General features: G+C 35.1%; 1 protein-coding gene across 2 annotated transcripts; it reads left to right on the forward strand.

Annotated features, from left to right (window-relative positions):
• The first annotated feature begins 31,078 nt into the window (after positions 1-31,078).
• Positions 31,079-93,691, forward strand: ABCD2 (ATP binding cassette subfamily D member 2). Of its 2 annotated transcripts, XM_012782433.3 has the most exons (10): positions 31,094-32,727; positions 34,369-34,549; positions 46,505-46,626; positions 49,917-50,085; positions 51,160-51,254; positions 53,406-53,551; positions 65,290-65,435; positions 72,103-72,187; positions 78,445-78,570; positions 88,360-93,691. In XM_012782433.3, exons 1-10 carry the CDS (start codon positions 31,786-31,788, stop codon positions 88,577-88,579), a joined length of 2,232 nt encoding a protein of 743 aa, XP_012637887.1. In that variant the 5' UTR covers positions 31,094-31,785; the 3' UTR covers positions 88,580-93,691. The 2 variants fall into 2 exon arrangements, with proteins under 2 accessions (XP_075863589.1, XP_012637887.1); XM_076007474.1 differs by lacking the exons at positions 72,103-72,187; positions 78,445-78,570; positions 88,360-93,691 and adding an exon at positions 65,881-68,854 and having other exon boundaries at positions 31,079-32,727.
• Positions 93,692-133,581: the final 39,890 nt, after the last annotated feature.

The following is a 133,581-nucleotide window of genomic DNA, read 5'->3' on the forward strand; positions in this document are numbered from 1 at the left end:
ATGTAGGAAATTCAAGATTTAGTAAAAAAAAAAATTATATACCTAAGAACAGTTAAGTAAAAAATAAATCTAAATTATAAAACTCAGATAAGCAAACACAAATTAATGTATCAGAAAGAATGTATCACTGAAACATTCTCACCTGATAGCAATATTCTTGTTCAACACTCTTTTTTTGTGCTTCTTTGCATTTTAACATTCCATTGAAATCAACAGGGAATACAGAGAAGGTAGAAATCTACTTAGGATCTAAAAAAGTATAAAATTCATTACTAGAGCGACTTCAGTTAACATAATAATAATATCAGCTGAAGATGGCTGACCAGAGACACCAGCTGCCAGATCATCTCAGAAAGGAAAAGTTTTAGATGAAAACAAACAAACACAGATTGGGTGTAATTCCAAGGGAAAACTGCCAGAACCTACAAGAGATTCCATGGGAAGAAGTTGCAGGTCATAACAAGAAAGAGCAAGATACTGGCAGAGGTAAACCCACAAGAGGCTTGGAGTCCAGCGAAAAAGGTAAGCAGAGCGATTTTTTCCTCCCTCTGTCACATCTCTGGCAGTCACCAGTCTCCTGAGCTGCTGGAGAGCCTTTCTACTCTCACAAGCCCAAAACCTGCTGCTGCCAGTGAACTAGAAGCTTCATGAGGACAAAGCGGCAGCCTGCCAGCCCCCCTGGGGTACTTCCCATCACCACAGACCTGAGCCAAGACAGCAGGCACCATATTGCTTCTCCACCCACTATGTGCCTTTGCCTCCCCCAGGGGTTTCAGTCCCTGTTTTTGTCTTGCTCATTTCCACACAAATATTTCCCAACTCCAGCCCAGAATGTGGAAGCCACAGAGTGCCAGTGGGTCCTGGGAGGATCTACATGACCCCAGAGCCTGGACATTCAGGGCAGACTGCCTTCTGGAAAGAGGGCCAGAAATGATCAGAGTGCTAGCTTTCCGCCATCCAGACTCTTTTCCTTCCCTCCCCTCTCCCCTGGCTGCCGAGAGAGATGATTAAGCCGGGCTCTCAGGAGCTGCTGCTTCCCCCCGTTGGTGCATACACCACACCAGGGCTTCCACAGAGAGTGCAGCTCAACCTTTCCCCTAAAAAACTGCAGAGGACTAAGGAGTGCTCAGACTGCGAGCTCCCTGCTCACCAGCACTCCCCAGTGCTGCTTGTTCAGCTGCTCCATCAGAGCAGGGCATATCCTGAAATGGAGGGACATCAAACCTGCTTGAGCACCGTAGACAACTGGGGACTAGCATGCTTCTTCCTGGCACAGTCAGGGATTGAGCTTCAGGAACCTAGGGACAGGCCTGCAGGCCAGATCCCAATTTTCAGGACTCAATCTTATTGCTTGGGGACAAGGAAGGGAGATTTGTGAACTAATCTGGGGAGGCGAGGGAGCCCATGCGGGCAGAACAGAAAAGAGAGCACAGTGTGGATTCTAGCCATAACACACTCATGGAGCACTCCTCCCCCCACAAGAAGGCAATGATCTTAGCCCAGGGCAGGATCCTGGATGGGGAAGCTCTCAGTCCACAGAGCCATTGTGGAGAAACTCAGATAGTTTGAGCTTCTGCCTGCTAGCAAACACAGAACAGAGACTGCAGAGCAGGGGACAGGGGAGAAGGAAGAAACCCACTCCTAACAGCCAGACTGTGAATCTCAGACAGCCCCACCTCCACAAGCAGACTTTTTCACTTCAGCCCCTCCCTGATGGCTTTCTCCAGAAGCTGGGAGCAGACCTTTCACCCTGCCAAAACAGATAACCTACAAGCTTTTTTTTTTTTTTTTTTTTTTGAGACAGAGTCTCGCTTTGTTGCCCAGGCTAGAGTGAGTGCCGTGGCGTCCTAGCTCACAGCAACCTCAAACTCCTGGGCTCGAGTGATCCTTCTGCCTCAGCCTCCCGGGTAGCTGGGACTACAGGCATGCGCCACCATGCCCGGCTAATTTTTTTTTTTTTTATATATATATCAGTTGGCCAATTAATTTCTTTCTATTTATAGTAGAGACGGGGTCTCACTCTTGCTCAGGCTGGTTTTGAACTCCTGACCTTGAGCAATCCGCCCGCCTCGGCCTCCCAGAGTGCTAGGATTACAGGCGTGAGCCACAGCGCCCGGCCAACCTACAAGCTTTTATAGAGCCTAATGGCAGGCTCACCCAACCTAGCCCCTCCCAGCCTCAGGCCCCATATACCCCCACTGTGGCAGAGAGTAAGAACTCACCTGGAAGTTCCAGGGCTCCACCCATCACATGGAGCATTTGAGTGCTTTTGCCGAGAGGCTAGAGCCTCTCACAGGTCCCCAAAACAACATTGCAGCTTGTTCCATCCAACAAGTGCCACCTACTAACAAGGAGGTCAATTGGTGCAGCCCTTTACAGCATTACTATACAGGATGTGGTTGATTCTTACCCACAAGCACCACCTACTGCCTCAGAGATTAGACTGGGTGTACAAATACAATCCATGCTATCAAGAAGACCACAGGGCTGGATAAAGAGAAAGGATTTCAAAGACATGCATCCTCCCTCATCAAAGACAGACAAGGAAACTAACCACACACATACCTCACCACAGCTACAGCTACAAACAACTAGCAACTGAGAAAACCACCATATTAAGGATATCTATAACCAAGGCATCCAACCAGAACCTAGATCACCATCAAAGCACCCACAAGTAAGCCAAACTTCTTACCAAACATATGCTACAGATACTCCTTTACAAATGAGGGGAGAAACAAAAGTTCCATCTAAACAAAAGAAAATCCAAAAATAATAAGTGACAGCTTCCCCAGATGAGAAGGAATCAGCAAAAGAACTCCAGAAGTATGAAAAATTAGAGAGAAAGGACACCTCAAAAGGGAGCACCAGCTCTCTAGCAATGGATATCAACCAAAATGAAAATATTGAAACGACAGATAAATAATTCCAAATATGGGTTATAAGGAAGCTCAATGACATCCAAGAGAAAATGGAAAACCAATTTCAAGAAACCAGAAAAATAATTCAGGAAATGAATGAAGAATTCACTAAAGAAATCAATGTATTAAAAAAAACCAAACAGATAGAACTTCTGGCAATGAAAAACTCATTTAAGGAAATAAAAAATACAGTGGAAAGTTTTAAGAATAGACTACACCAGGCAGAATAAAGAATCTCAGAGCTTGAAGACAACTTGTACAAATTAACTCAGTCAAAAATAGACAACAGAGAATTCAGAGGAAGGAACAAAGCCTACAAAAAATAGGGGATTATGTAAAACAGCCAAATATAAGAATCACAGACATCCCTGAGGGTAAAGAAGAAAACATACAAGGGTTGGAATTACTGGAGGGAATAACTGAGGAAAACTTCCCTGGTCTTGCTAGAGATTTAGATAACCAGGTACAAGAAGCTCTGCAAACACCCAGGAGATTCATTACAAAGAAGCAATCACCAAGACACATAGTCATCAAACTGGCCAAAGTCGACATGAAGGAGGAACTCCTGCAAGCAGGGAGGCAAAACTATCAAGTAACTTACAAAGGAAACCCCATCAGGCTAACTCCAGACTTCTCAACTGAGACCTTACAAGCCAGAAGGAACTGAGGCCCCATCCTTAAGTCTTCTTAAAACAGAACAACTGTCAGCCTAGAGTTTTATATCCTGCAAAATTAAGTTTCATATATGAAGGAGAAATAAAAGACTTTTCCAGACAAGGAAACACTGAAGGGATTTGTCAAGACCAGATCTGCGCTGCAGGAAATACTCAGAATGGCCTTATACACACATCAGCACAATAGACATCCACCAGTATAAAACCACACAAAAGCTAAGGTCAGAACTCATATAAAACGATAGTACAAGAGGTAAAACAAAGCAATAAGGTGCTACCCAACAGGATGAACAGAACAGCATCCAACATATCAGTTCTATCAATCAACGAAAATTATATGAATGCCCCACTCAAAAGACACAAGCTAGCTGCATGGATGATAAAATACAACTCAAATATGCTATCTCCAGGAAACAGGACTCAAATAAGCTCAATAAAAAATGAAAAAGGAAATATTACAACTGATACCACAGAAATACAAAATATCATCTGTGATTACAATATAGTCTACACAATACAATTAAAAACATAGAGGAAATGGACAACTCCATGAAAATTCACAACCTCCCAACACTCAATCAGGAAAAAATAGAACTCTAGAATAGACCAATAACAAGCAATAACATTTATGCAATAAAAAAGCTTCCAACAACAACAAAAAAGCTCTGGAGCAGATGGATTCACAGCGGAATTTTACCAGTCCTACAAAGAGGAGCTGGAACCTATACTGTAGAAATTATTCCATAACACTGAGAAGAAAGGAGTCTTCCCAAACTCATTCTGCAAAACAAGTATCACCTTGATACCAAAGCCAGGAAAGGACACAACAAAAAAAGAAAGCTACATACCAATATGCCATATGATAGATTTGCACAGATGCAAAATCCTCAACTAAATACTAGCAAACGGAATTCAAAAGCATTATCAAAAAAAATAATCCACCATGACCAAATGGGCTTCATCCCAAGGATTCAAGGATGCTTCAACATATGTATATCAATAAGTGTGATTTACCACGTAAACAGAAGCAAAAACAAAGGCCATGTGATCATCTCTATAAATGCAGGAAAAGCATTTAACAAAACTCAGCATCTTTTCATGATAAAATCTCTCAATAAACTAAGCACAGAAGGAACATATCTCAAGATTATAAAGCCATATATGACAAATCCACAGCCAACATCATACTGAATGAGGAAGAGTTAAAAGCATTTCCATTAAGAACTAGACCAAGTTAAGGGTGCCTACTGTCACCACTTCTATTCAATATAGTGCTGGAAATCCTAGAACAGCAATTAGGCAAGAGAAAAAATAAAAATTATGCAAATCAGGGAAGAGGAGGTCAACCATTGTTTTCTGCTGATGGTATGGTCTTACATCTAGAAAATCACAAAGAGTACACCAAGAGACTCCTGGAACTGATAAATAAATTCAGCAAAGTCTCAGATTACAAAATCAATGCACACAAATCAGTAGCATTCCTATACACCAATAACAGTCAATCCAGAGTCAAATCAAAGACTCAATACCATTCACAATAGCCACAGAGAAAATAAAATAACTAGGAATATACTTAACCAAAGAGGCAAAGATCTCTAGAAAGAGAACTACAAAACACTGAGGAAAGAAATAGCAGATGACACAAACAAATGGAAAAACCTATCATGTTCATGGATCAGTAGAATCAACATTGTTAAAATATCCATACCATCCAAAGTATCCATACCATCAAAATACCAACAAATTTCACAGATCTAGAAAAAATAACTCTATGCTTCATTTGGAACCAGAAAACAGCCACACAGCCAAAGCAATCTTCAGCAAAAAAACAAATCTGGAGGCATCACATTACCAGACTTCAAACTATACTACAAGCCTATAGCAACCAAAAGAGCATGGTATTGGCACAAAAATAGAGACATAAACCAATGGAATAGAACAGAGAACACAGATATAAAACCATCCACATACAGACAACTGATCTTTGACAAAGCAGACAACAACATATACTGTGGAAAAGAAGCCCTATTCAACAAATGGTGCTGGGAAAAAATTGATAGTCACATGTAGAAGAATGAAAAGGGATCCATATAAAAATAAGCACCACTTGTACTCACCAGCAAATTGGTATCAACTGATCAACACCTAAGTAGACATACAGGAATAACATTTATCAGGTGTTGGGCAGGTGGGGGGGTAGGGGATGGCTATATGTATATATATATATACACATATATATACACACACATACATACATATATATACACATAATGAGTGCGATGCACACCAACTGGGGTATGGACACGCTTGAAGCTCTGACTCGAGGGGAGAAGGGAGGCAAAGGCAATATACATAACCTTAACATTTGTACCCCCATAATATGCTGGAAAAATAAATTAATTTAAAAAAAATTTTAAAAGAAAGAAATTTTAAAAAAAGAAAAAAGAAAAAGGATCCACAACCACTCACAAAATTAATTCAAGATGGACAAAAGGCTTAAATGTAAGGCATGAAACCATAAGAATTCTAGTAGAAACATTGGAAAAACTCTTCTAGGTATTGGCCTAGGCAAAGAATTTATGAAATAGACTCCAATGGCAATCATATCAACAACAAAAAAATAAATGGGACTTGACTGAATTAAAAAGCTTCTGCACAGCTACTTGAACAGAACAAGTAGACAAACTACAGAATGGCAGAAAATATTCACAAGTTATATATCTGATAAAGGGCCAATAACCAGAATCTACAAAGAACTCAAGCAAATAAGCAAGGAGAAAACAAGCAACCCTGTTAAAAAGTGGGCAGAAGACATGAACAGGTTTTTCAAAAGAACACAGACAAATGGCTAATAAACATATGAAAAAAATGCTCAATGTCACTAATAAGGGAAATACAAATTAAAACCATAATGAGATATCACCTTATCCCTGTTAGCATGGCTTTTATTAAAAAGTCCAAAATACAATAGATACAAATGCTTACACATTGTTGGTGGAACTGCAAATTAGTACAACCTCTATGGAAAACAGTATGGAGAGTCTTCAAAGAACTAAAAGGAGACCTACCATTGGATCCAGCAATCGCACTACTGTGTATTTACCCAAAGAAAAAGAAGTCATTTTATCAACAATACACCTGCACTCAAATGTTTATTGCAGCACAATTCACAATTGCAAAGATGAGGACTCAACCCAAGTGCCTATCAATTCATGGGTGGAGTAACAAAATGTGATGTATGTATACTGTGGAACACTATTCAGCCATGAAGAAAGTTGAATTAAGGCCTTTTGCAACAATTTGGATGGAGCTAAAGACCACTATCCTAAGTGAAGTTATCTAAAGAATGTAAAAACAAACACCACATGTACTCTCTAATAATTTGGAATTCACCTATTGGCACACATGGGCACAAAAGTAGTAAAAGTCATTGGAAATCAAGCCAGGGAGAAAGGAAGGAGAGGTAAGGCAAAAACTTACCTTATAGGTACAATGAACACTATCTGGTGATGTGCACACTTATAACCCTGACTCAAGAATAACAAAAGCAATCCATGTAACCAAAAACATTTTTACTCTGTAATATTTTGAAATTTAAAAAAATACTCCCAGAGATACATGACAGTAACTACTAAGGTTGTCTTTTTGTTTTCCTCCTTTTTTAAAATAAAATCTTCATATAATCATGAATATATGTTTTTTTAGATATATGTATACACACACATATCTCAGCTATGTGTACCTGAAATCTTACCCTTTCTTAGTTCATTCAGACTGTTATAACAAAATACCATAAACTGAGGAGCTTATAAACAACAGAATTTATTTCTCACAGTTCTGGAAACTGGGAAGTCTGCTGGAAGTGTCTTCACATAGTGAAAGGGGTGAGCTGGCTCTCTTTTACAAGGGCACTAATCCCAGTTGTGAAGGTTCTGTCCTTATGACCTAAGCATGCTCCCAAGTCACCCCCTCCAAGTACTACTGCCTTGGGAATTATGATTTCAACGTATGAATTTTGGGGGGACACAAATATTGAGATCATAGCACATTCTTTTAAAAAAGCCTCGTCATTATGGCTATGCTTCTTATCTATGATCTTTGTGCCAAAGACAGCACTGAATACCAATGATGGTGCAGTATTTAATGGTTATAAAATATGTGCTCTATTAATAACGTAATGCTATAAAATATTCATGACAATATAAGCAGTTCTGCACAATATATCTGTTAGATATGCATAAAACTATGGTCTCAAAGTCAAGATTTATGCAAGAATTATAAGTAAAATGACAAAATGTATCTTAACTATATGAGGTTAATATAAAGATAATAATTGTTAATAATGAGTATTACATATCTTTCACCATTTTAAATATTTCAGATACTTTACATGTATCAATTCATTTTATCTCCACAGCAACTCTATAAGGCAGATTCAATTTCTGTCCTTTTTTTAAATTTCAGAACATTATGGGGGTACAAACATTTTGGTTACATATAATGCCTTTGCCTCATGCAAGCCAGGGCTATAAACATGCCCTTTCCCCATACAGTGCACTCTGTATCCATTAGTTGTGAGTTTACCCATCCCCACACCCCCTCCCACCTGACCGGCACCCAGTGAATATTACTTCCATGTGAGCACCTTGGTGTTGATCAGTTAGTACCAATTTGATGGCAAGCACATGTGGTACTTGTTTTTTCATTCTTGTGATACCTCATTCCAAAGGATGGGCTCAAGCTCTATCCAGGATAGTCTAAGAGGTGCTAGTTCACCACTTTTTTTTTTTTTTTGTAGTTGAGTAGTATTCCATGGTATACATATACCACATTTTATTAATCCACTTATGTTTTCATGGGCACTTGGGTCGTTTCCACATCTTTGCAATTGTGAATTGTGCTGCTATAAAGATTTGAGTGCAGATGTCTTTATTATAGAATGTCTTTTTTTCCCCTTGGATAGACACCTAGTAGTGAGATTACTGGATGAAACGGTATTTCTATTTTTAGCTCTTTGAGGTATCTCCAAATTACTTTCCACAGGGTTTGTAGTAATTTGCAGCCACACCAGCAGTGTAAGAGTGTTCCAATCTTGCCACATCCACAACAGCATTTGTTGTTTGGGGAATTTTTGAAAACGACCTTTCTCTCTGGAGTTAGGTGATAACTCATTATGGTTTTGATTTGCATTTCCCTAATGATTAGGGATACTGAACACTTTTTTATATGTTTGCTGGTCATTATTCTGTCCTCTTTTGAAAAGTTTCAGTTCATGTCCTTTGCCCACTTTTTGAAGGGGTTGTTTGATGTTTTCCTTATTAATTTTCCTAAGTTCTTTTCACTGTTGAAGAAATTTAAGGCACAGAGGAACCTAAGGCACAGAAAGGTTAACTTGCCTAAGGTCACACTGCTAACAAATGGTAGAGGCAGAATTTAAATCCAGGATGTCTGACTTTGGAGTTTTTAACAAAACTGCATTAGACTGCCTTTCAATTATGCCCATTGAGAACATACAAAGCTGTTCACTTGTCTCGATGATTTTCATAAACTACATGAATGACAGTTCCTGAATCTAGTTACCTAGATTTTGCCACTTACTGAACTTGTTCTTTAACATATTTACCACTAGCTATGTCTTAACAAACAATTTCAAACTCATTGACCAAAGAATTCTACATATTGTTCTCCATGCAGCATCATAAGTGTATTGCTGCCTTTTAAACTTCACAAACGAAAAAGGAAAAGTTACATTCCACTGACTCATCAAATGCTAAGGCTAAGGAGGACATTAGAGGTTAGTTTATTCTCCATCATTTTAAAACTCACAAAACTTAGGCACAGAAGTCAAAGGGACTTTTCAAAGTTCAGGAATATAAGAAGTATGATGAAGCCAGCAATGATATTAAATAATCTAGATTACAAAGAGATGATAAGAAGAAATATCAATCATATAAGCAGTTCCCACATTCTAGAGCTCAATAGAATTAGGAACAAGTCAAAGTCTCTATATATTCTTCATCTATATATAAATCAAGTGATTTTATTCCAGGCTTATTTTCCATTATTTAGGACACTGTTATAGCTGTCACCAAATTCTATGTACTACATAATGCTCATTCCTATGTGCCTGAGAAAAAATTAATAAGAAATTTAAGACCAATATCTAGATCAGCCTCAGCAATTGCTGGACTACAGTGAAAGTGAAAAAGGATTCTGATGTATATGTCAAAGGTCATTTCTTAAATAGAACATTTTTTCCAAATAAATACAAGTTGTATTTACTGAGTATACCTCAAAAAAGATGGAAAAAATACCAAAAAAATCTACATTAAATGTGACAAATACACATTTTTATTTATGCTTTGAGCCTAACACAAATTTAATCTTGCTAGAAATATTAAAATAATTTAAACTATGTTTTAATAAGAATAATGGTAAATTTCCCATTCACATAATTTACTATTTAAAGATGAAATTTTTTGTTATTGTATGAAACAAATATTTTTATAAACTGATGTCAATATTACCAATTATGATTATTCTTTTTGGGTTTTTTTGGTTGTTATTATTGAGGGAAAACATATTTATATTGTGATTTTTACCTTTTCAATTTTGGGGTGAACAGAAGATCCTGTGGGAGATAATACAGAGAGAAAGAGCCTTGGGGTCAGCTGACCTGGATTTTAATTCAGAAGACCTGAATTTTAACTCAGGTTCTGCCACTTAAAAGCAGTTTTAAACCAAACATTTTAGATTATTATTAAGGCTATCAATGTTACTGAATGTACTCTATATCCATATAATCTGAATATTTTGCCAAATATAGTAACTCTTAGTTGCATTAAAGAAGATGGCATCAGTCAGAATTCTTACTTACAAGCAATGGAAAGCAATTTGGCTGAGAAAGCAGCTGTGGCAAATGGAAGGAATTAGGAAGTCTATCTCAGTTAGTTAGCAGCCGCAGGGAAAAATAAAGAAAAAAAAAAAGAATAAGGAAGTCTAGGCAGCTGCAGGATCACAGCCAAAATCATGCTACAATTAGTCTCATAAAGACACCACTGCTGGCACTGATTAATGCTGGACACCAATGACTGTACCATCTCCACTCCATCTCCACTCCTGGGCAATGAACACCTCCACTGGCATCATTGCCATGACTGCCCCTGAAAATGTAATCCTGCTACAGCTTCTGCAACTAACTGCAACTACAATAGATGCTCTGCAGTCCCTAGCTCCTGATTCAAAGTACAAGACATGCATATCAAAGTCTGAGCTTAGACCATGTGCTAGGTGCAAAAACGGAAAGCAAGTATCTGGGTTTTATTTTTTTCCCCCAGCTTTTATAGAGAGAGAATGTCCTGTGCCTATCACCAAAATTCACAGGTGGGAAATACCCTACATATAGACAGGGAGTTGTCAAAGAATAGAAATGTCTACCAAAGAGCTATTGTGCAATAAAATTAAAATAGGCAATGATCTAAAAGTCATTTTTATTTGTCTATGATATATATATATATTTTTTTTTTCTAATAGTTACTTCTTATGGTTTAGCTTAGGCTACTATAAAAATAAGATAGTAATGATGGGAGAACATATTCCCTAAGTGATGAAGGAAACTAGCTGGAACTTTGTATCTGACAAAAACAAAAACAAACAGAAACTAATCATACCAAAAATCTGCACATATTTAAAAGGACTTGCCAATGAATCCATAGAAGTCATTTGCTAAAAGCATTCTACATTGACTACTGTAATATTTAGTATAATAATTAAATTTTAAAAGGTCTCTGATTTTATGCAAATGTTCTCTAGCATATTTTACCACATGTGTAATTGCTCCAAACATAGCTCTGATTATCACGTAGGGACATGACTTCCATAAATGGCCCCTACTTAGACTTCAACTTTTTTTTCCATTCTTCCACTTCATGTACTCCAATACTCCACCAAACTATACATTTTTCTTGTCCAGATTATGGACAAATTTCCCATCATATTTTCATATTCAAAATTTTTAATACCTTCAAGACCCCATTCAAATACCAGTTTCTTCATAAAAGATATACATGTACTTTACAAACATAACTTTAATAAGACTTTCTCTAATTTTTATCTTGAAATTTAAATTACCAGAGAATTGGAGGTTAAATGGAGGGTGGGAATGAGGCTAATCTTCTTTAACAGTAATTACTATGTTCCTGTGGAAAATGGATTTGTAAAGAAATATACTGCAACCATCTCTTTCAATAGAAGTTTAAATGAACAATATTACTTGCCATTATAGCTACATAGTTAAAAAAATTAGGTCATGATCTCTTTATAAAAGACTCTACAAGTTACCTATTCTACATAGTAAGAATATAGTTATTTGTTATATTATTCTTTGCTAAGAAAAAAATAAAAAGAAAACTGGAAAGGGGTTAGTTAAGAGAAGGAAGAAAGGGAGAAGGGAAGAAAAGGAAAAGAAAGAGGAAATAAGAAAACAGGAGTATGCAGAAAACCATGCTGACTACAGAAATGCATCAGGGCATTTCTACCCCATGCTATTCTTTCTAATAAGGAAAGGTTTAAAGAAAAATGCTAAAGAAATACTTTCTTAAAAAAAAAAAAAAAAAGATACAAAGGTAATAAGGTTGCCAAAGAAATGTATACAGGAGATACTGAAACTATATTTGGAATTAAATACTATGGGTATCCTATGCCTTACATAGTCAGTCAGTCTTACATTGTTCTTTTTTACTTCTTTTGTCTTGCTTTTTGGTTTCCCGAATAGTTTGTTTTCTTAGGGGCACAGTGCCATGCAAAAGAAACTCTTTCAGAATGTTAAGATCTTATAATAATATCTTAAATGTGATTAAAAGTGGAAAAAGCATAGAAAATTAATAGAGCAACAAGTAGCAAATGAAAACCAATATTTTATCAGTTATATTACACTGAAATTAATATTATATTGAAACATCAAAATCTAACATTGTTAAGCTAGTAGACTTATTAACATTCAGGACAGTAACTAGCCTAGAAAAAGTACTTACATTGGCATTTCACAGAACTAAAGTAGGTTGACCCGATGTGTTAGGAATAGTAATGATATATGTTAGGATGCTATAGCTTTTAAATACGTTCTTCTGACACATTAAAAAAAAAAAGTTTTGCCTGTGATCCTAGCACTCTGGGAGGCCCAGCTGGGAGGATGGCTTGGGCTCAGGAGTTCGAGACCAGCCTGACCAAGAACAAGACCCTGTCTCTTAATAGAATGGGTTCCAGCTGTATCCAGAAAAATACAAGAGGTCCTATAGCATCATTGTTTCTTAAAGCTGAATAGTACTCCATGGTATACATATACCAAATTTTATTAATCTACTCATGAATTGATGGGCACTTAGGTTGTTTCCACAACTTTGCAATTGCGAATTGTGCTGCTATAAATATTCAAGTGCAGGTGTCTTTTTCATAAAGTAACTTTTGTTCTTTTAGGTAAATGCCCAGTAGTGGAATTGCTAGATCAAATGGTAGATCTACTTGTATCACTTTAAGGTATCTCCATATTGCTTTCCTCAGCAGTTGAACTAGTTTGCAGTCCCACCAGCAGTCAAGAATGGAAAAACAAGCACCACATGTACTCACCAGCAAATTGGTATTAATGGATCAACACCTAAGTGGACATATAGGAAAAACATTTATTGGGTGTTGGGCAGGTGGGAGCGGGGAGGAGGGAATGGGTATATACAAACACAATGAGTGAGATGAGCAATGTTTGGGGGATGGTCACGCTTGAAGCTCTGACCAAGGGGGAAGGTGGGGCATGGGCAATATATGTAACCTTAACATTTGTACCCCCATAATATGCTGGGGAAAAAAAAGACCCTGTCTCTACTAAAAATAGGAAACAATTAGCCAGATGCAGTGGTGTGAGCCTATGGTCCCAGCTACTTGGGAGGCTGAGGCAGGAGGATGGCTTAAACTCAAGACTTTGAGGTTGCAGTGAGTTATGATGATGCCACTGTATTCTAGCCTGGACAACCGAGTGAAACTCTGCTTAAAAAAAAAAAAAGTTTTTAGAAATGTATGACTTACAAAAGGAAAAGTATTGAGGGAAAAGAATTTTCAAACCAGTAAAGCAAAAATCCATCTAATATTCAGGGCCTCACTACAATAAATTCTCAGAAACTGAATTCTTACAGTATTTTCACACAGAAAACACTGTCCCACATTATAGGCTGTAATCATAAACATGAAGAGCCATCTCCTGAGTCACACAGTGGAAAAAATTTAGAGCGCAAATGACACTCTAACACAGATGTACATTTTGGACCACTCACATTATCACTGATTCAAGAAGAAAAAATAAATATATTAATAGTTCTATTAGTACTACTTCTAATATTTAGAAATATTCTTAAAACAAAATATTTCCATTAAATTTATTAAACTAGTATTTAGATACAATTTGGCACCTCATTTTAAACCTAAAAACTTGGAAAGATTTTCACACAAACATTCCTGGTAATCTTGTAAGTAGCTAGATATGGATTTGAATTTTAATAGACAATATTATAAATACAAAAAAACCCTCCTAAATTCCTAAAAAACACTTCACATAAATTTTTAAAAAGGTTTTTTAATTTTTAAAAAGGTTAATTATTCACAAATTTAAAAAAGGGTAGACAATGAATTGAGACTATCACAAAGTTTACAGTTAAGTTTCAAGAGGTGAATACAGTCAAGCACTGCATAATGAGACATTTCAGTCAGTGACAGACTATATATGAGAGTGGTCACATAAGATTATAATGGAACTGAAAATTCCTATCACTTAATGACATCACAGCCATCCCGACATGGCACTGTAGCACATTATTCGTATATTTGTGGTGATGCTAGTCTAAACAAACCTACTGCACTGCCAGCTGTATAAAAGCATAGCATGTACAATTACATAGAGTACATAATACCTGATAATAAACTATGTGACTGGTTTATGTATTTATTATACCTATTATGTTAGAGTGCCCTTCTTCTACTTATTAAAAAAATAAGTGTTACCTGTAAAACAGCCTCAGGTATGTCCCTCAGGAGGCATTCCAAAAGAAGGCAGTGTTATCTTAGAAGGTGACAGGTCCATGTTTTATTGCACCTGAAGACCTTCCAGTCTGCCAAGATGTGGGGGTGGAATACAGTGACACCGATGATCCTGACCCTGTGTAGGCCTAGGCTAATGTGTGTGTTTATGTCTTAGTTTTGAAAAGTTTAAAAGTAGAAAAAGTTTAAAGTAGAAAAGTTTAAAAGTGAAAATAGAGAGAAAGAGAGGAAAAAATGTTTTATAAATTTAGTGTAGCCTAAATGCAGTGTTTATAAAGTTTACAATAGTATACAGTAATGTCCTAGGCCTTCACATTCACTCACCACACTCACTCACTGAACGCAGAGCAACTTCCAGTCCTGCAAGCTCCGTTCATGCTAGGGGCTCTATACAAGTGTACCATTTTTTATCTTTTATAGTGTTTTTCCTGTACCTTTTCTATGTTTATATATGTTTAGATATACAAATACTTATTGTGTTACAACTGCCTACAGTATTCATACAGTAATATGCTATACAGGTTTTTAGTCTATGAGCAACAGGTTATAAGCTATAGCTTAGGTGTGTACTAGGCTATACTACCTCAGTTTGTGCAAGTACATTCTATGATGTTCATACAATGAGGAAATCACCTAACAATGCATTTCTCAGAAGGCATCCCCATTGTTAAGCAACATATGGCTGTGTATGTACAAATGTATATGTATGTATATATACATTATATATAGGCATGTATATATGTGTATGTATACATATGTGTACATGTGTTTATAAGACTAATAATTAATATATACATATGCATCTATTTACATTTAAAATTTTATTTATGGACCAAAAGAGTTTTTATTATGCTGTCAAACCTCTAAAATATGCTATACAAAACCATTTTCAAAAATAAACTTCTAGGCCAGGCATGGTGGCTCACGCCTGTAATCCTAGCACTCTAGGAGGCCAAGGTGGGCGGATCACTCAAGGTCAGGAGTTCCAAACCAGCCTGAGCAAGAGCAAGACCTCATCTCTACTAAAAAAAATAGAAAACTATTAGCTGGACAACAAAAAAAATATATATATATAAAAAATTAGCCGGGCATGGTGGTACATGCCTGTAGTCCCAGCTACTAGGGAGGCTGAGACAGTAGGATTGCTTGAGCCCAAGAGTTTGAGATTGCTGTGAGCTAGGCTGACACCACGGCACTCTAGCCCAGGGAACAGAGTAAGACTCTGTCTCACAAAGAAACAAATAAATAAATGTCTTAAAAAATTAAGATTATATATCTATCTAGGTTTTTAAACCAAAAAAAATGTTTATGTCAATTATTAGAAGATTAAACAAAAACCACAAGCAGAAACATTATTTATTGTATGCATGTACTATAACCAATTATAATACTTAAACTGCATTTGTTTCTAATACTGTTACTTCTAGTTTTCAGAAGAAGTGGTTTCTCAGTATGAATTCCTTGTATTTAAATTCTTTTCATAAAATCTCCTAAAAATTCTCTAAAATTATATTTGGTTAATAAATTTAAAACTATTCAATCAACATTTATGCATATACCACAATTACTGAAAAAAATACTCTCGCTACGGATACTGAAATAGCAGGTAAGACAAGAGCAAATTTTGCCAAGTAGAAGATATTGTGAAATTTTTTTTGTATGTAAGCATTTAGCCCAAATATTTTCACAAGATTCCAGTTAAAGTACCTTCCTTATTTTTTTTATAGGACAAAACTTAACAAATAAGTAGTCTCTGATTCTTTTAACTATTTCTCCAAATTCAGATGCTACAAGACTGCAGCCTCAATTCCATTCTCTTGTAGTACAAAATACAAAATTAACCAATTAAAAATTGGCACTCCATCACAAGATTCTTTGTACTAGTCACAATGTTCCAATATACAATTTGAATACCAAAAGTAAATTTTCCAAATTATATCTTATACAAAATTAAATTTTAAAAACTTTATTTTTAATAATTACAATTTACTAAAAGCTTCAAAAGTTGAAGTTTTGGGTCACTCCATTTATAGACTACTTTGAATAAAAATTTTCAAGTATTTTTTAATAAAACACCATCAAAATTTATAGACTTGCTATTAAAAATGTTCAATAACAATATAGGACCCATAGACTGATTTATAAAATAATTTTTCAAAGACTCGAGTATTTGTGAAATCCATTCGATAAAAAGCAGCAAAAAGAAAGTTCATAACATGCCAAAGCATTCTTTCTGTATACATCTGTTTCGTCTCCAAAATATTATAGTTTAGTTACATTACTGTACATATATAATTTGCAAATTTTGACAACTACAGCTTCAATTTGGTAAAATATAAAGCTTCTTTGGATGCAACTATGTAATACATGTAAACCACAACCAATTCTAAGTATATCTCAGCTACAATGGTAAGGTAATTCAGTAAGAACTCTTATCTATGATGCTATGATCCATCAAATTTGTATTCATAGTATGATTAAAAAAATCATTTTTACCTCCAATGTTGAACATTACAAAATTCATAATTGCCTTCACACTAATATCACATGTTTCACCTCTGAGAAAATGAACTTCTAAGGATTTCTCTTTGATTCTAGGAATTAGATGAAAAAAATTATTGAAATTAGCTTATCTTCTATTTGTAGTATCTGACACTCATGTAAAGTGGGCATCATTTAACTGTTTATGAAGTTCTGCTAACAAAGGTTACATATTTACAGCTATCACTTTCATTTTTAAATGTACATAAGAAAAATTTAAATCAAAATAAGTAGAATTAATTCAGAAGTTATTTGATCTAAATTAAAACTCAAACTTCACTGAGTAATATGTAAATATACCTTCTGCAGTTATATATGTTAATTGTTGTGGGCAGGTCTAATCTCCTCAAAACAACTATTAATTCTGAAAGTAAAGCCTGATGCTTTTTCAGATTTGTGTCTTCAGATTTTTATGTAGTCAGTGATATAACCATGTGTGATGCTAACTGTCAGCAAACACTTTGTATATAATTTCTTGGTTCATTACCACCTTCCTTGTAAAAACAAAATATTAGTACTTAAGTTTTCATCAAGCATTAACTTTTCCTTTCTTTAAGCTCTCTGCTGCCAAAAAGATTTACTACAAAAGCATTACTAAACAATATGAAAAAAAACAGTTGTTGACAAAAGCTGTAGCAACAGCATTCATGCTGCTCCTTGTATGCTCTCTTGAAGACTGATTAGCCTCTGTTTTTACAAATATTTCATTTACTCCTTATCTAAAATTCCCAGTGTTTTCTATTGCCCCCACCCCAGGGTGGGGCTAGACATGGGGACTAGACAAATCTCTCAGACCTGAGCATACAATGGGATAACCAGCTGGAACACCAACTGGCCAGCAGAGACAGCAGTAATAATACTTCTCTCACCCTAATGAGCAAGTTACCTGTCTCTAGCTGTTCATGTCCCAGCACAATTCCTTTTATAAGCAAGTGCCCTTCATGCTGTCTTTAAAAGGAGCTCTTAGTTACTTTCCATCTGGAAAGCATCAGGAAGAGAGAGCTGAATTATCATTGGATGTCTTTCAGATTTAACCACATGTTAAAATGAGAATTCTCTCCACTGCACATATATAGCTTCCTCACACACTAATAGAATCATGGCAGAGGTTTAAAAAAAAAGTTCATTAACTCTATCCAGGCTCATTTCAATGGAACTATCAATGGTAGTTTATACTTAGTTAAAAAAACAAAACCTCTAAGAAAATGCTAAACTGGGCGTGCTGCTAGGATGACAGGCATAAACACTGACTGTTCCAGGCAAACGGGGATGATGTTCACTGTACATTTAAGTATTATACACATTTAACAGATGAAGAAACAGATACATAGAGACAGAGGAGACAGAGGCTAATTTACTGTAACACTAATTAAGCTTAAATTTCAGGGCCTTTCACTTGAATGTGCCACTTCCAAGGCCCTATATCTAATTTTATAGTCACAATTTTGTATTATGTTTCTAGAAATTTTGTATTATGTTTCTAGGCTCCCTACAACATAGATCTGCCTCTGAATAGACAAGTTTAATAATTAACCCAAATTTGCACAGCCTGTGATCCCTACAAAATGAGTTAGGAGTGGCATGGATTGGGTTTGGAGAACATATAGTCAAGCCAGATAATGGAAAAATAGTATTACATTTTTTTTTTTCCCAGCAGAATCCTAACTGGTATGACTATCTTGGAGTCTCTCCTCATTATATTCCAACCTACATAATACAAACACCATAAACAAATTGTCATAAGAGACCACTTTCACTGCGTTACTTCTGGATTTGAATAGCTCCCAATAACAGATAAAATTTTCACTTCTCTATCTTTCAAACTCACCATCAAGCAGACACATAAACACAGCTTAAATATTTAAATATATAACCTTATCTCCAACTACTTATGTAATATTTATTTTCATTTTGTTTTTCTACATCTGAACCTTCTTTTGTCCTTGCTTCTGATTAGCCAAACCCTTAGATAAAACTATCCTATGTTCTACTATTGTTCTTATTATCTATTTTCTATACCATATTTTGACCTCTGGTCTTAAATATTAACTTAATGATTTATCATGCTTTTCTTCCCCAAAACTATAAACCTCACAAAAGAGACTAAATTTCAATTATTAATACTTTGTACTCCCATAGGGCACACTGCTTGGCACATAGCACTCAATAAATATTTTGTTCAAGTGAACTAGATCTAGGCCTACATTTACAAATGGTAATCTCTCCCTCACCTAAACTCCAATAGAACTCCACCTGAGCCTTTCACATGACACTGGTTACATTCTTCAATCTGAATTATAAAAAATAAACCTCCCTATTTAAAAAAAAAAAATCTTATACTGCACATATAGTGTTATATTTACAGATCCATAGTTGATCTGATCTGAATAGCATTTGTGGCCCAAAGACATCATATCTTCTTATCCCCCTTTCTTGCTACCACCTTTGTGCCTATAGTAAGTATGAATTTGGTTAAACTAGTCATTGATTAATAAACCAAGAAAATAAGAGAATCTTTAAAAAAAATTTTTTTTAATTAAAAAAAAATAATGTCTGCCCTCTTTCAAATTTGCATCTCAATCTGATTGGGAAAATACAGAGTCTCAGTGGTGACTTCTAGCAAGTACAAAACAAATATGAGAGTTTACAGGTCAATGATTTACAGATATGTTAAATAAAAATTTTAATTGGTAAGATTGACAAAGGATTGATGTTTTAATTTTGTCAAGAAAGAATAGGCCGGGCGCGGTGGCTCACGCCTGTAATCCTAGCTCTTGGGAGGCCGAGGCGGGCGGATTGCTCAAGGTCAGGAGTTCAAAACCAGCCTGAGCAAGAGCGAGACCCCGTCTCTACTAGAAATAGAAAGAAATTAATTGGCCAACTGATATATATATAAAAAATTAGCCGGGCATGGTGGCACATGCCTGTAGTCCCAGCTACTCGGGAGGCTGAGGCAGAAGGATTGCTCGAGCCCAGGAGTTTGAGGTTGCTGTGAGCTAGGCTGACGCCACGGCACTCACTCTAGCCTGGACAACAAAGCGAGACTCTGTCTCAAAAAAAAAAAAAAAAAAAAAAAAGAAAGAATAAAAGAGGCCGGGCGCTGTGGCTCACGCCTGTAATCCTAGCTCTTGGGAGGCCGAGGCGGGCGGATTGCTCAAGGTCAGGAGTTCAAAACCAGCCTGAGCAAGAGCGAGACCCCGTCTCTACTATAAATAGAAAGAAATTAATTGGCCAACTGATATATATATATAAAAAAATAAGCCGGGCATGGTGGCGCATGCCTGTAGTCCCAGCTACTCGGGAGGCTGAGGCAGGAGGATCGCTTGAGCCCAGGAGTTTGAGGTTGCTGTGAGCTAGGCTGACGCCACGGCACTCACTCTAGCCTGGACAACAAAGTGAGACTCTGTCTCAAAAAAAAAAAAAAAAAAAAAAAGAAAGAATAAAAGAGAAGATGGCATTTTAATATCAAAAAACTAAGAAAGATATAATTTTAGAACAAAAAGAAAAACTAGTCCATTAAATTGAAAAACCTGACATCATCACTGATTAGAAAGTTTCAGGGATAATACCTTAAGAACTGCTATCATACTGCTATCGTGTAAATTAATTTCTGCTTAGACCAAATCTCTTTACCCTTAATAAGACCTTGGTTTGAAATAACATTATAATATCTTTGCAAAGATGTCCAAAAATCATAACACTAAAGCCAAATTAAGCAATTAAAAAAGGAAAATAAAGCTTCTTTCCCAGCCACCAGCTCTTTCTCTCACAAAAAGAGGACATATTATGTATGACTGGATGAGTCCCTAAACTGCAGAGCAGCAAAAGTTCAAATGCCAAGTTTATTTTACACAAGAAAAGTTGTAAAGACCTTAGCGACTGTAAAATTGCAAAGATGCTCCTATAAAATGATTCTGCAATTAAGCTTAATATATCAGGTTTCTATAATATATAAGAAGAACACTCTGCTTCAAATCACTGTATGTAATCTGGTTGCTACTACCAAAACATAAATTTGTTATAGCCTGCTTCATTTGTTCACTTGATTAAAAAACACATAGAGCCCCTTATTAAGTGTTTAAGTGTCTTAATGCAGACTGTGGGGTTAAGGGGAATCTTCCCTTTCACCCTGGATGATTCACTGAAAGATCAACTCACAATAAGGGAGATTAATAAGAAAAAGATTTATTTACCATGTGCACAGGGAGAATTACAGAGTGATTACCTAATATCCCAGTGGGGTCCAGAAATTTACATGCCCTCATTTTAGAGGGCAGGTGGGGCTAAGGAATATAGGTAATTCTCTTTAAGGAAAATACTAATAAGTGGTTACTAGAGAGGATGAATAGATACTTGGGAAAATGAATCGATGGGGGGAGGGGAACAGATTGACTTGTAAATGACTCTCAGGTTATGAGAAATAGGTATTATATTTAAAATAATTTAGGCCAGGTCTGGTTGCATTCTTGACCTTCTTTCCCGTAACATATTGAGATAACAGGGAGAGGAAGGGAAGTCCATTCTGCTTTTTGATGAGTCTGGTTTTTTGTAAAGAAAGAGGGAAAGCCCCTTCCAGCACCCATGGATCTCTAAGGGCCTTTAATTCAAAATACTCTTTATACCAGGGAGTCATATTGTGGGGTGAAATTCCCTAAGCTCTGTGAAGACCCACCTACTATCTGCCAAATAATCCTTTCAAGTTCTTTAATACCTCCCCTCCCAACCCATCTCTTCTAAGACACCTTGCAAAATTAGGTCTCCAATTTGATAGATTATTTATCTCACCTTTTCAAGAACGTGTATTTTATTATTTCCCTGTGGTGCTTGTTCTGTGCAATATTGCTATCTTTCAGGGCTTAGTGTAACTTCCTATTTCCCAGCTCCCAAATTTCCACAACCTTTATTTGTGGCACTTTTATAATACTCATCTTTCTATATAGTATAGCATAACATAGTGGTCAAACACATTGGACTCAAATCCTAACTCTGCCATTTATTAGCTGAATGATCCTGAGAAAGTCACTTAACATTAACTGTACCTCAGTTTCTCCATCAGTAAAATGAGGATAACATTTTTATTTACCTCATAGGGTTCTTGTTAAGAGTAAATAATCTAATATACAAGATTAGATTATATACTATATATATACTGATATATATCTAGTAAGATATACTAGATTATCTAGTAAATAATCTAATCTAATATACATAGAACAGTGCTTGTTACATATTAACTGCTATTTAAGTATCTATTATTACAGTGATTTATCTAATTCTAATCTCCACATTCTATGATAGGTTCTTTTTGTAGACTGACATTATATATTTTTCTTTTCTGAATCACCCTATATAGTTTAACAATGCTCTAAACAGGTAGGTATGTAAAAATAGACTTGTTCAATTACTTAATGTTGAATGTTCTAGAGTTGTTCTGAAGGAGCTTTGTAATTATTCTCCACTCGCTTTACCCTGTCTATATTTTAAATTTCTAACAGTTCTTCTCAAAATTTTCAACCAAAAAACACCCCTAACAATGGAGGGAAGTAAACAGGAACTCTAGATGGCCTGGGATAAGGATTAAAATTTCTATTTGACAGCTGCTCGAATTAGCTGCTCCAGGTTAGCAAAAGCACTGCCTCAGATTGAAGCTCTTTAGGGCCCTCTGATTAGAGCGCCATGATCAACTAATCTTGTCTACCCTTGTTTACTATAGTAGAAAGTGAAGATGCTCATTTTTTTCAGCACCGGTCTGGGGCTTCACCCTATGGAGCCTATCTCCCCAAGGAAAATTTATTTAAAATTGCATAGTTTAATCTTAACATTTCACAAGAGTTTATTTCACTCTACGATGTATCTATGTTTGTGTGAAAGCTGATCAGACAAATTTAGTCATTCTTGTCATACCTAACTAAATCTGAGTTGAGAGACTAGGGGAGAAAGGATTCAGGGCATAATTAATCCATGAATGTAATTTTCTACAAAGCGTGGCTGCTGAAACTGCCTGCTGTAACCCTAATACCAGCTTTACACAATAGCTGCTGAAGCAACATGCCACTAGTTTTTACCTACTGCCATATCTCATCAATCAGAGCTTTCTAGCTCCCCAAAACTTTACTAGTGCCAATGACCTTCTCTCAGATCCATACATTTCTTTTTTTATAAAATCCCCAACCTCCTCTTTGTTCAACATACCAAAGACCATCAACCTGTGGGTATGCCCTGAACTGTAATGCTGCAATTTCCAAATACAACTTTAGAGATTCATCTCTATATTTTATTGTGGATTTGACATTTGTATAAGTTTTAAAATGTATTTTCCCCTAATCTCTGAGGAAAATGAATGCTCCAGGGATATATAACCATGTTTATTCTGTGGTTTCTTAACCCCCCACCCCCATACCTAATACCTCTATGATCAGTACCTCATTTTGAGAAACATAATCTTAGACTACACATTTACTGCGATATAGTGCTCTTGCACCCTCTCAATAACAACTAAAATATTACTCCTGAGATAGCCATAGAAGTTTGTGATATATAACGGAATGATAGCATCAACATATTAATAGTACTTAAGCATTTCTAAAATGACTTCATATAATCCTATTTGATATTTATTTTTAAGGAAAGTCAAATTCAAAAACATCAAATTGTAATCATGTATCAACTAAACCCTGCTGAAGCCTGAAAGTAAGATTTTGCTTTTCTCCAAAGTGCAAGTGTGCTGCTGGAAAATAGCCAAAAATAATTCAGGTAAATTTCTAAAATACAATGCTAACGTATTCTTAGCAGGGAAAATGTACATGCTAAAAGTATCAGGCTTAGTTACAATACATGGTGAACAAAAAGCTGTCTTTCCTCTTATAAAATTCTTTAGTATTTAAAGGCATTATAATCTAACCATATCATTACTGTCCTGGGTCTCCTTGTGACAAAAAAAATCATATGTAATGGCTTCGCGTTTCAATCAAAATAATTCTTCTTGCTCAACATCTCTAATCATCAGGGAAATGCAAATCAAAACCACAATGAGATATCACTTAACCCCAGTGAGAATGGCCTTTATCAAAAAGTCTCCGAACAATAAATGCTGGAGTGGATGCGGAGAGAGAGGAACACTCCTACACTGCTGGTGGGACTGCAAACTAGTTCAACCTCTGTGGAAAGCAATATGGAGATACCTCAAAGTGATACAAGTAGATCTACCATTTGATCACTACTGGGCATCTACCCAAAACATCAAAATTCACTTTATGAAAAAGACACCTGCACTCGAATGTTTATAGCAGCACAATTCATAATTGCAAGGCTGTGGAAACAGCCCAAGTGCCCATCAATCCAAGAATGGATTAATAAAATGTGGTATATGTATACCATGGAATACTATTCAGTTCTAAGAAACAACAGTGATATAGCACATCTTATATTTTCCTGGTTAGAGCTGGAACCCATACTAGTAAGTGAAGTTTCCCAAGAATGGAAAAACAAGCACCACATATACTCACCAGCAAATTGGTATTAACTGAACAGCACCTAAGTGGTCACATAAGTACTACAGTAATAGGGTATTGGGCAGGTGGGAGGGGGTGGGGGCGGGTATATACATATATAATGAGTGAGATGTGCACCATCTGGGGGATGGTCATGCTGGAGACTCAGACTTGTGGGGGGAGGGGAGGAAATGGGCATTTATTGAAACCTTAAAATCTGTACCCCCATAATATGCTGAAATAAAAAAAATAATAATAATAATTCTTCTTGTCAAGGTTTTTCATCAAATGGAATTACAGGCTCACATGATTTCTGCCCAAGTGGACTTTCAGGTCAATAGCAATGAATAGGTTATATAAAACTAAACTGTCAATCTATCACTCTTTATATGATTAATCCTAAATGCAAGAATTACAAATTACCTTTAAGCTACTCAAGTAAAAGCTGCTCACCTTATTTCCCTTTAAGATACAAACTATAATTTGGATTTATGGTGAGTACCCCATCATGGATTTAAATGCATCCGGGACTGGGCTGTTCCACAATACTTTCCAAATTCAGAGACTATGTCTCATCCCCATCTCAAGAAAGACATGAGCATGGAAAAAAAAAAAAAAACAGTAGAGGAGGGCTCAGGTGCTAAGAAGCTTCATTAGAGGAGTAGGATGTAGGACGCCGGGCAGGGGAGGAAGAGGAGCAGGGAATCACCCATAGCTGGCTTCACAAGTGAAGCCTTTTGTAAGGCAGTGGGGAGACGCTGAGTTGGTCTCCATCCTGATAAGGATAATGATTAAATGACTCACTCCTACAAATTAATTACAGCTACGGCTGTGACCTCTCCACCAGGGCCTACAAAAAGGCGCCATTATGTGAATGAACGCCGCAGTCTCAAACTTGAGCGGTATAACTTACCGGGACCCCCCGACCCAATTCATTTCCCCAAATCTTCCACCCGAGAGGGCACCGAGGCCTCTATGTCCAATGCTCCAGTGTCTTGGCGCAGCCTCAGCGGACTCCTCCAGAGCCTCCCGATAGCCTCTGGGACCGCCCAAGCAGGCTCCCGGTCCAGGATTTGAGGCCCAACCTCCCGACAGCCTCTGCGGCAGCTGGCTAGTCCTTCCGGGTGGAGCCTCGGTGCTCATAGGGCCGCAAGGGCAGCTGTGGGAAAGCAGTCAGCTCGCCTAGCAACAGTGTTAACTGGTGTGCCAGGCAAGTGTAGATAAATGGAAATATCTGACAGTGGCCACAGGGTTACTGTTTCAAACCATCTCCACTATAATTTTACCTCGTTCTGCAGTGGTCCCTGCCATTTTTTTCAGGTCAAAGACCAAAGTTGGGAAAGTAAAAGAAGGCAAGGACAAAGTTAACAAATCGCTAACACTAAAAATGATGTTTCCAATCCCATCTATTACTCCATACCCCAAATCTTTAAATATCTTTCATGCGGTTTTAATATTAAGTAAACAGTTGTTTATAAAACACATTACACTGTAATAAATTACTATTCTGTGCATTTTGTGCGTTTCTAAGAGTTTGATCAAAACTTAATTTAGCTGTGAATGTCCAAACACGTAGAACTCCTTACTTGAAAAAAAAAATCTCAAAACAGAAATTGGATTTTGCCATTTATTTCTGTGTTATGTTTGTATATCCTCACAAAATATCTTACAAACTGTTCTATGATATTTGGTTAGAAACTAGGAATCTCTTCTCCCAAATAAATGCACAAAGAACATTTTTTTCAATTGCCATGTTTTTTTCCGGAGCATATAACCTAGGGAAGATCTCATAATTTGAGATATAATACATTTTCTGTTAAGGCATCAGGAAATAATGCCTAGAGTAAAATTATGTCCCAGAATAGACATCTTCTTGTTTAATCATACAAATCCTGATTTTTATGACAAAATTAACCCAAGTATATCTATAATTGAATTAGACCAGGTGAATTCAACATTTAAGAGAAAGCCTTCAGCATAGAGTGGCTGTTGGTTTTTCAGTAACTAAACCATACAGTCAAGGCAGGAAGAATGGCACTGTGTATCCGCATTTCCTACTTTAAAGCTTTTTAAAACATGTTGACTAAATTAATCAGAATAGAAATAATAATTTACTAAAGAATTAACTGAAATTTTTGTTCTTTGTTATGTTAAAGGTATAAAGGAGAGAGGTTGACCAATTTGTTGAGAAGAGTCAAGAACTGAGAGCTGGATGGAACCATATCTTCTCCCTGATTAGAGTCATTGCTTTCCCTTCTAGTCACAGGGAGGCAGTGGGGGTGGTGAATTAGGCCAAGGAAATTTTAATATATGAGATACATGTTCAACAAGATATTTACCCTATGAAGGGTTTTCCTTCACAGAAAAAGACATTTCCCTATGAACTAGGTATTAGATTGTTACATGTAACAGCTGGAACATTGATCTAAGATCTCATCTTCAATACTATTTATGCCTCCATGAGTAAGGCTAGCACAACTGATATATAATGAGTCAAACACTGTGCTATTTTAGGGCCAGTAGGGCAATTAGGTAATCTCTTGGGTCATGAAATGGTTCAAGAAAGAAATACAGCACAGATAAAAAATATTATTTAGCAATTTAGAAGGAAATCCACTTAAAAGTCTTAAACTTTAAGCAATTTATCTTTATGTATTTCTAAAAATTATTTACTTTCTGGTGATTTATAAACATGCAACACATATATAGTCTGTACTATATATACATTTACTTAATGCATAAATATGTAGTTTTCTTTATTGAAAAAATAATTTCTTATGTTTTACTGCTTATAAAGCATATATATGTTTTATAGGTATATATATGTATTCTCTAATATATATAATCCATTTAATCCCTCTTGTGCACAAATATTGGTAGTGTACAAGAAAGTAGCACACTAGAAAGCAGAATAATTTGAGAATTATTGTTTTTTTTAAAGTTTTTCATTCATTTTCAAGATCTTTTCTAAGACGATTTCTCGCCTCTTAAGAAAATTTTAAATTTTTTTCTCTCCTAGTTCTAAATTAACATTCTCATTGCTTTGATTACATACTGCCAGTATTATAAAATGAAAGAAGCACATTGGCATTCTTAGTTTCTTACTTAAATAGCATATATTTCCAACTCATTTGTCTGTATGGTTTCTTATCACCTTGAATCCTTCTTCTGCCTGAGCCTAGACTCAGATACTAGGACCAACCCTAACCCTTGAGAGCAGGGTGAAATGTGGGAGTGGAATTTAAATGGTTATTGTTAGGTCTATACCTAAGTGGCTGAACATCAAGTCAGATGTCACATTGACCTTTTCCACAGTTGTAGTAACTCACCTTCAACCTTCCTTTTACCATAATTCTGGTAAATACATTTCTATCTTGATCATTTTCCTCATACCCAATTCTTCATTCTCACAAGACTCTCATTGTAGGCATTGAAAGCTCGTTCCTGTACCCAGCCTCATTATCAGTTGGTAAACCGATCTACCTACAGCTAAGTGTGGTCCCATATGCATCTCTAGTGTTATTTGCTTATCGATTTCTCACTGCCATGATCCTCTGACTGACTTTGGTTATATGCCGATGATGCAACTTGTCTCAACTGCCCACTGCCGTCTGACCCATGCAGCCCTCTGTGTACCTAGTTCTGCCTAACTGAACATCCTACCATCACCCCCAGTTGGTTTTACCCTGGGTCTCAACCTGTCCTGTAGCAGTTCGTCCTACCATGTGTAGCTGTCAGGAAATGTGACATAAATTATTAAAATTTATAGATGAAAGGCAGCCTTCTTTTGCATACACTAAAGCATAAGCTTAGGAATAAAAGATTTTGACAGTAACCTTTATAACACTGTGATTTCTCCATACAGGCTTAGAAAGTCTTAATAGGATGATGGGGTGTGCTGCTAACATGGCCAGCTATCAAAGAGACTGGCATGAATTTGCCACTCATATATTAGTAAATCTGCTGAATTGAATGTAAACAAATGAAAAGAGATTTGTGATGATTCTTGGAATTAATATAAATATTTAGGAAAGAAGGCGTTTTTAAAGTTTAAGAATGTTCTTGCTCAATAAAACTGGGGATAGTTCTTTATTTATGATAAACTCAAAAATGAAGATGACTTAACAACTGAGACAGGTTTTGTATTCTAGCACAGAGGTTTGCAAACTTCTATAAAGGGCCAGATGGTAAATATTTTAGTCTCTGTTGCATTAACTCAACTCTGCCACTGTAGCTTGAAAGAAGCCATGGACAAGAAGCAAATAAATGGGTTTGACTATGTTCCAATAAAACTTTATGGATACAAATGAGAATTTCATGTCATTTTTTTTTTTTTTTGAGACACAGTCTCGCTTTGTTGCCCAGGCTAGAGTGAGTGCCGTGGCATCAGCCTCGCTCACAGCAACCTCAAACTCCTGGGCTCAAGCGATCCTCCTGCCTCAGCCTCCCGAGTAGCTGGGATTACAGGCATGCGCCACCATGCCCAGCTAATTTTTTCTATATATATTAGTTGGCCAATTAATTTCTTTCTATTTATAGTAGAGACGGGGTCTCGCTCTTGCTCAGGCTGGTTTCGAACTCCTGACCTCGAGCAATCCGCCCGCCTCGGCCTCCCAGAGTGCTAGGATTACAGGCGTGAGCCACCGCGCCTGGCCTCATGTCATTTTAACAGGACAAAATATTCTTCTTTTGTCGTATTTTCCATCACTTTAAAATGTAAACACCATTCTTAGCTTAAGGGTCATATAAAAACAAGTGGCAAACTGGATTTGGCCCACTGGTTATAATTTACCAACTTCCGTTCTAGCTTAATGCATATCTTTCCAAGCTTCCAATTGACTAGAAATGTATATCTATGTTGGAGGTGAAGTGAGGGAAGATAGAAAGCAAAAATTTTTCATGTTCAAAAATACACTCATCCTTGCCCAGAAGCAGTTGGTCTGCTCCTCCCAAATTGCTAGGACTAGCAATTTGGGAGGCCAAAGTAGGAAGATTGCTTGAGGCTAGGAGTTGGAGACCAGCCTGAACAACATAGCAAGACCCTGTCTCTACAAAAAAATTTACAAAAATTAGCTGGGAATGGGGGCATACACCTGTGCATACCTGTAGTCCTAGTTACTGCTACTCAGGAGACTGAGCCAGTAGGATTGCTTGAGCCCAGGAGTTTGAAGTTGTGTGAGCTATGAACCCACCACTAGTGGCACTGTAGCCTGTGGCCTCAGAGGGAGACCTTGTCTTAAAAAGAAAAAACCAAACCAAAACAAACAAACAAAAACCCACCAAAACCAAAAACCAACAATAAGCCTTGCCTAAATGCCCTTCACATTTTTTTTTTGAATATGCAAAATTTCACTTGCCTGTTGAACAGTTTAAATCCTCCACTAGGCATGTGAAGACATTTTTTTTAACATTCTTGGTTTTTATCAAACAAACAAAATGAAAATAGGAAGTAGCTGTAAGGTTTTCCCCTGGTGGCGAAAAGAAAAGAGACACAGAAAGAGAAAGAGTGTGTGGGGGGGCAAACCACGTGGCTTTATTATACACTCGTGGAGGAGGTTCTGGGGCCCCAAGAGCAGGCCGGAAGTTCCCGCAGTTTGAAGGGGCTGAGGCCTTTTATATCCTTTGGGCCTGGCTAGGGACTTTTGGCGGGAAGAGCTGGGGATTTTAGGAGGGGCTGGAGGTATTTGTGGAATCCAAGAGCCAAAACATTCTTATCTAGGTGGACATCTGAGTGTGGATCCTCTCAGCAGGGCCTGGCAGTTTTGTCCTTGGCGGGTCTGGTCTCATGAGTCTTTTCTTTTTGATCCAGGGAAGGGAGGGGGCCGCCACCAGCCTTACAGTAGCCAGTAGATTAAATCTAAACAAAACAAACAAAACAAAAACTTATAAAAGACAAAGAATTCTTCAAGTAAGGTCCTAGAGAAGCTATTTCCATCGTCCAAATCCAGTTAAATTCCCCAATGGCTAAACTTTGATTATAGGGTTTCACACCTCCAGGGAAAAACTACCTAACACCTAGTAGTAGAAATGAAACATTGCTCTTGTTTCTTTAATTCGCCTTGTAAATAAATGAGTGCATCAGATCTCCATTGCTAAAAATAATAGGTACAGGGCTGGAAGACTCTTATTATAAGGACAAGAAAAGTGGGGATGGAGTGTAAAAAGGGAAAAGGGCTAGAGATATAGAATTATTTTCTGTAGTACAGGCGACTGTTTTCCTTCTTTTTTTTTTTTTTTTAACAAGGAATACCCTCAATTACAACTTATCTGATAGGTTCTGGGAACCCTATGTGAAATCATAGATTAAAAAAAAAAAGCGCAAGGGTGGCAAGTGGTCACCAACAGACAGATCCAACTGTTTCTACTAAAGTGTTTCTATTTGATACTTTGCTTTCTCCAAAGCCTCTCCCACACGTCACTTTCTTCCCTGACCCCTTTCAGATTCACTCCACACCCCTTTCATATTCATTTTATGTTGATCCTCTTGTCCCTTCTCCCTCATTTCCCTGCTTCTTTCTCTTCGTGGCGTTAAGGCTCTTGGAAATCTTCCTTTCTGCTTGCTCGTCCCCTTGTGGCATCTGCGAAAACCTCAGAGAAGTGATGTATATCCTGAAACTTCTGCGGGTTTCTAAGTGACGCTGAGCATGCTCAGTAGCTAGAGCAGGTTTTGTTCGCCAGCAGCTGGCCTGATTCGACCTCTCCAAAAATAGACATTTAACTCTCTGAACTCCTGTTTAAGGATGTAACTCGTTTTGCTCTCTCCTCGTTTTCAAGGTTCAAAGGGAAGCAGCGAGGATTCCAAGGTCCCACCGCCCTCGCAGCCAATGACGGCCGTGGGAGGGAGGAGCTTGGTGCAGCTCGGGCTTCCGAGGGTTTCATCCCCAGCAGATGCAGCGGAGTCTGAGCTCTGCTGCATCTGTCACAGCAGAACAAAATAACAAAACAAAACAAAACAGTAGAAGAGAAACGCTGCAGACGATGGAACGCTGTAGGACTTTCTGAAACATTTGCTGGGGATTTCTGTGGAGCATGCTCTTTTAAAGCGAATTCTTTTTGGAGCCTATTTGTGTGACTGGGAAAATGACACATATGCTAAATGCAGCAGCTGATCGAGTGAAATGGACCCGATCGAGTGCTGCTAAGAGGGCTGCCTGCCTGGTGGCTGCGGCATATGCTCTGAAAACCCTCTATCCCGTCATTGGCAAGCGTTTAAAGCAATCTGGGGACGGGAAGAAAAGAGAAGCGCTTGCTTGTCCTGCTGCAGAGAACAGAGAAATACTGCATTGCACCGAGACCATTTGTAAAAAACCATCGCCTGGAGTGAATGCAGATTTTTTCAAACAGCTACTAGAACTTCGGAAAATTCTCTTTCCAAAACTTGTGACCACTGAAACAGGGTGGCTCTGCCTGCACTCGGTGGCTCTAATCTCAAGAACCTTTCTGTCTATTTATGTAGCTGGTCTGGATGGAAAAATTGTGAAAAGCATTGTGGAAAAGAAGCCTCGGACTTTCATCATCAAATTAATCAAGTGGCTTATGATAGCTATCCCCGCTACCTTCGTCAACAGTGCGATAAGGTACCTGGAGTGCAAATTGGCTTTGGCCTTCAGAACTCGCCTAGTAGACCATGCCTATGAAACCTATTTTACAAATCAGACTTATTATAAAGTGATCAATATGGATGGGAGGCTGGCAAACCCTGACCAGTCTCTTACTGAGGATATTATGATGTTCTCCCAATCTGTGGCTCACTTGTATTCTAATCTTACCAAACCTATTTTAGATGTAATCCTGACTTCCTACACACTCATCCAAACTGCTACATCCAGAGGAGCAAGCCCAATTGGACCCACCCTGCTAGCAGGACTAGTGGTGTATGCCACTGCTAAGGTGTTGAAAGCCTGCTCTCCCAGATTTGGCAAATTGGTTGCTGAAGAAGCTCATAGAAAAGGCTATTTGCGGTATGTGCACTCCAGAATTATAGCCAATGTGGAAGAAATTGCCTTTTACAGAGGACATAAGGTAAGACAGAAATTAAGGTGATGAGTGAAATGTGAGACTGTTCAAGCTGTCACTGCAGTGCTAGATACCATCTGTTGTACTGTTCATGGACCCACTTCTTTAGCATCTTAGGTTCCTCTGACATCTAAACCTGTATTAAAATATATGCTTCATTACGCATTATAATCACAAGCTGTTAAAGAATTGTAGAGTGCAAACTTTTCTAAAGTTTCATGAGAATAAAATTGTCAGCACTCTAAAAGAGAGTCTACTGAGACTCAGTTTCTCAAATGTGCTCATTATCACTCAAGCATTTTCTTAAAACGTAAATCCTAACTTGGTAGGTGGTCTTAGAGCAGTGAAGATAATATATATTTAGAAACTAAGAGTAAACACATTTCTATTGAGATGGAAAATTTGGGACAGTATTCTTTGTTGTTGTTACTCCCTTGTTGTTCAAGAGAAAAACAAAACCCACGCTTTCATATGGAAGACAACTTTGACCATTTTTTTTTGCATGTCTGATCCACAGGAGTGTCTTCAGCTCTAAGAAGCACCAGAGTGTCTCAGGAAATGATACTTCCACTACTCTTAGCTCATGGTCAGCACCATATTTTGGCACAAATAAAAAGAGGCAGTGAAGTTAAATTTTGTCTAACTTTGAAGGAAAAGCTGAGGTTAGAGGGGAAATGAGGAGGACAAAGGAATTCAAGAATATTATTTTTAAATATTCAAGATTTTCAATGTTAATCAGGTCCCTAAAACAATTACCCCAATTGTGTATACTCACAGTGCATGGAAGTAACTTCAGAATATGAAACACAGCAGAAATTTTGAAAATGATGTATCTGAAATCTTAATAAAAATGACTTGGCAAATGAAATAATAAATTATTCTGATGTTGAAGATGGCATTTTAATCATTAAGCAGAATTATTGAATTTTTAAAGCATCAGTAATTATCAGAGTTTTTTATAGCAGTATCAACCTGAAGAAGAAAATTTACAGCACATTTAGGACTTCTACTACCACTTGAAAATTGGTATCATATGTTATATTAATCATTTTGATTTGTCATTCTCCTTGAATCATTGAACTCAATGATGTTAATTATACTGTGCTTAGGCTTCTTGCATAAAATACAGTAAATTGAGTCAGTTCAAAAGTGGGGTCTACTTATATAAATGTTTGTCATATGTCTATTTTCAGATATTTTAGTGTGATCAAAAAGGATAAGGCTCTAACATTGTTTATTCATGTCAAATTGAATATCATTTATTTATTTATTTTTTTTCTTTTTTTTTTTTTTATTTTTCCTTTTCCATGAGTTCTAATGTTCAATGAATATCATTTAATTCTAATATCTTACTATACATATAATTTTCAAATCGTAATTATAAATTACTTACATGTATTTTATACCTGCCATTATATTCACTGGGTAGCATAAGTTTTTTTTAAATAATGCAAGCATGACCAAAACAAAATAATGACTAATACTTATATTAAGCTGAGTTTATTGGTTGTTAAGACTCATAGATGATGCTATATCAAGTAAAACAAAATACTGTGTACATATCTTTAAAGAAAGTCTTCAAGCACATGCAGTATTTATTTTTATGGCTCATGCTGGGTTAATTCTTATTGCTTCTTCCTTCTATAGGTAGAAATGAAGCAACTCCAGAAAAGTTACAAAGCTTTAGCAGATCAGATGAACCTCATTTTGTCCAAACGTTTGTGGTACATCATGATAGAGCAGTTCTTGATGAAGTATGTTTGGAGCAGCAGCGGACTAATTATGGTGGCTATACCTATTATCACTGCAACTGGCTTTGCAGATGGTGGTAATGATATTTACGCTTAATCTCAAGTATATGTTTAACATTATTTCTCTTGAAGGTGCCATTGCTGGTTTTATGTGCGTGAAACTGAGTACATAGCCATTATTCTATAATTATTAATGGTCAGAAACAATGGCAGGCTTTGCAATGTCCAGTAATAAGACCAGCAGTAAGAAGGAGACGAGTGGCTCAAAAGACCTTTCTAGTGCTGAGATATTTCAGAGATCTCTGATGCAGTGTTTCTAAGAGTTGATCTTGAGCAATTTAAATTATACTGCCTAGTATATTGGTAGGATGATTCTCTAGTTTTCATTTAACCTCAAAACAAATTAATACCTTCAGAAAGAGTATAACAAAAGGTTTCCTCATATGTTCTAAATTTTAGTTCTGTACATTTCATACATTTAGTCTATAAATATTCTATAATATAATTGAATTTCCCCTGACTTTTTTTTTTTTTTGAGACAGAGTCTCACTTTGTTGTCCAGGCTAGAGTGAGTGCCGTGGCATCAGCCTAGCTCACAGCAACCTCAAACTCCTGGGCTTGAGTGATCCTTCTGCCTCAGCCTCCCGAGTAGCTGGGACTACAGGCATGTGCCACCATGCCCGGCTAATTTTTTATATATATATCAGTTGGCCAATTAATTTCTTTCTATTTCTAGTAGAGACGGGGTCTCGCTCTTGCTCAGGCTGGTTTTGAACTCCTGACCTTGAGCAATCCGCCCGCCTCGGCCTCCCAAGAGCTAGGATTACAGGCGTGAGCCACAGCGCCCGGCCTTTTTTTTTTTTTTTTTTTTTTGAGACAGAGTCTCACTTTGTTGCCCAGGCTAGAGTGAGTGCCGTGGCGTCAGCCTAGCTCACAGCAACCTCAATCTCCTGGGCTCAAGCAATCCTCCTGCCTCAGCCTCCTGAGTAGCTGGGACTACAGGCATGTGCCACCATGCCCGGCTAATTTTTTGTATATATATATTTTTTAGTTGGTCAATTAGTTTCTTTCTATTTTTAGTAGAGACGGCGTCTCGCTCAGGCTGGTTTCGAACTCCTGACCTTGAGCAATCCGCCCGCCTCGGCCTCCCAGAGTGCTAGGATTACAGGCGTTAGCCACCGCGCCCGGCCTCCCCTGACTTTTGATTTGAAAAGTTTGTTGACTACGTTAGGCCACCAGGTTGTTTCAGGGAGCCGCTAAAATGCCATGAAACAAGATCTCCCCTACTTGTGAGTACTACAGATAACTGTCTATGTAGCATGATTTGGTGGTGGTGCAGGGGTGGAGGTTGTTACACTGCAGCTATCAAAATCTATCCTATCACTGTCTCAACAGTTTTGACCACCATTTCTTATCCTTTGAAATAACTATGAAAGATAAGCGCAAGAAAGGCAATGTTAAAATGTATTTTTTTTCTTTTTATTTTATCATATTATGAGGGTACAAATATTGTTAGGGTTACATATATTGTCCCTGCCATTCCTCCTCCCCACCTGCCCAACGCCATGCCAGAACATCAAGCGTGTCCAACCCCCAGGTGGTGTGCACCGCACCTGTTTTGTATGGGAGTTTGGATCTTAATTGGTTGGAACGGATGGGAATTAATTGAAGAAGCAGTATTTTCTGCTCTTCTCCCAAAATAAAACATTTTATTCTCTCTCTCTTTAAAAATCACTTGACCAAAATTGACTTTGATATTGAAGGAGCTAGACAAAAGCATGGGCTTTGTAGAGAGACAGAGATTTATTTGTTCCACTCTTGGCTCCCCCTCTTCCTACCTGGATCCTCTTAGTCATATTAATTACACTTTCTAACCCTCAGTTTTCTCATCTGTAAAATAAGACTCAGAAAGGCTAACTTCAGAAGGTTGTTGTGAGGCTTTAATAAAATAAAGTTTATAAAGTAAAAAACATGTTGTACTTGATATATGGTGACCTCCATTACCTGGAAAACAAAAGGCAACACAAAAAATATTGTAACAGAATTTACACTGTTTTACGGTTATTTTGGTGTAGAATTAAGGATTAATAGTTATTCGTTTGAAATGATATAATAAAAAAGTAAAAATTTACAATAGGATTTAATGTTTCAAAACAGTGCTTTAATGCTTTAGCCAATTCTTACAAAAACATTTTGTTTAATTTGAGTCATTATTAACCTAAAAATGTTCATTTTAGTAAATTTGTATTTTTCAGTCCTTCTTTGTGTTAAGTGCTGTACATATATCAATTATACTCTACAACTGAACTATCTAATAGATTATATATCTAGACCACAGAAAAATTTGAATTTAATCTGGTTAAATGTTTCAAAATGTACCTTAAAAAGTGTCATTAAAAAGTTTATATTACAAAAGCCATAGTTAGTAATAGTATTTTGGGCATAATTCTTTAATAATGAAATAAACTACTTTTTAAAAACAGTATTAGATTTTAAAAAAATTTAAAAAACCTATGGCTTTAAGATTAGTTTTACTAAAAGAATTGTCAAAGTTATCAGATAGTTATTAAAAGTTATTCATTAAAATAACAATATTCATTAAAATTTTTCTTATATAATGTGTATTAGAGACAACTCCAATGACAAGATTATGGTGTAGTTCTGTTAGTGCTTGGATGCACTGGTCTTATTAGAAAACCCTGGAGTATTCAACATAAAACAGAGAAAATGCAACTATTAATGGTGACAAATGAACCCCACAGAGACCAGTAAGAAGTAAACAATGTATGCAATGAATCTAACAAGCTTTCTTAACAAGATGTAATAAGATATTTAAAAATAATTCCTAAAAATCCTGAAAATACCATATTAAATTAAAGAAACATTAAAATTTTAGATTGAAATTATAATAATCACAATGATACAAGTGAAACAAATATTTCTTAAAGATTTTCTCAAAATAAAATTTTTATACAGAAAAAAGTAATATAAGATTTTCATAGAAGAAAAAAATGAATGCATATGACAGAACATTATTTGAGAGTGTGCTTCAAAATCGGCACTATCCAAGGTCACTGTATGTTTGTATGTATATATATATTTATGTATTTACTAAATATATTTGACATACAATGGTTTAACACATGAAAATACTAAGTTATTTTACTAAAACAAAATAATTTATTTTTCTTTACATAATGATACACTTTTGAGGTTTTAGGTCTTGGAATTGTATAACATATATTCTAATCTTTTTTTTTTTTTTTTAACTGCCGATTTCTCAACTGATATATTCTAATCTTTAATCTGAATTTACATTTATGCTTTTAATTGTTATGTTAGAGATGAATTAAGTGCATGATACGTTAAGGCAAAGAGGGGTAGAAAAAATAGGTGAGTGAGAGAGGAATAGCAAAGAGAAAAGAGAAAAAAGTGGGATAAGGGAGGAACAAAAGAAGATAGAATAAAGAAAGAAGCAGACCACTGTTGAAATCTTGGCTCTGCTATTTAATACTTATTCATCCTTGGGAAGGTTACATATACTTCACATGCTTCAGCTTTTGTATCTTAACTACAGGGGTAACTGTATATATCTTTCAAAATTTGTATGAAATTACACATATTGTACTTAATGTGAGATTTGAAATAGTCCTTGGCAAGTAGTAAAAACTTAAGTGGAAGCAATTATTAATATTTATTATTTTCTTACCCTGCGGGCTCCTGAGTCAGATTGCCTGGGAACAAATGCTGGCTCTTTTGTTTACTAGGCTGTGACTTTGAGCAAATCATGTAACTTTTTTTTCTCTTCAATTTCTTCATTTCCAATATGGGAGAAATTATAGCAGGTTTGTTGCTAGAATTAAATTTTACGTGTGTAAAACTTAGAACAGTGTTTGGCTCCTAGATATTCGAAAGATGTTTGCTGACATGATTATTGTTATAGTTTAAAGGGGCAAGAGGTTTGAAAGTGATGAGGAAGTCAGAGGTGAAAATGTAGATAGGAGGAAGAAATTGCATAATTTTTGTCAGAAGGGAAAAGAAAAATAGTTCTGTAATAATTTTCTGTACCATTCACCTACAGCTTTGAGTGAAATCTTATAGTTAGGGCAGAATTATTTGTATACAAGTTCACAGTATAAAATTGCACGTAGAATATGCCGTTTTCATATCGGAAGAGGAGCTTACAGGTCCTCTGGTCTAGAGCCCCAGCTTTGCCTAAGGTCACACAGGTAGTGGAAGCCTAAGGATGGGCAACATTATGTAACTCTTGATGCATTGCTTTTTTCCACTGCACTGTGCTATCATGCTGCCTCCATGCTAGCTACCTTGGAACTTACCCTATAAGATGCTTTAGTGAGTTTGAAACCAGGCAATCATGGGACCAAATGGTTGAAAAAGAAGCATTAAAGTAGTTAATTATGTATCGTTTCTATTATTTTATTTTTAAAGGATATTACCCCTTTGTTTGTAGTAAGAGAAAGACTGAAATTACATGAAGAAAATAGTTACCTGAGAGCTATCATCTTGATCCTTTAATATTAGTAGGCTACCTTTCTTCTCTTTGAATCAATAGCAGTTCTGAGCAAGGCCAGAGAAAACGACGCATGGGTCCTTTCTGACATACCTTATCACAGACACCTAACAGGCAGAGAAGAGAGCATCTAAGCTACTAGCACTGCCAATAATGTCCACGTGTTTGTGATCTGTGAGTGTGAAGTGGCACTTCAGAAGTACCAACTAGGAGACAATCCTCTCAGCAGTGGAACTAAACCCTGCCTGCACCCTAGGACCATGTGCGATATTTTTATTCCTAAAATGTACTTCCAACAAGATTATATCCATAGCTCCTGCTGCATAATATCTCATATATATAATATTTCAACAATGCTAAATTACTGAAATATCATGTTATATTGTTGTGGGTCTATTTGGATATAATTACACTCCTGTTCATCAATTAACAAGCAGTAATTATTGATACATATCAAAAGCATACTTTTTTTTTTAAAAGATGAGGTCTCGCTCTGTCTCCCATACTGGAGTGCTGTGGCACAATCATAGCTCACTGTAACCTCAAAGTCTTGGGCTTAAGGGATCCTCCCACTTCAGCCTTCTGAGTAGCTGGGACTATAGGTGTGTGTCACCATACCCAGCTAAGTTTTTTGTTTTTTGTAGAGATGGGGGTCTTGCTATGTTGTCCAGGCTGATATTGAATTCCTGGCCTCAAGCAATCCTCCTGCCTTAGCCTCCCAAAGTGCTGGGAGGCTAGCCACAGCGCCCAGCCCAAAGCCATACTTTTAAAATTCTATTTAGGCTGGGCGCGGTGGCTCACGCCTGTAATCCTAGCACTCTGGGAGGCCGAGGCGGGCGGATTGCTCGAGATCAGGAGTTCGAAACCAGCCTGAGCAAGAGCAAGACCCCGTCTCTACTATAAATAGAAAGAAATTAATTGGCCAACTAATATATATATATATATAAAAATTAGCTGGGCATGGTGGCACATGCCTGTAGTCCCAGCTACTCAGGAGGCTGAGGCAGAAGGATTACTTGAGCCCAGGAGTTTGAGGTTGCTGTGAGCTAGGCTGACGCCACGGCACTCACTATAGCCTGGGCAACAAGCGAGACTCTGTCTCAAAAAATAAAATAAAATAAAATAATAAAAAAAAATAAAGTTCTATTTAGTTATGCATATTAATGGCTATAAGTTTGTAAGGTACAACATATATGCTAACAAAGACACAATCATTAGTGTACCATTCAATGAATTATCACAAAGTGAGCACATACATGTAATCACCACCCAGAAGAAATAGAACCTTCCCATACCATACCCCAGAAACTCCCATGAACCTACTTAGTCTTATCCTCCACCCCTATGTCCCCTCAGCCATAGCAAAGGTAATCATTATATCAACCCTCTAGTCATTGATTAGTATTTGCTGGGTTTTGAACATTATGTAAATAGTATTATACAATACATACTCTCTTGTGACTGGCTTCATTCACTCAGCATTATGTTTATGAGCCTCATAAACATATAAAAATTAATGTAGCAACGAAAATGAATGAACTACAGTTATTTATACAGTTATTTTAAACTATAGTTCATTCATTTCATTTCTATATAGGATCCCATTGTATAACTATACCACTTTATCCATTCTGTTGTTAGTAGACATTTATTTATTTATTTATTTATTTATTTATTTTTGAGACAGAGTCTTACTTTGTTGCCCAGGCTAGAGTGAGTGCCATGGTGTCAGTCTAGCTCACAGCAACCTCAATCTCCTGGGCTCAAGCGATCCTGCTGCCTCAGCCTCCCCAGTAGCTGGGACTACAGGCATGTGCCACCATGCCTGGCTAATTTTTTTCTATATATATTAGTTGGCCAATTAATTTCTTTCTATTTATAGTAGAGATGGGGTCTCGCTCTTGCTCAGGCTGGTTTCGAACTCCTGACCTCGAGCAATCCGCCCACCTCGGCCTCCCAGAGTGCTAGGATTACAGGCGTGAGCCACCGCGCCTGGCCCAATAGTTTTCTCTGTGGCCAGTGTCCTGTTTAAGAAATATTTACCTAACCCAAGATAATGAAGATATTCTCCTATTTTATCTTCTAGAAATTTCACTGGTTTCACTTAACATTAAGATCTTCAATCCACTTAGAATTGATGGATTATGTGTGGTATGAGATAGGTTCAGGTCATGTTTTTGCTGAGACTTGTCAAGATGACAAAATTTAATATAATGAAGATAAATAAACTCAGATTATAAGTTAAGAAAAGTACAGAGGAATTAGGTTACTTTTTTATTTTAAAAAAATTAGTATACTTTATTTCTTTAGAGCAATTTTAGGTTTACAAAAAATTGATCAGAAAGTGCAGAGTTCCTAAATACTCTCTCTCCCTGTAATTTTCCTTATTATTTATATCTTGTATTAGGGTGGAACAATGGTTACAACTGAGATACTAATATTTATACATTATTGACTAAACTTCATAATTTACATTATGGTTCACTCTTCATGTTGCACAGTTCAAAGGGCATGATAAATTTATAATAATATAACTTTAGTTTTAAAACTTCTTTCTCACCTTTTCAGTGAAATAGCAAGAGATGTGAGCAATTTTCAGTATGATATACTGAATTATACTTATTACTAATAAGTATAATTATTAGTAATTATAGTAGTAATAAGTAATAGTAATAGTAATAATAGTAATAAGTATAATAGTAATAATAAGTATAAGTATTATACTAATAAGTATAATAGTAATAAGTAATAATATACTTATTACTATTAGAGCAGTAGCAGTAAAACAAATAGGTATAATGTTAAATATTAAATCCTTAAATGAAGAACTTTTAACATAAATAGTTAAAATATTTGGTGAGAAAATAAAATGTGTTGACCTATGCTACAAACTCATTAGTATTTTAGGTCATGGATTTATATGTCTTGACACTAAGGAATCTGGCCTTGTCATAGAGGTCAGGCAGTTGGCTGCTGTGTGTATGACAAAATACTGCTGGCAGGGCTCTCACAGTACCTGCCAAAGAACAACCAGTAGAATAAAAGTCACATGAAATCTGCAGGAAACTATTTGTTATTTTATTGCTAAAAACATGAAGAAAACCCAATAAGCATTAATCTGCCAAAGCAACATGGAAATTACCATGCCATATAAAACACTGGTCCATCTGTGCATGTATTTTTTCTTAACAGAGGCTATCAATGAAAACTATCATTCAAATCCTTTTTAACCCAAATTCATAAATCCCATAATTATTTTAGATTGTCAGCCAGATTTTCTGTGAACCAAAGCTATTCTTAGTGTTTTAGCTGATATAACAACTCACTATTTTAGCGCACTTTCTTTTGTGACTATCTAAATTTTATCACACATTTAAATGTCTTTAAGAATATCTACATTCTGTTCCTGGTTTCTTTTTTTTAGTTTCAGATTATTATGGGGGTACAAAGGTTTTGGTAACATACATGGATTGCTTTTGCATTGCTTGAGTCGAAGTTAAAAGTGTGCCCATCACTCAGATAGTGTACATTGGGTGATTCTGTTAGGTATGATTTCACCCATCCCCTCTTCCCCACTTCCACCTGCATGATTTCTGTTGAGTTTTACTTCTGTCTGTGCATATGAGTGCTGATCGGTTAGCTCCGATTTATTAGAGAGTACATGCAGTGTTTGTTTTTCATTCTTGAGATACTTCGCTTGGGAGAATGATCTCCAGTTCCATTCAGATTATTGCAAAGGTATTAATTCATTTTTTATGGCTGAGTAGCACTCTGTGGTATACATACACCAATTAATCCATTCATGAACTGATGGGCATTTGGGTTGATTCCATGTCTTTGAGATTGCGAATTGTGCTGCAATAAACATTCTAGTACAAGTGGTTTTTTTTGATAAAATTACTTTTTCCTTTGGATAAATACCTGGTAGTGGGATTGCTGGATCAAATGGTAGATCTAATTTTAGATCTTTGGGGAATCTCCATACTATTTTCCATAGAGGTTACACTAGTTTGCAATCCCACCAACAGTGTATAAGTGTTCCTTTCTCTCCAAATCCTTGCCAGCATCTATTGTTTTTGGACTATTTGATAAAAGCCATTCTCACTTGGGTTAGTTAATATATCATTGTGGTTTTAATTTGCATTTCTCTGATAATTAGTGACATTGGCCATTCAACTATCTTCATTTGGAAAGCTTCTATTCATGTCTTTTGAACATTTTTTAATGGGATTGTTTGGTTTTTTTCTTGCTGATTTGCTTGAGTTCTTTGTATATTCCAGTTATTAGCCCTTTATTGGATGTATAGCATGTGAATATTTTCTCCCATTCTGTAGGTTGTCCATTTGCACTGTTGATTGTTTTCTTGGCTGTGCAGAAGCTTTTTAATTTGATCAGGTCCCATTTATTTATTTTTGCTGTTTCTGTGATTGCCCTTGGGGTCTTCTTCATAAATTCTTTGCCTAGGCCAATATCTAGAAGAGTGTTTCCAACATTTTCTTCTAGAATACTTATGGTTTCATGTTTCACAACCAAATTTTATTAGACCTACAAAGAAGAATCGGTACCCATACTGCAAAAATTAACATTGAGAAGGAAGGAATTCACCCCAACTAATTCTATGAAGCTAGCATAACCTTGATACCAAAGCCAGGAAAGGACACAACAAAAAATAGGAGATACAGACCAATATTCCTTATGAATATAGATGCAAAAATCCTCAAATTGAATTGAGCAGCACATCAAAAAAAATAATCCACCACAACCAAGTGGGCTTCATCCTAGGAATGAAAGGATGGTTGGACACATGTAAATCCACAAATGGGATTCACCGCAAAAACAAAGCTCATATGGTCATCTCAATAGATGCAGAAAAAGCATTCAACAAAATTCAGCACACTTTTATAGAAATTCTTAACAAAATAGGCATAGATGGAACACATCTCAGAGTTATAAAAGGCATATATATATTATGTATATATATATGACATATATGTCATATATATATATGACAAATCCACAGCCAACATCATACTGAATGGAGAAAAGTTGAAAGCATTTCTACATTCAGAACTGGAACAAGACAAGATACCCACTGTTAACACTTCTATTAAACATAGTGCTGGAAGTCCTAGCCAGAACAATCAGGCAAGAGAAGGAAATTAAGGCATCCAAATGGGAAACAGGAGGTCCAACTATTATTCTTTGTTGATGATATAATCTTTTATCTGGAAAACCCAAAGATTCCACTAAGAGACTCCTGGAATGGATAAATAGATTCAGCAAAGTCTCGGGTTACAAAATCAATGCACACAAATCAATAGCATTCCTATATACCAAAAACAGTCAAGCTGAGAACCAAATCAGAGACTCAATACCTTTCACAATAGCAGCAAAGAAAATAAAATACCTAGGAATATATTTAACTAAGGAGGTGAACCTCTACAGGGAGAACTACAAAACACTGAGGAAGGAAATAGTAGTGGACATAAACATATGGAAAACCATCCCATACTCATGCATCAGTAGAATGAACATTTTAAAATGTCCATACTAACCAAAGTGATTTACAGATTCAGTGCAATCCCCATCAAAATACCAATGTCATTTTTCACAGATCTAGAAAAACTAATTCTGAGTTTCATTTGGAACCAGAAAAGAGCCCAAATAGCCAAAGCAACCTTAAGAAAATGGAACAAATCTGGAGAGTGTTTAACCAGACTTTATACTACAAGGCGGATCACTCAAGGTCAGGAGTTTAAGACCAGCCTGAGCAAGAGTGAGACCCTGTCTCTACTAAAAATAGAAATTAATTGGCCAACTAAAAAATATATAGAAAAAATTAGCCGGGCGTGTGGTGCATGCCTGTAGTCCCAGTTACTCAGGAGGCTGAGGCAGAGGATCGCTCGAGCCAAGGAGTTTGAGGTTGTTGTGAGCTAGGCTGACGCCATGGCACTCTAGCCCAGGCAACAGAGTGAGACTTTGTCTAAAAAAAGAAAAGAAAAAGAAAATCACAAGTATCCCTGTATGTCCCACAGTATCTTGACTAATTTCTTGCACATCTAGATATCCAGGTATTCAGTAAATATCTGCTGGGTGAATTTTAGCCTATATTGTGCATGGATCCCTTTCAAAATCAGCTAAGCTGTCTATGAACAAGTAAAGATTTTAAATCTCTGGTAATTATAGCCAGGTATAAATTATATATTTCCATTATTATAGGTGGAAAACCTTTAAGATAAATTAGAGAGAAATATATCAAAATGGGCCCATGGATATCCATATTATTGCTAATCTCTTCATTAATTTACATCTAATTTGGGGTTTTGAAGATAATCTATATAAGGACCAAGTACAGAATCAAATTGATGAGAAGAATAAAGCAACAACCTGAAGAAGATAATTGTAAAGAATAAGACTAAAATTGAGTAGCTATTCAATAATACCAATAATAACTAGAGAAAAAAATGACTGCTGACATTTAAAGCTCCTACTGTGGTTCATGTATCGGACTAATAATTCATTTGATTTTCACCTTTAACCCTTATAACCATAAGAGCTAGGGTTGTTTGAGATAGTATAGTACTGTTACGTTCCTCATCTTACAAATGAGAAAATAGGTGTAAAGAGGATAAGTCTCTTGCCCTCCTCATCTTACTACTTACCCATAAATAGTAAAACCTGGATTCAAATCTGTCTGACTCCTAACTCTTAACCACAATTCTGCATTGACAGTATTTTAGCATGTTCATCCATCCATTTGTCCATCCATTCATTCATCCATTCAATACACATTAAGGAGTTCTGTGTGCTAGACACTATGCTGAATACTAGAAATAAAGAATAAAGCACACAGTATTGACCCTCAAGGAAATTATAGTCCACTGAAAGAGTCAGATAAGGATTTTCAGGAAAACTTATCCCACAGAGTTAACTCTTAAAGAAGGAGAAAGAAGCAAAAAAAGGAAGGGAAATATATTAAAGTCAGAAGAAATTACGTATATAAATACCAGAGGATTAATAGTGTACGGCATATGTAGGGAGCAGCTGGACCATAGTAGAGTGAAGAATGGTTGAGAAAGGTAGAAAAAGGCTAGATTATGAGGATCAGCTAATTTGCATTTCCATTAAAGAAACCATACCATAAATATTTGCTTATATTCAGGGTGATAGTATTTATTGCCCAAATTGGTAGTATTTTTTGCTCCCTCCTAAGTGCAGGGAGTTGGATATGGAAAGGGTTGAAAGAATGGCAAATGAAAATGGTCTTAGTTCCTATAGATTTAGTTGTCTTAGCTCTCCTTTTAGAAAAATAACAAAACAAAAGGAAGCTTTAAACAAAATCTGGTACAAATACTTTATTTTTAATAATTCACTGTATTTCTAGAAAATTACTGATACTACTGAAAAATTAATATGTGATTGTTTTAGCCACAATTTAGTTGTATAAAATAAAACATTTTATTACTTGAAAAAATTCAAAGGTTTTGTAATTTGCTTTTAGATCTAGAGGATGGCCAAAAACAAGCTATGGTTAGTGAACGGACAGAAGCCTTTACCACCGCTCGAAATTTACTGGCCTCAGGAGCTGATGCTATTGAAAGGATTATGTCTTCATACAAAGAGGTACTTGAATTTTTCTTTTTCTTTTTTTCAGAGACTAGGTCTCACTCTGTCGCCCAAGGTGGAACTTCTGGGCTTAAGCGATTTTCTCACCTCTGCTCAAGTGATTCTCGCATCTCTGCATTCTGAGTAGCTAGTACTACAGGCATGTAACACCATGCCCAGCTATTTTTTTGGTTGTTTTTGTTTTTTTGTAGAGATGATGTTTTGCTATATTGCCCAGTCTGGTGTTGCATTTCTTGTTGTCAATTTAATGAAAATAAAATTTATGAGAGTCGAGCAAAATGTAAATTACCAGGTACATTTAGTATTTTAAAAACATATCTTTTCTCTCCACAAAATTGCTGAGTATAATCAAGATTAATGGCAGCAACTCCTAAGTGTAATGCTACTAATCCCCTTTCATTTTTACACTATCTATCGTTAATCCTCTTTTTCTATCTATAGTATGACATATTTGTTTTTAAATTTTAAAGAAACCCTCAGGTGTGCACTCTGGAGTCAGAGGGCCTAAATTTACATTCTTGCTCTGGAATTTACAAATTATGTGACCTTGGTCAAGTTCCTTAACCTGTCTGTGTCTCTGTTTCCTCATGTATAAAATGGGGATGATGGTAACACTGATTTTGTAGTGTTGTTGTGAGTTAATACATGTAGAATATTAAACACAGTACATATTAAACTCTCAATAAATATTAGCTAATAATGTTACTTATACATCTTGCAAACTTTTACCCATCCTTCATTGAAGTCTCACAACCACATATAAAACCTTTCTGCCATTCCACATTCTTCCCTGCAGAGTTTAGGTCTTCTTTCCTTGTTCATCGCTGTGTACATCTAGTGCTTTACCACATTATAATTGTCTATCTCCTGCACCAGACCCTGAGCTCCTTGAAAGCAGAACCTGTCTTATTCATCTTTACATGCCTAATATTCATTTTAATGCTTGGAATATTATATGTGGTTAATAAATGTTTGTTGAAAAAAATAGAATTAATAATAAGACCTGCAGATAAAAATCACTTAATTCCAATCAGATGTTATATAATGTTCCCATAAAAGTCATTCTCACTATTAATTATTCTTGAAGCTTTCATATAAATATAAATTGCCTGAGCATCATTATAAATTTAACTACCTATTAAGTCAGCCTTGAAGAAACTATATATAAAAGTTACAAATTTTATGATTTGCTGACAGAACTTTTGAGTCTGTAACAACTGATTTGTTGAATTGTTTCTCTTTTTAAGTAAAATCAGTTGATCAGGGCCATGTACCAAGCAACTCAATTTAAAAAAAGAAAATTCAAATAGTAATTTTGATAATTTGGAGACATAGTCTTTGGGATAGATTTTTCAAAGTAATAAATTACTTAATATTAAAATTATATAAGAAATCAAAATTTTGTTCATCTCACATTAGAATACTCTGCTGTCTAAATTACAGAAAGGATATCAATCAGTTTTTCTAGATTGTCTGCAACTCAAGAAATGATTGTATTTTGCTTTATTTTGCCTGAATTTGCTTTCAGTCATGGAATGTGCACTTCTAAAAAGTCTTATACTGCTGTGATAGCACATGAAAATGCCCACCATGCCTTCTCTGCCAGCTCTAGATGGACCAAGCTTCCTTTTTAGAGTTAGGGTTCTGGGCAAATTCCCTGTCTTGTACACTACTAACTCATTGCCTCCCACCTTTCTTGAATTGACTTCTGCTTTTGGTTTGGGAATTCTTTTTCTATGCAAATATTTATATTTGCTAAATTTTCTTTTGAATCCATATTTTTTTAATCTTTAGCTTTGTTTTTCTCTACTTGGGAATTCAAAGAGATTCTTATAGATAACATTTTAGAAATTATTCTTTAAATAGCTATAATATTAACATATGGTAATGAAATAATAGTGTAATTACTGATCTCTCACTCAGTAGAGACACGTGGTAGGGGGCTTTTAACAACAATACCTACTTATTTGCATTTGCTGTTTAAGTTTTGCACACACAAAAATCGTACACAAATGTCAGCATTGTTGTATTATTCTGTAATTTATTAAGAAACATTTATTAGTGACATGCTTTGCTTATTGGTACCAGTTCCTACTTTTGTGTATTCTTTTTCATTGAGCAAGATGGTCTTGATAAGAAGTGAGTCACCCTTCACCCTGACAACAAGCTGTTCTCTATTTTTTTTTTTGAGACAGAGTCTCACTTTGTTGCCCAGGATAGGGTGCGTGCCTTGGCATCAGCCTAGCTCACAGCAACCTCAATCTCCTGGGCTCAAGCCATCCTTCTGCCTCAGCCTCCCAAGTAGCTGGGACTACAGGCATGTGCCACCATGCCCGGCTAATTTTTTGTATATATATTTTTAGTTGGTCAATTAGTTTCTTTCTATTTTTAGTAGAGACAGGGTCTCGCTCAGGCTGGTTTTGAACTCCTGACCTCAAGCAATCCACCCGCCTCAGCCTCCCACAGGGCTAGGATTACAGGTGTGATGGGTGTTCTCTTAATAGAAAAACAGCAGAAGGTTAGTCCAAATTAGACAGCTGGCAGAATGAGAGCGAGGCACAATTCCATTGAGCCTTATGGACTAAAGCAGAGATTTATCTTATCTTGTAATCTTACCTGAAAAACAATAGTATATTTAATGTTTTTCTTTGGGCATATAAATCATGTTTGGCTTCAAAAGAAGCTGGATTGTGGGATTTGTACTGAAAAGGATTTGAAGCTTTTCACTGAATGCACTCTCTATAATGGTTTCCTGCAGCATGGGTATTTTCTCTGGCCAAACATAGGAATTTATGACAATCAGTTTGGCTCAGAAACATTCATTTCATAATAAGAAAAAAAAGATACTTTTCTTCTACTTCAAATGTTCTGCTTTAAATAGAAAAAAATATAACGAAGATTATAATTTCATTGAATGACCTTCAGCTTTTCACAAAATTTTTAATTTTCTGAAAATAAAATTTATTATTTAAACAGGCCGAATCAGAAATTTGACTGAAGAATTCTTAAGTCTCACTAGTACTCTTTATAGTTCATTTTGAACCCTGACTTGAATGAATAATTTTTATATTTTATAATTCCAGTCAAACTTACATTGAAATACTGCTGTATTGCTCTTTTGGTAACCTTTTTGCTGCCATTTGTTTTAGTTTTCAGATGCATTATCTATTTCTCATGTATAATAAAATAGTATCTTTAACATTAAATCAAGACGCATATATAATTACATATTTAGTTAAAAACTTGTCTCAGGTATATTAACTCTTTTATCTCCATGTTGATTTTAGATCACTGAATTAGCAGGCTATACTGCTCGAGTGTACAATATGTTTTGGGTCTTTGATGAAGTAAAAAGAGGCATTTATAAGAGAACTGCTGTCATTCAAGAGACTGAAAACCATAGTAAGAATGGAGTTAATGTAGAATTACCTCTTGCTGACACATTGGCAATCAAAGGTATGGACTCAAATGTTTTTATATTTTTTCCTTATGTAAGTATTTATCAATAGAACCAAAGTTTTTTAGGAGATAACAATTAATAATTACAAATAACTAATATTTAGATAACCAACATTATTTAAACAGCAATAATGTTTAATAATACTCCTAATACTAGTATCGCAATTTGAGGGATGGTGACTAACATAACCATTTAAAAAACGATTTTATGCTACTTTTATTTAGGACAACATTTTCAGAATAATTTTTGGAAACTGCACATGTGACAGAATGAATTGATGGCTTTTAAAGTTCAACTAACAAATGGAATTAGAACTAATGCTATGCTGTTCATTTCCCTATGTTTCTAAACTTCTTTGATTTTCAATATATATATATATATATATATATATTTTTTTTTTTTTTTTTTTTTTTTTGAGACAGAGTCTCACTTTGTTGCCCAGGCTAGAGTGAGTGCTGTGGCGTCAGCCTAGCTCACAGCAACCTCAAACTCCTGGGCTCAAGCAATCCTACTGCCTCAGCCTTCCAACTAGCTGGGACTACAGGCATGCGCCACCATGCCCAGCTAATTTTTTCTATATTTATTAGTTGGGCAATTAATTTCTTTCTATTTATAGTAGAGATGGGGTCTCGCTCTTGCTCAGGCTGGTTTCGAACTCCTGACCTTGAGCAATCCGCCCACCTCGGCCTTAACACTGCATTATTCCCTGTCTTAATTTCCTTTCTGCAGCACTGGTTTTTTTTTCTGCAGGAAAAGTTAATTTAGGGAAATAGAAATAGGTTTATAAAAAGTCTGACTGCGTTTTAACAGATTAAGTTTAGCTTTGCTATTGTAATGATGCTAGATTATTACAAAATAATGTTTCTCAGAAGTATTTTCCAAATAGATGTGCCAAAATATACAAATTAAACTTTGCTTCAAATATAGATGTCTATATTTACGTGTTTATATGATGTATTACTGTGAATTATCTTTATAATTGAACTTCTCTGTTATGTTGCATTATACCTGAAGTTATTTAATCAGCAACATATGATATCTTTGTAACTTAAACTTTTCCTTAATTATAGGAAAAGTTATTGATGTGGATCATGGAATTATTTGTGAAAATGTTCCCATAATTACACCAGCGGGAGAAGTGGTGGCTTCCAGGCTAAACTTCAAAGTAAGATGATATTCAAGAATCTTCTGATTGTTGCCATCACATTAATACAAAACAACTCAGAATTCATGTACCTTATGTTAAATACTTGGAGGAGCATATGGAAAGGAGGGGAAATCAAGAAAGGTATGCACAGTGGCTCAATTACAGAAGCAGTTACTTCCTCAGAAAGCAGAGAGAAAAGAGAAATTTGATTTCTACTGCTTTATTGCCAGGTTGAAAATCAAAATTACAGTGCAGTAAGAGCCTGTACAAGATAACTTTGGGGAACATTAGGAATATACTCTGACATTAATATCTGGAAATAAATTTTAATTTTTTCCTTATAGAAATTACTAAAAAAATACAGGCTTTACTGTTTTTTAGTAAAAACATATTTACTAAAATATGAGGGTAGAGGTAACTAGCAAAGTTTAATTCTGTTAATAAACATTCTCTCTAACTTTAATTTCTATTTTAAATAATTATGTTTACTATTATGAAAAAATAATCAGAAGATTCATGGATTGGAATTTAAGTTTTTAATTATGTTGAGAATAAATAATTTGTTATTTAATACCCTATGCCTTGATTACAAAAACTAATAAGTAAAAATATCTAATAAACTTGAGTCCCTGATTTAAATTATTATAAAATTCAACATTACATTTTCAAGTACAAAATAATTTGCCGGTAAGCATTAAAAACTATAATGAAGGCAGTTGAGCTTAGTTCAAAGAAAGACGTGATTGGACTTGATAATAGAATTACAAACATGACAATACATGTGCTAATGATTTTAATATGGACCTAGTTAAGGTTTAATTATTAAAGATGTATTTGCGAATAAATAGAGTTGCTAGAAGTTGAAAGAAGAGCATAAGAGGCACTGAACAAGGGAAAATTCTGGGTTAGTAAATTTAAGAGAAATTGTGTCTTAACTACAATTTTGTCAGACTTTATTCTTCCATTTATAGACATATAGAATGGTTTTAACTGTTAGGATCTTACCACAAATACCAATTAGGTACTCATGGCATACATAGGATATTTAACTGTTCATTAATAGTTTAATGATTTATAATTTATGACTTTTGTGTAGAGGTGGCTTTTTTGGTCAGACTAGGTTTTGTAATATCAATTCCTGTTGCTCCATTTGTTAAATAAACATAGAGTATAAGTCTTGAATTCTGCTGACAAATTATATTGTTGTAGGCACATCACAATTTTTCTGTGGAAAAATTTAGAGTTTAGTTTCTTTCATATAAATGCACTAAAAATACTTAATCTAGTGAAAGTATCTTATACAATTAGAAGGTCTAAAAGATATATGTGATTACTATATATATTATATATGTATATTTTTGTAGAATGGGAACTCATGAAATTTAACAATTTAAATTTAAGTGATAAATAAGATAGAAGATAAAGGGAAGCATCCAATAGATAATGGATAATCTTTGTTTTACTGATGAATATTATTTGTATAATATTCATATGTATTATGTACAATATTCTATTTGTGTGTGTGTGTGTTTTAATTCATCCCTAGACGTAAGACTAAATTACAGTCTTCCTACTTTCCTTGGTTTTGGTTTGGTAAACATATTTTCTGCATCTATGAATAAAGCAGAATTAGAATCATCTTCTCTCTCTGATGGGCTTTTGTAATTTCTGTAGCATTTCAGACTGCTGAGGTACAAAATTAAACAACCCATCTGGCTCTTTGGATAACTGTGCTTTGTAGCCAATAACTCCAGTTGACTTTCAGTTGTCTTTGAATTCAATATAAGTTTAATTATTATTAATATGAATAAAATACAATTTAATATATTTTAATTTTAATTGTTATGGTCTTATGTCCCACGTAGTTGTATTTCTCCATCTGTGTGTATTATCTAATAACAAGACCTAAATTAAAATTTTGGAAAGCCAGTGATCATGCCAAGAAGATACATTTTTTTGGAACTGAATTATCTTATGATGCTTTTAGCTTCAGAGAATAATCAAAAGCCAAACTTGATGTTCTAAACCCTGATTTATTTTTCTTTGATTTCTTGCCCATCCTAGGTTATCATGCATTTTGAAAGTTTTTTTAAAAAAATAAATGACTTTTAAATGCTGCCAAAAGAAATAATAAAATATTGCAGTTTGTAATTTTACTTCTTACTTTAGGTACAAGAAGGAATGCATCTTTTGATAACTGGTCCCAATGGTTGTGGGAAAAGTTCTCTCTTCAGAATTTTAAGTGGGCTCTGGCCTGTGTATGAAGGAGTCCTCTATAAACCACCTCCTCAACATATGTTCTATATTCCACAAAGGTAGGTGAATTTTTGTATACCACAGGAAACAATTTCCTTTTTGCTCTTGAATTATTTTGATTCCTCAAGCTCTTCAGTTTATATATCTTTAAGGATGTTTTCATTGAGAAAAGCTAAAGAAATAAAAATTCAATTATCCCCAAAGGTTCTATTACTGCTTTGATTATAAATTGTGTCTAGGACAATACCACTTCTTTTCATTTTCACATCTGTCTGGATGTAATGTATACACAAAAACTGAACATATTAGTCTCAAGGAATAGCAAGCAGGCTGTTCCAAAGAATAATTAGATTACCTGAGGTGTCAGATGATCTGTTCTTATAGAAAAAATACTATTTGGATAGCATACAGCTCTCTCCATCAAGCTGCATATATATTCATATATTCTAAAATTGTTCATATATGATTAAGATCCTCTGTAAAAAATAATCTTTATTATTAATACAATTATGCTATAGGATTAATTCACGATTTGCAGCTACCTTAATGAAAACTGTTTTACTGTGACAGTGAGTATCATGTAAGCATAGAAAAAGAACATTAATCCATCTGGAAGTCTTTAGCTGTCTTCCCTCATAACAATTTAGAAATGTCTCCACACAAAGTTATACACTTGAGAATTTGGAATACTCATTGTGGAGGAGAGAAAATAAAGTCTGAAGAAGAGACAGTCCTCATGTGCATCTAGCCCAGTAATTTTTCCATCTGTCATCAGATGGGTTAAGTAGACACCACACAGAGTACTTCCACAGTGCCAGAGGACCGTTCTGTGGACTCGAACAAGCACCTAGGCTGGAAATTCAGCACCAGAGCAAATATAGAAGTTATACTGAGTACGGTGTTATCATTTGTCTCTTTCACCCCTTTTCCTTTCTTAGAAAGTGCCTGTACCATATTGCCCTCTGATCTCATTTTTAGACCATATTTAGTAGTTAGAAAGAGGAGATTTGGGGTTTTTTTTGTTGTTGTTTAAAGTGAGACCTATGGTAACAGTAGAAAGTTGCTTGGAGTGTAGGAGGATTGTATTGGCTGTATTGAACTAAGGATTGTATTGTATTGGCTAAGAATGTTGGACGTGAGCAATGTGACAGATATACATGTTTGACACAGGTAGTATCTTGTGACACCAGAAGCATTGTTTCTTTTTGGCACTGCTTTAGAGTCCTTTGTGAAAACTTCTGATTCTAAAAGCTAAATTATACTGCCAAAAGTTTATATTTCAGACATTAATATGTTTTGTAGACAGATTTTAATTTTTTATTTAGGTTAGAAGTCATAGAATCATGAAGAAAATATGCCGTTATGTCATATAATTAAATTCTCTTAATGCAAATAAGAACCCATAAATCAATTTTATATTTTTAGCTACAGTTGTTGAATACAGCTTTAACCTGAGGACATAAGACATTTCCGGAACATAAGAAAGTGAAGAAATTCTAGTCTTTGCCTGCTGAGAGACCTAACTACATTATTTTGCAACAAACATAAATCATTGGGAAAGTTTTTCTTAGTTATGAAATTTACTGTTGCCTAAGCAGAAAGATCAACTACAATCTAGTTAAGGATAAAAATAAGAATGAGAAGTCTAATTTTTAAGGCTAAACATGTGTTCTAATAATTATAGTTAAAAGTCATTTTACTTTGATAATATGGCTTAGAAACATGAAAATTTGTATGGACATTTAAAGTTTTTTAGAACTGTTATCCTTACAAAAAGCATTTATTTAAATGCATAAGTAAACTAAGAATCTAAATGTAGTATTTATTTTTTACAGTCTAAAAGCTGCTGATTTTTAAAGTAAATTTGAAAATAATATTCTACATATTTATGAGTTAAAAGAAAGCTACTATACAACCTATTTCAAACTATTTGTCAGTATGTAGTATTAAACATTTCTTCTTAGGATATTCTCATTAATGAATGTCATAATCTAATATTTTATTGCATTAATATATATAAATAGAATATAGGTTAACTACATTTGCAGCAAAAAAATGAAAATTCAATATGGAGTTGAGACTTATGTATGAACTTTATAAGTCATAAAAACAGGCTTTTATAATAATTCCCCTGTATTCACTTTTTGTTATTGAGAGACTTGTTGGTAGAAGATGGATCTCTTTATGGATTGATCAAATGTACATTAATTGTTACTTTCATGGGGAAAAATAGAGTAAGTTTTATGAAAATGGGTTGATAATAATGGCATGTAGTGTGCAGAAGAAAAAAGGAAAGAATGTCTTCCAATCAATTATATTAGGCCACGTATTTTTTAACTAAGTCTTCACAAAGAATGCTACTATGCCTTGCTCAGTTTGCAAGCTGGGAAACCTGAATTCCTAAGAAATTGTGAAATTACCTCAATGTTTTCCAGTTAATGTCTTCTACTACTTTAGCAAAGTTAAATAATGAGCATTAGATAAAAGAAAATCTGGGCCTTAGTTCAAGAATATAGATAAGAAGTTTTGCTAGACAAATTAGTTTCAAAACAACTTCTCCTCGTTCCATCTTCATTAATGATGAGATATGATGACGACTGAAGCCTTTGATAAATTTTAGGAAAAACATATTTTTTCTAAAATGTAGATTAGCCACTCTAAATCTATGGAATGGTGCATGGTAAAATGCTTACTTTTGCTCAGGTAGTACTTTAAAAAATATTTTGGCAATTTTAGGCTAAGACTGAATTTCCTGAGTAATATGACTATATTCCTTAAACTGATGGTTGAAATTCATTGCTCTCTGCTGTATTAGCCATCCTGACCCTCAGAAAGTGTTTTCCACTTGGATACAGACCCTCAATTTCTTTTGTTAACTCGTACTGCAGTTTCTCCATTTTCCCAAGTCCCTAAGGATAGACTGGTGATTCCTTGCTCTTGATTTCATAAAACCACGAATTTACGACCCATTTAGTTGCTTACTGATCCCCTGGTGAGGTTCTGTCTTCAGCAACTAAAGCCCCAAAACCCAGCCTTTCATTTATTTAGTTAGTTCACATGCTAACAAAATATATTATGCTAACTGTCACCAAGATAATAAATTGAAATATTTGGTGGCATTTGGGGGAACAGAAAGAGTGAGAGAGAGCAAGGAAGGGAGGGAGGAAGAAAGGAAGACAAGATATTAGGTGTTTACTGACAAACGGTAGCAAAATCTTGCTTTCCTTTATACTATTTTTTTAGAAAATCCACCAGAGGATCATTTGTATACATCACATTACAGTTGGCCCTCCATATTGGCAGGTTCAACATCCTTGGATTCAACCAACCATGGGTCTAACATATTTGGAAAAAAAAAAGATATAAAATAATTCAACAAGAAAAGATAACAAAAATAAAAAAACAATACAGTACAATAACTATTTACATAGCATTTACATTGTATTATGTATTATAAGTAATCTAGAGATGATTTAAGGTATATAGGGGGATGTGCATCTGTTATATGCAAATACTATGACCATTTTATATAAAAGACTTGAGTATCTGTGGAATTTTGGTATCTGTGGGGTCCTGGAACCAATCCCCTGTGAATACCTAGATATTACTGTATATCTACTCTGGAACAGTCTGCAGTTGGGGACCAACCCACTATATAATGCTGTTCCTAACACTACTGCTCTCACTACCTACCTTCCTTGGCTGAAATATCTCAGGTCAGCAATTTTAACCATGATCTTCTTACTGTTCAAATCAACTGTACATGCCAAAATACTAAGGCCAAGACCTGGAATAGATTCAGATGTCCCAGGATTGTGTATGCAAAAATAAAGCGTACAAACTTTTGTCCATCCATGACTTTGGAGTCTGAGAAGTTTTGGTTAGAAAGTGAAAGGAGAGTGTATTATAAGGATGTTATTGAATCTGAACAAACATCTCTTTGAAAAAAGAAAAGGAAAGGAAAAACGGGGAAGAAATGGCTGGAATATTGTACTTTATATCTTAGAGAAATTATTGTTCTTCCCCCCGCCCCCAAGTTATCCAGTGTTTATTAAAGCCCTGCCATAAGATACTATAGAGAATAGACCATGACTAAAACACAGTCTCTCTCATTATGGTGCTTATGTCTCATTTAATTATAAACAAAAATATGCAACTAACTGAAATAAAAGCCAGAGTAAGTGCCTCAAGGAAGGCAAGAAATGCTATGAATATTCAAACTGAGGAAAAATATTAATAGAACAATGTGGCATTTGGCCTGGGTTTCAAAAGTAACTTAGGATTATAACAGTTGTCATGAATTGCATCAGTTTCTCCAGTGTGTAAATAGGTCAGAAATGCCACAGATTAAAGTAAGCAAAATGTTTTGTTTTTTGAACACTGTTTGGATAGCATCCTATGCTATCCCACACTCCCCTAATACACCGAGCTGAGAAAAACAAATATTTATCAGACTCATCTCCACTAATATGTCAACAGTACATGCTGGAAATAATAGTGCCCATTGTCTGGGTTCTCAAGAGTTGCTAAAGTGTTCCTTTTAGCTGGAGTTCTTTGACTGTTTCTAAAAAGTTCACTAGTGTTTTGGATGTTTGCCATTTCGCAGTCTTCAGTTAAGGAGCTCATCTGTCTATGAGTAAATGACACAGTCTTACATGTTAAAATTTTACTTACTGTTAATGCTTCTTTTTTTATTTTTTTGAGACAGAGTCTCACTTTGTTGTCCAGGCCAGAGTGAGTGCTGTGGCGTCAGCCTAGCTCACAGCAACCTCAAACTCCTGGGCTCAAGCGATCCTCCTACCTCAGCCTCCCGAGTAGCTGGGACTACAGGCATGCGCCACCATGCCCGGCTAATTTTATATATATATATATATCAGTTGGCCAATTAATTTCTTTCTATTTATAGTAGAGACGGGGTCTTGCTCTTGCTCAGGCTGGTTTTGAACTCCTGACCTCGAGCAATCCGCCCGCCTCGGCCTCCCAGAGAGCTAGGATTACAGGTGTGAGCCACCGCCCGGCCTGTTAATGCTTCTTGAAAAACTTAATAATAAAAGATGACAGTAACTTGCTTCTATGACACTCATTATTTTCTGTTCCCTTTTGTCAGAAGATATTCTAAAATGGTAACATTTTATTTACCAGTTCAGTATTTGTTTACTAACTACTTCATTCACGGGTTGTATATTCAGGTACCATGTTGCTTAATCTCCTAGACTAAATATAAATACTGTTTAATAAATAAGGTTGTTTTGAATCACATTTTAAAATTAAATACAACATAAAATCTTAAATTTGATTGTAAGCAGGAATGGTAACTATTAATTAAATTGTACAGCAAATTAAATATAGATAACTTTATTTCTATCATCTTACACATGAATAATACATATTGATTATACTCAGTGTAAGTCATGCTAAATAGAGTATTTTACATAATTAAATTGAAGTTCAAAGGAATTACAGACTTTACTTAGAATTATATAGCACTTCAGAATCAGGGTTTGAATTTATCAAGTCTTTGAAACAAACTCCCCTCTGTATTCACTGTCTTTCATTTTCAGATTAATAACATTATCATATTAAAACATCTTCCTATGGTAGAAAAACCCCCCACTGTGTTTGACCTTAAATATTTTCTCAAATAATCATAATAAAATAAGATATCTAGCACTATCCCAACTTTCTGGGGAATAACAAAATATCATTCTTTATAGTTTGTCTTCACACTTCAAAATTTTCTATATTCTTCAACTGTTTTTCTTAGGAAGAAAAGGTTATAGCATGAAATCTCAGCTTTTAGGAGTACCAGTATTTAAGCCATGTTTTCTTTGATGACATGGTATTTAATGATATAGCCTGAATATATGACATGTTTTATTTTGCAAACAGAAGTGCTTTCAATCCTGAGTATACAGGGCAATTAAGTCAATTTTAAGATAATTTCAGCATAGGTATTTGGCTATCATTCATATATGTTAATGTGAAGGAAAATACACATATTCTTGTATAAATGTGAAATTGTTTAGAATTAAATTCTGTTCATTTTCAAATTAAATCATGTTCTCTTTCCTATTTTTCTAAAACCCATGTCTCTATAAAATTTTAAATAATTTCTCAAAAACATTCCCTTAATTTCAGATGGAAATTGTTATAGAGATATAAAACAAGCAAATCTTAATTTTCACAGTGCATTATGACATAAAGAAGGCATTGTTTACCCTTTGTGTCATCTAAAGAATCAACTGTCTCTTGCAACAGAGTAAAGACTGTTTTGTTTCTGGAAGTTCAATAGAATGAGCAGAACACTTGAATCCCAGGAACAGCAACATTGGCACAACTGCACCAGGCACTAAGAAGTGTGTGCACCAAATAAACTTTGTAGATATTCTAAAATATGAGCTTGCATTTTGGATTATTTCGACATGAATGTCTTCCAAATCCAAGATTTACTTTTAGGGAGCATAGGGGAACTCTGTGTTGTATAACAACATTGTTTAATCCGCACGTATAAAAACAGATGATAATTAACCAGGAAGCACAGGAGATCAGGAAGGAGGTTAGAGGAGTTCATTTGCCTATTTGCTGCGTTCCTCTAGGGAAGGACAAAAAGGGTGCCATTAAAGTAGTCTTAGTGAGATCCTTGCTTTTTTTCTTTTTACCTTAGATCTAAGATTAGAAAATCAGGATGCGATCTGGAAAAGGAGCTAAGTAAGAACACAGGGAATGCTAGTTTAAATATCTTGATCACTGTTTTCTTATGAGTCTCTGGCTTCTGCACCTTTTAATTGTTAATGTATCTCTAGATGCCAAAGCACAAATAGGGAGAGTGTCTCAAGGACAAGGTGTGTGTTTATTTAAGAGACAGGCTAACAGGCCACTGCTTGAGTGGAATGAGGGTCTATAAGTGCCACTGGAATAAAAAAGGAACCTGATGTGGCTTAATCCAAGCCTCCTCACAAAACTCTATACCTAATAGGTTACACATACATTGGACTTACTGCCTTCAAAGTAGACAAACCTGTGCTTGGGGAGTAGGGGTTGTATTAGAACAGACTTTGCCCATGTTGAGTCCCTGTTAACAAATCTTTATAGAATATAAAGCAGAAAGGGCATCCACATGTCTCTGTACAGCACTGGTGGTATCCTAGTAAATGTATTATTGTAGCTGTACAATAAATATCTGATGAACAATTCTGCCAAATCAGTCTGGCATCTTACACTAATTATGTGCAATATATTTGTTTTGTTATTTGTAGTAGATATTTTGCATAATCCTCTTTATAATGAGGATAAATATCTGTCACTTAACATGTCCTTTTTTTAAAGATGATTTTAGCCATGAAGAAAGCTCAATTGCATTGCTGTAGCTAATTTACTTCTATTCCTTTCTTTCTATTAGGCTATGTGACAAGTAAACTTTGTATAAATATCTTTGGGTAGTCAGTTGACGGGATTGTAAATTGTCCATTTTGGTGTCTCCTGTGTAGTAATTGGTACAGTTCAGTTTTTAAAAATCTCTTTTTTAGCTTAAAAGGATCTATTAATGTAAATATGACTTTCTATAGCTTTCTGTTGTTTGGGAAAATGTTAAAGATCTTTTTAAAATATTTAACTCTTCTAAAAGCTAATTTATAAAGATAATAAAGGAAAAAAATCTTCCTTTTCATCCAAAATTTTTCCTCATCTGTGAGTCAATTATTCAGTTAAACCATATGGAATTGCAATTTTTGTAGATTAAATATCAGGGATTTTATAAGGTAACCTAATGTAATATTAAATACTCTTAAAGTTGACTTTCAAAAAAGTTTACCTTCTTAACAGCTTGATAATGCTTTGATTCTTCCACTAATACTATTTTTATTACTTGGAAATAAATATGGTCCTTGTTTTTAAGAAGCTCTGTTCATCTATGTTTTGGAAGCTAGAAATATATCATTCTAAAGATATAATTTCAGTAATAGTAAATCTCTCTTTTCCCATGAATATTTCTTTTTTTTGCTATGTATTTATTTTAAGAATATTAGGAATGACTTCTTATGCATTCAGGGCTCAAATCTAGTTCTTGCTATGCATGAAAAAATCTGATGACATGATTGGTCCCAACATGTACATTTATATGAATTATTAATAGCTAGATTTTATGGCTTTCACATTACTAACTTCTTATTGCTATGGCAACACAGCAGTACTTAGTGGTACATTATTCTTACACTTAACACATCTCATGCCTTAAATATAGTTAATATTACTATGAAGTTTTTGTCAATGTTGTTTCCAATTAAATTTTATATGTATATTTTAAAGTTTCTTTCTCTGCTTATAGACCTTTCATGTTTCATTTTTTTTCCTTAGAATTTGAGGGGTTTTTTGCTCTCAACATAGAAAATATTTAGCATTTTGGGTGATCATTCCAGAGGCTCCAAGCACAAAGACAGAGCTAACACTTCTCAGTGCTCTCCCCTTCTTTCTGCATTTGTCTCAAATAGAAAATAACAGAAAAGTAACTCTAATAAACATCAATACATTTTACTAAAAACATAAACTGTCAGATTTTTAATTTTAACATAGAAAAGTGGGAGTATACTGGCCGGGCGCTGTGGCTCACGCCTGTAATCCTAGCTCTTGGGAGGCCGAGGCGGGCGGATTGCTCAAGGTCAGGAGTTCAAAACCAGCCTGAGCAAGAGCGAGACCCCGTCTCTACTATAAATAGAAAGAAATTAATTGGCCAACTGATATATATATAAAAAATTAGCCGGGCATGGTGGCGCATGCCTGTAGAGCTAGGCTGACGCCACAGCACTCACTCTAGCCTGGACAACAAAGTGAGACTCTGTCTCAAAAAAAAAAAAAAAAAAAAAAGAAAAGAAAAGTGGGAGTATAATACAAATTATAAAGCACCCTGAGACATTTGTAACACAGCTATAAAAAACCATAATCACGGGGAATGAATTTCATCTCAAATAGTTTTACTATTATAATTAATCATTTTAAATATAAATGCATTTGAGAGAATTTCAGATTCCAAAGACAAACAATTATGATAATCGTTTAAATCATAATAATAACTAGTTCAATCATACTGTGATACCTATGGGTTTATTCTAATATCTTTTCCACAACATATAGAGGTGATTCTGGGTTTTACTTAGAGAAAGTAAATTAAAACTAATTAATGTTTTTTTTATCACTACTAATGATGAGCAATCTGACTATTTCCTTTGTCGCTTGTACTAGATATGTTGCATGGTCCCCTTTCTGATGAGCCGGAACAAGTAAGCTAGTAACATCCTGACATGGTAATTGATCTACCTGAAATATTTAGAAGATAATCTGAATGGGTATATATATATAGAAAGGAAAGTTTAGTAAAGGCTACTTTAAGTGCTTATCAATTATGTATTACTTTGGTAGGACTAGAGAAACTTGAGCTAGCTCAAAATGTTAAATTCCAGACCTTTGAGCTGCAAAGAGAATCACATGCAAACCAATATAAACATTGGATACAGGGTCTTTCATTTCCTTTTGCTTTCAAATTGATTCAACACCATCCCAAATTTTCTTGAAACACCCTTTACAGAGAATTCAATGGTGACTTTAACTTCATAATAATATTTTTAAGTCATCATATTAATAAAATCTAAGTGTCCTTAGGTGCTCTGTACCTCATTAAACATATATAGAATGTGTTATTTTTACCAGTTCATATGATCATAAAACAATAATTGAGAGAAAATTGAACTTTAATAATATAATATTTGATGAGTCCTTGATGAATAATTTTATGAGTTTTTTGGTATGGTTTCATCAACATTCTCATTTTCAAAGTGAGCAATTTTCATACTCTGTTACAACATTTTGAGAAACAACAGCTCAAGTAACAAATTATGTGGGCACATTTGGAGGTCTTCTCCTAGCCTCATAAGATGTTTGTGATTTGACATTTTATTGCAATCTCATTCTGACTAAATTTTAAAAAGTAGCCGAAAATCATGTTTTCTTTTTTTATTCTGTTTTGGTTTGGCTCTTTTATTTCAGGAGTAAATATTTTAGACATTATTATTAGACTTTTATACATTCAAAAAGAAATTAAACATTGTAAAACCATAATTTAATGATTTTGCTTTGCCTTATAATTAAGAGCCACTATGAGATAGATGTCCATATCTGTTCATCAGAGAAAACTGGCTGATTTTAAAAGGGCTAATGAAATCATAAGTAATATTAAAGTAGTCTTTGAAAGTAGTTACAAAATTTTGCTTCTCCAAATTTCTATTGCAAAGAAAGCATTTGGCATCCCAACACATTTTGGTAACTTTTGGGCGCCATAAATTGCTCCAGTGAACTAGATAGATGGTGCTCCAGTTACTGAAAGAAATGCTTTTAAGTGAGCTTGAGGTTCTTTCTTGAGTAGTTAACAGACTGTAATTTCTAAAATCTACATAGCTAGGTACTCAATTTTAAGGTTTCTTCCTTCATTCTTGTTGGTTTGATTGTATTTATTTGTTAAACAGTAACACTTTAACATGTTTCTAAAAGTAAAACGTATATGGAAAGGATACTTAGATCATTCCCTCACCTGTCCATTCTGCCTTGTTCCTCCCACCTCCTGTAGGTAACCAATTTCATATCCTTTCTGTGTTTCCTTTTGTAAATATCAGCAGATACGTGTGTATTTTATTTTACTTTCTTTTTACATAGAAGGTGTACATATACTATATACTATAGATGTATATACTGGTATACTATATATCACCAGCCTCAATCAGAGATTTTTGTCCCCCAGGGGACATTTGGCAGTATTAGGAAACAGATTTTTGTTCCACTGGAGGAGGTGCTACTGACATCTAGTGGGTAGAGACCAGGTATACTGTTAAACATCCTGCAATACACAGGCTAGCCCTCAAGAACAAAGGATTATCTGATTCAATATTGCCAACAGTGCCGCTGTTAAGAAACCCTGCTATATATGTCTACTTTTGCATTTCAGCTTAACAGTATATCGTGGAAATCACTCTATATCAATGTATAGAGATCTTCATCATCCTTTTTTGCAGCTGCATAGTGGATATACTGTGGGTTATTCAATCAACCTCCTTTATACAGACATTTAAGTTGTTCTTCAATATTTTGCTATTACAAATGATGCTGTAATGCATATTATATGCATCCTTTCTTTTTGATATTTTTAGAAACAGATCTGATATAAGAGTAAATTCTCAGAAGTGGATCAAAGAGCAAATGATTATATCAGTTTGCCAAATCTCCTCCATAGAGGTTGTATCATTTTGCATTTTTCCCATAGTATGAAAGTACCTATTTCTCCATACGCCTGCCGGTGGGGTGAATTATCAAGGTGTTGAATTTTTGCCAAGCATTAAGTAGGAAATTCAGTGTAGTTTTAATTTGCAATCTTATTATCAACAACATTTTATTTTGTTTTGTTTGTGCTCATTGCTGGGTCAAAGCCCAAGTCTTATAATATCAACCCAAATAATTTTAGATGAAATACAGAAGTAATCTTATCAAATACAATGAAACAAAGTATATATAGTATTCCTCTACTGAAAATGTTAAATGATTTCTTATAGAAGCTTTTCTTGTGTCTATGTCTCAAAAAGTTTTTATGTAAACATAATGGGGTATTATTTTGCAGTACTTGAGGGAAAAGTATTCATCACTAAGTAACAAATATAATACTGGAAATGTAGTTTTTAAAATCTGCTGTGATGTCTTCAGACCACCAGGATGTCACACTGAGTAAGCTACAGTGATATCTTGTGTGCTTGGTGTTTTATAGGCCATATATGTCTCTTGGAAGTCTTCGGGATCAAGTCATTTACCCTGATTCGGTGGATGATATGCATGATAAGGGTTACACAGATGAAGATCTGGAATGTATTCTAAACAATGTCCACCTCTACCACATAGTTCAACGAGAAGGAGGTAAAGTCTGTCATACTTTTTTAATGCATTTAACTTCATTTAAAAAAATAAACTTGAGTATATAGTCTGTGGTTTAATTTGAATATACGCTATAATTGGAAATAAGCACATAAATGTAAAGGTGGAGTTTTATCGCTTTCCCATTATTTATATCCCTTTTTCTGCTTGTGTTACATTCAATGCAGCACAATAGGCTTTTATCAAGTCTCCATGTCACTGAAGCTAGCATTGAAAATCAGATTTTTTTTCTTTTATATTTAAATGTACAAGTATCCCTGAGGCCATTGTCAGTCTAGGTGTATGTAAAGTCTATGATGGGAATATCCACCTGACAAGCTGTCAGCCTATATTAAACTTAATAATTTGGGAAGTAATTATCACAGAACATCTTTTTGTCTTCAGATCTACAATCTTACCAATATCTTTTTTCCCCCCTCTCAAGCAGCATGTAGAGAATTGGATAAGGTATAGAAACTTCCTCTAATAATCACACTTTCAAATAGTTTGCTAACTCATATGGTTTGATAGCCTAGAAAAACTACTAAAATAACAAGCCAGGATTCCAAGTTTAATTTTATGTGATTTTATGTTTTATTTCTGAGCCCATTTATATTATTAGAAAAAGTAGGATTATACAGCAATTGAGAAAATCAGCTTGGAACTCAGAGAGTTCTAGAATCAAATCTTAGCACTGCTATCTGTATCTTCAACTGTAAAATATGTAAAATACTGTATCTGTATCTTCAACTGTAAAAATTGGGATAAATATGTATCTTAAAAGGTTTTTGTGAAGATTAAATAAGACTGTATATAGAGCATTTAGCACAGTGGCACATGAATGCATGAGAATTAGTAGCTAATGGTAATATTAATAGTTGCCTATTAGGCATAATATTAATACTATGATATTTTATCTTTTCATGATAATACTTTATATTTTACATAGCAATTTCACATATATTGTTTCATTTGATCATTATAGTAAGCAAATGAAGCAGATAAGAAAGATATTATTATATTTATTTTATGGTGTTTGCAATTCCTATTATATAGGAAAAGCAAGTTGTCTTTTTGTTTCATGTGGTCAACTCTATCCCAGTTTCAAAACACTGTGATAGAGTAAATATTGCATGTTTATCTTGGACAAGTTATTTTGGATAAGTTTGAAGTCTAATGACCCAAATAGAAATTTATAATAAATGTGGAATATTATATTATCCTAGAAGTCATCAAGAAGATCTAGAACTATTTTTAAGAATATTCCAGCCTTAATAATGTAATAGCCATTGTTATGGTTTATTGAGTGCTTACTATCTGGAATATACTACATTAAGAAATTTATATATATCAATCTTATTTAATATTCATAATTGTCTAGTGATGTAGCTTTAACTATCCTCATTTTGCAGATTAAATTCAGAAGTTTAGTAGTTAGTTAGAATTCAAACTAATAGAATTCAAACTAACTTCATCTAAGTAGTAGTTAGAATTCAAACACAGATCTGACTTGAAAGTCAGTGTTCTATACTAGGGTATGTCGCTGTGCTATGCTACCTCCCAGATATTTAGACACTAATAAGAACTGTAATATCCTTACACATAGAAAAAATTCCAGGAAAACCTGTTTTACTTGCTTAATCCTTAAAGATGAAACATTTAAGCAAAGCAGGAAAACACTTAAATTTGCAGGTATATCACTTACTTTGGAAGAAATCTACTGAAGTTCTACTTAGACTAATCTTTTGCTTAGTAAAAGATGGAATTAAGAACTACGTTCCATTCCATCAACCAGGTTACAAAATAGGAAGGAGTAGAAGGGTTAACAAATGGCCATGAACTAAAGAAGTTGTGCATCTCTAGGAAGCAGGAAAATCATTCTCTTCTTAGCTGACTTAGTCTCACTAAATCAGCATCAGAGACCACGTTATGACTCAGTTTTGATTCATCTGTTCTGTGACTATGCACTATTGTCTACAGAACCCTTTGGGACATAATTTATTAGAATATGTAGAAGTTAAAGTTTCCTTTGACCCAAATACTTTTCTCTTGTGCCTTGATCTCAGTGGGCAGGAAAAAAATGTTTTTAAGCCCAGAATATTTTCCTACTGTGTAGCAATCTGAATCTATTTCTCAAATCATCACTTATAGTTCATAAATGCTATGAAAGTCAGTCATAGGGAAAGTTTTATTTTAACAGATTTCTCTAGAATCAAGAACTATAAATCAGATGGCATTTTGAGATTTTTTTTCCTAATATAAAACTATAAGGATGTGTTTTTAAATAGACAATTTCTGGAAGTTCACCCAAGAAAATGAACAGTAGTCTCCTCTAGAGAGTAGAATTGAAGGTATCAATAGGAAATAGGGAAGGCCCCATTTTCACTCCAGATGCTTTTGTATGGATAATTTTTAATATATTATTTTTATTATATTTCTTTGCTTATTTAATTTTTGGAATAGGTAACACTTTCACATAATGCAAAAATTAAAAAGCATTAAAAATGTATTGAAAACATTTCTTCCTATTCCTGTTTCCTCCTATCCAGTTATCACCTACCCCTTAATAGGTAACCACTGTTTTTAGTTTCTTTTTTATACTATTAGACATTTTTAATGCAATGTAGCTTGTAATGCTAATTTTTAAAGGAAAAACTCAATAAGAAACATAAAGATGCATTCTGTGTTTAATAGTTAACACATATTTCTAGCTATAAGATCATACTGTTAGTGAAAAGTGATAGTTTGACCTCCCATTTCTCCATTTGGATACCCTTTATTTCTTTCTCTTTGCCTGACTGCTCTGTCTAGGACTTCTAGCACTATGTTGAAAAGGAGTAGTAACAATGGGCACCCTTGTCTTGTTCGAGTTCTCAGGGAGGATGCTTTCAATTTTTCCCCATTCAGTATGATATTGGTTGTGGCTTTGTCATATATGCCTTTTATAATTTTGAGATGTCTTTTTTTGTTGCCTGTTTGTTGAGGATTTTTATCATGAAAGGGTACTGGATTTTTGTCAAATGCTTTTTCTACATCTGTTGAGATAATCATAGGGGCGTTGTTTTTGCTTGTGTTTTTGTGGTGAATCACATTTATTGATTTATGTATGTTGAACCATCATTGCATCCCTGGGATGAAGCCTACTTAGTCATGGTGGATTATTTTTTTGATGTGCTATTGAATTCGGTTTGCGAATATCTTATTGAGGATTTTTGCATCTGCATTCATTCGTAAGGGATACATGTCTGTAGTTTTCTTCTTCTGTTATCCTTTTTCCTGGTTTTGGTATCAAGGTGATACTGGCTTCATAGAATAAGTTGGGAAGGAGTCTCTCCTTCTCGATGTCATGGAATAATTTCTGCAGTATGGGTACTAACTCTTCTTTGTAGGTCTGGTAAAATGCAGCCTTGAATCCATGTCAGCCAGGGCTGTTTGTTTTGTTTTGTTTTGTTTTGTTTTTTGGAAGATTTTTTTATTACTGTTTTGACCTTGCAGACTCCTGCAAATGATAAATAAATTCAGCAAAGTCTCAGATTACAAAATTAATGTACACAAATCAGTAACATTCTCATATACCAATAACAGTCAAGCTGAGAGTCAAATCAAAGACTCAAACCCATTCACAATAGCTACAAAGAAAATAAAATACTTAGGAATATACTTAACCAAGGAGGTGAAATGCCTCTACAAGGAGAGCTATGAAACACTGAGGAAAGAAATCACAAATGACACAAATAAATGAAAATAGATATCATGTTCATGGATCAATAGAATCAACATTGTTTAAATGTCCATACTGCCCCAAGTGATTTTCATATTTAATGCAATCCCCATCAGTACCAATGTCATATTTCACAGATCTAGAAAAATTCCACTCTTTGTGTGGAACCAAAAAAGAGTCCAAATAGCCAAAGCAATCTTAAAACAAAAAGAACAAATCTGAAGACATCACTTTACCAGACTTCAAACTATACTACATGGCTATAGTAACCAAAACAGCATTGTATTGGTACAAAAATGGAGACATAGACCAATGGAATAGAACAGAGAACCTGATATAAAAGCACCTACCTACAACCAACTAATCTTTGAAAAAGCAGACAACAACATACACTGGGGAAAAGAAGCCCTATAAATGGCTGGGAAAATCGGATAGCCAAATGCAGAAGGATGAAGCAGGGCCCCACCTCTCACCACTCACAAAAATTAATTCAGATGAATAAAAGACTTAAATGTAAAGCATGAAACCATAAAAATTCTAGAAGAAAATGTAGGAAAAACTCTTCTAGATAACAGCCTAGGGAAAGAATTTATGACTAAGACCCCAAAGACAATTACAGCAAGAACCAAAATAAATAAATGGGACTTGATTAAATTAAAAAGCTCCTGCACAGCTAAGGAAATAATCAACAGAGCAAAGACAACCTACAAAATGGGAGAGAAAATTTGCAAACTACACATCCAATAAAGATCTAATATCCAGAATCTATGAAGAACTCAAACAAATCAGCAAGAAAATGAAAACAACCCTTTTAAGAAGTGGGCAAAACACATTAACAGAATTGTTTCCAAAGAAGACAGACAAATGGCCAAGAAACATATGAAAAAATGCTTCACATCATTACTCATCAGGGAAGTGCAAATGAAAATCACAATGAACTATCACCTTACCCCTGTCACAATGACTTTTATTAAAACATCCAAAAACAGTAGATGCTGGCATGGATGCAGAGAGAAAGGAATGCTTATACACTGTGGGTGGGACTACAAAGTACAACCTGTATAGAAAACAGTATGGAGATTTCTCAAAGAACTGAAAGTAGACCTTCCATTCAATCTAGCAATCCCACTACTAGGTATCTACCCAAAGGAAAAGAAGTCATTTTATCAAAAAGACACTTGCACTAGAATGTTTTTTGCAGCACAATTCACAATTGCCAAGATGTGGAATCAGCCCAAGTGCCCATCAATTCACAAGTAGATTAACAAGATGTGGTACATATATATACCATGGAGTACTACTCATCCATAAAAAGAAATGAATTAATGTATTTTTCAGCAATTTGGATGAAACTGACGGCCATTATCTTAAATGAAGTATCTCAAGAATGGAGAGACAAACACTGCATGTATTCTCTAATAATTTGGAACTCACTGATTGGCACACATGGGCATAGAAAGAAGTAAAAATCATTGGAAATCAAGAAGAGGAGAGGGGGAAGAAGGAGAGGGTTAAAAGCCTACCTAACTGAAACAGTGAATACTATTCGAATGATGGACACATTTAAAGCCCTGAGTTAAGCATTATAAAAACTATCCATGTAACAAAAAAACATTTGTACCCCTTTAATATTTTGAAATTTAAAAAATTAAAAAATAAAAAGAGAAAAAATTGTTAACATATACTATTTCATCAAAGGCTCTGAACTTTTGGATATCAAAATAAAAGTTATATTTCCCTTCTGATGAGCAAAATAATCAAATAATCATTCTGATAATTTGACTTTTCTGATACCCAATGCATGTAAAGAAATGAAGACTGCACTTCCTATTTCTTTCCCATTGACCAAGTTTATTTAGAAGTATTAACAACAGTGAAAATTCAGCTGAGAGAGTAAAAACATGGCGAAGAAAATAGATTTTTTTTTCCAAATGGGAGAGTTAACTCCTGAACACTTAAGATTTTGAAATATTGCTCTGTGTGTGTCAAGTTTGGGCAGTCATTTTCTTCTTTGAAAATCATGCTCTCCAGTAGTAGAACCATGGTTTTGTTTTTAAGTAATCTTTTAAAAATCTAATTACAAAATTAAATTAGGTTTATTATAAAAATTTCACATATTATAAAAATGTATAACTTTGAAAATATGTCTCATAATTCTACTCCCAGAGATGTGTGTGTTTATTTACAGAAAGATGATTATGAAATATGCAATTCTGCAACTTGGTTTTTCATATAAAAAATATTCTGGTCACATTTCCATATCAGTATGTATGGCTCTAAAGTATTTTTCTTAAAAAATAGATAGCTTACTTTTTGAATAAATATCAAACAGAAAGTCAGTAGTTATTAATAGGATGTTGTAAGAGATAGCATGAATGAATAAACTGTAAAAGCATCAGATAGACCTAAATATATATCCTAGTTCTGGTATCTAACTGTATAAACTTAGACATGTCGATTACTCCATGACCTTTGGGTTAACTCACTTATAAAATTCAATAAAATCTATCTTACAAAGCTGTGGAATATATGATGAGAAAACTCACATAAGGTACCAGGCTCATGGGAGCCATTTGACTTAGTTCTTCTCTTACCCTTTGTAGGCTTTGCAATTGACCTATGCAAATTCTCCCACCACTTTCCAAAATAAGTATAAGCCTACCAACCCATTGGAGATACTGAGAAACAAACAAAGTTTTTAAAGTATCAGTGTTCAGAATTCTTAGAGGATCATTTGTCAGTATAAAAAAAATTATTACCATTAAAAGAATATCAAATCTAAAACAAAATGCATATACATGAATCTCTCTAGTTTATCCAAGCATATGTTCTGTAAAATACCAGGTTCTGCATGTTAACAATTTGAACTTGCCGGGAATCACTTGTCCAGGATAGAAACAGTGACAAACAAATGTTTTATAAAAATGTATAACTTTTTATTTTCTTAAGGATGGGATGCTGTCATGGACTGGAAAGATGTCCTGTCAGGAGGGGAAAAGCAGAGGATGGGCATGGCTCGCATGTTCTATCATAAGTAAGTATGCTATATTCAGGCACTCAGGTAACTACTATTCCATTATTGTAACCAAGAAAAAAAAGTGTTTGGACTGGATTCAATGTCTTCATCCTTATTTGAAAAATATCTTGACTATAAAACTAATGTGGGCCCCGGCGCGGTGGCTCACTCCTGTAATCCTAGCTCTCTGGGAGGCCGAGGCAGGCGGATTGTTTGAGCTCAGGAGTTCTAAACCAGCCTGAGCAAGAGCAAGACCCCTTCTCTACTATAAATAGAAAGAAATTAATTGGCCAACTAATATATGTAGAAAAAAATTAGCCGGGCATGGTGGCGCATGCCTGTAGTCCCAGCTACTCAGGAGGCTGAGGCAGGAGGATTGCTTGAGCCCAGGAGTTTGAGGTTGCTGTGAGCTACACTGACACCATGGCACTCACTGTAGTCTGGGCAACAAGGTGAGACTCTGTCTCAAAAAAACAAAACAAAACAAAAAAAACTAATGTGTAGAGTTTACAGTTTTTAAATCTCTTATTTTTTTCTTGTGGCAGAATCTCCAAGTATTTTATGTTTTTCTCTCTTTTAGGTTGAGTAACATTAGATGAAATAATGTCCAAAGGACTAAGTTAAATTTTTATGTATCCTGTGTTTGAAAGTAGAATTATTACTAATTTTATAATGTGAAGAATACATAACTACTAGTATACTGGTGTAAACCCAGTAGGTAGACATTCTAATACTTCTAACTTAAAGTATTAAGTTCAAACTAAATCAACTTTTTAATCATCCAGTAGCCCATTAAATTGGTAGTGGTTTCCTACTCAAAAATCAAAGGCATACCCAGTGGAAAAAAGAACCAGCCCATAGGGTATTAATGGACTCAGAAAAATTGAGGTGAAAGAAATAATTTCTTTGGATAAAACTTTTCTTTTTGTGACCAGCTTCATAATCTTTTGAGTTTAAGGGTACTAAGCACAACACATGGGAAGGCAATATGAAAGCCATTCTGATTTCTTCCTTTTATTTGTCCCATTCTCTGAAAAAGAAAATCTTTTTTTTTTTTAATGTTAATTCTCTGGCAATGAGAACTTGAGTTGTGGAGTGCAGTAGGTTGTCAGAAACTATGTTACTCACTTTTAGTACTTAAATCTTCAGCAAAAAGGGCTAAGAGTTATGTATATAAATGCAAGAATAGGCCATAAGTTGGAGCAGATGCAACACCATTGAGTGAGTTGCACTGGAAACAGTGATACTTTTGTAGAGAACTTTAAAAAGCTAATAAAGAAAGCAGATGATATATCAAGGGTTCATTATAAAACACTTAGAGACTAGGTAGACCACACTTAGCAGTCAGTTGGCTATCAATTTTTTTTAAAAAAACAAACCCTTTAATTATGGAAAAATTATCAAAATTTCATCAAAAAAGAGAAATTGTAGAATGAAGCCCGTATACCCATCACACTGATTCAACAAGTCTGACATTTTGCTACACCTGATTTATCTAGTATCTTTTTTTATTTCTGAAGTATTTTAACATAAATCCCAGATATTATGACTTCTTTTTTCCCGAATTACTTTGGCAATAATCTCTGAAATACTAGGATGTTTTCTTACATAACAGCATGTCATAATACTACTAAATTAATCTGATAATAATTATTTAAAATCATTTAATACTTGGTTCATATTCAGAGTTTTCCTGGTTGTCTCAAGAATGGCCTTTTACACTTGGCTTATTCAAACCACAATCTAAACAAGTTTCTTTCTTCTTTTTTCTTTTCTCTCTTTCTTTTTCTCTTTTTTCTTTCTTTCTTTCTTTTTTTTTTTGGGCCAGAGTCTTGCTCTATTGCCCAGGCTAGAGTGTCATGGCGTTACAGCAACCTCAAACTCGTAGGCTCAAGCGATCCTCTTGCCTCAGCCTCCTGATCGGCTGGGACTACAGGTGTGCCCATCTAACTTTTTTCTACTTTTTAGTAGCCTGGCTAATTTCTCTCTATTTTTACTAGAGATGGGGTCTCGCTCTTGCTGAGCCTGGTACCGAATTCCTGACCTCTAGTGATCTCTCAGCCTTGGCTTCCCAGAGTACTAAGATTACAGACATAAGCCACCACACCCAGCCCTAAACAAGTTTCACACATTGTATTTGGTTGTTATATCTCTTAATTCTATTTAGTGGTTTATTTATAAGAGATAAGGTCTCACTCTGTTGCCTAGGCTGGCATGCAGTGGCGTGATTGTAGCTCACTGCAGCCTTGAACTCTTGGGCTCAAGCGATCCTCCTGCCTCAGCCTCCCCAGTTGTTGGGACTACCAATGAGTGCCACCATGCTTGGCTATTTTTTTTTTATTTTTTTTTTTTTCTTTTAGAGGCAGTCAGGCTATGTTGCCCAGGCTTGTCTCTTGCTCCTCTTAATTCTTTTTTAATCTTAAGAGTCTCTCCTCCCTGACCTCCACCTACTTTTTATATCATTGACTCATTGAAGAAACCAGGTCAGTTGTCGGTTGTCCTGTAGAATGTTGCCTGTTCTAGATTTACCTGATTGCTTCCTTCTGCAATCCTTTATCTTGTTCCCTACTCTCCTATTTTTCCTATAAACTGGAAATTAGAGCAAAAAGCTTGATGAGATTTAGCCTTTTTAGTAAGATCAGGACATAGAATGTTTATCATTTTTAAAAGAATGTATGATTTAAACAATTTTATTTTTTTATTCACTGCTGAGTTGTACAAAAAACAATTTTTTAAAAATATAATTATAATTTTATTTTATAAAAGTAAAAAATGTAGGTAGGTAAAAAAGAATAAATGTTATCTCATTAGCTATAACACTATTAAAATTTTACACATTTTAAATTATCCAAATTTTAAATTAATGTAAAGTTTAAGCACTGTTTGGGGGTAAGTTTCTTCCCACTGTTGTGGGTATATAAAAGTTGGCTGTTATCTTGATTGTTTTAAGGTAGCTATTTTCATAAGGGATATTATAGTTTATATCCCTCTTTTTATTTCTTATGTTATTATGTGCTTTTCTATATTATTATATATTAGCTAGCCAGAACTTATTATTATAATAAAATTTATGTACCAAGTACACAAATTTTAACTATACAATTTAATAACTTTTTGTGAATGCATCTGCATTATGTAACCAACACCCCAATCAAGATAGAGAAAATTTCTATCACACTAGAAATTCTCTCATGCTCTTTCCAATCAAATACCCCTATAGAAAATTCCTGTTCTGATTTTTATCATCATAAATTAGTTTTGCCTGTTATACAACTTGATATAAATGAAATCAAACACTCTATATTATTTTTGTGTCTAGCTGGGATTTTTTTTAGTGAGAAAAATTATTAGTTGTGATAATTACATGTTATTTATAATAATGTACACAGTTACTTTAAGAATATGGTGAGCTAGAAAGGAACTAAATTTTGCTAACTTGGGATTTTTAATGAAGTGTATTTTGGAATGCCCCTTTCTCACATGATGTGGTGAGATTGAAAAGTAAACTTTACAGTTTGACATTTATAACCAGCTGGTACCCACAATCGCCCTGAATTGTTTGGGTCTTGGCCATAAATATTCAGTAATATGATCACCAGCATAGTTAGTGAAATGTAATGTCGTGGAATGTAAAGTGTAACCATAAATTTCTCATTGTGTCAGTACGGTAATAAAATAAACCTTGTAATAAAGAGCAAGAGGCATTAATAAAAGATGCCAACCCAAAGAGATTTCAAGTACCTGTAACTTCAAATAAATAGTTGGTATTTATGTATCTAAAATATTTTGGATATAATGTGATAATGTGTGACAATAAGTCACAAGTATATCAGTGGAAACAAAATTTAATGAGCCATAGGAAGATCAACGGAGATGAGCAAGTATTTGAAAGCAGAATCTTTTGAGAAAAGATAAAAAGGAATTAGAAGCACGAAATCCAGCGAAGGGAAAGTATAATAGTGGGAAACTGCCTCCCCTCATCCTCAAAGGATGAACATTAATGTTTGAATTGTAAAGGGAAAGACTTGAGCTGGCTAAAATGAAGAACTTTTGCAGGGAGTACTAAGCATCACAATAGGATACACTTTTTGAGAGGATTTTAATTTTTTTTTTTTTTTTTTTGAGAGTATCCAGAAACAGTAAGATTTTAATTTTAATGTTTAAAGAATGATTGTTAAAGTCCTGTCTTAAGGGGGATAAATTAGGTTAGGCACATAGCCCATTCTATTCATGATACACCAAAGGAAAAGAGGAAGGAAAATCTGAGAAACAATATTATCTAATGCTTTATTTACTTGTATAAGTACCAGATTCCAGCTATTGCTTGGTATACTTAGGTACATACTACACACACACACACACACACACACACACACACACGCACACACTTCAGTCCTGCCAAGGAAATAAAAGTGTGTGAGCTGTCTTACATCTGCTAACCTAGAGGTTGCTATGACAACGAAGTATAAGATATGCACTTTTTTCTAATTCTATAATGGCATCTCTTCTCTGTTTAGCTCAAAGCACTCTGAAAAGTAGGACAAGATACAAGATGCAAATTAGTTACTGGAAAGAGCGTTACACAAAAAGAAAAATATACCCAAACCTGTTTATTATACCTCCTTTTCTTTTTCCTCTTTTCCACTTAAAAAACATCATCCATATAATAGTAATAAACTCTGAGACAAAGAAGTAATGTTTAATACTTAAATCAAAATGGTAATCAAAAGCCAACCAGCAAATTACTTCCATTGATGTTGTCATGGGGTACATGCAGTGATCTTTCAGCTATTTGCATAGAGGGCAGTTTTAGAGAGCCCAATGGGGTGTTAAGTTGCCTTTGACTCCTATATCTATTAGCATTGACTGCCCACCCTGGAATAGATAACAGGATCCTATTAATAAGCAAATCCATCTTAGGAAAGTAACTTGCAGTGCTAAATATTTCTGCTGATTGGGAAATTACTGATTTCAATTTTTTAAAAATTTTCTTTGTTATTTATTTTTAAAAATCAGACTATGTTTAAACACTTCCGTACAGCACTCATCAGCTGCAAAACCTTGCCCACAGCCGGCACTCGTGGTCCACACGATTAGTTTGTGCTGTGCATTGACGATGAATCCGTTTTGCTCTTGTGTGATGAAGAAAGCTTTAAAGCACTGAAAGCTTGTTTTACTTTACAGGCAGCTTTACTTGTAATGTACATCAGAATAGGTAACATATACATATATGTTTTCATTACGTTATTTTTAAATGTCCACAATTTTATTCTGATAAATGAAAAATTAGAAAAGTCATGTCACGGCTGTCGGCTAAAGTCGCTGTGTGTGTTCATCTGTGGCTATCGACTATAGTCATGGCTCATACCAAAGTGGTTAAGAAGGAAATTGTCTTGGGAGATACTTGATGCTGATTTTCAACCCCAAGATGAATAGTAAATGATAGCGTGGGAGTTGACTTTGGTCTCCTTAACTAAGCCTAGTCGTGTTGCTAAATACAAAATATATACCTAAAGTCCAGACAGGTTGAAGAAGAAAGGGAAAGGAAAAAGAAGCATAAGAGCAGGGGGTGAGATGAAAGCGAGGAGAGATAAACCAAAAGAAACATGGCAAGTGATAGGGTGCCTTGATAACAAACACTCACTACCTAAGTAAAAAATGAGCTAGAAAAAAAATTGTTGAGTATGACCAGAAAAATATTTACCAAATTTTCCCCCTAAGAATTTGATTCTAGAGCATGGTTCTAATATTACGAGATTAAATGCCTGCCCTAAATTTGTAAGATTAGGCACATTCACTCTTGCCGAGTATTCTAGCAATGAAATTCCATTAGTAATGCTTAGGTATTCACATTGCTGATAAAATAATCTTCTCATTAAATCTTTGTTAACAGGGCTGTGGCTTATTTGATAATTAGCTACTGTTAATGTATTTTTCATGTACCTAGTCAGACCCTTGTCACCAGAAATGAACCTGCCTTCTGCAGGAAATTGCACTTAGTGACCTGCCTCATCTTTATGATTCATTCATCTGCATAACAATAAAGGTAATTGGATTCTAAACAAGCATTAGAAAAATCTATTTATATATAAATATACTGATATTCTAGTCCAAAGAGTGAGATAACTACTTTTTTGCTTCATCGTTTAGGGCCTTTAATAATATATTCTCTTTTGCTCCCTTAAAGTTATTAACATTGGAACTCGTGTTGTCCAAAATAATTTATAGGTCAAATAGGAAAATCATTAATTTATTTGTGTCTGTTTTTCTAAAAGACCAAAATATGCATTGCTGGATGAATGTACCAGTGCTGTCAGCATTGATGTTGAAGGAAAGATATTTCAGGCTGCAAAAGGGGCTGGGATTTCCTTACTGTCTATAACGCACAGGCCTTCTCTTTGGTAAGTATTTCCAATGCTAATTTGTGGGAGACTGTTTTTCCTTAAGTTTCTTAAAGAATAACTTTGCTAAACTTTTTACAATAGAGCAGAAGGTATTCCACTTATTTTCTACCTGTATTTCCCTTAAGGTACACACTAGTTGTTTAGATATTCCCAACCTAATATCATAAGTTTAATGTGTTATTTGGAAATTATCATCACTTTCCAATAATTCTGAAAAGATGTAGAAAAATCCAGTAATTTATTTGAACTGAAAATATTTATTATAATCCCACAACATGTACTGGGAATGAATACACTTACATATTTTTATGCCTTTTTTTTTTTAGGCCTTTCTTTAAAACATAGGAAAATAAAATCTAAAGGAAAAATATACCACAACTTGATATTCACCCAAATAATTAAGCAGAGAAAACACAAGGGAAAAAAGCTTATATTTGTTTTGTTTTAAGGAAAAATTAAATAAATTTTTTTTAGAACAAAATCTCACAAAACCTAATGGGACCTTTAAAAAATGTGGATACTATTTTTACAATCCCCCTACTTTTCCCTTGATTCATTATCATAATAGTAGTTGAGCACTTATTCTGTACCAGGCATATTTTATTTAAGCCTCACAATGAGCCTGTGGAATACAGGTAATCTTCATCTTACAGATGAAGAAATTGAGAACTAGAAAATTCATAAAAATAACATGTGATGACACACTCTGTACTGCAGCACACTGCTCTACTTACTATAAGGAATTCAAAATATATTTCATGCATTAAAAGTGTATTATATTTTCCCCATACCAACAAATGAGTAATTGTTGATTGTAAAAATTAAAATTGATACTAGTGTCTTAAGGGATAAAGAATTACATAAGCTTATTAAATTAGTTGATTCTTAGGTAGAATTATAGTTGTGTAATTATTGCTTTGCTATGCTTTATCCTATTTGTGAAAGAAGTCTGCAGATTGTTTCCAATGAGTCTCAGTTAAAATAGCAGTTTCTTTTAAATTCCTTTAGGACACACCCAGAATATTATCTAAGCTCACACTATAGAACACACCTTTAAATCTCAGGACATGAAACACGTACACAGTTTGTTCCTCCCACATAGAAATCAAAATGTTGTAGGACCAGAGTGATGAGCCAAACCATGATCATACACTGAAGGTGGAACTTGACCAAGACATGAAGGACCACATTCTCAATGTGCTCCTGGCTGTGGATCCAAGGCTAAGAAAGCCCAAGAAAAGCTGAGAATGAAATAAACAAAATGAATTTTTACCATTATTTCTCTTTCTCATTGTATGACCATCCTTCTTTTGTTTTTCATTAGCTTGGTTTTATCTCTGTTACTTTAATAGCAGATTTTTTCTACATGTTTCCCTTTTGACATAGAAATACATTGCTTTCAAGTTAATTTTGGTAAGCTTGCATCTGGAGGAAGGTCACATTTTTAGAAAGATCAAGAATCTAGAAGTATGTATATGGAAAAGATCATTAATCTCTGTTATATGTTATCAAATATGTGAACTTAAACCTTCAGCTTGACAGTGATTTTACTCGGTTAGCCATAGTTTAGCTTCTCATTTTACAGAATGTTAAAAATATCCAATCAAAAGGAAATGGGACCCAAATGTCCATCAATTGATGAATAGAGAAACAAAATGTGTAATACCATATAATGGAATATTATTCAGACCTTAAATGAAGTACTGATGCATACTACAACTTGATGAACTTTGAAGTAATTTTTTTGAAAAAGCTTAACTTTTATATGATTTTTTAAATTGACAGATATAATTATGTATATTTATGTACAACATAATATTTTAAAGTATATATACACTGTGGAATAATTAAATCTAGCTAATTAACAAATGCATTACCTCACACAGCTATTGTTATTTTTTGTGGTAAGAACACTTAACATCCACAATCTTTGCATTTTTCAAAAATACAATATTCAATATATCATCATTAACTGTAGTCACTATGTTGTTCAATAGATCTCCTGAACTTATTCCTCCTAACTGTAATTATATTAATATATCCCTTGACCTACATTTCCCCACCCCTCCCTTCCCTCCTAACTACCCAGCCTCTGATAACTACTATTCTCCTCTCCATTTCTATAAGATCAACATTTTTAGATTCCACATATGAGTGAGATTGTGCAGTATTTGTCTTTCTGTGCCTAGCTTATTTCATTTAATGATATGTTCTCCAAGTTCATCCACATTGTTGCAAATGGAAGAATTTCATTCTTTCTTTTGGTGACTATATAATAATATTCCATTGTGTCTATGTACCACAATGTCTTTATCCATTCATCCACTGATGGTCACTTAGGTTGATTCTATATCTTGGCTATTGCAAGTATTGCTGCAATAAACATGGGAGTGCAGATATCTCTTTGACATATTGATTTAATTTTATTTGGATATATAGCCAGTAATGAGAGTGCTGGATCATATGGTGGTTATATTTTTAATGTTTTGAGGAACCTCCTTACTGTTTTCCATAATAGTTGTACTAATTTACATTCCTACCAACAAGTGCATAAGGGTTCCTTTTTCTTCATCTCCTCACCAACACTCGTTATTCTTTGTCTTTTTGATAGCCATTCTAAAGGAGTGAAGTTTTGATTTGCATTTGTGGTTTTGATTTGCATTTGCCTGGTGATTAGTGATGTTGAGCATTTTTTCATAAAACTGTTGGTCATTTGTGTGTCTTCTTTGGAGATATGTCTTTTCAGGTCTTTTGCCTGCTTTTCAATCAGGTTATTTATTTTCTTGTTCTTGAGTTGTTTGCAATCCTTCCATATTTTGGATGTAAACCCTGTATCAGATGTATAGTTTACAAATATTTTCTTCCATTCTGTGGGTTGTCTCTTCACTCTGTTGATTTTTTCCTTTGCTGGGCAAAAGCTTTTTAGTTTGATGTAATCACATTTGGTTTTTTTTTTTTTTTTTTTTTTTTTTTTTTGAGACAGAGTCTCACTTTGTTGCCCAGGCTAGAGTGAGTGCCGTGGCGTCAGCCTGGCTCACAGCAACCTCAATCTCCGGGGCTCAGCGATCCTACTGCCTCAGCCTCCCAAGTAGCTGGGACTACAGGCATGCGCCACCATGCCCGGCTAATTTTTTGTATATATATTTTTAGTTGGTCAATTAATTTATTTCTATTTTTGGTAGAGATGGGGTCTCGCTCAGGCTGGTTTCGAACTCCTGACCTTGAGCGATCCGCCCGCCTCGGCCTCCCAAAGTGCTAGGATTACAGGCGTGAGCCACCGCGCCCGGCCTGGTTTTTTTTTTTTGCTTTTGTTGCCTATGCTTTTGTTGTCATGTCTAAAAATTCATTGACCAGACCAATGTCATGAAGCTCTTCCTGTATGTATTCTTCTCATAATTTCATAGTTTTAGATCTTACAGTTAAATGTTTAATCCATTTTGGGTTGATTTTTGTATATTGATATTTTGTACATTTTTGTATATCTCTCTTTGGCATGAGAGATAAGGGTCTAATCTCATTCTTTGGCATGTGGATATCCAGTTTTAGCAACACCATTTATTGAAGGGACTGTCCTTTCCCTGTTGTGTATCCTTGGTACCTTTGTCAAAAACAGTTAGCTGCAAACATGTGGATTTATTTCTAGGCTCTTTATTCTGTTCCATTGGTCTATATGTCTGTTTTATGGCAGTACCATTTTATTTGGGTTTCTATAGCTTTGTATTATATTATATTTTGAAATCAGATAGTGTGATGGCTCCAGCTTTCTTCTTTTTATTCAAAATTGTTTTGGCTATTTGGGATCTCCAATAGTTCCATACAAATTTTAGAATTATTTTTTCTATTTCTGTGAAGAATGCCATTGGTATTTTCATACTATGGATTGCATTGAATCTATGAATTGCTTTGAGTAGTATGGTCATTTTAATAATATTATTATTTCAGTCTACAAACACAGGGTATCTTTCCATTTACATGTGTCTTCAATTTTTTTTTATCAATATGCTATAGTCTTCAATGTAGAGATCTTTCACCTCTTTAGTTAAATTTATTCCTAAGTATTTTTGTAGCTATTGTAAATGGGATTGTATTCTTGATTTCTTTTTCAGGTAGGTCACTATAAATGTACAGAAATGCTACTAATTTTTATATGTTTATTTTGTATTCTGCAAATTTATTGAAGTCATTTTTAGATCTAACAACTTTTTGGTGGAATCTTGAGGGTTTCCTATATGTAAGATCATGCTATCTACAAATGAGGACAATGTAACATCTTCCTTTCCAATATGAATATTTTTCATTTCTTTTTCTTACCTAATTACTTAGGCTAGGACTTCTAGTAGTATGTTGAATAAAAGTAGCAAAAGTAGGCATCCTTATCTTGTTCCAGATGTTAGAAGAAAAGATTGTAACTTTTCCCCATTCAATATGATGTTAGCTGTGGGTTTGTCATATATGGCCTTTTTTGTGTTGAGGTGCATTCCTTCTATACCTAATTTGTTGAGAGTTTTTATTATGAAGGGATGTTGAATTTTGTCAAATGCTTTTTCTGTATCTATTGCAATGATCATATTGATTTTGTCCCTCCTTCTGTTAATGTGATGTATTATATTTATTGATTTCCATGTGTTGAACAATCTTGCATCTCTGGAATAAATTCCACTTGATCATGATGAATGATCTTTTTAATGTGCTGATGAATTCATTTTACTAGTATTTTGTTGAGGGTTTTTGCATCTATATTTATCAGGTATATTGGCTTATAATTTCCTCCCTCCCCCTCCTTCTCCTTCTTTTTCTGTTCTTGTTGTGTTCTTGTCTGGTTTCCTATAAGAGTAATGCTGGCCTTGTGAAATACATTTGGGACTATTCCCTCCTCTTCGATGTTTTGTAATAGTTTGCAGGTGGTATTATTAATAGTTCTTTAAATGTTTGATAGAATTAGGCAGTTAAGCCGTTAGATCCTGGGCCTTTCTTTGATGGGAGTCCTTTTATTACTGATTCGATATTCTTACTCATTATTAATCTGTTCAGATTTTCTATTTCTTCATAATTTAGTGTTGATAGGTTATATGTGTTCAAGAATTGATCCATTTTTTCTAATTTATCCAATTTGTCAGCATATAATTATTCATAATAGTCTCTTATGATTCTTTGTATTTCTATGGTATAAATATTAATGTCCCATTTTTCAACTCTGATTTTATTTATTTGTGTCATCTCTCTTTTTTTCTTAGTCTAGCTAAACATTTGTCAATTTTGATTATTCTTTCAAAAAGTTAACTCTTCCTTTTGTTAATCTTTTATATTGTTTTTTCAGTCTGTTTCATTTATTTCTGCTGTGATCTTTATTTTTCCTTCCTTCTATTAATTTTGGGTTGAGTTTGTTCTTGTTTTCTACTATCTTGAGCTATAACATTAGGTTATTTGAGATCTTTCTTGTTTTTTTATGTAAGCATTCATTGGTATAAATTTTCCTCTTAGAACTACTTTCACTATGTTCCATAGGTTTTGATATGTTGTTTCTATTTTCATTTGTTTCAATACATTGAAAAAATTTTTTCTTAACTTTTTTATTGATCCATTGATTATTCAGAAGCATATTGTTTAATTTCCATGTATTTTTAAATTCCCAAAGTTCCTTTTGTTATTGATTTCTAGGTTTATACCATTGTGGCCATAAAAGACACTTGATTGTTTCTTCTTCTATCTGTCTTATTTTATTCTTTAAGACTTGTTTCATGGATTAATATATGATCTATCCTGGAGAATGTTCCATGTATGGCAAAGAATGTGTATTATGCAACTGTTAGATGGAATATTTTGTAAATATCTGTTAGATCCAAGCTAGAGTGCAGTTTAAATCAGTGTTTTTTGATTTTCTGTTTGGATAATCTCTCCATTGCTTGAAGTCCTGTACTATTTTTGTATTGCAGTCCATCTCTCCCATTGGATCTATTACTATTTGCTTTATATTTGTAGGTACTCCAATGTTGGGTTTATATATTTATATATATTTACAATTGTTACATCCTCTTGATTAATTGACTCCTATATCAATATATAATGTCTTTTTTGGTTCTTTTTACAGCTTTTTACATAAAGTCTATTTTATCTGATATAAGTATAGCTACTCCTGCTCTCTTTGGGTTTCCAAAAATATTCCATGGAATATTTTTTCCATCTCTTTGTTTTCAGTCTATGTTTTTCTTGTGGATGAAGTAGTCTCTTACAGGCAGCAAATAGTGAAGTCTTGTTTATTTTTATCCATTCTGCTACTCTGTATTTTAATTGGAGAATTTAACTTATTTACATTCCAGGTAATTATTGTTAGGTGAGGAATTACTGCTACCAGTTTGTTAATTATTTTCTAATTGTTTTTTAGATCCGTTCTTCCCCCATTACTATATTTCTTTACGGTTAAATGATTTTTTTAAGTAATATGGTTTGATTTATTTTTAGTATATCCTCCATAGGTTTTTGCTTTGTAGTTACCATGAAGCTTACAAAAAAATTCATGACAAATTATTTTAAACTGATAAAAACTTAACTGATCACAAAAAAGCATAATTTCTTCACTTTAACTCCATACCATCTCACATTTTTATGTCACAATTTACATATTTTTATATTGCATATCCCTTAACAAATTATTATAGCTATTATTTTTAATAGTTTTGTCTTTTAGCCTTCATACTAAACATACAGAAGATTTACACACCACCATTACATTATTAGAGTATTTTGAATTTTACTGTGTACTTACTGTTATCAGTGGGTTTTATACTTTCAGACTGTTTTCATGTTACTCATTGGTATACTTTTCTTTCAGATTGAAGAGCTACCATTAGTACTTCTTGTAAGACAGGTCTGGTGGTGATGAACTCCCTCGGCTTTTGTTTGCCAGGGAAAGTATTTATGTATCCTTCATTTCTGAAGGACAGCTTTGTTAGGTAGTATTCTTGGTTTGTGTTTTTTTTTTTCCCCTCAGCACTTTGAATATATCACCCCACTCATCTGTTCTGCGAGGTTTTTGCTGAGAAGTCTCCTGCTAGGCACATTGGAACTCTCTTATTTGATTGTGTATTTGATTCTTTTCTCTTGATCCTTTCATCATTGTCTTTGATCTTTGACAGTTTGATTATAATATGTTATGGAGTAGTCTATTTGTATTGAATCTGTTTGGAGACTTTGGACCTTCCTGTACCTGAATATTTATATTTTTTCTCCAGATTTGGAAAGTTTTTTTATTATTTCTTTGAAAAAATAAACTTTTTTGCCTTCATCTTTTTCTACTCCCTTTGGAGTGTCAATGACTCATACATTCAATATTTTGGTGCTGTCCCATAATTCCCATAAGCTTTCTTCATTCCTTTTCATTCTTTTTTCTTTTTCCCCTCTGACTGTGTATTTTCTAATAACCTGTCTTCAAGTTCACAGGTTTTTCTTGTCCTTGATCAGTTCTTGTATTGATGTTCTCTATTGCATTTTTCATTGTTCATTGTATTTTTCAGCTCCAGGATTTCTGTTTGATTGGTTTTTTTATTATTATTATTCCAGTCTCTGTTGAATTTCTCTAATACATTTCTAAATTGTTTCTCTGTATTTTATTGAAGTTCCCTGAGCTTACTTAAAATAGGTATTTTGAATTCTTTGCCAGGCACTTAATACATCTCCATCTCTTTAGGTCCAGTCACTGGCACCTTATTTTGTCCATTTGGTATTGTCATGCTTTTCCGATTGTTCTTGATCTCTGTGGTTGTGTGTCAATATCTGTGCATTGAAGAAATAGGAAATGATTCCAGTTTTCACAGTCTGACTTTGTCTAGAAATGTCCTTCAGTGGCAAGACCATCTAGAAATTCTAGGCAGGTCACCTGCTGTGGTACCTTAGCTAGCGACTACTGCAGCCATTGCAGCACTAGGGGTGCTCTAAGCCTAAGATCACTGTGGATGAGACAGCGGCAGGTTGTAATTTCTTCACTGCTGATGCTGGCACAGTGCTGAGGTGGAATCCAAGGTCCCCCCCCCCCCATCACTGAGTCCTGCCTGTCAATGTGTTTTATTTGGAGCTCAAGACTGCTATAGTTGGCTGGTAGTGATGCAGGCCAGAATTTGAGTTTTTCTCACAGGGGCTACAGGTTCCCATATGGCACCATGGTGGGTCTAGAGGCTCAGTCTGCATGTACCAGCCTGGAGTCAGGGGCTGTGGGAGTCTACTTGGTGTTGGATTTTTATTGTGGCCAACCTAATATTGTAGTCCAATGCAAAATCCTGTGCTTATTTCCCTCTCTTTTCCCCAAGCATACAGTATTTCTCTCTGCACTATGCTTCTGAGGTTGGGGGAGAGGTGATGAGGATACAATGTGAAACTGTCTTTTGTACCCTTTTCAATACTTCCTTTCTTCTTATTATTATGCTATAACCAGGTACCATGATCCCTCATCTGGTTTCCTTAGCTCTTGCAAAAGTATTTTTCATGTGGATAGCTGTCCACATCGTTGTTTATGCAGTGGGATGATCACTGTAGAGCCCTATTCCACCACTCTCTCTTCCTTGAAGTCATTTTGATAAATGAAAGAAGCCAGTCACAAAAAGCCACATATTATATGATATTATGTATACGAAATATCCAGAATAGAGAAATTCATACAGGCAGAAAGGATATTAGTGGTTGGGAGGGGCTGGGCAGAAGGGGAAATGGAGAGAAACTGCTGATGGGTACCAGGTTTCTTTTAGGAGAGAAATGGTTTTCTGGAATTAGACAGTGGTGATGGTTGCATGAATTTGTGAACTATACTAAAAATCACTGAATTTTACACTTTAAGGGATGAATTTATGGCATGTGAATTCTATCTCAATTTTTTAAAAAGAAGTTAGAAGCTACTTGAAAAAGGCCCACTAATTATGGTATATAATGAGAGACGAGAGCTTTAAAGGAAGGGAGAAGTGAGAAAAACTGTAAGGGAAAGGCAGAAAACCCAAAGATATATAAGAATATGGCCCAATTCAGCAAAGTGACAAAATACAGCTGCCTTAGCCATGTGGGACCAGTTCTTCAAGCTTTACTCTCTCTACACATCCCCCATAAATCCCAGAGAATGGTAACTTATGTCTGCCTTTAGGACAAGATGGATTATCTATCATCTCATCAAATATTGTATGTCGAGGAAGTTCCTAATTATAAAACTGAGCCACAAGAAAAGAAATTAAATTATATGAAGACATTGAAATATCTTTAAAAGACATCTATCAAAGAGTTCATTTTTTAAAAAATATTTTTAAACTTTACTTAAGGAGACATTTTTACTTATGCAGGAAAACTCATTCCCAAAGAATGGTGTATTAATGAATTGCTATTGTATTTACTTCTTTTTTTTTTTTTTTTTAGTTTTTTTCTCTATGACCTTTGTAATTTTTACTTTCTTTCCTTGGTTTACTTTTCCTTACTCCCATTCTAAGTATGCTTTACTATTTATTAAGCAGTCATATTAAGCAATGAGGATAAATTAAATACATGAAATGGTATGCCTTCCTTTGCAATTCATATACATTGCAAATATGAAATAAACTTAATATAATCAATAATAATTTTCTAGAGATTAGATTAATGACTTTTGAGTTTAAAAATACCACCATATTTCACTTCTGAGGTATCCTTGAAAATCAAATGTAGAATAGGCACCTTACTTAAAATTCTCCTTTGAATATCAATTTGAATGATAAACCTACAACTAAAATGACTTTCAAAAATTATGGCTAATAATATTATTTCATTTTAATTATGCAGGAAATACCACACTCATTTATTACAGTTTGATGGTGAAGGAGGTTGGCGCTTTGAACAATTGGATACTGCTATCCGTTTGACATTGAGTGAAGAAAAACAAAAGCTAGAATCTCAGCTAGCTGGAATTCCCAAAATGCAGCAGAGACTCAATGAACTATGTAAAATTTTGGGAGAAGACTCAGTGCTGAAAACAATCAAAAATGAAGATGAAACATCCTAATTTGTTTTGATATGTTTTAAAAGTTAATTTTTCGGTAAAGGCTCAGAGACACTCTGTAATACTGTATGCAAGTATGTTAAGCTAAGCACAATGAGGAAAAAAGTCAGCAAGGAATGTTTTATAATATTTTAGCATCCAGGAAGTATATGATCTGACTTTTCAGAAGAAAATAAACAAGTGCATTATGTAAGATTAGTCATTATGGCTTATATACTAATTCCTAGTGAAGGCCTAATTCACCTGTAAAACAGGATTTTCTAGGTGAATTCATGATGAATATCAGATTTACTATGTATATGTGATGTGTTTGAAGTCCTTAACAAACATGGGTGATATCTCAGAAATGAAACAACTTAAGAGTGGCATGTGGGTTGATATCAGGTGCATAAAATTAGAACTTTGAGTAACATTTAGTCCATTTATAGTTGATACTAGGTTTAATAGTTAGAATTCATGTTGATCATTACTAGCGGCCAACTAAACCTGTATGCAGAATAGCTGACAGTTTGATAAATAATTCCAACATTAAAAAATTCTTTTAATGACAGTGGTTGAAACAAAAAAGCATGGCTATATATGTATAAAATGCCATATTTTTAAATTTTAGACTTTGAGCATCTTAATGAGGGCACATAACAAATTAATTTTAATAAGAATCTTACATATTTGTTAATAAGCCCTTTCATTTTCAAAAGAGAATTGCCAACACAGAAAAGGAGTATCCAAAAGTTGTTTGTCTCAGCCTGTTGCTTTACTTGGCAGCATTATCTATTGTAACTTCTGTTCAGAAATGCTGAGCTTGTTTTTGTGCCCAAAGGAGGAGTCCACATTTTAAAAAATGCAGTGATATAATAGAATATAGTGATTCTGAAAATCACAGTAATAATAACATACATTGCAATTCCACTTTATGTAATCATTTAAAATCCCCATTTGCATCATTTCATTTTAACCCTTTGAACGCGCTTGCTTTTTTCTCATGATCCACTCGACATTATCCACACTCGACATTCGAGTGCAAGGGTTAATGCTTGCAGCAATGTTTTGAGATACATATTATTTTTCTTACTTTGCTTCTGAGAAAATTGACATTCAGACTTGCCCTAATTATGCAATGTATTTAGGGACAGATTCACCCTGGTTCAGTGCTGTTTCCACTATTATTCTTTAAATCTAACTGGGTTAGAATATCAATACAAGTTAGATGAGATGTTGAAAAAAAAATAAATTTGGTAATGCTAGTGTTGCTGTTAATTTGGTTATTATTTACAAGAAATGAAAATTAAGTACAAAATAGAAAAGGCATTGGTCTGTGGTTTCAAATGAGCCAAGGAAGTTAGCAAATCTTTCAGTGACTATGCAGTCTTAGTATCAGTGTACGTCTAAGATATCAGCATCAGAAGGGCAATTAATTATGTTTTTGATAAATTTAATATTTATTGAGCATAATGAGAAATAATCTGTATAGACCAGTCATATGAAATAGATCTTATCTATTTGTGTGCCCTGGAAATGGAAGTACAAAAGCGGGGACTGAAACTTTAATCTCTTCCTGCCCATGCCACCTTGCTGATAGACTAGAAAAAAATCAGAATGATCAGTTGTTAGGGGTTTAGGATTTTATTTGCATATTTAGACATAGCCATAAAAGACACTAAGTCAGTGATTCTTGCTTTTTCAAGCAATAGAGTACATAGAAGTCATTCATAATAGTTGATGTAGAACATCATAACATTTCCACAATTTTAATTCTTGCCATGACAACTAGGACATTTGAATTATCAATAAATGTAACCATCGTATATGAAGGAATGTAATATAAGAAAATAATCAGCACATCTGTCCAAGTGTTTCTGTTAGTATCATTAGCTACTCATTTATTCATTTGTCAGTTACTAATACTTCTTATTAGAAAAGTGAGGCAGGAATTAAAGGTTTAATAAAATCATGGAATCCAAGCTTAAACTCGCTAAAAAATTTCCATTAATCTGAACTTCTATGTTAGCAGTTATCCAGTTTATACTGTTATAAGGGGAAAAGTATGAGGCAAGTTTATTAGTAAGTTATCTTTTAAAGGTGTAAGAAGAAGATGAAAAGTCTTCATGTGAAACGTGCATAATTTTTATGGCTTAATTTTCATAGTTTCAAAAATAAAATATTTGGGACCTGATACTTTGTGTTTTGAAACTTTGAAAAGAATGCTAAAACAAAGACTATATTTGTAATGAGCCATTATTTAATGTCTTACCAATGAGCTGAAGTAAAAAAGATTCATTATTTATAATGTGCAGGATCCAAGGATGTTAATATTCTCTCTTAAAAACTATACACACTGAAATTTAAATGTTAACTTTCTAAGATGAACATGTTTTCCATGAGCTTTTCATCCCTATTTATTTTCTCATTCACTTTTTTTCCCCCTGACCAATACCCTCTATCTTAGAGAGGAAAAAAAATACCTGTGATTTGAATTTGTATTTACATATCATTAAAATGTTTCCAAAATGATCCAGTGCATATACCATATTTACTATTCTTATAGTTATATTTCATGAAAAAAAATTCAAAAGATTGAGAAAACTAAATAGCCATCTTTGAATATAGCAAGGAATAGATGAGGAAAGGAAAAAGAAAGAATATTTCAATTTTGAAACTGCTTTTTCATGTTATCTATTTGCCCAAACTTTTAACTTCTTACTTTTTGTCAAAAAAGTTATATATTTTATGAAGTTTGATTTTTAAATGTGCACTTTTGAGAGTAACTATTAAACTTGGAAAATAAGCTGCATTCTATGAAAATGCTGTGTTGTATTTCTACAGCATGTGGTGTTATGCCAAACTTGAATCTAAAATTAGCATCTGTTCTTGTTAACAGGATCCCTCTGGAATAATCTCAAGAAGAAACTCAACCCAAGTTTACATTTGCTTACAATGGGAATGGTTTTCTCTTGATAGTAATTTGTTTTTGTCTCTAATTTTGGTCTGTCAGGAAAGGTATAAATGAACATGTTAGTTTATTTGAAACACTGGTTCCAAGTATAATTTTGCATTTGGCAATAGGCATAGTCTTTTACAATCTGTTTGGGATTGTAGTTTTTTTTGATTCTATGAGCCTAGAAAAAAATCTGTTACACATTGGAACCTAAATTCAGAGAATGTTACTTCTGAGATGTGCATAAAGTGGTCAAGGTTATTAAATCATCAATTAAAAGAGATGCCTTTCATATAATTACTTTATGGGCAAAAATGATCCTCATTTAGCAATATAAAGTACTTTCACATAACCTAGGGTATTTGCAGTTCTGCTGACATACATTTGGATATGTCAAATATGTTTTGGAGTTGTACTTTTAATGTTTGACTTATGAGAGCTTTTAGGTGGATGTATAAAATATTTTTATTAAAAACAAATCCCTTCTTCATTATTGGTGCCTTTCCTGATTACCAAGTACACAGCTACTTTAACATTTTATATTGTGAAATTTTCAAAACCAGTTGCCTATTTATAAGCTGGAGTTGTAGTAATTAAAGTGAATGAGAAAAATGTCCTTAATGGTAAAAATCACTATGTAGCTAAATGAGAATGTGGCTGTGTGCGAATACAATATAATATAGTGTCCATCCAGTGTGCAGGTACTTAAGCTCATCATTCCTTGTGAATTCCTAATCATCATGAAAAAGCCTTGATTAATCAAATGAATTACAAATTATTCCAGTGGTAGAAAATACCCTTTTTCTGTATTTTAAATGACTGTTGTAGGTGTCTACATAAACCTCAGTTACAAATTGTATTGGGCACAACCTTGTGTAGTACTATGCACAATAGTCACCAAATAGTTGTTTAAATATTAATTTTTAAATTTTTTTTGTTAATGAAACACATTTATTAAGTACCTTCCATGCCAGGCACTATGCTACATTCTAGTAATAAATAAAATATGCTCCCTCTCCCAAGAATCTTATGGCCATTGAAAATTAGAAAAATGAGCCCCCCCCCCCAAATCAGGAAAAAAAGTCAATAGCTACATTTTTTTTTTACCAAGTAGGCACAAAGCATTGCATATGCATTGACTCATTAAATCTTCACAGAATTGTAATTTAATAAAAGAAGAAAGTTAAGACAGAAAAGTTAAATAATTCATTTAGCCTCACACAGCACCTAAGCTGTAAAGCTGAAATTTGAAACCAGCAATATTTGATTACAAAGCCTATGCAACTCCACATCACCTTTTTTTTTCATTAGTTTAGGCCATTTTTATGCTTACTATTTTTAACTGAAGTATTAAGTATAGTTTTTACTGACTCAAGGTTTCTGGTTAACCAAATGGATGCATTTTTCATCTAAAAAGGGAGTTTATATGACACATTATATTTTTTCATTGTTTTCATTATAAATTATGGGTGTTGTCCTATGGGAGGGGGAGAACACAAGGCAAATTTTCAATGTTTTGAAGAAAAAATGTCAAAACTTATCATTATTCATTCATTCAGTTAGTACTTATTGACTCCTCAAGGTACCAGTTACTGTGCCAGGGATTGAGAGATGAACAAGACAGACCTGGTCTCAGCCCTCATGCAACATTTTAGTACAACAGTATTAAATAATTACATGCCTCTTACATATTGTGGTTCCATATAAGTGGCAAACTTGTTTTGTAGTTATCTTTTCAGCTCTCGTAGTCCCTGAGACCACTCCGTTGCAACCCATAAGCAAATAGGCACATTCTGACAGTAAGATTCCCTTGGTTATATGCTTTTAAGGCCCTCACAATCCTCATGCCTTCCAACCTGGACAATCATAAGGTGCAATAAAACCAGTTTGTAGGACGGTATCATCTTTCACCAGTAGATGGTCCCATATATTTAGTATGTTGTCTTGAAATCTGAGACACATTAGCTTCTCAAGTTTAAATCATGTGAAATGAGCCAGTTTTAAACATTCAAAAGTATGTCTCTCGTGTTGTCACAAAATACAGATAGCTCTGGCAGCAGAGTTCTAAAAAGCAAAAGAAAAATCAATAATTATAAAATTTAATAAATAAGACTTTCAAAGTTAAACACATTTAAAATTACATAGTCTATTTCAGTACTTGTGACCCAGGAGAGACAATAACGAGATTAAGTATTCACTTTATGTGTTTTTATGTGATTTAATATCTAAAAAAATAGATTATATAGCAATGAAGCAATGAAATATTGTTAAACGCTAAACAATATTGACTTGGCTAATTGTTTAATTATAGTTAATCCATATAAAATAGGGGAAACCTTATATATCAAATATGTTTAATTTCTATATAATGAATATTTTAAACTTAATAATTAAAATTGGGACTGGACATTTGCAAATATATAAAACTGAAAACTGGACATTTGCAAATATATAAAACTTATATATTTGCAAATATATAAAACTGTTTTATATATATATTTGCAGTCTTAAGACTCACATAAGGAAGGATTCACAAACGAGTTCCTATGATCAGATGACATCCATTGGGAAGCTGATATAATGAGATCTTTTCAACATACAGATATTGATATTTCCAGAGTGACAAAGACTGATGAAGCGAGTGTCAAAATCCCCTTGTTTAGGTTAGATTGTTGTTCATATGGGACAAGTTTTTAGGGTCTAAATAAATAAAGCTAATGAGGATACAAGCAGATACAGATACTCTCGAATTCTGATGGGGTTACATCCCGATAATCCATTATAAGTTGAAAATATCTTAAATCAAAAATACACTTAATGCATGTGACCTACTGACCATCAGAGCTTATAGCCTAGCCTACCTTAAATGTGCTCAGAACACTTACATTAGCCTACATTTGGGCAAAATCATCTGGCAACACAGTACACTGTAGCATATCTATTATTTACCCTTCTGGTCACGTGGCTGACTGGGAGCTGGGGCTCACTGTTGCTGCCGAGGAGTGCAAGAGAGGATGGTACTACATACATCTAGCCCTGGAAAAAATAAAAATTAAAAATTTGAAGTACAGTTTCAACTGATTGTGTATTGCTTTCATACCATGGTAAAACTGAAAAATCATAAGATGAACCATCTCAAGTCAAATCATCAAGCCAGGGACTGTCCATACATATTTTTTCCTGCAGCCTAACGTACACACACACACACACACACACACACACACACACACACACACACACACACACAAAACCCCTTAGAAGTTTAATACAAAGCACCGGAAAGATTTTGAGGACTTAGGTAACTAAAGTTAAATTTTTTAATGCAGTAAGAATCACATAGCATAAAATTCATCACCTTTAGCATTTTTAAGTGTACAGGTTAGTAATGTTAAGTATATTCATATTGTTGTTCAACAGATCTTGAGAACTTTTTAAACTTGCGAATCTGAAACTCTATATCCTTTCTACTCCCCTTTTCCCCCAACCTCCAGCTCCTGGTAACCAACAGTCTACTTTCTGTTTCTATGAATTTGACTACTTTAGATACTTCATATAAGTGGAATCATACAGTATTTGTCTTTTTTGTGACTGGCTTATTCACTTAGCATAATGTCCTCAATATTCATTCAGGTTGTAGCATGTGACAGGATAGTCTTTCTTTTTAAGGCTGAATAATATTCCATAGTATGTATATACCACATTTCACTTAAACACTCACTTGGGTTGCTTCTACCTCTTGAATATTGTAAATGGTCCTGTGTGAATATGGGTGTACAGTTATCTCTTGAGATCTTGTTTTCAATTATTTTGGATATATACCTAGAAGTGAATTGCTGAGTTGTAAATTTTTTTTGTGGAACCTCCATACTGTTTTCCATAGTGGTTGTACCATTTTACAATCCCACCAAAAGTGCACAAAGGCTACAGTTTCTCCACATCCTTACTGACACTTATTATACTCTTCTTTTTTGATAGTAACCATCCTAATGGGTATGATATGATATTGTGGATTTGATTTGGATTTGTTTCATGATTAGTCATATCAAGCATCTTTTCATATGCTTTTGGCTCTTTGTATATCATCTTTGGAGAAATGTCTATTCAGGCTTTAGCCTGGAAAAAAATTTTTTTAATTAAAAATTGTTTCATGATATTCAAGGCCCACCATAACCTGGCCTCAATCTGTTTCCTCTGCTTTCAAATGTTAATAGCTGTCTCTCCTTATCCCTCCTCCATTCCTCTGCTCCCCATTCCCTTGGCTGGACATGGTGGGTGTTCTCTTTTACTTTTCCTCTTATTCATTTTATTTTCTCAGCCACGAATGTCCTTGTCCTTACCCCACCATCTTTGGCTCTCAAAACCCAAGTTAGCTTCAGAGTCATTTTAAATTCTTTCCAGTTATATACTACATTTTCTTTTTTTTTTATGCTTGCAGAGGACTTAATTTGAAATCTTATTACATTAATCACATGCTACCATTTATTATTTATTTGTGTACTCATGTATCTTCTCTAATCATTCATTTGCTCATTCAATCATTTATTTTTTTTGTTGCATAATCTTCTCAGACTATTTAATCTAAAATAATCCCCCCAACCAGTCCCTCTCCAACATGTCACCCAGTTTCACTTTTTATGTAACTTACTGTTATCTCCATTTATTTTATTCACTTATGTGTGAATTGACTCTCTGCCTATCACCTCTTCCCTCCTTAGATTATAAGCTCTGTGGGCTAGGAATCATGCTTGTCTTATTTGCCATAGTATTCGTGGCACTTAGAACAATACATGGCAGATAGGGGACACATAACAAGTATTTGTTCAATAGATACCTAAATGAATGAGTGAACAAATTATAAAATAATATAGCAAATAAAAATTGCATAAAAACAAATATATGAATGCAAGAATAAAATGAATTTGTGAAAATGAATAAAATCCCTGAAGGAGAGATATAAAAGAGCAATGCACTCTCTCCTTCATATCTTTGTATATTAAACCCACACTGCTAGGTAAAACTATAATCTATAGTTTTTTTCTTTTCTACCAAACAGAACGATTGAGCATCTTAGAAATTTCGTACTATTTGCTTTATCCACTTTCTTTTCTCTTCTCCAGAATAAAGAATGAATTAATCCAGGGGTTTTAATAATCTTCCCAACAGGATGCTGATTATAAAAGTTTCACAAGCATTTCTTATAATTTCTCAATTCAATAGAAATTTGATATTATATTAACTATCTAATTGGACTGCCTAGCTCCATGTTTTCTCTCTCTCTGAGATCCCAGAGTTTTCATCCGCCCTCTTTATGCTTCATTGGGTAGTTCTCAATATGTCTCAAGGCAGGTGGACCAGGTCCAGGAATTCCTAAATCCTATACCCTCATTGTTATCAATCCCAGGGACCAAAAAGGAGTCTTGCATCAAATTAGAGTCATAAATAGACTTTCACTTTTTTAGTATTTACATAAAATTCAATACCAGCAGAACAACCGTATCCTCATGACCACCAGACTCCTGACGATAAGAACAAAAGGGTCAATTCAGAGCAGAAAGTAAATTTCAGCCATTAATAGAGCCTGTTAGAAATGCAGCGCCTCTTGTCTCCTCACCACCTGCCTCAGGTACGGGCTTGAGCCTATACATTGTGATTAGGAACACAGGCTCTGGAGAAAGACTGCTTGGTTGAGTCCTGCCTCTGCCACTTCCCTGCTGAGGATGTTACTTAACCTCTCCATGACTCAGGTTTCTCATTTTTAAATGCACATAATAATGGTACTTACCTCATAGCGTGTTGTGAAGACTAAATGTATTACTACTTATAGAGGAGATAGCCTGCATATGGTTATAGTTATTCTCAGTTTTGCACATGGTTGGAATGAGTTATTTAAATAAAAAAATCTAATCAACATCCTACAGGAAATGGCAATTTTTGATTAAGTCTTGGAAGAGAGAAGCATAATTTAGAGGGGACAGGTAGTCATTTTGAGATGGAAGACCCCAAATGTGAGTTGCTAGAGGACAACTAGCTCAGTGTATGATGCATATGCACAGTCCTTATTCAATATATGTTTGTGGGATAAGTGAAAAAATGCTTGAATGAATCAATAAATGAGGTATCACCAGAAGAAGCAAAAAGGGAGATAGGCACATGACAAAGTTAAAGTTGCTTTCTTTGCATTGTTGCCAAGGGTCCAAATGCTAGATGGCACGTCCCTGAAATTGTATGGACTTGCTCTCTTTGCAATGGGTCCTACTGGTTACAACAGCTGGAAATTACATAAGAAACAATGTGTCCAAAAGAGCTGAAATGCTTAGGTCCTCTCAATTCACTTTATCCAGACCCAAATTTGCCAGGGGTCCTACACAATTTTGTGTGCCCATTTCATGCTTAGATCTTACATGTTATCCCTACAAAGAGATAGGACTTAAGGAGGAGAAAGGGACTTGGGAGGAGAAAAGGAGGAGAAAAGAACAATGAAGAGAAAGATAAGAAAAGGGAAGAGGAAATGGTCATGCATAACTGTGGCTGCAGCAGCAAAGGAAAGCATGCTTAGAGAGGACTGGAGTGGAATAGACCTTCATCGGGCTGGCTTCCCTCTTCTTCTGTCTTATCTTCACAAGTGAATTTCTATATTCTCAGGGAACTCTGGGACAGGTGCCTGTTGAAGATTCTCTTTCCTATGATGCCATGGAAAATTGGGGTTTATCACAATCTCTTAGGGATCTATTTTTGACATATATTACCCCCAAAACTATACTGATCACACCCATCTGGCAGATTTCCAATCATGTGTCATCCTAATCACTGCTTCTTTGCATATCTGGATGAGAGCAGCTGAGTGTTGCTGGAACAAGTCACTCTTCAAGGTAAAACGTTCACTATAAATCCATGATGAGATCTCAGCACTATGCAACAATCTTACTATGTTTTGAGTTCACTCACTCTTCCACTCTGTACAGCTAGTTTCTCAAACTTTCTATGCTCTCTGAATAAAGTCAACCCCCTCCCTTATTCCTTTCTAACAGCTGTTTACTGGCTAACCCTTTACTTTTCTGCTACCAAACATAAAAACTTAACCCTTATCTTCATCCGTTTTATACTTTGTTCCTGCTCACAGAGGACTGCCTCTTTTCCTATTCTACTCAGTTGCTCTGAGGACTAACTCGTGACATCTCCTCAATCCTCACACTCCATGTCTAATTCACCACCAAACCCTGTTCATTGTGCCTCCTAAGTAATAGCCCTGCTGAAATAAGTCCACTTCTTTCCATCTTCACCATCATTAGCAAGGTTCAAGGAGCAATCATTTTATCCTACCTGGACTGTTGCCATTGCTTCCTAACTAATCTCTCTGTATCCATTCAATAACTCTACCAATCCATTCCAGCAAAAATTAAAATCTACCTGAGATATTTCATATTTGGAGATTGTACATTTTTAATTGAATATGTGGGTTTATTGTGGACTTTATATTATTTGAAGTGAACTAAAGAAAATAATTTACAAACTAGATTTTTTACTAAAGGATATTTGCCCTCAAATACACCTTTTCTTTTTAAAGAAGTGGTTCAAAAGTGACAAAACTTTTAAAAGAAAATGAAATTTATTTTTTAACTATAGATTTACGGAGGGGACTAGTGATTTGGAAAATATAACAATTACTTGCTTGTATTTGTTTAAATATCTAGTTCCTTGATCTTTAAAATTAGGAGTTGGCGTACATGGTTTCTAATGTCTCTTCAACTTAATTCCTCTTTGATTCTTTGATTCCATCCTCTGATTCCCAATGTGGTCAGGGTGAGTGGAATTGTATCTTATTATGTAGCCCCCTAGTGGCTAGAACTTAAAAGGGGCACACTGTTTAAGGAAGAAAAAGAATCACAATTGTTCCAGAGAAAAGAAAATCCATTTGGAGAGGCAAAAAGGCAAGAAAAGACAGAAAGTAAATAAACTGGACAGTGAGACAAAAATTAAATGGGAGATCAGGGTCAGACAGGTCGAAATAGGTACATAAGAAGATATGGAGTCAATATTTTCTGAGCATGCTTTGTGCTAGGAGCTTTTAACGTATTTTTTTCACTTAATCTTTACAAAAGCTCTATGAAGATGGCATAATCCCTATTTTTATAAGCAAAGAAATTGAGGGCGGAAGGACAAAATAACATTCCAAATCAAACAATTAGAAACTATAGACCTGGGATTTGATTCCAAAGTCAATGCCCTTATAATATCATGTAACAAGTGAAGTTTCTAAGTGTGCATAATTGAAGATAATAAGTCGGATAGAAATTGTCCTTTATTCCTTACAGGGTTGCAACCTTCTATTGCCTCAACAACTGGACTAGCAGGGACATGATGGATGTGACAGGGCCACCACCCTGCTGCACACCTATCCACCTACTTATGGTTCTTGTGGAACTGGAAGTAAGGGGTGGAGTTCACCGATGACTCCCAGGTTCATAGTTCCTACCGTAATACATTAGCTCAAAATGGGTGGAGGGAAAAAAAAACAGTAATACTGTGACAATTTGTGCTGAAGGAGTGGTTTCTATATCCCAGGTTCTGCAAAGCACACCCTTCGCATGCGTCAATTCTTCATCACCTTGGGTTAAGAAAATTAATTCCTCACATATGCCTGCTGTTTCTAATTTTTTGTTATCTATTTTCATGACATGTAATACTGTAGCTCTAGCCAAAGGCTGGAGATGAGCTGTCTTTGGTAAAAGACTACACGGGTTCCAGGCAATATGTAGAGACGCTGTGAATAGTTAAGGATACCTCTCAGACAATAAAATAAGACCTATGCCAGAGTATGCCTGTGAAGTTCTAAATACTGTTTTTCAATTGTTACAAAACTAGACAGTACTACTTTCTAAAGTAATTTAAAAAAATGTTTGCATGAACACCTAACACAATTAAAGAAGAAAATTTTCATGAGGTAAATCTCACTATAGCAAAACCTCTACATGAATGAAACTCTATGTGAATTAAAACTTGAATAAGATTTTTTTTTCTTAAAAATATTATTAAGTGTTAGAAAACTTCTTGGAGCTCTTTGCTTAGATTCTACCCTCCTTTTCCTCATTGCTAGGCCCCGTGCTCCTGGGTGCTAACCCAGGTGTTCCTCATTGCTAAGCCCAGTGCTCCTGGGTGCTGACCCAGGTGTCCTTCATTGCTAGGCCTTGTGCTCCTGGGTGCTGACCCAGGTGCTCCTCATTGCTAGGCCTTGTCCTCCTGGGTGCTGACCCAGGTGCTCCTCATTGCTAGGCCCTGTGCTCCTGGGTGCTGACCCAGGTGTTCCTCATTGCTAGGCCCTGTGCTCCTGGGTGCTAACCCAGGTGTTCCTCATTGCTAGGCCCTGTGCTCTTGGGTCCTGACCCTAGGTGTTCCTCATTGCCAGGCCCCTGTGCTCCCGCGTGCTGATCCCAGGTGTCCCTCATTGCTAGGCCCCGTGCTCAATAGATTATTTATTAATTTATTGATCTCTTACAGTGCCTGTCAACTGCTTCTTCCTTTACAAAATTGTAATTTCTTTTGAGGAAATAGACTGTTTTGCTCACCATGATAGTTTTATTTTTAATCTTGAAAGTAATCATACAACAAGCAAAAACAAAAAGATGTTTAGGGAAAGCATACATAATCTCTCTTTCCTCTCTTCACTCCTATATCCCATGTGAACAAATTGGTGAGTATTCTTCCATACCTTTCTCTATATTCATACCAACATGTATAGAATTTATTTACCTTTTCCTGTGCACTCCACATGTAATTCTGTTACTTTTAGAAATTTTTACTTAACATGTTATAGGTATTTTTTCCTTAAAACATTTATTTATTTCAACTTGTTCTTTGTAGTAGGAGCCTATCATTCCATACTATGGAAGCTCTGTCCCCCTGTTGATGGGTATTGTAATTATTTCCAGGTTTGTTTGTTTTTAATACTTACCAAGACTGCAATAAACAGCTTTGTGCATCTGAATGACTTTCATGCTGGAAACTCTATTTCTGCAGAATAGTTTCTCAAACATAGGATGGAAAAATTAATATACATTGCCAGATCTTTTTCCAAAGAGATGGTAGAACTCCCTACAGTGATGCATGAGTGGCAGTGGCTGTTTGCCTCCTATGTCTCCAGTGTGTAATATTATCAATCTTTTAATGTTTGTCAAACTGGCAAAAAATAGAACCCAATTATTTTTTGCTTGGGATTTTCCTGACTATTGGAGATGTTGAATATCTTTTCAAATGCCAAATGTCAGGTTCACTTTTTAAGATTCGATTACCTAACATAGTTTCTCTTTCAGGGCATGCCCTGCCCTTACCCTGAGTCTTTTCAATGTACATGAGAATAACTCATCTAACAACATGGTCGTTCAATTCCTTGACCTTTTCATCCCTAGTGATATTCATCTCCACCCACATGAGCCATTCGCTTCCATGGCCACGGTTGAACTTTGTCATTATCTAGAACTGCTTGAACTTCTGAACTTAAATTTAGGTATTGCATTCTGATGCTTTCTTTCTACTCTTCTGCTTTTTTTTCTCAGGTACTCCCACAATACATGTTAATCCACCTCATTGAGATGTTCAGTCCCATCAGCTTGTTTATTCTCTGTAAGTAGGTCACCTTATAAGCAAAAAAATCCAACAACAAAAAAACAACTTCCAAAAATTGGGCAATTGAACCTCAGAAAACAATGCTTCCAAATCTTCTTTGGGAATAGGTAATATCCAGTGATTTTTCAACCTAAGCAGCCCTAGGGGGTGTTGAGAATATGGGGGTTGTTTGGGGTTGTCACAAACACTAGAGGTCACTACTAGTTTTTAGTGTGTTGTACATGCTTCCAAGGATGTTATATGTTTTTCAAAACCTGGGACAGTCTCACACAAAGAAGTATTATTCCACCCAAAATCATAACAATGGCCCTAGCTGAAACATACTGAACCCCCTTAATAATCTGATTAAAAAGAGGAATACCGGCCGGGCGCAGTGGCTCATGCCTGTAATCCTAGCTCTCTGGGAGGCCGAGGCGGGCGGATTGCTCAAGGTCAGGAGTTCAAAACCAGCCTGAGCAAGAGCAAGACCCCGTCTCTATTATAAATAGAAAGAAATTAATTGGCCAACTGATATATATATATATATATAAAAAATTAGCCGGGCATGGTGACACATGCCTGTAGTCCCAGCTACTCAGGAGGCTGAGACAGTAGGATCGCTTGAGCCCAGGAGTTTGAGGTTGCTGTGAGCTAGGCTGATGCCACAGCACTCACTCTAGCCTGGACAACAAAGTGAGACTCTGTCTCAAAAAAAAAAAAAAAAAAAAAAAAAAAAGAGGAATACCGATGCCCATAAAATGTAGTTTATGATTTAAAAGATCCTACTGACCCCTGAAGCCCATCCAAAGAGACTTAAAAACTCCTGCCTAAACTATATTTGAAAATATGATTGGCAGCACTCAGCCATTTCAAACCTTCTTCGTGTTATTCTTTCTGCTGTACTATAAGCTGCAAAACAAATTGATCCTCTTTTTCTGTCTGATGGAAAAGTCTAGTTGAGCATAAACCCAATAACCCTTTCAGTTTGATTTTCCATAGAACAGCTGAGAGAGGTTACAGTTTTCACAAGGAACTTCACCTTAATCTAGAATAATTTTAAATATGACATAAAATGCGTACATTTTATTTAACAGTATCACTATTAACCATAAATACCCTCTTGTATTTTATACTCTGCCTAAAGAATTTATTATTTAAAAAATTCTTTTTCTTTCTGTTCCTAGATAAAAGATTATATAGCGCTCACAGTTCTTGGTAAGTAATGGGTTGTAAGGAGGTTCTTAATCTTTATAAGAAATACATCAACTTAGAAAAAAGTATCAAGGATTGTAGTGAACCCCTTCCTTTTCTTCCCCTCAAAGTTGGGTAGAGTTATTTCTTCTTTCCTCAATTACAGAAATAAAAGTTGTTTTCAGATCTAATATGGTTTAGGTTCCATTTACTGTCATCTCCTTTTGTCTATCCATATTTTACTTCCCTTGCTTCTACCATGTTAGATTATTCATCATTTCCTGATAATACATTGAGTTGGATATTTATGTTTCATACCATAATATGCTTAAGAACATTAAAAATTTTAAGAATGGATTGATAGAGGTATTGAATGGATACAGAGAGATTACTTAGGAAGCAATGGCAACGGTCCAGGTAGGAGAAAAATGATTGCTCCTTGAACCTTGCTAATGATGGTGAAGATGGAAAGAAGTGGACTTATTTCAGCAGGGCTATTACTTAGGAGGCACAATGAACAGGGTTTGGTGGTGAATTAGACATGGAGTGTGAGGATTGAGGAGATGTCACGAGTTAGTCCTCAGAGCAACTGAGTAGAATAGGAAAAGAGGCAGTCCTCTGTGAGCAGGAACAAAGTATAAAACGGATGAAGATAAGGGTTAAGTTTTTATGTTTGGTAGCAGAAAAGTAAAGGGTTAGCCAGTAAACAGCTGTTAGAAAGGAATAAGGGAGGGGGTTGACTTTACTCAGAGAGCATAGAAAGTTTGAGAAACTAGCTGTACAGAGTGGAAGAGTGAGTTAACTCAAAACATAGTAAGATTGTTGCATAGTGCTGAGACCTCTTTTTGAAGTTGATCATCGTGGATTTATAGTGAACGTTTTACCTTGAAGAGTGACTTGTTCCAGCAACACTCAGCTGCTCTCATCCAAATATGCAAAGAAGCAGTGATTAGGATGACACATGATTGGAAATCTGCCAGATGGGTGTGATCAGTATAGTTTTGGGGGTAATATATGTCAAAAATAGATCCCTAAGAGATTGTGATAAACCCCAATTTTCCATGGCATCATAGGAAAGAGAATCTTCAACAGGCACCTGTCCCAGAGTTCCCTGAGAATATAGAAATTCACTTGTGAAGATAAGACAGAAGAAGAGGGAAGCCAGCCCGATGAAGGTCTATTCCACTCCAGTCCTCTCTAAGCATGCTTTCCTTTGCTGCTGCAGCCACAGTTATGCATGACCATTTCCTCTTCCCTTTTCTTATCTTTCTCTTCATTGTTCTTTTTTCCCAAGTCCCTTTCTCCTCTTAAGTCCTATCTCTTTGTAGGGATAATATGTAAGATCTAAGCATGAAATGGGCACATGAAAATTGTGTAGGACCCCTGGCAAATTTGGGTCTGGAGAAACTGAATTGAGAGGACCCAGACATTTCAGGTTTTTTGAACACATCATTTCACAAACAATTTCTGGCTTTAGTAGCCAGTAAGATTCATTGCAAAGAGAGCAGGTCCATACAATTTCAGGGATATGCCATCTAGCATTTGGACCCTTGGCAACAATACAAAGAAAGCAACTTTAACTTTGGTATCTGCCTATCTCCTTTTCTCCTTCTTCTGCTAATACCTCATTTATTGAAAGAATAATAAGTAAAAAAAATATGAAAATTAAATTATGTTTCAAATCCAGAAAACGATCTTTTCAAAAAAACAACTTTTGGTTTTATTGATTTTCTCTTTAGTTTATTTTCTATTTCATTGATCTCTGCTGTAATCTTTGTTACTTCCTTCCCTCTGCTAGCTTTGGGTTAGTTTATTGTTCTTTTCTAGTTCCTTAAGTTATAAAGTTAGTTGTTGATTTTCAATATTGTGCGTTAGTTCTTTTCAAAGTGATGTTAGTAAGGCCCTCCAGTCACAAAGTTATATAAAAAGATGAAAGGTATTTTCCTAATTCTACTATTCAAAAGAAAAGCCAAGTAATGAGCTCATATAAGTTACAGCACTTTTTCCTCCACTATCCAGAAAATTGCTTTACTCTTCACCAACAGAGTCATATCTATATTTGCTAAAATACATACATATTTAAAAAATGATTTTGGCATAAATCAATAATTAAATTAATTTGTGTTTTTGCTGGCAGAAATAGAAGATTTATATAACTGTTTCAGGTCACAAACATCCTCATAAAAGCTATCCAGTCGCACAATCATTTAAGTCATGTTAATTTTACTACAAATGATTTCCCATATCATTGACTTATATTAATATTCTTATGTTAATATATATAACAGTATAAAATAACCAGACTTATTCACATAATTATATACCTATGTATTAAACTAGACAAACTTACACATTTTTAAATGTGTTCCTTTTTCAGTTATACATTTGATATATTATGCTAAGTTGAAACAATAATTACATAAGAATCTTTACATAAAAGATTTTAATTATTTTAAGATCCATCTAAGAAATAAATAACTCTAAGGCCTTTTGTTTGCTATGGCTGATAAATTTATCTGGCCTCATTACATTTTGCTGGATCCCTATATAAAGCAGTTTCCGGAGGAAAACTGACGTATAAACCCACAGCTTAGACAGCAGAGTACTAAAGGCAAGCACATTCTCTACATTCAACTGCTATTTCATGAACATGTGCTCCCAAACAAGGTCAGTGGATTCATTTTAGTATATGGAAGTATCTTAGTCCATTCAGGCTGCTGTAACAAAATGCCTTAAACTGGGCAACTTATAAATAACAGAAATTTATAGTTCATAGTTCTGGAGGCTGTGAAGTCTAAGAGCAAGCATCAGGAGATTCAGTGTCCTGTGACGTCTTGTTCTCTACTTCATTGAGGGTGCCTCCTAGATGCTGCTTCCTCACATGGCCCAATGGCAAAATGGGCTAACAGGTTCCTTCAAGCCTCTTTCATAAGGATGCTGATCCTGTTCCCGTGAAGGCTCTGTCCTCATGACTTAATCATCTCTCAAAGGTCCCATCTTCTAATGCTATCATCTTAGCGATTAGATTTCAATATATGAATTTTGGAGGCACACCAAACACTCAGACCACAGCACAAGTAACCCATTTTTAATGGACACCTAAGACAGAGCTGACCACTTTCTTAATAATAGAGAAATCCAATAAAACTTGAAAACTCCCACTAGAATATAAGCTCCACAGAGCAAACATTTTTTTCACTGCAGTTTCCCCATATCTAAAACAATGTCTAGAACTAAAGCTTGATGAATATCTCTTGAGTAATTTAATGATATATGTGTTTAAATGGTGCCTGAATATATCTGTTGCAAAAGGAAGTCTTTATTTCACACTCAGAAATCACTGAATTGCAGATGCTAACCTAACCACTAAACAGCCCAATAAAATGTTTCTTTAACTTTCTGTATGCTATAAATACTTTTACTAGACGTTTGAGAGAGCAAAGAAAAAGGGTAAATTAAGGATGTAAAAAGAAATCCTTAAAATCCTATTCTAAAGGATGAGATGGGCAGTAAGAAAAGTGTGGATTTTTTTTTCTGATGCAAATAGTTTGCTATGCGGCAGACTATACAGTGAGATATTACAGAAACTCCTAAGTCTTATCTCTTAAATCCAGTATCTAAATTATACAAAAACACTGACAAAAATTTGCTGTTGAGTACCATTGCAAAGCCCATAAGAGAATGCATACCCTGAAAATAAGATAACTGAACCAAAGAATTTATTTATGATAACAGTGAATTGTGATACAATCAGATAGATTTAGTTCTGAATCCTACACAGTACTTCCCATTTTCTTTCCTCCTGCAATTAAAGGTGATTGTTTCTGATGAAGAATACTTTTTTACCAAAATTTGCAAAATACTGTTAAGATTTTTAAATATCTGAGCAATAATTAAACTTCTTAAAATCAGATTTTCTAATATACTTATGTCATTTGCAGGCATGAATTTTAAAGACACACTGTGCCACCAATGAAGAAACTGATACTTTCCTGACTCATGTTGGCTCATTGGAAATGCTCTGTGAAGGGCAATGGGCATTAAACAGGGGTCAGCTGTCTCCGTTTTGTTTATAATCTCCTTGCCACCACACAAAGAAGCAATCTGGAAAAAACATGCATTTATCAGATTTGGAGAGTCATATTCTCTTTGTGCAAAATGGTGGTATCAGGAAATGGTTAAGAGCCCAGACAGGTGTAAAACAACCTGCATTCAAATCCCAGTTCTGCCACTTATTAACTTTGTGACCTTGAGCCTCACTTTCTGCACCCATAAAATGAGTAAAATTGGTGTATTTACTTCCAAGGGTTATTGTGAAAAACTAGTGGCTTAATACTGTAAAGAGCATAAAACAAAACCTGGCACACAGCCAGTGCTATGAGTATTTGCTATTGTTATGGCTTTCCTATAAGTTTAAAGTCTCTCATAACTTGAAAAATAAAAGGAAAGGAAATGTCATATAAAGTTAAATTTTCTCCACTGACTCTGATAATTGAAGACAGATGTTAAGTTCTGTGAGAGGAAATTTCATAGCAATAGATGTGCACTCAAGAGCATATTTTGCACTAATATTGCTAGAGATTTTAAACAAGGCATAATGAGGTGTTTTGTCTTTTTTTAATTAAGTAAAAGAATTTGTGTCCTGCATCTAGAAAATGCACATTTCTACTAGGGACTGAAGTATCTTCCAACTAAATTGTGCTGAATTTTAACTGATATATATGCTCCATCTTAGAAGCCATGGGAATTTCAGAGATTGCTCAGTAGTTTCTAATTGGCTATCATGGGCATGATTTTTTTACATCTCTTTCAGTTTTGACTCACTTTGTACCATTTCATCTTTGGTAACAACAAATATCTATATCATCCTCCCCACCCCTGCAACCCCCCTTTTAGGTGTATAGAGAATTTCTGTGCATTATATTTGATTCTCAAACCACATGAGTCAGGGAGTTGGGACAAAGGCCGGGGGCCCAGTGACCAGGCAGGGACCAGAGCCAACCATGCTACACATCAGTAAAAATCTGTGTGAAGAATTTTAGCTGGACAGATCTTGTTGTGCGCCCTAACCTGCTTCATTTTACATCTGAAGACAATGAGTGGTTAAGGGTTTTCTCCAAGGTTACGTGGTGGAGCTGGGCCTTAAACACCGGTTCTCGGGCTCCGAAACCAGTGCTCTTAAAATACACAATACTGACTTCTTTGGTTAGGCCTCATTATCAGAATGTTTGCTGGGGTTAGAGGAGTATGCCAACAATGGAACCAAAACCAAAATTGTTTTCTTGTTGGATCTAATCCAGGCTAAGGCAGCTGCTAACTCTTGTCTAGTTTATTTCCACAAATGTTTTGGGTGCCTTCCTTTCAGTCCCCCAATAATTTCAGTTCAAAATAGTCATTAGTACCTTCTGAGAGACATTATGGGGTTACCTAGGGTATGTGTGTGTATATGTGTGTGTTCTCACAATCTAGGATAGGTGTACACATAGCCATATATTCATATATGTATACATACCCTATACTGTAAATCTCATTATTTTCTCTACATCTCTCCTGTCATCTCCTTTATTCTCCTCCATACCTATGAGAAAGTAGACACCTGGACATAGAATCGGGACAGACAGCCTAGTGGATGTCTACCACATTCTGAGAGCAGCCAGAAGAAATGAATTGTAAATACAATGGGATGGCATGATCTTAATAAATGCATTTAATCATAAATGATAATAATTGTGATCCATAAAGAGCAATAGTTTAGCACAGAAACTGGGAAAAGAAAAGTAACAACTTCTAGGAATAACAGAATCAGAGCCGCAGGTTTTAATCTCAGCTCACCATGACTCACTTGTCTGATTTGGGGTGTGTCATGGAACCACTCTGCATATTTATTTCCTCATGGGAAAAATGAGGATGACAATACTCACCCTACCTAATCAGGAAGATATTTGGACTATCTAATTAGTGATTGTAGAGTGTTATTAAAACACACTATAATTATTATTGGATCTCCTTCTCATCCTATGTAATTCAGTGGGAATTTTATTAATATTATTACCCCTTTAATTATGGCTGAAGGTTTTATATAAAGTTTTCCACTTCCTCATGAAGTGGAGTACGAACTCTGTGTTAAATATAGTAGTTTGTTTTTTCTAACTACCTCTTGAGAAAGGATTATTGAAACCAATGAATAATACCTCTGTGTGAACACATCAAGATTCATGATAGGATGTTCTCTCCTCTTTTGGGCCTCAGTAAATTAGCTCTCTGACCCACTTCAGCAAAACCTTCTATAAAGGAACTATCATATTTAATTTTAGAATCAACACCAAAGGTTTCAATGAGTTAATATTTCTCTACTATATATAAATTGTGGTCAAAATCACCCTTTAGAGTGAAAATATTAGCTTTGAAGTCATGAAGATCATTTAGTGAATAGAGCATTGGAACTAAAGATACAACTTTAGCAGTTAATGTTTGTATATTTGGCAAGCAGTTTATTAATGTTATTCTTTTTTCTTTTTTTTATCACAGAAATTAAACTAAATAAAATAAAGGCTCTTAAAACTCAAAATGTAAGAGCACAAAGCCTTTTCTAAATTGGAAAGTGTTGCATAAAAGTTACATTATTCTTATGATTGTTATCATCTTGTCATTGATGCACCCCAAAAAGTGCTGCTGAGGGACTGTTGCCTATTTCTCTCTGTCAGTCTCCCAAAGGTCAAATTAACCCTTAATAATTGTGTGTCACATAAAATGGAATGTCTTGCCCCGAGTGATAAGCTGGAGTATGTCACAGGGGGGTGATGCTCCTCTATAGATTTATCACAGAACATGTGACTGACATAGAATCCAGAGAACGCAAATTATTGCCAAAGTAAATTCGATATATTACATCAACTCAGGAAGGGGAGCAAATGCTTGGACTTCAGGAAATCTTTGCAGCCATTTCTTATAAGTGAAGCAGTTTCGTTTGCTTTCTTGACTTTACCATTGAATTAACATTCCTTGATGTCCCAGAGCTTAGTCTTATCCAATTAACCCTTTGCACTCGGACGTCGAGTGTGGATAATAATGTCGAGTGGATGATGAGAGAAAAGCAAGCGAGGATGCAGAGAAGTGTCCATAGGTCCACGTTGCCTGTCAGAGCAGAAACCTACGGGGTCATAATTAAGGCTGTAGCCCCGGGGTGGCATCTAGCTTTTCGAAATAGGATTAGAGGATGACGAATGGGAACATGAAGACAAGTGGGGTTTGGAAGCTGTGCCTCAGGTCTCACTTTGTCTCAATCAGCCTATAGCTTGGTGATCTGTTCAAAGGTTAGAGATATTGTTTATGAACCAACATAGGCTTAGTTATTTGCTTTTTCAGTGTTTTTATAGATCTTGTGAGAATGTTAACATCTGTTTATTTACTTATTTTATAACTGAAGAGATTGTTTACACTGGCATGCTAGCTTTGCATGTCACTGGAGGGCCGTCCCCAGGTCAGGTCAAGAGACCCACGCAGGTATAAAGAATGAGCTCACTTAATGATTCACTCACAGTTCTTCACTTGGTTATTTTTAGACATTTTGGGTTTGTGGTTTCCTTCACATCACAAAAGTCAACAGGATGCCAGCAACATTTACAGAATTCCAGTGGCCTTCAAAATTAGCCTATTAACACAGTCACCAGAGGATTTTTAAAAATACACATTTCTGGGTTCCACTCCCTAGAGCTCTCCCTTACTAGGGCCAGGGCCCAGCCTGAAAGTTGTAGAAAACACTGCCTTATTCTTGCCTTGCGTTGCCCAAAATAGTATCATCATCACCCTCATCGTCACCACTATCATCACCATTTACTGACAGTGTATATTTAATATGCCATACACTATGCAAAGTACTTTACTTTTCAAATAATACTTAAAATCCTGATGGGTAGATATTTTACTCATTTAACAATAAGAAAACAGAAGAATAGAGAGATAAAATAACACAGAAACTAAATGGTGGATCTAGAATTTAAACCCTGATTGATCTGACTTCAGAGTTTTTGCTCTTTTCTTTTTGTTTCACTCTCTTTTTTTTTTTTTTTTTTTGAGACAGGTCTCACTCTGTTGCCCAGGCTGGAGTGCAGTGGCATCATAGTAGCCCACTGAAGCCTCAAACTCCTGTGCTCAAGCAATCCTCCCCCTCAGCCTCCCAAGCAGCTAGGACTACAAGCACACACCACTACGTCAGTCTAATGTTTGTATTTTTTTTTTTTTTTTTAAATTCAGCCTTTCCAGGAATAATGTTTGTATTTTTGGTAGTGACAAGTATTGCTCTTGCTCAGGCTGGTCTCAAACTCCTGGCTTCATGTGATCCTTCTGCCTCAGCCTCCCAAAGTGCTAGGATTACAGGCGTGAGTCACCATTCCCAGCCAATTTTGCCCTTTAATGCCGCTTCATATTTGAGTCTAAGCAGTTTTTATTTTAGCAGTCTTGCTATTGGCCTTTTCCTTCCAACTTCTTTCTTGGTGTTCCATTATATGGATGTATCATGATGTACTTAATCATTTATGTATAACTTTAAGGTTGTTTCCAGTTTTTTAATGTTACATGTTTTGAGAGATCAGTTGAGCAAATTTCTGAGTATTTCCTTAGGTTCAATTCCTAGAAATGGAGCATAGAGGTGAAGGATTTGTATATTTAAAGTAACCTGCCTTAGCTGTTGTCCTTGGGTCTGTGGGGTCAAGTCACACAACACTCTCCATGGCAGCTGGACTATCTTGAGTAGGATTCAGCTTTCAGAACAAACAGTCCATTTGCTGACATTTGAAATGTGATTAATAACTGAATACCAAGAGCAGTTCTAAAAGGTAAAAGAAATAAGTGACATTTACTGAAACCTTAAAATCTGTACCCCCATAATATGCCGAAATAAAAAAAAAAAAAAAGAAATAAGCGAGTAGCCAGAAATCCTTTATAAGCAGCTGAGATGGGTGTGTGGAAAGGAGTGTGGTTGCTGAGCAATCATCAACAATCCAGAGCTCATTGCAGGGGGTCAGGACTGGGAAAGTTTGAGCTACCTCTGTGGTTACATCTAGATGCTCACGTCTACTTTACCACCACCTAGTGTTATACTTTCTAGTCTTCTTCCACTTCCTTTCTTCAGTGAAGCTCCATTCTGGCCCCCTTTCAGTGGTCTGGCCCTGGGTAATCTCTTAATGGACTATGTCAGTTTTGCATGCAAATTGGAATTCTGATCATTGTCCTCAATAAATATCCAATAATTTATGGGGCATGTCAATGAGTACCTTATTACTTTGGTATATGAGACCAGCACCTTCTATTACATAAGCCTTGCAATTTCCTATAATCTTGGACCATAGCAGAAAAGTGATGGTTTCTTTTGAGGCAAAGAAGAAGAAAGGGGGCTGCAGTTAGGGAGAAAGCAAGGAAACAATTATCACAGGAGAGGAAAAATGGGCTTAATTAAGGTTTAGTATCAATAGGATTATCTTTGTATGGGAGGGTTTGGAGTACATCCATTCATTTCTTATTTATTTACTCATTCATTTATTGATTATCATTTATTAAATACTCATAAAGAATAAGGCTGTTGGTTACTAAGAAGTTAGAGTTAAATACCTCCAGAGCTATAAAAAAAAAAAAAAAAAAAAAAATACCTCCTAGTCATTGCTGTTAAGGAGCTCAAAGTCCGAAAGATGAGAATCCAACATTTTTAGTGAGATCTAGACTTAAAAGTGAGGGGAAATGGCAGATATAGTTTCCAGTGCAAAGTTCAGGCTGGGAGTGAAGAAGTATGATAGCATGATTGGCCAGGGCACAGGTCAGGACTAAGTACAATAACGTGATCCTGGAGATCACTGGAGATCCTGGAAATGTATCCTAGAATTGCATTTGGAATATAGTCATCACAGGTGCTTACAGAGTTAGTGCTTAATGTGCGTCACAGATAAGCTATTGAGCTAAGTGCTGCCAAGTGAGAACAATTATGACTTGACTTCATGAAGTTTACATCTAAATCAGTTAATTGTCAGAGCACCCAAAGGGAAGAAGAAATGATTTTTCTGAAGTTTAACAAAAGAATCATAAGTAAAGCTAATAGCAAATCTCTTAAGAAAGGTTATCAGAGTGAATTAGGCCCAGTTAGTTTGATTCTAGAAGCTACCTACCTGGGCCAAGAAAAACTGCATAAAACACAGAGAGTTAAGTGCCAACTATCTTAGGTAAGCAGGTGATCTTCAAGTTACTCAGTAGTTCCTCTAGAGAAGCTGTACCATCTTGTTTGAAAACTCGGAGTACAATGGTTAGTCATATGGAAAGAATGACAGTGACAAATCAAAGGAAAATGCGACAGTTGAAATAGCATTACAAAATTGTGATAAGAAACAGATTACCCAGTGGAGATTATGCCACCAAAGCCCAATATTGAAAAAAAAAAAAAAAATGGTATCAGTGAAGTTTGTGAAGAAGCACAGTATAAAATTACATTTTAAAAAATTTGACTAAAATGTTTGAGGTTTCCTTTGGCTGTGGTCCTAACCCCTAGTTGTGTGATAACCCAGCTATCACCAGCTATGTCAAAAAGTGTTATGAAATTCTGTACACAAAATCAATTTACTAAAATAATTAGAAGTAGGGAAATATACTTGACTGGAATTCATGAGACCTGGATCCTGTTCTAGTTTTCCAGTAACTAGAGTGAATTTGAGGAAATGAATTCTTTTTCTGATCCTCAATTTTTTTCACCTTTACATTAAGGGATCTGACTTGTTTATACAGTTCCATCTAATAATATAATTTTACCTTTTTTTTGCATACCTTAGACTTCACGTGTGTGTGTTGGGGGCCGGTATTGGTATCAGTGACTTGGAAATCAGAGTCTGTTATCTCTCCAATATTGACAGCTCATTATAACATGCTAAATATGCTCACATTTTCTTTAGGAAGAAAGGGAATGAAAAATTGTCTTGTAGCTGGGAAGACCCACAGAGTACTCACAGAACACAAGGAGGGGAGTATTAACACATATTGAAGGTTTGAGGGCAGTGAAAATAGAGGATAAACTGAAGTAACTCATGATGGGAGCTTCTCCTGCCTATGTTACTGTTTACTGAGAACATCCGTATTTGTTTTTTTTTTTCCTTTTGCTTTTCTGGGATCTTGTGGCCCCTCAAGTCATGTTGCTGATTAGCCTCGGCAGAAGCAGGTATTGTACACCTCTGCTTTCACACGGTTTACAGCTAAACAAAACCTTTTGTTTTCCCCTGCTTCAGTTTTTCATAGGGCAGAACAATTGTTTTCTTGTTTTTAATTCGGAGAAATCACTCTAAGCCGCAGTGATAACCCATCCCAGGCATGCAGAGTCAAGTGTTTTGTAGCTGGTCAATTGATAGAGGAAGGTGACTTTTGGGTCAGGTAGTAACCATGAAGAGGCACTTGGATATTTCAACTATTGAATTAACTTGTTATGAAATACGTCAACATGGGACATTGTGGCAAGAAGTGTGCAAATGTTTCTGTTGCTGCCATTTCGAGCGGTTGCTCACAACACAACCAAGGTGTGGCACTTGTACCACACAGGTCCTATCTTGCTAATTATTTATGGTAATTACACAGAGCAAGCTGGAAAAATAAAGAGAGATTGTGAGCGTTTCGGGCGTTTGGGGGAGGGGAGGGGTGGAGAGAGAAAGGGGTAGTGAATAAAAAGGGTGTGGTGTATGTTCTGGTTTTGAAAGCTAATGTCTGCCAGCCATGCAGTGGATATCAAGGTATCTGTACCTTTAAAACTTCTAGAAATTCTGTTCAAGTTTTTGTTCCTAACTATTGCTTTTGAAATGCACCCCCCTAAGTGTACATTGATATAGTAAATACCTGTTTTCCAATTTAAAGCAAAATAAGCTTATTTGTAGTTTCTCTTATTTGAATCCTTATGTGCTTATCAGAAACACTGTTGTATGTCATAACATCATCAGTCGCTATTTCCAACATTTTTATTTATTATTCTTTTGCTATCCTGAGCAGTTCTTTCCATAGCATCAATCATTTTTTAAACATTCATTTAAAAAACATTTCTGGGTTTAAAAGATTTCAAAGCTTTTCATTTACAGTATTCTGATTCTTTTAAAGAAAACTCAGTGAATATTTTATATTTTGTTTTTTAAAATTCATATTGGTATATATATTACAGCTTTTGCCTGTATTTGGGAAATTTGTTAAACTGTCCAAGCTTCAGTTTTCTCACAGTGAAATGGGATTTGAATACCTCCTAAAGATTATTAAAAGGATTAAATGAGATAATGTAGACAAATCACCTAACACAAACCTCAAGGATGGTAGTTAATGCAATTAGTGAATATAAGTGAGTTATTAGCCTAATAAACACAATCAAGTCTTTATTTTTTGTTCGTTTGAGTCAGGATCTCGTCGTCCAGGCTGGAGTATAGTGGCATGATCATTACTCACTGTGGCCTCAAACTTCTGGGCTCAAGCAGTCTTCCTGCCTCAGTCTCCTGAGTAGCTGGGACTACAGGCATGCATCACCATGCCTGGCTAATTTTTTAATTTTTTGTAGACATGGGGTCTTACTGCATTGCCCAGGTTGGCCTCAATCTCCTGGCTTCAAGCCATCCTCCCATCTCAGCCTCCTCCCAAAATGCTGGAATTACAGGCATGAGCCATCATGCCTGGCCCCAATTGAGTCTTCAAAATGTTTATTACATAGATATCAGAGGGTTCAAAGGATAATTTATAAATATGAATTTGGAGTTCTGCGAGAGTTTCATTGTTCAAAACTCTGCATCTATTCACAAAACTTATTCTCTGTGGTCAAGAAAGGCTTCCTAGCATAAGTGGGTTGTAAGATAAGCTCTGTAGGATGAGTAGGAGTTAGGCATCCTGGGGGTGGGAGTAAGGGCCCAAGAATAAACAAAAGGGGGTTGGGAATTGGGTCAGGGAAAGGAAGTAAACTATGCAAAGATTCACAAAGGCTCCCAAACTTGACTGCACAGTGGAATCATCTTGGGAACTTCAAAAACATATTGATGCCTGGCTCCCATCCCCAGAGATTCTGATCTAATTGGTCTGGGATGGCTTTGGCAGCAGGATTTTCTTAAAGCTCTCTAGGTGATTCTAATGTGTAGTCAAGTTTCAGAACCAGCACTCCATGGGCAAAAAAACCAGGGAGCTACAAAGAAAAAAGAGAGAAAAGTTAATGAGGAAAGAGGATAGACAGATTAGGATGGAAGGAACAGACAATTCATAGAATGCCTTGCAGGTTGTGCAATGCTATCCTACACTGTGCTATGCTAATGACTTTAAGCTTTATTATGAAGAGAGATGAGTTGCCAAAAAAAGGAGCGATCAGTTTTGCCCACACAGGATTCAGGCTCAAGAGCTGATAGTGGGGAGCAAGACCCGAGGCAGGGGAAAAGTTAGATGAGTTAGAGGTTGCCATTCTCCAGGCTAGAGAAGATGGTAACCTGTATTAGGACATTGCGATGGGTTGGAGAAAAGTCGAGTCATCTCAAATGCCTTAAGAAGGAAGAGCTGACAGAAGTTGGTGACCTGATTGAAAAGCAAGAGTGAGGAAGGATTTGGCTGGAGATGCTATTAATTGAGATAACCCAGAAGTAGTAGAAGTCTTGGAGAAGAAGATAAATTCAGTGTTGGAAATGCTGATTTGAAGTGGCCAGTGGATGTCTAGGTGGAGGTGTTGGTAAGCAGTTGGACGTGTAGGTCTGGAGCTTGAGAAAGCAATGGCAGTGAGTGTGCTGGATCCTGAAAGCAAGGAGCTATGACTCAGGTCTCATACAGTCTTCCTTTCCCCTCTTTCCCCTCCCTTCATTGCAGCTCTGCAGGCTGGCCCACTCTCAACCTGAACTTCAGGGCCGGTCACGACAAATACTCTTTCAATTTGGCACATAGTATATTATAAAACAAGTAAAGGAGTAAAATGAGAGGAGGACAATTTATTACTGAAGATTCTAAACACTACTTCGTCACAACTCCTGCAACTCTCTTTGTGGGGATGGTTAGATACTGTGTGAGCACTATAAAGCAAAATCAAATGAGATAGGGGCCCAGCATCTCATCTAAGGTGATGGTTCTTGGCAGCCATGTTTTTTCCTACGTGTCCCCTGGTCAAACTTAATTGGACGAAGAGTAGCACCTGACCCCAGCTGGACCAATTTGATACTCTCTAGAGAATTTAAACAGAAAAATCACAGAGCTCTGGAAGGACAGTCAAAGGATTTCTGCTACAGAATTGCCTTGGTTCCTCTATTCATGCTGATGGTTTTTTAACTTTTCCTTGAATTTTGTGTGAAATAAGGTAGACTTCTACTTTATTCTTTAATATTATCTTGGAAAGTTTTCCATTAAATGAAAAAATAAATCCCTTGAAAAAGCAACAGAGATGGTATCACCCCACCTAGAGAAAAACTTTGTGCATTTGGGTGTGTACACATGTGTGTATAAAATCTGGAATGATCCATAACCAAATTTTAATAGTAGTTACTTCTGCTGGATTTGGGATTGTACAATGAGTATTTAATATGTTTTTATTTTTATTTTTTTAAAGTTTGTTTTTTTAAAAAAATTCCATTTCTCTTGATCTAGCTTGAATTGACTCTTCTAACTCATAATCAGAAGGGTCTTCACACAACAATTGTAGGCATGGAAATACAAAACATCAAGCAGTTTGATATTTATCAATTGTTTAGTGGGAAGTGGAGAATAGCAAGGCATTAAGTTGGAAGGGCAGTCAGTCACCAGATCATGGTGGGTCTTGTATTTATCCAAGTTCACCTCCTTATACATATATATATATATATATATATATATATATATATATATATATATATATAAATATATATATATATATTTTTCAACCTCAGGTTTTAGGAATAATTGAGTGAGAATCATCCTTCTTACTATACAAGTATCTGATGATAAAGCCTCTAAAGTTTTCCAATTTCTAATGGCATAAAAGATTATTTTGAATATTTGAAGCATTTTTCACTGAAATGTTTGAACCTAGTCTGAATTTAGTGGTAGTAGGAAAATGTTTGTGCTAACTTGTCCTTAAAATAAATGTTTCCAAATGATCATATCAACTTTGAACTCTACAAGCATCTCCATTAATCTTCTATTTGACATGACATCTAGAAGAAAATGACAGCAACTCAGAAAAGGTATTTAAAGCATCTAAGCACTTATGGCATAAAAATGTGTCATCTAGTGTATGCAAACCCCCCAGGAATAAGAAAGTGATCTTATTTTTGTTTAAGTATATTTACTATAATATACTGACAACATTTTTAAATTAAGGATTTTCTCTCATCACTAAAAGGTAATACCCTGTTTGCTCACTAAAAATCTGTACCTTCACATTTAGATTCTATGCGGTTATGAATAATCCCTCAGTTGTACCACTTTAAAAATGATTTGATATTTTCAAAGAAGTAGGCATGTTCAATTAACTATGACAGTGATTTTTAGCCTATTTTTACTGCAAAATAAAGCACAATCAGGGCCAGGTGAGGTGGCTCACACCTATAATCCTAGCACTCTGGGAGGCCAAGGCAGCAGTCTTGCTTCAGTCCAGGAGTTTGAGACCAGCCTGAGCAAGAGCAAGACCCTGTCTCTACAAAATGCAAAAAAAAAAAAATGTAGCTGGATTTGGTGGCATGCACCTGTAGTCTCAGCTACTTGGGAGGCTGAGGCAGGAAGACTGCTCAAGCCCCGAAGTTGGAGGCAGTGAGCAATGATGACACCACTGACAGAGCAAGACCCCAGCTCAAAACAAACAAACAAACAAACAAACAAACAAACAAACAAACACTCTCCCCCCCCCATTCAGGGACTTTTCGAGAAAAATGAAAAATAAAATGAAAAATTATAAAGTAAACACTCATATTCCCACCATCCAGGTTAGGAAATAGAACATTGCTAGTAACTCAGGAGCTCCTCCTCTCTGATGTATTCCTTCCAGACTACACTCTCCTTCCTCTCCCCTAAACTTAATCCCTATTAAGACTTTTTGATAATCACTTCCTTGATTTTGTTATAGTCTTTTTTTAACCACCTTCATACACATCCTGTTTTTGAACTTCATATGAATGAACATATATTAATAGTTTTCTTTTGTGTATTAATCTTTTTGCTCCCCATTATGGTTATAAGGTTCATCCACATGTGTGTGTGTACCTGTAATGTGTTTATTTTCATTGCTGAGTAATATTCCAGCATAAGAACATACTACTAATACTTTTTAAAAATTTCTCCTTTGGATAATTATCCTCCTGTGAGATTGTATAAGGTTTATCTGCCTTTAGAAATGGGCTATTTTTTTATTACTTTTTACAAATTAAGGAAGATGACAATAAGGGTAGAGTCCCTCACAAAAAAAAAAAAAGGTCATTGAAGATATTGCCAGGCCTGAGGCTTTGCAGAGGAAATCTTGAAACAGCAGAGCATTTACACCTCATGTGAGACAAGTCATTGCTGAGCACAGTCCCTGCGTGCTTTGTCCCTGTTAAGCTGTCATTACAGCTATGCGACAGGTGCACAGACTTTTTTTTTTTTCCTTTTTTAAAACAGTTGCAAAGAACATTCTTGCCTTCACCAACTTCTAAGTAGGTGGTCCTGAGACTTAAACAAAACCCCAGAGCAAGGAAATTGTCTCTACTTATTAGGAATGATTCCTTTCCAGAATTAATACAGCAAAAACCATTGCCATGTCTTGGTACTTTGGCAAATAAAGCCAGTGAATAAAACTATGAGAGAATTTGTGTGATGTACTATTGAGAACACTAATCACACTCTGGAGCAAGGAAACTTTACAACCTTAGCAGCAAAAGCATAAAACATGTTTGACTACCTAAAATGTTAAATTCCATACTAATACAAGGTGCATGTATAACAATAGCTTACTCTGTATATTTATTATGCAAGAAGGAATTTTTAAATTTCTACTTATTATTTAGTGTTTATAAAAAATAATAAGTAGTCACAGAAAATTCCCAAATTAGTAAATACCTCTACTAAACAAATACCTCCTCTCATGTGGGCCTTTTTCTGCCTAAATTAGCAAAATATCTTGGGAAGTAACTGTTATTAGCTTGGTTTGGTCCAATCACTGGGGCTGGAGTTGTTTGGGTGGTAAAATTGTGAGCTCCTACTAGAAACAGGGGGTCAGGAGAAAAGTACTACAAAATAAAAAAAAAAGTATGGTGCATTTACTAGTGGAAGGGTGGTTAGCGTGTTGAGCGTACAAAGCAATGGATGTAATAAACATTGGAGTAATATAAAATTTTAGATCAATTAGTGTGTTTATTAATCATATAGAAAATGTGATTGGGAAAGATGAAGTTCTTGGCTAAAATGTGATTTCTAGAAACTTGTGCCTCCACTAATGTGAGTAGCCAAGAATATCCTATAACCATAAAATTATATCTCATCTTACTAGAAAGGATTTATTAACATTGATAGCATAAATGGAAATTTAAATTCAAAGTCCAAGTGTTTCTATGAAGATAAAAGTATGAAAAAAGTAAAAAATTATAGCATATGCAAATAAACATTTTTTAATTTGAAGCAAAAGAGCAAAAGTGTTTTATATTTAGGCATCTAGTATGTCTTGCAAACTGAACTTCAATTCCACTGAAATATTTGGAAACCATTTTCCCTGAGTTGGCCAGTTCCCCTTATAAAGGATGAATAGAATCATCTCAGCCCTGATTGACTGAGCACAGTGATTTCCAAAACAGGAAACAATCTGACTGCGACATATCATCACTTGACACAGCGATTTCCTTTTCCGAATGCATGTATTTGTATTAAACTGGGGAACATTTCTGAACCTGGTTTACTAGCTTGAAAACCATGCTCTTTGGTAATGTTTTCACAGTTTGATAGCATTAAATGAGACCAAGTACGAGCTGTACAGAACTCTACTTCAAATTGATCCTTTTTTGTCACCTCGATAGTTGTGAATAATCAAGGAAAATGTTTATGGTATGATCAAAGTTGAATTTCATCACAAAGAACAAACAGCTACAGGAATTCTACAGTTGTGTTTTTAAATATATACTTATACAATGCACTGAAATTGATTTTATATTAGAATGGGTAATTCAGAACCTACAAGCCACTGAACATGAACCGTGTTATTTTTAGATTAAATTCTCCTTTTTATTCCAAGACTGCAGATAAACACATTAGAATGTTTGAAGGATTTTGTAAGGTTAAGTTGCTCATCAAGCTGAAGATTTGAAATAATAAATATTATACTAACAGTAAAATAGCATCACCTTCTCCTTTTTATAAAAAAATACACATTTGGTGATAACTGAGCTTAATTATTGAAGAGCTCAAATTCAAAATGCCAAGAAAATGGTATGTAAACCCTCATAGATATATCATCTTCATAAGCAATCTATATCATAGGATTAAATTTTGCCTTAATCCAAAATCTACCTCAGCAGTATATTTTACACGAACATGCACACTCATACACACATAATGGTAGATAGTAACAGAGATGTTGTATATATGAAACTTGATAGTTGAAAATTTGTCTTTATTTAAATCTCTTTCCTATCACTCTGATTAATAACTTTCAACTATTAAAACACGAAATTTGTAATTTCAGAGATTGGTTTATAAGAGATAATTCATTCATTTTGTGCTTTTGCGCAAAACCGTGTCATTAAAGTAAAACACAAAACTGTTAACTAATAAAAGGATATATTTTCTCTCCCTCTTGCTCTCAGCTCCCATGAGGAAACCAAAAAAAAAAAAAAAAAATCACTGTGTACTGAAGAATATGAAGACATTTTCATTTACATGTTGAGAAGCGATATATCAAACCTTGAGCCAGAAAATTTATGATGGTAGTGATGTGGGAAAATATGCAAAATTAAGTTATCTAATAAGGCTAAATTAAATTGGATAATTATTACCTAGGTTATTTCTAAGCAGGCAACATACACCGTAAATAGTTAGTGGTTAAGCAATATGAACAAAGCGCTATTGCTGTGGGAAAGCTGGGAGTAAATGCAGTTGTTGATTACGATAACTTGTCCTTCTTAAGTAGCGTCCAGACTTCTACAGTTAAGGTCAGTGGAGAATTGTCTGCGATTGTGCGGATGCATCGTATCTCAGTACAGGAAGGTGCTCCTGTCCCTGGGCAAATTCTCACTAAGGTATTGTTGAAACCCCACAGAAGAGGAGCTCTTGGTCAATGGAAGTGTTCTTTCCGTGTCACAAAGAGCCCGTAATCTAGCTTGCTGGCTTTCACACCCAGCTTTGCCAATGATTCGCTCTGTGATAGAACACTTAGCCCTCAGTTCAACAGTCTAATAAAGGAAGCTCTGCTGCAAGAATAGTAGTAGGTTTAATTAATCTTAAGAAGCTCTGAAATCCCTGGCTACAAGGTTAAGGGAATAGTATATAATTAAGGCCTCTGGTCTTCCAAAGAGGGAAAACACTAGGCTGGAAAAGTCTTGCCATAATGAACATATGCCAGAAATGTGATTAATTAAGGGTTACTTACAAAAATTAAAAAGGAAGTTAAATTAGCTTAGGAAGTAATCCTGAGAATATATTAATATAATCACCTAACCATCAGCATTAGGTTTGGCCATTTGAAATATGAGAATCTGTAAGTACCTGAAGAATTAGAAGGTGGAAATAACTTGTGATTGAAGGGAAATAATCTAAGTAGTGCCATTTATCCAGAACTTATTATATTTTAGGCATTTCTGGGAGAAGTTTATACATGTTATTTTATACAATCAATACAACACCCTTGAAAGGTGTTGTATCATCATTTATACAGATGAACTAACTATGGCACTACAAGTTCCTTAACTTGCCCAAGGTGATGCAGGTATTAAGTGGCAGAGTCAGCATTTAAACCCAGCTGTATTGTGACTCCAAACCCTATAGCTGTCACTCTATATTCTAGGGGGATGAGCTAGACTGCATTTCAATGCTATTCCAAGAGGAGGACTTGCTTGATAATCCCTATGTACAAAAAAGACAGTTAATTCCCTGCAAGCTTTTTCCAGCGAGGTGTTGCTTGTCTCTTAGGTTGAAGTAATCATATGCTGCTCATAAGTGGAGATCCCCAGAGAATTCCAAGAGAAAGAGAGGCATTTCAGGGAGAATATTGACTCTATATGAGTAATCTTGAGAAAAACATAGTAATCCATTGGATGGCCAAGGCTGTGAAAACTTACAAGGGAAAAAATTACATTTTCCATGTAGTCATTGGAAAAGGATGGTTGTTAGTTTACTGCATAATAAAACAGTTACCTGTAATGTTTTAAAAACATGTCGATATTTGTTAGTGTCCATATGTTTTATGCTTATGTCTTACTTTAAAATAGAAGCCTTAGGCTGTATTACCAAAATGAGTGACTAATATTTCATCAAGTGACATTAATTTCATTTAATTTTAGTATTTTTAGAATCTTAAATGTAATACATTATTGCCAAATGACAATTTCCCTGGAAGAGCGAAATTTTGAAATTAAAAAAAAAAGATGAATAAATACCTTAATAAATATTAAATATTTATTATTTAATAAATAAAGGTGAATAAATATGAAATTGAAGGCCTTTCTGGCATGAGAAAATTGCTTAGAAAGTATATCCCTTATTGTATTCTACTACAGATGGAATAGGAAAGAATGGTTTAAATAAAATCACTTGTTTTTACATTAAATAATTAAAAATTAGTGTCAGGTAGTGGAAAGAGAAGGAGATGTGGGTTTTAGTTCTAGTTCTTCCACTAACTACGTGTTGGATAAGTTGCAAAAATAAAGTAGTTGGACTTGATGATCTCAAATGTCTTGTGCAGCTCAAAACTCAATATGTCTAAATTTCCTAAGAGCAATATGAATAGCTTACAAAATATTTTCTCAAGCAAGGGTAGAATCATTACAGCTTTGAGTCACTGAAATGTTCACTGGACAAGCAACTCTGGAGGTACCATATGAGAATATCTTTCCTTGGCTTACTGTGTACGGATTATGTAATGTTTTAATAGGCCCCACCTTGTCTGGTGGAATCACTCTATCAGTTGAGTTCTGGACTGACAGCTCTAAAAGGAGTATCCAAAGTGGGCTGTATATGAGGTTGTAAAGTCCTTTTATTATGCTGCATAAGGAATTCAGAAAAAAAAAAATCAACACTCCAATGTATTGAGAATGAAAAATATCAGTATCTACCCCCAGTGAGGGCACTTACTCTGACAGAGTCTGTGCTGTGTAAAACACGCAGTTGTGCAGATAATGCTTTACTTGGCAAAGAATTCACAATCATTGAGAGGGCAAGTCCCAATAATCTCACAACTCTTATTACCATCATGCATTCGCATGGTGAGTTTCTCTAGGGAAACCTTCTTGAAACTTCTTCCAGACAATATGGAAATGTTGGCATTCAGCCATAGTTGAAGAATCACCAGAATTTTTTATGTGGGTGGGGGAAGTTGCTTTGCTACACAGACAACAGAAATATTCTCTCAGTGTAATAATAGGCTAAACTGAAGTAAATAAACTTCACATGTCTCTGGCACTCCCCTCTCTCTCTTCCCGGTCATCTCTTTCTTTACCTGCATTGTTTTTATTTTATTTGTTTTTTTGTTTTGTTTTGTTTTGTTTTTTGCTACCCATCCCAACAACATCAATATCTGTATTGTTTTTAAAACCAAGAGGCATATACAAAGAAAAACAGATCATACAGACATGTAGGTGTCCTTGCTTGGCTTTTGCTCAAACGTCAGCTTTTTCACTTTGAAGTTGTAAGTTAATTTTTTCCCTCTTAAAGATCTGGTCATTTACTTTTTGTTTTAGAAATCTAGACCAGAACCAGGCATGTGCCCTGGTGGCTCATGCCTGTAATCTCAGCACTTTGGGAAGCTGAGACAAGAGGATCACTTGAGGCCAGGAGTTTCAGACCAACCTGGGCAACATAGTGGGACCCCATCTCTTAAAAAAAATAAATAAATAACAGGGTGTGGTGGTGCATACCTATGGTCCCAGCTACTCTGGGGGCTGAAGTGGGAGGATAGGTTGAACCCAGGTGTTTGAAGCTGCAGTGAGCTATGAGTATGGCACTGCACTCCAACCTGGGTGGCAGTGTGAGAACCTGTCTCTAAAAAAAAAAAAGACAAAGAAAAAAAGAAATATAAAACAGGTTAAAAAAAAAAAAAAGGAAAAGAAAAACAGAACTCTACACCAAGTGATCAGCCTTTATGGTTCATAGGCCAAAGATAGTTTCTTCCCTAACCCCACCTCCTCCTCAAGAAATCAGAAGAAAATGAGGAATATTTATCCCTGAGATTTCTGTCTATAGATCATAAACACAGTTCAGTTCAAAAAGCATTTACCAAATACTATGCTAGGTACTGGGGTGGCAGTATAAAAAATTATTATTACTCTCACAGAGACTATAGTTAAATAAAAATATAATTATAGTAGTAGCAATAATAACAATAATGCCTAAAATTTATTGAGTGATTCCTGGGATTCTTATGGTGCCAAGCAGCACTAAATGTTTTAGATTAGAAGTCCTCAGCCTTTCATGGACTGGTTTCACAGAAGACAATTTTTCCATGGACCAGGGTTGGGTGATGCCAGCGGTGATGCCAGCAATGGGGAGCAGCTATAAATACAGATGAAGCTTCTCACTTGCCCACTGCTACCCTGCTACTGTGTGGCACTCCCCACCCCAGTTCCTAAATTTCATGGGGTGGGCGGTACAACAGAGCTCTACAGCCCAGTCCCCAACAGACCGCAGAGAGTACCGGTCTATGGCCCCGGGGCTTGGGGACTGCAGTTTGAGATGAATTATCATATTTAATCATCTCTCTTTCCCTCTTGCCTAGAGACTATTCTTACCCTTATTTTACAGATGAGGAAATTGAACATTGAGGGAGGTTTTGTGACTTGTCCAAGGTCATATTTGTAATGAATGCCAAAGCTGGGTTCAAACTTTGTTCTGTCAACTCTAGAATCCCCTCTTAATCAGTACCTTAAAGCCCTCTAGGAGCACATCTAACAAAAAAAGGGGAGAAAAGCAAAGATATTTCACAGAAGGTTGATTTTTCTTAAATACTCCAATCAAAACATAAACATTCAAATACACATTATTCTTTTTTACATGATCACTATATATCATCAAGCTCAATTACTGGATCTATTGAGGTCATTGCTACAAATAATTGTAGAAAGGTTGTTTAGAGAATAGCCTTCAAATTCTACATTTTTAAAAACTTACCATTTGTCAAAACTTCACCCTTTGAAAGTAAGTCTAATTTTGGGGGGTGAAGCTGAAGCCAGTGAGCCAAGTCTTGTGAACAAGAATTGCCCATAAACCAAACTGATCTATGTCTCTAAAGAAATGAGACTAATTTTGATAGGAGGCTTGTGGAAAGCAGAGGAGTGATGACAGGAAAGGCATGTTGCAACAATGATTTGCTTGGTTAATAATCACGAAAGGCTGATCACTTGGATTGCCAACTTAGGGTACAAGAGATTTGAGTAACTTGCTCATGGTGAACTCAGCTGAACAAATAGTAGAATCCATAGTTACACTTTTATTTGAAGATGTACTCACTGAGATGGAGCAATCAGTGCTTGTCTGGGCTGGACTAACCAAAATGGCAGGTTTTATAGTGGGACAAAGGGGAAAGAGCAGAATGAGGGATTATGGTGGAGAAGGGGAAGGTTCTGTGTATTTTTAAATTAAAGGAATAATGTAAAATTTTACTTTTTAATCTTTGTTGCTCTCACTTTATTAAAATTTCACTTTTACTGAAAGGGTTGATACCAAAAGCATTCTGCTAAAATCAAAATAAACAATGTAGTCTAATTGTATTGAATGAGAAAGAGAAATAAAGGTTGTCACTCTTCTCTTTTTTCACCTTGGTTATTAAGATTCATAAAATAAGTAATTAAAAGCAATTGTCGATAAGTATCCTTCAATTCTTCCTCAATAGCTTCCCTAGCATTCTGTTCAGTTATTGACATAATAAGTAAAAAATTAGAATATGAATTTGAAATGCTTTTTAGTAATATTTGTTCAATGGTCTTATGTATATCACTATCACTATCACTTATGTATATCACTATGGCACTATTCTAGGCAATATACATAAATAAGTTTTCAAAGTCCTTTTATAAGAAGAATTTTATAAAATTATATAACCGGTACATTTATATTCATCAATTTAAATTACATACTTGAGATACATTTGGGATGACAATACCTTAAGTTGCCATATCATTTTAATGTTTTCAAATAACTTTCATAGTAATTTGAAATACAGGCAGAAAAGGTGTATCTATTGGTCAGGGTTCTCCAGAGACAAAAACCAATAGAGGAGAATATATATATGGAGTTGGCATGTATACATATGTATGTATGTATATAGAATTGGCTTGTGACATTATGGAGTCTGGCAAGTCTGAAATTTGTAGGGCAGTCCTGCAGGCTGGAAACTCAGGCAGAATTTCTTTGTCTTAAGGCAGAATTCTTTCTTCTGAAGGAAGTCTTGGGTTTTATTCCTAAGGCCTTTAATGGATTGGATGAAACCTGCCCACATTATCAAGCCTAATCTCTTTTACTTAAAGTCAGCTGACTGTAAATCTTAATCCTATCTATAAAACACCTTCACAAATTTATTCTCTCATTTGTCATGTGAGGAAAGAGAGGCTCATTAAAGTTAAGCAACCCAATGAAGTCACCCATCTAGGAACTGTAGAAGCCAGATTGAAGTCATATTCTGCCTCCTGGATTAGAACTTCACTAACTCCATTCTATCACCTCTCTTGAATGTTTGCAGCAGGGCCCATTGCTCTTAGTATTTAACTAGGTAATTATTTCCTTAATCACAAGGAATTTCTTAAAATGTTTCATGATTATTGAATGAGCATAAATATTTTGTTCTCAATTGAAAAGGTCATCATTTTGGCTTGTGGCATTTATCTGTGCATTTATTCACTTCACCTGAGCTATGTGATTCCAAAGAAGTCAATAAAGTGTATCGTTTTACTTGTCACAATGAGGAATTACCTTGATGCGGTGATATCCTCCAAGTATACTACCAGGCAAGCTAACCCAGAGGTTGTGGAGCACAAAGACTCACAGACAAAATCAATATGCCCAAATTACAGTTTATTAAACCTTATAGTGTGATAAAACCGGGGGAAAGGGATGGAGTGGCTTAACACATTTAGAATAGGTGACAAGTGGGAGTACCACGCTACCTGAATCCCTTATGCAAAGTCATATGCCCTGTCTCTCTCTTTGCTGCATCAGCTTTCCCAGCTTTTGATATGATTACGAGAATCATAGTTAAGGCTTGTACAATGAGCCCACACATGGGAGGTGTCTGGGGGCAATGATATGCATTTGTTCTATCAGAAAACACAGGTGCAAGTACACCTGGCCACAACTCAGCAGGCTATTAGCCTGCTGAGCCACTGTGATTTTTATTGGTGTTTCTTGGGTTAAGAACATCTGGGGCCAGAATAGGATCATAATGTGTTATCACGGCCCAGGGGTAACATGATCATGAATTGGTCTTCATATGTCTTTCTATCTTTAAGTAACTTTTTTTTATCATCTTTTCTATTAATTATATGTTTGGTATGTCTTAGAGATTATTAATTTACTCTTCACATTTTCACATATACTATGATTTTTCCTATTATCTTTACACACTACTTGTTTACCCATTGTCTATGTTTAACACATCCTGTGAAGTTTACCTATAAATCATAAACTAATAATTTAATTACTATGTATGCCTTATACTTTTTATGAGTTTCACTCATACCATCTTTTTTCTTATCTCAGATATCATAATTAAATATTGTCAAATAAATTATACAATGTAGTATTGGAAGAAATCATCATAACTTTTAGAAACCTGAAGATTAATAGAGAATCTTAAGAATCATCATAAATTACAATTTTACTATGGAATTTTGCCTATAGAATCATGTCAAATTATATTTTAACAATGAAGAGGAGTGTGTGTACCATTAGACTGTCAGAAGACATGAGGCTCTGCCTTTCAGATTTACCTCTGAAAATCTAGATTATGGACCCTCATGGGTCAACCCCATTTCCCAAATACTTTATTTATTTTTTTTATTTCGGCATATTATGGGGGTACAGATTTTAAGGTTTCAATAAATGCCCATTTCCCCGCCTCCCCCCAAAAGTCTGAGTCTCCATCATGACCATCCCCCAGATGGTGCACATCTCACTCATTATGTATGTATATACCCGCCCCCCTCCCCCCTCCCACCTGCCCAATACCCTATTACTGTAGTACCTATGTGTCCACTTAGGTGCTACTCAGTTAATACCAGTTTGCTGGAGAATATATCTGGTGCTTGTTTTTCCATTCTTGGGATACTTCACTTAGTAGTATGGGTTCCAGCTCTAACCAGGAAAATATAAGATGTGCTATATCACCATTGTTTCTTAGAGCTGAATAGTACTCCATGGTATACATATACCACATTTTATTAATCCATTCTTGGATTGATGGGCACTTGGGCTGTTTCCACAGCCTTGCAATTATGAATTGTGCTGCTATAAACATTCGAGTGCAGGTGCCTTTTTTGTAGAGTGTCATTGGATCATTTGGGTAGATGCCCAGCAATGGGATTGCTGGATCAAATGGTAGATTCATTTGTATCGCTTTAAGGTATCTCCATATTGCTTTCCACAGAGGTTGGACTAGTTTGCAGTCCCACCAGCAGTGTAGGAGTGTTCCTCTCTCTCCGCAACCACGCCAGCATTTATTGTTTGGAGATTTTTTGATAAAGGCCATTCTCACTGGGGTTAAGTGATATCTCATTGTGGTTTTGATTTGCATTTCCCTGATGATTAGAGATGTTGAGCATTTTTTCATATGTTTGTTGGCCATTCTTCTGTCTTCTTTAGAAAAATTTCTGTTCAAGTCCTTTGCCCACTTTTTAATGGGGTTATTTGATTTTTTCTTCCTAATTTGCTGGGAAAACTGGATAGCCACCTGTAGAAGGCTAAAACAGGACCCACACCTTTCACCTCTCACAAAAAACCAACTCACGCTGGATAACAGACTTAAACCTAAGGTATGACACTATTAGAACTCTAGAGGAAAAAGTTGGAAACACTCTCCTAGACATTGGCCTGGGTAAAGAGTTTATGAAGAAGTCCCCAAAGGCAATCACAGCAGCAACAAAAATAAATAAATGGGACATGATCAAACTACAAAGCTTCTGCACAGCCAAAGAAATAGTCATGAAAGTAAACAGACAACCTACAAAATGGGAGAAAAGTTTTGCATCCTATGCATCCGATAAGGGACTGATAACTAGAATATACTTAGAACTCACCAAATACTTCATTTTTTAAAAGTGAAATGTTAGGATTATTATTACAGAGATCTTTCTATCATATGATTTGGATTTGAAACAAAATATAAATATGAATGTGATGTGGTCTCTGAGTTTGAGTAGCTCCAAGTAGAAAGGGAAGAAAATCCATAAATAAGTAATTATTATCAGAATAAACAATGTCACAAAATAATGGAAGAGGAAATGCTGTCCCTAAGAGAATAGCAAAAACCTTCGCAGAAGAGTCATTACGGTTGGATTTGATGGATAGAAATTTGCAAGGTGTATAGTTGAGAAGGCAAAAATAGGCAGTACACACTATGCAAGAAAGACATAGAGGAATAAAAGAACATAGCCTGGCCAAGGCATGGGGAAAGTTTGTAGTGACTGGAGTGCAGGTTTTCTTAGGGTTAGAAGATGGATATGGTAAGGTAACTTGTGTCTATAGCATAGAGGACTTCATGAGACTTTGTTAAGGAGGTTGGACTTTATTTTTAGACAGTGAGGAATTATTAAAGAAGGTTAGGCTTGGGTGTGACATAATAAGATTTGTCTTCCCAGATATCATCCAGTTTGGGTCAGATAGCTCAGATTCTCATCTTGGTTTCAACCTCAAGGCTTTGGGTAATTATTGCTTCCTGCCAGCCTCTCCACTTCTGTCTAACAAGCACCAATGACCCACCATTAACATTTTTTTTTTTTGTAATACCCAGCCAATACTCCTCTTCCTCCTTCAAACACACACAAAGAAGCACACTTTGTACTTTTTAATTATATTCCAGGTTGCGGTTTTCCTTCATATCTATGTGTGCAAATCTCAACTATCCCTTTATGTAGACTGAACCCTATTCTTTCTATAAAGTCCTCTGGAACTAAAAAAAAACATTTTTAGAGCATCAGCTTAGAAATCATACAGTTCTACTTCCTTATTTCATTCTACATGGATTTCCCATAACAATTTTGAAAATGTCTTGCATTACTGAGTTCTTAGTTATGTATTCTTATATACAGTACCCTTATAGTTTCATTTGTAATTCTTATTGTCATGAAAATGTATGCCTTTAGCATGTTATTTAATTTTAATAGCAAAACTCTAAGAAATATCACTAGCTTTGTATGCAGCTCAAAATGTCATTATTAATCATAAAAATCCAAACTATGGATTTTTATAAGAGTAATCCGAGGGGGTTGGCTACAGTCAAGAGTACACAAACAATGGCTGAGTTTAATTATTCTTGTCATAATTGTTGCAGAATATGGGTTGGAATAGAAAACGAGAGTAAGCAGAGTTCTGGTAACAGATTAAATTAATTGACCTCCAAATTGTAGGCACTTCTGTTCATTTCTGAAAAGGCTCTCTGTTTAATCTCCTGCCTGAACACACTGAAACTCTTCTTTTGCTGTAAATGACATGTATTCAGGTGTCATTCAGGGTTGAAAAACATCCCATTTGACTGGTGTCTGAAACCTTTTGGGCTTTTGGACTGAACAAAAGGGATTTTTTCCCCCAAATTTAAAGGCTCAGATGTCTGTTGCAATCTCTCAACCCCTCAGGAAACAACTACTATTCTACCAGTGATTTTTTAAAAAAATGCTTAAAGCTTGTTAGTGAAATGCTAAGAATTATTAGAGGTTATTAAGATAAAACTTCATTCTCAATTGGTTTTATTTATTACCGGGCTGCGCCAAAGCAATTTTGATTTTAAGTCTTGAATTAAAAAAAGTATTTAATGATCTCAGGTGGAAAAGTGTAAAATTAGAATATAAATTTGAAAGTGTTTTTCAATAATATATATTCTGTGGTTTTATGTACATGGTACTATTTTAGGCAGTATAGATAAATAACATTTCAAAGAATTGTGTTTAATGGTTTTATAATTAAATCAAGAGAAAGAACAACCAATAATGTCAAGTCTCTTGACAATTTGGAGTATAGAAAAAAATGCTTAGAGAAAAAAGGGGGAAAAAAAAGGATTTGTCAGAATTTGCAAGAGAAAAAGAGTGGTAAATTCGAATACATAAACATCTTAACTTCTGTACAACAAAAAGTCCATAATAAAGTTCAAAGAAATCAACAAAATAAGAAAAATATTTATTGAGAAAAAACCTGACTATATTCTACTATAAAATCCTATTTTTTAATTTAACATTATATTTTGAAACTTTTATATGTTATACCCAAGGCTGTAGTTACTTTTCAAAATTTCTTTATAATATTCTAGTGCACCATAATTTATTTATCTATACTACTCTTCCTTGACATTTGAGATGTTTCCAGATTGAAGCTATTTAAGACATTTATATCTTTTTATCATCTTTGTATGTATCATCTTCTGGCTTCTAAGTAATTTGTAAGAATACCTTATGTCTGCATTCTAATCACTGTCAGTTTTATGTAAGCAGATAACTTTCTCCAGGTTTTTGCTTGTCTCCACTTTTGATACTGTGTTTTTTTTTTTAACTCAGTAAATTTTAAACATTTTATTTTGAGATAATTGTAATTTCACCGATGGTGTGTTTTGATGAACAGAAGTTCTTAACTTTAATGCAGTAAAATTTATCAATCTCTTCCTTTATGGCTAGTACCTTTTTTAGTCTTATTTAAAAATCCTTTTTTGTGTCTGATATGAATATTATGTCTTATATTATAATATCTCCTGTTTATAATGTTGCCTTTTGTATTTAAGTCCTTAATCCATGTGGATTTATTATTATTGTTTTTAGTATAATGTGAAGTAGGGGTACAGTTTCATGTTTTTCTTTCCTCCAACATATTTTTCCTTATTCATAATTTTTCTGGAGCCATTTATGGGAAAGCTCCTCCTTTCTCTCATATCTTCACTACCATCTCTGTTATAGATAAATGTCTACAGATATGTTGGTTTTCTCTG

The sequence above is a fragment of the Microcebus murinus genome, chromosome 10 (genome assembly GCF_040939455.1).
Source record: "Microcebus murinus isolate Inina chromosome 10, M.murinus_Inina_mat1.0, whole genome shotgun sequence".
Lineage (NCBI taxonomy): Eukaryota > Metazoa > Chordata > Mammalia > Primates > Cheirogaleidae > Microcebus > Microcebus murinus.

Coding starts and splice junctions, on each gene's coding strand:
- ABCD2 (XM_012782433.3), top strand. CDS start 31,786: ATGACACATATGCTAAATGCAGCAGCTGATCGAGTGAAATGGACCCGA. Junction 65,436..72,102: donor CATAGTTCAACGAGAAGGAG/GTAAAGTCTGTC, acceptor TATTTTCTTAAG/GATGGGATGCTGTCATGGAC. Junction 72,188..78,444: donor GCTCGCATGTTCTATCATAA/GTAAGTATGCTA, acceptor TTTTTCTAAAAG/ACCAAAATATGCATTGCTGG.